Source organism: Neoarius graeffei, chromosome 1, assembly GCF_027579695.1.
Source record: "Neoarius graeffei isolate fNeoGra1 chromosome 1, fNeoGra1.pri, whole genome shotgun sequence".
Taxonomy (NCBI): Eukaryota; Metazoa; Chordata; class Actinopteri; order Siluriformes; family Ariidae; genus Neoarius; species Neoarius graeffei.
In genome coordinates this window covers 24,524,159-24,626,929 of record NC_083569.1, presented here as the reverse complement: position 1 = coordinate 24,626,929, position 102,771 = coordinate 24,524,159, and the positions used below count along the sequence as shown (strand labels likewise).

General features: G+C 43.5%; 1 protein-coding gene, 20 non-coding genes and 1 pseudogene across 21 annotated transcripts; 13 read left to right on the top strand and 9 right to left on the bottom strand.

Annotated features, from left to right (window-relative positions):
* The first annotated feature begins 3,415 nt into the window (after positions 1-3,415).
* LOC132884290 (uncharacterized) lies at positions 3,416-7,168 on the top strand. The gene is made up of 7 exons (XM_060918123.1): positions 3,416-4,331; positions 4,428-4,508; positions 4,617-4,850; positions 5,063-5,269; positions 5,392-5,756; positions 5,852-6,357; positions 6,463-7,168. Exons 1-7 carry the CDS (start codon positions 3,509-3,511, stop codon positions 7,166-7,168), a joined length of 2,922 nt encoding a protein of 973 aa, XP_060774106.1. The 5' UTR covers positions 3,416-3,508.
* A 3,731-nt stretch (positions 7,169-10,899) lies between these two features.
* Positions 10,900-11,090, top strand: LOC132898568 (U2 spliceosomal RNA). The gene has a single exon (XR_009656555.1). It is a non-coding gene; the product is annotated as a U2 spliceosomal RNA (small nuclear RNA).
* A 2,367-nt stretch (positions 11,091-13,457) lies between these two features.
* trnav-aac (transfer RNA valine (anticodon AAC)) lies at positions 13,458-13,530 on the bottom strand. Its single transcript has one exon. It is a non-coding gene; the product is annotated as a tRNA-Val (tRNA).
* Positions 13,531-18,924: 5,394 nt separating this feature from the next.
* Positions 18,925-18,997, top strand: trnat-agu (transfer RNA threonine (anticodon AGU)). Its single transcript has one exon. It is a non-coding gene; the product is annotated as a tRNA-Thr (tRNA).
* Positions 18,998-23,156: 4,159 nt separating this feature from the next.
* LOC132898975 (U1 spliceosomal RNA) lies at positions 23,157-23,320 on the bottom strand. The gene has a single exon (XR_009656611.1). It is a non-coding gene; the product is annotated as a U1 spliceosomal RNA (small nuclear RNA).
* Positions 23,321-24,871: 1,551 nt separating this feature from the next.
* trnad-guc (transfer RNA aspartic acid (anticodon GUC)) lies at positions 24,872-24,943 on the bottom strand. Its single transcript has one exon. It is a non-coding gene; the product is annotated as a tRNA-Asp (tRNA).
* A 358-nt stretch (positions 24,944-25,301) lies between these two features.
* LOC132899232 (U5 spliceosomal RNA) lies at positions 25,302-25,415 on the top strand. The gene has a single exon (XR_009656671.1). It is a non-coding gene; the product is annotated as a U5 spliceosomal RNA (small nuclear RNA).
* A 188-nt stretch (positions 25,416-25,603) lies between these two features.
* LOC132898620 (U2 spliceosomal RNA) lies at positions 25,604-25,800 on the top strand. The gene has a single exon (XR_009656564.1). It is a non-coding gene; the product is annotated as a U2 spliceosomal RNA (small nuclear RNA).
* Positions 25,801-26,071: 271 nt separating this feature from the next.
* LOC132898202 (U2 spliceosomal RNA) lies at positions 26,072-26,252 on the top strand (annotated as a pseudogene).
* A 9,355-nt stretch (positions 26,253-35,607) lies between these two features.
* trnav-cac (transfer RNA valine (anticodon CAC)) lies at positions 35,608-35,680 on the bottom strand. The gene has a single exon. It is a non-coding gene; the product is annotated as a tRNA-Val (tRNA).
* Positions 35,681-35,767: 87 nt separating this feature from the next.
* Positions 35,768-35,839, top strand: trnag-ucc (transfer RNA glycine (anticodon UCC)). The gene has a single exon. It is a non-coding gene; the product is annotated as a tRNA-Gly (tRNA).
* A 1,527-nt stretch (positions 35,840-37,366) lies between these two features.
* trnav-uac (transfer RNA valine (anticodon UAC)) lies at positions 37,367-37,439 on the bottom strand. Its single transcript has one exon. It is a non-coding gene; the product is annotated as a tRNA-Val (tRNA).
* Positions 37,440-37,531: 92 nt separating this feature from the next.
* trnag-ucc (transfer RNA glycine (anticodon UCC)) lies at positions 37,532-37,603 on the top strand. The gene has a single exon. It is a non-coding gene; the product is annotated as a tRNA-Gly (tRNA).
* A 1,535-nt stretch (positions 37,604-39,138) lies between these two features.
* Positions 39,139-39,211, bottom strand: trnav-cac (transfer RNA valine (anticodon CAC)). Its single transcript has one exon. It is a non-coding gene; the product is annotated as a tRNA-Val (tRNA).
* An 87-nt stretch (positions 39,212-39,298) lies between these two features.
* Positions 39,299-39,370, top strand: trnag-ucc (transfer RNA glycine (anticodon UCC)). The gene has a single exon. It is a non-coding gene; the product is annotated as a tRNA-Gly (tRNA).
* Positions 39,371-40,897: 1,527 nt separating this feature from the next.
* On the bottom strand, positions 40,898-40,970 carry trnav-cac (transfer RNA valine (anticodon CAC)). The gene has a single exon. It is a non-coding gene; the product is annotated as a tRNA-Val (tRNA).
* An 87-nt stretch (positions 40,971-41,057) lies between these two features.
* trnag-ucc (transfer RNA glycine (anticodon UCC)) lies at positions 41,058-41,129 on the top strand. The gene has a single exon. It is a non-coding gene; the product is annotated as a tRNA-Gly (tRNA).
* Positions 41,130-57,697: 16,568 nt separating this feature from the next.
* On the bottom strand, positions 57,698-57,769 carry trnah-gug (transfer RNA histidin (anticodon GUG)). Its single transcript has one exon. It is a non-coding gene; the product is annotated as a tRNA-His (tRNA).
* A 103-nt stretch (positions 57,770-57,872) lies between these two features.
* trnat-agu (transfer RNA threonine (anticodon AGU)) lies at positions 57,873-57,946 on the top strand. The gene has a single exon. It is a non-coding gene; the product is annotated as a tRNA-Thr (tRNA).
* Positions 57,947-69,529: 11,583 nt separating this feature from the next.
* Positions 69,530-69,601, bottom strand: trnah-gug (transfer RNA histidin (anticodon GUG)). Its single transcript has one exon. It is a non-coding gene; the product is annotated as a tRNA-His (tRNA).
* Positions 69,602-70,427: 826 nt separating this feature from the next.
* Positions 70,428-70,500, top strand: trnat-agu (transfer RNA threonine (anticodon AGU)). The gene has a single exon. It is a non-coding gene; the product is annotated as a tRNA-Thr (tRNA).
* Positions 70,501-75,773: 5,273 nt separating this feature from the next.
* trnat-ugu (transfer RNA threonine (anticodon UGU)) lies at positions 75,774-75,846 on the top strand. The gene has a single exon. It is a non-coding gene; the product is annotated as a tRNA-Thr (tRNA).
* The last annotated feature ends 26,925 nt before the right edge of the window (positions 75,847-102,771 follow it).

Genomic DNA, 102,771 nt, shown 5'->3' with positions numbered 1-102,771 from the left:
TTAGCTGCAGCCGGGACTCCCTGCTACTTATTTTCGGCACAATGCTACTGCATAGAAAGTATTATTAAATAGACATAATACCTTTGATTTATGCACACATTCACATATGCAGGTGAAATGGGGAAATAGTCTATCCTCTCCCTTCAGTGTCGGTAATGGAGTGAGACAAGGGGGACTTCTATCCCCTGCTCTGTTCAACCTTTACATGGACAGTTTGTCCAAACAACTGGGTATGTGTAAGACAGGATGCCTAATAGGGAATACTGTCTTAAACCATCTGATGTATGCAGATGATCTGGCTATTATGTCACCCAGCACTGTTGGGTTTCAGCAGCTCCTGAATATATGCTCTGAGTATGGTGTTGAGTTTGATGTACAGTATAATGCAAAAAAGAGTGTTGTGCTGATATGTAGGACCAAGGAGGATCATAAAGTGTCCTTTTCAACGTTTTACCTTTCAGGACAATTATTATGTGTATCAAGCTGTATAAAATATCTTGGGCACATCATCACTGACAAGTTGGAAGATGATGATGACATGTATAGGCAGAGACGAATGTTGTATGTTCAAGCAAACATGTTAGTACGAAAATTTCACTACTGTTCTGATGATGTGAAAATAAGCTTGTTTCGTGCCTATTGTACCCCTATGTATGCAGCCCCATTATGGGCTAGTTACAAAAAAGAGACTCTTCGTAAACTCCAGGTAGCATATAATGACTGTCTGAGGATATTGCTGAAAAAGCCCAGGAGTTGCAGTGCTAGTAAACTGTTTTGTGATTCAGGTCTAAGCTCTTTACAGGCTCTCTTGAGGCTGTAAATCTTTTAATGTTTAAGTTCATGTTTCGGCTGGATAAGTCTCAAAACTGTATTATAATGACTCTCACAAGCCCTAGATGTAGCTCTGTCAGATATCAGTCATATTTGTGGAAACATTGGTATGGATGACTGTCATGACTGATAATATGTTTGCATGTATCTTTTTTTTTTTTTTTATTATGTATGTGTATGTCTTGTTATTGGGCCTAGAGCCTGTAATAAAGTTTAATAATAAATTACACAAAGACACTCGGTACAGTCGAAGGAAGTGAAGAGAAAACTGTCGTCCACTGTCCCCGCTCGGAGTCGTCCTGCTCTTTAGGCAAACACGTCACAGATATGTTGGAATACTGGCAGCAACTAAGTTGCTTAGATTTAACTCCCCGGATTAACACCAACTCTTTTGAGCAACTAACTCTCACGTAGTTGAATTAGACTAAACAAGTGTTGAATTGACACTGTATTTTTAACAAACAGCACCAACACTGGAAATCTAACACTTTTGATTTTGCTGTGTAACTACTGCAAGCCCCCCAAACTGCCCTTCCTGGCCTACTCGTTGCTCTCTGGAACCATGCCTGAGTGTCCATTGGTTGTTTGTTTATTTTTAAGTGAGCGATTGCCCAGAAGCAGATTTTATTCTGGGGGAGTGTATTCTGACTCCCATTTGTATGAATACCAGTTGGTAATCTTCAAGAGTTTTGCCACTAAAACAACCCAATCTCCTCACATGGCATGCTTCTCACACTTTTGGGGCATGCCTCAGGAAGCATTTGTTGCTTCATTGTTCAATGAGCCGAGTTGGGTGGAAGGTGGTGAAAAGTGCCTTTTCAGGACAGCAGCTTGCTTTTCACCAGCAGGTTGAAGAATACAAGCAGGTAAGCACCATATTTTCACTTTGTAAAAGCTGTCTCAGCTGACTTTGCACATGAGCGAGAGTTAGAATTTCATAGTGGATGGTGTGAATATGACAACCCTGTTGAAAAATGTGAGTTGGAGATATTGAGGTCAGTCAGCAATTCAAGAAATAAAGCCGAGCAAACTGAAAGGAATCTGTGATAGCTCACCTTCGGAGCTCATCAGAGGAGCATATCAGCAGAAAAGTAATGTGCAGGTAGTTGATTTGGTCATTGTTGCAAAAAGAGCCAAGGTTGTGGGTTTAATCCAAATAGTGGCTGTTTTCACAGATGTGCTGCTTTGAATGTGGCGAAAGAAATTTGATCTTGACTTGGCTAAAAGTGCAGATGGTTCAGATGATTTGCAAGATGACAAGAAAGTTTTTCTCTCTAAAATGCAAGCGACATGGTAGATGCTGTTTTGGAGAATGTGGGCATTGATCCCACTACCTCTTACATGCGCCTACTGTGTCTCACTGTTACCGCTAAAGTAAGCCCAAAGTAAGCCCACAGTGGCCAATCAGGTCCGACATGGGCTTACTTTTGACCAATGAGGTTGCCTCCCATGGGCTTACTTTGGGCCAGGCTTACTTTTGACCAATGAGGTTGCCTCCCATGGGCTTACTTTGGGCCAGTGGGCTTACTTTTGACCAATGAGGTTGCCTCCCATGGGCTTACTTTAGGCCCTGCCCGCTCTTTCTCTTGTCATTCGTGATCGGAACATCACAGCGATTCAACGAGGTAAGTGGACTTGCATTTCTCCTAGGTAAATGTATATGTAACTTTGAGATTTTTGGTGGATGATACGGAGAAATGTAGTCGCTACTGATTCTTGATTTTACATAAAATGCTGAGCGTAAAATTCGTAAAGTTTCGTGATACACGGTGTTGTTCTTCTGCCTGTGGTAATTGACTACCATTAACGTAGGTGGCTGTAAAGGAAATCTCTTACTTATACGAAAAGATATTAAACCCAAACGGTTTAAAATTTGTTGTTGTGCTTCATTTCTGGTGAAAACGGGTTAAATGGTCAAACAAACAGCCTGCCCACCTGAAATCTGGCTTACTTGTATGAGGAAGGGGGAAATTGTCGCATTTGTTTAATCAGACTAAACCGATTAAATGTAAAAGGCAAATTGCGTACTGAAATGTATTTGTATGTACTCAAAATGGTTTATTTGTTTTAAAACCGACCATGGTTTAGCCGATTCAATGAGGAATGTGCAGATGTAAAGACTGTAAACAGTGCTACCGAATGTCGAGTAAACAGAAGAATATGTGACGTTGATGTATGCTCTAGTATATTCCGTCATATTAATGTCTCAAGCGGTTTGAATATCGAAAATAGCAGATTTTATTTTATTCGTGTTAAAAAAGAAACAGTCTTTACAGTCGCCTAATTACGAGATCTTGCGGTCATGAGGAGAAACTCATTAACGACAATGAGAAAATAAGGCTATTGTGAGAAGTTTCGGTAGTCATTATTTTCTATCACCTGTGATGGGCAATTATGTAGATGGGTCGTGTTTTTCCAACATTGGAATGCCGTCTTTTGTCCACTGCCATTAAGCATGGGGGAAGGCAATCAATGTTGTAATCCCACACTTAAATAGAATGCATGCCAGCTGGTGAAATCATTACATGATTTACTACTACCCCATACAGGTCCAGCTATTTTAAGAGTAAGGGTAGACAAGTAATCAGTAGAAATTACATTAAATTAAATTACATGGCGTAATACATTTATTGTAGTATAGTATAGTTGTTTTGAAGATGACTACAGCTAACAGCCTATGTTCACTTTCTTTCAGAAAATGCATGCGTATCCAGTTTTCCGTCGGCAGTCAGCCACATCAGCCCGGCTCCTCATGGCACCCACAAGCGAGGCCAACCGCGTGGAAAACAAAGTGTCTGCAAGGGCCCAACCCAAAGAGGAGGTACTGAAGGAGGCATCCAACTTTGTCAGGAGCAATGGGGGAGATCCATCTGACCAGTTTTTGGTGTTGGCTCACTGTCTGCTACAGTTTGGTAAATACCAGGGTCAGAGATTCATTTGGCTTCTGGAGAACTCGCTTGGCTACGCATTAGCCTTGCTGCATAGCATTTCCAATGAAACAGCACTCCCAAACCCTCTGTCAGAAAATAAGCAACTGTTTCTTCAGTACACATCGCACATTAAAGAGTTGCCTGGAGAAGTGGAGAAATACGCCAAGAAGAAAGAGCTTCAGGCTCAAGCGCAGGCAACAGGAGACACGGGCTGTTTGTTGTTGGAGTTTGGAGACTTTGAGGGCCGCTCTCTGAAAGAGGTGTACGAGGACCAGAGCCACGGGGCCCAGAAACTCGTCAGGTACGTGCTACAGTCAAATGCACGGCCCAACACCAACATGGCCCTTTTCAAGGCATATATTTTGAAAAGACGGTCAGCTGAGGGTACCAGTACCAGGGAGCATCAGCCATCTCCAGCCTCCAGTGCCAGCGCCTCTTCTCCTGCCCCGTCACCTACCACCATCCAAACGGGTCCACGGACGCCTGCCTCTGTAAAAGCTCTGCTGGCACGTGGCAAACACTTGCCTCCCTCACAGCTGGCCAAAAAACTTGTGTCACCTGTGAAACCCTGTAAGTGGTTTTCAGTATTCACCAACTGTTAATATGCATGCATGCAGTATGTTGCGTTAATCATTTTGCCTTACCTTTCCGGTCTTTTTTTTTCAGCTCCAGCACCGCAATTGTCTGGCTCCAGCACTGCACATCGGCGCCCAGAACCCATTCCCCAACAGTTGCGCTTCCTCTGTGGTAAGCAAGCACCATCTTCCATACATTCATGTCTGTGTGTTGTCTCTGTGTACATTTGTCTGTGTGTAACTGTAGGCCTACCTAACAGTTTTACTATTTGTGCTCCAGGCCCTTCTGAGGCCGACGATGAGGAACTTGTGCGTGCCACACAAGAGTGTGAGACACAGCTGCAAACAGCAGCCACCATGCCTCCTCTAGCAGCCACCATGCCTCCTCCAACAGCCGTCATGCCTCCTCCAACAGCCGCCATGCCTCCTCCAGTAGAAGTTGCTCAGCCACCGGTGGATCTCCCCTCTCACTGGAAGGACCATCACTGTTTCACCATCATTGTTTCACTCTTTGGTTGAATTTGTAGCGCTGGCTTTGAAAAGTAAAATAAGTGAACTGGCTCCATGCCTCCTCTACATTATTTCTCACTTGTGATGTGAGCGTAACACTCCTTTTGTAATGTATGTCTGGTTGTAATGGAAATTGTGTTATAACAGGAGGAGCATGGCATATAATTCTGTGACCTGGGGTCCTGACTTTTTTGTGTTCATGTATTTATCCATCAGGAACCAGTGCCAGTGCCTTGCATTTCCAGGCGTATCTTCTGGAAGGACTGATGCGCTGGAACGAGGACAGAATGAAGGACTCTGTTCAAGCACCCACTTCCATGCGCACCTACGGCAGTGTTCTGCAGGAGGCCGTGGATCGGCTCAGCCAAGCCGTTCTGGGAAAACGTTGGGATGAGCAGTACCGCAGTCCTGGAGTCTACACAGGTTAGCACTGATCACTTATTCAAAAAGGACAAAATTACCTCAGGCAGTGTATCATATAGTTACATTTTAATGTATTACTTGAATATGAACAATTTTCTGTTTTTCTGTTTTACTTTTCATAGGTGAATTGTTGGCCATGGAGTACCTGTACAGCCAGACTGGCATATCACTTACTCCAACGCTCCACAACCAAGAGGAGGAGGACCAGCTGGTGGAGGACATTGATGACGAGGACATTGAGGATGAAGGCTTTGAGGAGGAGACAGAGGACATCACAGTTCCTGTGCTGACTGACGATGACCATGACATTGAAAGGAGGCCCTCAACCACAAGGCGTCGGGCACCTTCACCACCACCTCTACCAGAACTGCCGTCCACGTCCACGGGTGGAAGTCAGCGTCCAGTTGCTGCTGCCGCCGTTCCGTCCACGTCGGGTCAAGGACTGCACCCTGCTGCTACTGCTGCTGCCACCACTTCAGGGGCTCAGGTAAGACACTAACAGATATTTCAATTCCAAGTTAATGTTACTACATTTTACATTTACCACTACTAATGAATACTTTTTAATTTTTTTTTATTTAGGGCGTCGTCATTGGACCGGATGGCATTCCTGGGTGGGACAAAGTGCAAGAGCTGGCTGCTTACCTGGTGGACCTGCGAGATGCCGCCTACCTCACTGAGCCACAGGTGACCGAGGTCATCCAGCTGTGGGCGGCACTCCCAGACAGCGACAAGGAGAGGATCGACTACCAGCCACGTCACCAGGAGCGGCTGTCGTCTGGTCGATTCAAGGCACCGAAGCGGTCTGGAGTCACACCGGGTGTGGAGAGCGTCAAGCGCAGCTTGATAGGTCACCCTGGGGGGCCGGCTCAGTGGCCTGGTACCAGCCGCTTGGTAGACGCCATGTGCACACGCTTGTGCACTTTGCACAAGTGCACTACCAGGAAGGCCGGTGTTTCCACTCCCAGGTGGACCAGAATTCTGGATGATTACCACCACATCCGTGACTTGATCATCGCCAGCCCACGGTTGATGGCAGATACAACAATTCAGTTGTTTCAAATCAACCAGCGGACACTTATTCAGTGGTAGGTCTCCCCCTTTTTTATTGATTTCCCTCAAATTTACACAATAATGGTCTCATAATTGTCCCATGAACACAAATGACCCTCCCACAAACTCTCTCATTTCAGGTTTCAACAGCGGCTGAAAGGTCAGGAGATGAGTACACTCACTCAGGGACTGACTCCAGCACCCCAAATTCCCGTCGCCCCTGCCCAGCTTCCGCAGCCGCAGGAAAAACTGATCGTCCCTCCTGCATCATCTGGGCAACGACATGAATTTGTGTTCCCCCCGAATCTGGAGGGCCGGGCTCCTCTGCTACGTCCAGGCCGTCGCCCCAAAGACCGCCAAGACTGTCCAATTGCCCCCACCCCACCACCTGTTTTTCCTCTCCCTGCAACATTAGGCACCAGTGCACTGCCAGTGCCAACTCCCTTCACATTGGTACAGCTCCCAGCAATGACTGTTCCTGCACCACCTGTTCCCTTTCTCCAGCTCCCAGCCACGACTTTGGCTGCCTTAACACCTGGTGCAGCCCCATCTGTACCTGCGCCACCTCTGCCCGCTGGCCCGCCGCCTCCTCCCGCTGGCCCACCACCTCCTATTTCACGGTACACAGAGAGGAACAGGCGTCGGCGAGCCGCTGAAGAGGCCAGTGGTAGTGCGGAGAAAAGAAAATATGTAAGGGGTGCGACATATAACATGTGTAGCCAATGTGGCAAACCCAAGACTAAAGAGTATGGGCATAGTCGCTTTGGGAGCGCGACTTTCTGTTCCCAGGCCTCAGGTGGCAAGTCTGTTGAAGAGTGGTTGGAAGAACAGAGAGCTCAAAAGTAGTTCTTCTATTGTACAATATGTGTATAGTGTGTGTATAAGTTCTGCTGCTATTGCTTGTATATAGTGTGTTTGTGTGTGTGTATATACCACATATATTATGTAGTTTTTACATGTACATAGTTTTCCTGACAACCTTCCCCCTTTACTCATGCACATTTCTCCCTGTAAATTGTACATTGGTTTGTGTGAGTGATTAAATACATGCTTGGTTTTTAAACTTGATGTTTCATCTCTTGTTTTTTACTGTCCAATTTCAGATACATTAAGACCCCGTCCACACGTAGCCGGGTATCTGCTAAATCGAAGATATTTTTCTACGTTTTGGCCTGTCATCCACATGAAAACACATCAAAAACGAATATTTAAAAAAACTCCGGGCAAAGTGAAGATTTTTGAAAACTCCGTGTATGCCTTTTCGTGTAGACAGAGATAACCGGAGGTTTGCGTTTTAGAACGTCACAATCTGCGCCAAAAAAATGACAACAAATCTGCCCTGACGTCAAACGTGCGACCTTTGTTTACTGCAGAAGCCAGATTAAGCATGGACTTAAGCTAGCCGCACACCACGGCGATCCACGCGGTACCGAACCGACCCATTTCAGAGCCGACTCCCGACAGGGCACGCACATATCCCCCGACTGTTTACGACTGCAGTCGCGATTGAAGCGACACGTGACAATAGCTTTGTGATTGGCTATTGGATATAGTTACTGTTAAATCCAACACTTGAAGATGCTACAGGCTGAATTACAAATGACACAACACGGAATATGTAGCGCACTATCTAGGCTGCATGAGCTATTATTCCCAACCTTAAATAGTGCACTTATATAGGGGAGTTAAAGCGATTTGGAATTCAGCCACACAACTTGAGCAGAGTGGCTTTCCAGCCCACTGTGTCTATGGATAAAGCTTCAGTCTATGGAATTACAGTATATACCTGCATTAGGTGCTACCAACACGTATTTCTCGCGCTAGAAATTGTGTTTAATGATGTCACGTGTTATATGCGAAAGATATGATTGGCTATTGCTAGCGACTCTCGCCGATCAGTCTGGCTCCCGATTAGTTTTTCGAATCGGCTGTGAGATGAGTCGGTACCATCGAAAACTAGTCTTTACGCCTGACTCGCGACTTCAGTTGGCTCGGTACGCTGAAAATCGGCGTAGTGTGCGGCTAGCTAAAGAGTAATGGATCGGAGTAGTGCCTTGAAAGCGTTAATTATTGTGCAGGTGCTATTTACATGTTTAATTTTAGAAGCCCAACTACTGCTCCAAGAGCACAGGCGATGTGATTAGGGGGTAGGATTTGGGGAAATAACCATCTACAGGTTGGGAATGCTTATGAATGTGATTGAAAACGCAGATGTTCGGTTATGTGTGGAAGGGATTTTTTTCGAAGACAAGGTGGTGTGGATAAAACATTTTTATAAACGGAGGGGGGGAAAATGTTCGGTTTTAAAAATACCCGGCTACGTGTGTACATGGCATAAAAGTGATTGATTGCACTCAGATGTATTTGTCTCGGCCTGTGTATCATCATAAAAAAAACCTTTATCATACAAAATACACCACATATTGTGTTACTGTCTTTGTGCACTTAACTTCACCATCAAACAACCTGAACATTAAATGGACTGACTATATGAAGATAATTATTATTGGCAAACTTTTAGTAGTAATTCTACTAATATAAGGAGAAACACCTCTCCCTATTAGGTCTACTATAAAGTTACTGTATCCTGTGTATCATCCTAAGTCAACAGTTGTAGCAGCTAAAAAAAACCAGCATATTGTGTCTGTGCCACTTTATTATTACCATCAAACAATTAACATGAACATGGGAAAGCATTACTATTAATATACACAGTTCTTGTCACTGCTAATATAAGGTAAAGACATTTTCTTTTATTACCACCATTTGTCATAGCATTGCATTGCCATAAGTTAGAGTACAGTTAGCCATAGATAAACATTTCAAATAAACGAATGAATGCATCGGTGGAGGAGGCATCGAAGAATCCCGCGCTGCTCTTTTTATGGTGGAGGCATCGATGAATGGCGCGCTGCGCGGTTTTCTTTTTTCTTTTTATTTTTTCCACGCCGAAAATTGAGACGGAGAAGATCGACAATCCCTCCCCATGCAGGAGTCTGTCGGGAGATGAGATGTGCTGCGCTGCTCTTCGTGGAGGAGGAGTCGACAAATGACGCGCTGCGCTGTTTTTTTATTTTTTTCAGAACGACAGAGAAGATCACCAGACCCCCATGTAGAAGTGTCGCGGTATCGAATCCCGTCCGGCGCGACAACCTGCAAACTTTCAACTCAAACACAACATTAATACACTTCCACACAAAAAGCCCACGGTAGAATTTCACCAAATCCCCTTCACTCCGTTGGCGTTTATTTTCGCGATGTTTCCTGCATGCGCCGAGAGCTCAAAGATTGGGCCCCTGCCTGCTCTCTGGAACCATGCCTGAGTTTCCACTGGTTCGTGCAAAACGTGCACACTTCGAAAACAATATTTTCATCTTTTACAAACAAACTATAACTCTAGAAAACTCTTTAATGGTCTTTCTAGTTTCATAACACAAGTTCTTAATATTAGTATGCTGATAATGCCAATGCTGAGTGTTTTAAATATTTCCTCAATTGCACTTTTTTTTTAACAAAACCTCGATCATCTTTTCAAAGTCAAAACTCGAATCCCCGGAGCGCCATGCGCTGCATTCGGACGAGGAGTCTGTTCCAGGGAGGTTCTAATCCCACTGGGGTTTTATCCCGGGGTTTCGTACCAGGCAGCGGATTCATTGTATTATATTTATTTTTCAATATCTCATCTCATCTCTCATCTCATTATCTCTAGCCGCTTTATCCTGTTCTACAGGGTCGCAGGCAAGCTGGAGCCTATCCCAGCTGACTACGGGCGAAAGGCGGGGTACACCCTGGACAAGTCGCCAGGTCATCACAGGGCTGACACATAGACACAGACAACCATTCACACCTACAGTCAATTTAGAGTCACCACTTAACCTAACCTGCATGTCTCTGGACTGTGGGGGAAACCAGAGCACCCGGAGGAAACCCACGCGGACACGGGGAGAACATGCAAACTCCACACAGAAAGGCCCTTGCCGCCCATGGGGCTCGAACCTGGACCTTCTTGCTGTGAGGCAACAGCGCTAACCGCTACACCACCATGCCGCCCCTAGTTTTCAATATGATATTATTTTTCCAATATGTTATTTTTTTTGTATTCTTGTCTCAGCAATGGTGAAATCGAATTTGTAAATAAAATCAGTGCCCTGACTCTACTCATCAGGCCAGAGCTCTTCTCTTTCTGTGTATGTTTTGTACAACAGTATAGTAACTATAACGGTAAAGAAATAAAACAAGAGAGGCTGGCTATGATATAAGAAAATTCTACAACCCAGAAACAGATGGGCTTTTAGGCAGTGCCTCAATCTATATATTACAGATTTCCGGGGAGAGGAATGTTAATGAGTTCAACTTATTTTTGCAGGCTTTGCTCTGGTAGAGCTGCACAATTTTGGTAGTCAAATGTTAGAAATATCGAACTTTTTGCATGGAAACCACACACACACACCCAAAGCCCAAAGCGATGTCTCTGTTCAAAAGGATCCAGCTGTTGGGGGTGGAGTCTATCTGTGTTTATCTTTCTGGATTTTAATATTTGGAAGTGGTATATTTAAAGCGATTGACAGGAGTAAGTTGTTGTTTCTCTGCTGTTTGTTTTAGATGAAACATAGTGTTTGTTTTTATCACTTTAATATCTGACATGTTATTTAACTGAAAATTTTATATTAAATAGATTTTTAGACTAAAGAGCTGGAGTTGGGGTTTGCTTCTTCTGCTCCACTCATTAACCTGGTTTTATAGTATTTCTAGTAATAGTGCCTTGTTCTAAATACAAAGAAACAGCTTTCTTATTTGATATATTCTTTAAATAAAAATAATAAATGAGTTTTCTAAAGTATTGAGTGGGAATAGAGCTTTTTCTATTCTATCTGTTCACATGACATTGTAGTAGATCTAGAAATTGTCTTGTTAAAAAAATAAGTAAAGCAAAAAGTTCTTTCTTTGCTGGGTTGACCTTTTCCCCATTTCCTGGTTTTCTCCATGTTCAGCAAGCTACTGGACCGTTAGTCTGCAGTAATTCTCTCCCCTAGGTCACAACCGGCCGTACGATTTTTTGGCGTTTCCCAAATCGCTGCGTTTTTTTTTTTTTTTTGTTCATGGGGAAAGACGCACGTTGGCCGTAAGTTTGTCTTGCAACCTGAAAAAAACGTAAGCACCCGTAGAGTTTGTTTGACATGACAAAGAACCTCTGCGGCCGGTCTGCGGCCAGTCTACGGCTCAAAAATCAGCACGTCACACGCGCGCCCTCCATGCGTTTCTTGCGTTTTTTGCACGTAGACCGGCCGTAGAAGCACATATGGCCGGTTGTGACCGAGGTTACAGATCACAAAACACCCCAACCACTTCTTTCTTTCTTTCTTTCTTTCCATCAAAAACGCTCGTTGGTCAGACATTTCTCTGCCTGTGTGCAATGGCTAATAAAGCTGTAAAGGTGTAAGAGATTGGCCCAGGCCACCTTACCCTATACCAGCTTTCTGCACCTCCAATCCAGTGTCACTAACCTGGTTAAGTATAACCTAGATTTTGAGTGGTGTAAGGTGCTGTGTTTAGGTTGCAGTCTTTTCTGGAGGTGTGGACTTGAATCCCACTTCTGATATTTGCTATCGCGGGTTATGAACGGGCCATGGGTTTTATGCTCATGGTTTGCGTTTAGTGAATGCTTGTCAGGAGTTTTGCCTGCATATGAGTGAAAATGGAAGCTTCAGCTAGCATGCCTTTTCAGATAAATTTGTATTTTTTTTTCAGTTTGTTGTGAATATCTGCCACATGTTACAATATCAGTAGGTATTTTATGTTTTTAGATGTAAAAATATTAAGTTTTAGTTCGTGGAACGACATGTGACGTTTGACTTGGATTATCATGTGGTTACAATGTCAACTGAATGTTGACATTGACAAATTACAAAACTAGAAATTAATACAAACAACAAAGAATGATTAACCATGTAGCCAGCAGTCAGGGTTCCGAGAATTTTTTTTCCAACAGGTTGACGATTTCAGGTAAAACCTTCAATCATGTGTTCATGTGCTGCTGGAATTTCATTATATTATTCAAAGGTTTGACAGTGAAAACAACCCTTTGGCTATGTAATGGTTCGCACCCTGGACTTTGACTCTAGTGATCTGAGTTCAAATCTCAGTGGAACCTTTGAAGCCTTTGTTTGTGGCTTCTGAATGCACAGACTGTCTCAACTATATGCTCCTTTTTGGTCAAGCAAGCTGTCACGTCCCAAACCCTTTGTTTCCGTTAAAGTGCCAGTCTTCTGAAAATTATATTACCCCTGGGAATTATACCTGATAAAACTAGACATGTTTAATAGTTTACTGTCTAAAATGTATTTTAATACGAGACCAGGAACATGTTCTGTTTATTTGGTAAAGTTTGGCTCTTTGAGTCCACCATTACAAGAATGCGTTCCTGGTAAGTTACTGTTTGTTCAAAGAAGTGACATCATATGCAAAATGCTTAAAAGTTAGTGGGCATTTCAGGCTTCGTCTGTTTTGCAAATTGGAGCAAGTTTTTAATGATGTTTTTGATTTATTCTGCAACAAAACTAAAACCAAAGCATGCCTCCTAAGGGGTGTGTCCTTCAAGGCTGTTCAAGTGACATTTAGTGTCAATGCAAATTTGCAGCGTTCTGATGCCATGTGCAGCCCGGTTGACCTGACCTCACTCTGGAAACGAGCAACCAAGTGATATTTGAGAACACCACCTCCCCATGACGAATTGCAATGTCCATGCTTCCACAGTCAACAGACATGTACATAATGCCTTGTTTGGAGGGGCCAAGGAGGGGACTGAGGACTGGTCTTTCCACTAGCAACGTAAGTACTTGTTTGCAGGCTTGAATGACATCAGTTTGCCCCTGCGTACGTTCGACCCATGAAGTGGTGAAGAAAGAGCACGGGCTCCTGCGTGTTTTCCTTTCATTGGCAACAAGCGACAGGTGTATATTTGTCCACAAACAGAGAACTGTAGAGTCACTGTTTAAGATTTGTTCAGCAAATGTGTCCGTACCTTGGCTGGTCAAAAGCAAATACTTGATTCCGTAGTTGGCACGGACAGAGCAGAGATCACAGCTCAGCAGTCAATCACTGCTGAGTTCAAAAAATAAATAAACCAACCCAGCGCTGTTTCTGCCCGGTTTCAAACCAGGGACCTTTCGTGTGTTAGACGAACGTGATAACCACTACACTACAGAAACCTCAGCTCTTGGACTGATCAGCTGTTGCCTGGGCCTCAAATACAGAAGCAATGGCACTTAGGCATGGGTCCCCAGGGTAGGCCTGCAGCGTTGGTGGTATAGTGGCTAGCATAGCTGCCTTCCAAGCAGTTGACTCGGGTTCGATTCCTGGCCAAAGCACACCCTTTAACGCTTCATTGCTCTGATGAAAGGCAGAGAGCATGGCGAGGCGCTTGGGAGGAAACAGCAGGAACGGATCAGTTGCTCGTCACTGCCTTGCCGAGGAGGTGACCGAGGGCTGATCCTTCTGCTTTCCGCTCGCGTTGCATGTAGTCGAGCAGCGTCGGTTTGCGCAAACCTGGGCGTGTTTGAAGGACGCGGGCACCTGCGTGTTTGTCTTTCGTTGGCGGCAAGCTACTTTGCCTGTTTTCCACAAACGGAGAACTGCACAGTCACAGTTTGAGAGTTAATAAGCAAACGTGTCTGAATGTTGGCCGGCAAATACTCGTTGAGACAGGATGAAGCATTCCAGAGTCAATGCCAATTTGCAGCGTTCTGATGCCGTGTGCAGCCCTGTTGACCTGACCTCACTCCGTAAACGAGCAACCAAGTGGTATTTGAGAACACCACCTCCCCGTGACGAATTGCAATGTCCGTGCTTCCACAGTCAACAGACAGGCAGATAATGCCCGATTTTGTTTTTAAAGCAGCCGTCACGGACCTTGACGGAAAACCAGAGAGGCAGGGAAACCGTTCAAACGAGGTTTTGTCCCGATGGTCGTCTGCACGTAGGAGAACATGACAACCACTAATCCACAGAAAGCAATCCGGTCACGTTAAGGGTCTGTCTTTCTGGCTGTTTCGAGAGTACCTGAGCTTAGCAAGGCGGGAACTGGACATTAACGAAAGCAGAGCTCAAAAGGCAAAGCGTGGCTCTGCCAGCTTTCTCAGGAGCGTCTATTCGCTTGTTAGGTGCAAGGGGAAACCACTGCACAGCAGAAAACAGGCGAAGCTTTTTCAGCGTCTCGGTTTGGGATTGTTCCAAAAGGCGCGGACGGAGCAGAGATGGCAGCTCGACATTTGTTCGCTGCCAAGTTCAAGAAAACCAGCACCGTTTCCGCCCGGTTTCGGATCGCGCACCGCTCTCGTGTTAAGCGAACGTGGTAACCAATACAATACGGAAACCACGCGTGTGTTAGCTCTTGCCTGGGCCTCAAGAAGAACGCGGGTCACACTTAAACAATTGTCACGAGAATAGGGGCACGGCCTTGGCATCGTAGAGATGAGCTGGTGGTCGAGCGTGACAAGGTTCAGCATCGAAAAGCGCTGCAACAACATCACGGGAAGAAATCAAATGCCTCGTTTGGAGGGGCCAAGGAGGGGACTGAGGACTGGTCTTTCCACTAGCAACATAAGTACTTGTTTGCAGGCTTGAATGACATCAGTTTGCCCCTGCGTACGTTCGACCCATGAAGCGGTGAACAACACGGGCTCCTGCGTGTTTTCCTTTCGTTGGCAACAAGCGACAGGTGTATATTTGTCCACAAACAGAGAACTGGAGAGTCACTGTGTAAGATTTGTTCAGCAAATGTGTCCATACCTTGGCTGGTGAAAAGCAAACACTTCCGTAGTTGGCACAGCTCTTTTGGCTCTTCTTACTATAAGGAGCCGGCTCTTTCGGCTCCCAAACGGCTCCTGAGATTTTATTTTTGATTTAATTGCTGCAATTAACTAGTTAATTAATTACATTATTATTTATATTTTATCAATAGGATGTTTTCCATTTTTTTTTTAGTTTTTGTAGCCATTGTAAAGCTTTGTAAAGTATAGCAGTGTAACAATGGTCTAGCTATAGAAATAAAACTTACTTACCAATTAATAAATTATTTTCTCACAAACATAATGCAAAACTGTGTTATATTACCAATATAAAATACACAGCTGATTTTCCCCTCCTCAGGTGCCTCACAGACTCCTCTCCCCTGCGCTCCACAACTTTAAGCATTACACCAATTTTCGTATTTTCGCAGCTGTGAATGACATCAACCCCCCCCAACCAAAAAAAGTAGGCATACACCATGCTACTTTTTTCCTTTGAATGGTAATAGACAACACAAAGACGCAATCGGACAGCAACTTTTGTGAAAGTCTCTCTCTCTCTGAGGCACCTAAGGACAAAAAACTAATTCGGCTCCCCAACTCGGCTCCCACCGAAGAGCCGGCTCCCGTCGTTCACTTCAAAGAGCCGGCTCTTTGAACCGGATCGTTCGCAACCGACACATCACTACTGGTTTCCTACTGACCCAGACAAGAGGGCCAAATGGATTGCAGCTGCGAAGAGACAGGATTGGGAGCCAACAGAGTACTCCAGACTTTGCAGTGATCATTTCATTTCAGGTTAGTTTATCAGTTAATGCAATTTTGATAAAATATATAGCAAAAAGTAAATGGGTCAGTGTTTGTTAACCCATCTGAGCAGTGAAACAAGGCAGTGTTAATTTGTCTAGGGTTGCATGTAGCAGACATCAGACATAAAATGCAATAACAGAGGCTAGAAAGAAACGGGACACAGAAATAAATAAACAGGGCTCCATACCAAGGCTGGGTACAGTGTTTGTGATAAAAGACAGATCCAATTTAACACGAATCACAGCTTACTTTCTTGTTAAAATGTGCAAAGGTCTCCACCATCTCATACCGGCTTGCACTGAAGGACTTAAGTGTGCCGTCCAAAATGGCTGCGTCACGTGACTTGGTCACGTGGGTGAAATACCTCAATTCCCTGCTGTTGAGATGACTGAAGTCATCTGGCTGCCATCTTACCACTCACATCAATAGTGTGTGATCATTTGACTTCTGTGTTAAACTGTCATGTCTGATCAAATTTGCCCCAAGTAAAGTATCTCCTGACTTTTTTCCTTTCATTACCACTTCTAATTTTCTCAACTTTACCCACATTCCTTACATATCTTTATAGCACTCCCCTTCACTGTTGTTGTTTTTTTTTCTTTCTTTTCCAGTTCAGTCTCTGATCATTTTTTTTGAGCAGCTCTTTTACTACTATAATTATTTTTACAGAGATTATTTCAGTTTTTCTTTGTACAGGAAATCATATATTGGACGCCATCCGGGAAATAAGCCATTGACCGGGAAATATGACCAACCCTGATTTAAGAGTACTTATCAATATACTTGGACTCAATTTAAACTAAAATCATGTTAAAACAGATAATCATGCCCATTTTGTCAATTTGTGCAAGTAGGTGTGACGTGTGTAGATGATCGACATTGTCATTTGTGCTTAGCCTGAGGTAAATGAAAATAACTGCTGACCAAACTAGAACAACAACATCTCTTTTTATTTGCATCCCTCATTGCCATTTCTGCCTAAGGCTATGGTCCTTCTTTCATTTAGGCTACTGAGGCTAATTTACTCAGTTCATTCTTCTTTTTGAGTTTGAGCCGTTGAGCTTGAGTTCTCACATTCAATATCAAACATGTCTAGACTTTGGCTTTGATCTAGTCTGGGACATTTCCATCAAAAATCTGACACAGTTACAGTGTTCATCCCAGATATCACTGTCAGATTTTCAACAAAAACAGACAAAACGATAAGACAGATTTTCTGTTATTTTGCTCTTGCAAACCATCATAAAATGCTGTAGGTGGGTCCACGCAAATGGCACTGCACACACACATAAAAATGATCACACACTATCAATACTCACAGGTGAAATGTCTGTCCACAACCTTTGACTTGACAGTTTGTACAGTTCACTGCTGCACATGCAGGCATTTTTCTTGCAATTTTTCTCACCAACTACATCAATAACTTGACCAGTTTTGTGTAGCTTCCAGTAGCCTAAATAACCATTCTGCTCAACGATGTGAGTGGTAAGATGGCGGTCAGATGGTGTCACTCTGACGAGCCTCTGAGCTTTCCAGATTTTTACGTAGAGATCAGTGCTCCAAACATGATTTACCGAGGCTAGTGGAGCTCTTGGACACATTGCTTCTAAATTGTTGTTAACAGCCCTAAAGATACCAAGTGTCAAGCATTTGGGTGTAAAATAAACCGGATCATTGATAATTTTATGTGACATGCTTTTGTTTTTATTCATGGAGAAAAGAGATCTTTTTAGATGGCAAGAATCACACTGCTATGGCAACAGGATTGTTTACTAGTATCTGTGTCAGTACTGAACATGCGTTATCTAGCCAAGTAGATTTAAGAAGAAGAAGCCTTTATTTGTTTCACATACACTCAAGCACCGACTGAATCACACAGTGAAATTTCTCCTCTGCATTTAACCCATCTGAAGCAGTGAACACACACAAGTGAGCAAAGAGAACACACACATACCCACAGCAGTGGTCAGCTATGCTACAGCGCCCAGGGAGCAGTTGGGGGTAAGATGCCTTGCTGAGGGGCACCTCAGCCCAACCTCAGGCCATGGCTCCTATATACCTAACCACGTCTTTGAACTGTGGGGGAAACTAGAGCACCCGGAGGAAACCCACACAGACACAGGGAGATCATGCAAACTCCACATAGAAAGGCCCCTGTCAGCCGCTGGGCTCAAACCCAGGACCTTCTTGCTGTGAGGAGACAGTGATAACCACTGTGCCACCCTAAACATTGAAATGTCAAAAATAAAAAAAAAATTAAAAAATAGGAACCCGTAACATCATCTTGTTAACATGCATACCAAGTTTCAAATCTGGATCATGAATAGTTTTGGATATATGGTCCGGAAACGAGCATTGCTCTGAGAAACTAAGTCAAAATATATTTTTTATGTAAAATTTTGAAAAATACTTTTTTCAAAAATCCAAAATAGCAAAAGGCACCAGTTCACATGTTGCTTGATATGTATACAAAGTTTCATGAAGATATCTTCAGTGCTTTTAAAGATATGGCCCAGAAACAAAAATGTGACCGGCCGGACAGAACCCATTTCTATATCCCCCGCCAAAATTCATTTGGGCAGGCGATCAAAAAAGAACCAAAAATACTGGTTGAAATTTTTTTTTTTGGGGTGCAGTTCTCATCACCTGAAAACCACTGGCTGCTGCTGAGGATGGCCCCACATGAAGAGCCTGGAGATCAGTGAGGTCACTCATGGTGCTTATGGTTTGTCTCTTGAGGTCTTGGCCTGTCCAGTGTTTTTGTTAACTCAGATGAGAAAGTAGCCAGAATGCACAGTCCACAGCCCACTCTACGATTAACACACTGCATTATTTAAAATGCGTGTCCATTTTTTGTGAGGCAAATAGTAAACAGAAGCTAACTGCAGCTAGGGACTAAAGCTGTGAGTGACTTTACAGCAGTTTCTGGGGGCTGTTTTGGGGATCAGCGCAGGGTCTTCAAGGTTCTGCTGTTGCTCCAATCTTCAGTAACTGTGAAAGAGTTAAGGCTCTATAGCTCAGTGGTGAGAGCACTGGTTTAGTAAACCAGGGGTCGTGAGTTCAATTCTCACTGGAGCCTATAAAGGATTAGTGAAACTGTCTCTAAACCTCAATTTTGTTGGCTAGGACGATACCAGTTTTAGTATCGGGTGTAAACAAACCACAGCTGATGGATTCTCAATCCTCCTGCCCTTCTCTTTCAGTAAACGATACTTTTTTTTTTTTTAATTATTAAAACAGAGCAAATGCAGTGAGAAGGTACATTCCAACATCTATGTAGGTAAACCTAGGCCAAAAATGGACACCATCACTCCAATAATTTCGAGCAATTTTGCACACATCATAACCATAAATAAGCTAACTTCTGTCTGTATCTATCCTTTGCTTCTCTCTGACTTAGATTATCCAAGCAATCCGGTAGTAAAGCTTTTCTAGTGGTAGCTTTCTTTGAACTGCAGACATCTGACATCTTCAATATTGCTTGCCTTCAGGATGTAAAAAAAGTTTGCTTGTCCCCCAGGATAATGGCAGTAACGGTTGCTAATATAAGTGTGAGATCAGTGCAAGGGGTCTGTTGCAAATTTTGACAATGTGACACAAAGTTAAAGAAGGGAACTTCTTTATAATCTCACTATCTGGTGTGACCCAGATGAGGATGGGTTCTCTTTTGAGTCTGCTTGCTCGGCTATCGGCTCCAAATCATCCTCAAACAATAAAACAAAGATTGAGGACGAATTTGAAGAGCTTTTGTGTCTTTTTCAAAAGAATCGGTATCAAGAATTCACACCACTGAGGAGAATATTATAGAGTCCGTGTGGAAACAAAAGAAGGTACTGGTGCAAATAACATCAAGCGTACAGCGCCGCCAAGCTGTAAATCGCTGCGATCTAATAATGGCGGGCAAGCTTTTAGTGATTTTTGGAACAGGATTCAGATGCAAAAAAGCATTTTTCGAAATAGTTTTTTATTTATTCGCCAACTTTACAGTGTAATTGAGCACAGCACACACAGAAAACTAGGGGTTTTCTGATGTAACTTTCATTAGACTAGCACTTTAAGAACGATGCAGCCGAGTGAAATCCGCCTACCCATCAGTCGCTGCGATCTAATAATGGCGGACAAGCTTTTAGTAATTTTTGGAACAGAATTCAGATGCAAAGAAGCATTTTTTAATTTATCTGCCAACTTTACAGTGTATTTGAGCACATCACACACAGAAAACCAGGTATTTTCTGATGTACCTTTCATGAAACAAGCACTTTCAGAACGATGCAGCCAAGAGAAATCCATGTCGCCCGCAGTTCAGGTCGACCATTTAAGGCTTCCATTAAATTAGCTAACTCAATTTTCTGATATTTACCTAAAAGCTAAAAACACAGAAAACAGCTACAACTTAGTAAATGAAGATAAAACATGACAGAACTACAGACAAAAAGATCTGAACTTTAGCAAATGGACGTGTGAATTTTTCGACGAGCATCCTGTCTGTCAGTGTTAGCTAACACTACTTATGTCATCTGCTGCACTAGTATATTTTGCCTGAGAAAGTTTCTCAACTAAAGACAAAATAAACAAAAGAACCATGACTTACCTCTGTCTACTTTGCTAAGGCATCGTGTTTAGCAGATAGTTACAACTTTGTACAACACAAATCCTCATAAAATATAAAATATTTTATTGTAAATGTATAGGCGGCACGGTGGTGTAGTGGTTAGCGCTGTCGCCTCACAGCAAGAAGGTCCGGGTTTGAGCCCCGTGGCCGGCGAGGGCCTTTCTGTGCGGAGTTTGCATATTCTGTCCGTGTGGGTTTCCTCCGGGTGCTCTGGTTTCCCCCACAGTCCAAAGACATGCAGGTTAGGTTAACTGGTGACTCTAAATTGACTGTAGGTGTGAATGGTTGTCTGTGTCTATGTGTCAGCCCTGTGATGACCTGGTGACTTGTCCAGGGTGTACCCCGCCTTTCACCCGTAGTCAGCTGGGAAAGGCTCCAGCTTGCCTGCGACCCTGTAGAACAGGATAAAGTGGCTAGAGATAATGAGATGAGATTTTTTTTTTAATTGATGGGTGTAATTCACTTTAGCTTATTTTTTTGTTGTCTAAATCATTATTGACGAACTCTCATATTGATGGTGTTTTTAGAATAGATGAAAATGAATAAAAGTATTATATTATAATAAACACTGAAGCAGAGGGAGCTCAGCTCCTGCTGGCTGTACTGCCGAGGTGAGGAGGCAGAACTGAGCTCCGGAGGGCTCCGCCCAATTTAATCTCTGGGTTTGGAACCTGAAAAGTCGGTCCCCTTCCGGATAGAAGTTTTGTTTTTTGTTTTTTTCCTGGTGCGAACCGTGACGACATCAGAGGGCGTGTTTTTAGTTTAGGACAAGTTTCTACATCTTCTTATGATTACTAGTTGGTCTGTGCTCGTATTTTGGAAGAAAGCAAATATCTGCTATGTCTGCAAGTCTTATGAAGACAAGGAGGCTCAGGCACCAAAGCGCAGTGTGTGGAGAAAATGTACCTGGCTCCGCATGTTGCTGGTGTTTTCGTTCTGCTCGCACGGCTTTCTGACCACCAGGGAAGAAATAACAGAACAAAGCTTGCGGGCAAGCGATGCGATCCACCATCTCCGGACTACTGTTTACTTCTGCTGTGCACTGTGCAATGCCTTCTGTCGATGACGCATTCTTGATGACAAATTTCTGTTGAAAATTCATGGAGACCAAGGGCATCACTAGGCCTTTTTTACTGGGGCACATGCCCCAGTAAAAATCAGCTGTGCCCCAGTAAGAAAATGTTGAACGATTTTTGTAACAAACTAGTTTCTTTGGCAGATCATTTATCTCCTGTAAGTTGTAGGACAGAGTGTGTTTCAAACTTCTATCGCCTCTTCTTTCTAACTAATTTTCTGATTGGTCTGGGAGATTCTCACTGTAAACATAGCATGCGTGCGGCGTGCCATGAGTCCATTTAGCCTACTGGAGAGATGAGTCTACTCTTTGGATGAGTCAGAGAACGGGCTCTGGATGAGTTAAGGTAGCGCGAAGTTTTTGCAACAAAACTAAGCAAACCATATTCTAACAAACCCATTAAACTACATCGAATTAAACGATATTAAATTACTTTTCCAGATGGATATCAGACAATTCTTCTCACGAAGCAGAGACGGGGCAGGGAAACAGTGACAGATGAGGAGGAGGGTGAGAGAGGTAAGATTAAGGTTGTAGGCTATGTGCTAGTCAGTCATAACTAACCAGCTAAGTTCGTAAATCGTGAGAGTTGAGGTGACATGTTTAGCATCAGCATGCATTAAAAGCCCAAATGCCAACAATAATTTTTTTGGGGACTGGGATGTGTTTTCCGTCTCGTTGACCTATTTCTCGCATAACTTCATCCACAAGAGCATGAGAATTATCCACTTTGCATAGGTTGGGGACAGGAACGTTAAGGTGCATTGTGCGGGGGGGGCATTTTGTGTGTGTGTTGGGGAGGGGGGGTGCAGTGCCCCAGTAAAGCTTAATTCCTAGTGACACCCCTGATCAAGACCCTTGCTCGTGCCAAGGTTCCCAGAAGCCTGACCTAAACCCATTCAAGAACACGTTCCCTGGTGGTCGGAAAGCCGTGCGAGCAGAGCGAAAATAACAGCAACATGCAGAGCCAGCTACATTTTCTCCACATGTTGCACTTTGGTCCCTGAGCCCACTTGTCTTCATAAGACTTCAAACACATCGTGCAACTTGCACTCCAGCGCACAACATCAGGGGAGGGGAAAGAAGGAAGGAAGGAGATAGATAGATAGATAGATAGATAGAAAAGCCACCAGCTCTATTTTTGACTCTGTCAGGGTTATGGGAAAGAGGAGAGAGCAGGAACGCATTCCCCCACTTTCAGAAATTATGCAGTCGATATTCCCGCATTTGAGGAATTCGCAAAGGTCTGCATGACCCCGGTGAAATTCTCTCCGTCCACGGTGCATCCTCAACAACCATTTTCTGCTCAAAACTCATGGAAACCCTAGCTGGGTGCTAAGGATAAAAGAAGCCTGAACAAAACCTGTTTCCTAGTGCTCAGAAACCCAGCAATACACAGAACCAGAGAGATTTTTTCCACATGTTACCCTTAAGAGCATAACCCTTCTAGCTCCTCAAAGATTTAAAGCAGCTAGTAGCTCTTGATGTAAAACATCTGAACACAAAGAAAAGAAAAACAGTTCTATCTTTGACTCTAACAGAATTAGGCAAAAGGGGAGAGCGCAAACGCAGTCTCCCACTACCAAAAATTATGCAGTTGAGATTCCTGCATTTGAGGAATTCACAAAGGTCAGCACAACCTGAGTGCAATGGCTAGGCCTCACTTTGGGCAAACCACCTTCTTGATCATGGTGTTACCCCTGCCAGGTAAGTATGAGCTTCTTTGCCTGGCTGAGATGTAACCCTGCAAGGGTGTAGGCCGCTCCGTGAGGGCAGGCAAAGCGTCCGAGCAGGGTTTTGTGTAATTTTTGGCCCCTCCTCTTCCAAGTCAGCACAAGACACTGGTGGTGATTTCATGTGCGCTCCCTCTACTGGTCAGACAAGATATGGACCCGACAAGACTTTGCACCGACCAACACGTAGCCCTTTTCCACCAACAGGGAACGGGTTCCGTTCTGGTTCGCGCACCAAAGTTTGATCCGTTCAGAGCATTTTGGTCAAAAATCCATTGGTTCGGACAGTGGTTAAATTGGCTTTTGTAAGGAGGGGGAGCTCTTCTTCACTCACAGTGGTCAATATCTCTCAAAACATTTTTATTTATCGCACCATCAGTTTAATACATATTTTATCAGCTTATGGCCTAGTTATTTATATCTCACATCAATGCACATATTGGTAACTTATTAAGCCTATGTTTCACCATCAATCTACACTGTAATTTGTAAAACCTATTCACAATATACACCACCAATTCACATATTAGCAATAGTTCTTTACATCTCATCAATCTACCGTATTATTTGCATTACTTGTTTACATCTCACACCATCAATTCACATATTAACAATAGTTCTTTACATCTCACACCATAAATCTACATCAATCAAATCAATTGTTTGCTAAACTTACTGACATGTCACAACATCAAACCACATATCAGCAATAGCCAGTCATTCCAATTTAATTTACAACTTTCCAAATAAGACTTAGATCAAGTTTCTCCTGCCTTTCCTGTCTCTGTCTACAATTGCTCCCGGGGAGACTCCCAGAGCGTCCGGGAGACTAGGGATGTCTGAATTGTTTAATTTTGTTATTTAGTCTAGTCTTAGTACCCCACAGCAACCTCATAACTTTGGCCAACCAAAGCAACATTGGATTGGGGGTCGAGCGCGCGAGCCAATGGAAAAATCCAGGCTGCCAGTTCTCACTATCACGAGGGAGGTTTGCTAACACTCCATGTGCAAAGATAGGTTAGTGGGCGTCCATTAAATTAGCTAACTCAATTTTCTGATATTTACCTAAAAGCTAAAAACACAGAAAACTTTTTTTTTGTCTGACTTTTACTAGACTTAGAAATAGAATATTATTAGAAGAACATCATCAGAGGGTCTACCATTGGCAATTCATAATAGTCATAATTGACATTAACATTGACTTTAGGCATATTAAAGTATGGTCTATAGTTACTGGATTTATCTAGATCTGTTACTATTAATAAGATTTAATTGACACAAGATGTGGTTATTCATACACACATTTTATATACATATGCTCAAGGGCACTTCAGCCCAACACCACCCCATGTTAACCAAACTACATGTCTTTGAACTGTGGGGTTAACCAGAGCTGACACAGGGAGAACACGCAAACTCCACACAGAAAGGCCCCCGCCAGCCGCTGGGCTCAAACCCAGAACCTTCTTGCTGTGAGGCGACAGTGTGAACCACTCCATCCCCCTGCTGCACAAGTTAATAAATTTTTAAAGCCTCCCCGTCGGGGAATCGAACCCCGGTCTTCCGCATGACAGGCGGAGATACTGTCCACTATACTAACGAGGATGACGCAATAGCCTTCATTTATCAATAAAAAATGTGGTTTGGAAAGCACTTACTGCTGGGGTCAACAGCGTTCCTGTCAATAATCAAACTCCAGCTGATGTTTTCATATTTAATTTATAGGCCTACATCCGTGATATTGGACAGATCACACAGCACTCAACTGTTCCTTTTCAAAATTCAACACCACCCACCCCGCTTATCTATCTATCTATCTATCTATCTATCTATCTATCTATCTATCTATCATTCTTTCAAAAAAGCTCATTGGTCAGACATTTCTCTCCCTGCGTGCAATGGCTAATAAAGCTGTAAAGGCACCTCCAATACAGTGTCACTAACCTGATCCAGTGTTAAGTGCAGCTCATGTTTCTCTTCATTGACGCATAAATCTTTCGCCTTTTACTAAAGATTTCTGTGGAGAGAAATGTTAATGAGTTCAGTATATTTTTGCAGGCTTTGCTCTGGCAGAGCTGAACATTTTTAGTCAACAAATGTTAGAACTATTGATCGTTTTGCATTAAAGTATCTCCCACACGCCCCAAAAGATGATGTCTCTCTTCAAAAGGATCCAGCTGTTGGGGGCGGAGTCTAGCTGTGTTTACCTTTCTGGATTTTAATATGTGGAAGTGGTATATTTAAAGCCATTAGCTACAGTAAATTATCATTTTGCTGCATTTTGGCTAGGGTTAAGTGTAGTATCTATTCTAATCAATTTAATATTTGATTTGTTCTTTAAACGAGAGTATTATATCCAGCAGGTTTTTTTTTTTAGAGTAAGGAGTTGGGATTGGAGTTTGCTCTTTTCATATACCAATCTAATGTTATAGTACATCTGTCTTTGTTCTTGAGAAAGCTTTTTTCCCTTATTTAACACACTCTTTAAATGAAATTGATAAATGTTTTTTTAGAGTAGAGAATAAAAATAATTTTTTCCTTTTATTGTATACATTCATATGGTATTATAGTAGATTTAGGAATGGTTACCTTATTTTAAAAAAGAAAAAAAAATTATTTTGCCTGCCCTAACTTTTTTCCCTATTTTTTGGTTTTCTCCATGCTCAACAACACAGGTGTAGAATTGGGTGTGGGCGGTATGGGAGAGAAATGTTAACGAGTTTAACGTAAGTTATTGCTTTTCGGCCTTTTGGTTAAGGTCAAGTGTGGTATCTATTCTTATCAATTTAATATCTGATATGTTCTGTAAATGAAAATGTTATATCATGCAGATTATTTTTTTTTAGAACAGGGAGCTGGAATGGGGGTTTGCTCCTATCAACCTGATATTGTAGTATTTTCAGGAATAATGCCTTTGCTCAAAAAAAGGATTTTTTAATTCTTATTTGACACTCTTTAAGTGAAGTTAATAAATGTTTGTTTGTTTTTTACAGTAGAGAATTAAAATAGGAATTTGGTTCTTTTATTCTATACGCTCATGTGGTATTATACTAGATTTAGGAATGGTTACCGTATTTTAAAAAAGAAAGAAAAAAAATCTTTATTTTGCCTGCCCTAACTTTTTCCCTATTTTCTGGTTTTCTCCATGCTCAACAACACAGGTGTAGAATTGGGTGTGGGCGGTGTGGGCGTGTCCCTACCAATATTTCTGACTGAAGAAAAAAAAATCCCGCCCCGTGCGCGGTACACAAAGGGTTACTGTAGGTTTCCACTGGGCGAAACACCACGCCCAATTCGCTCATGAATATTCACTCTGGGGGCGTGGCCGCGAAAATAGCCCGCACTTTTGGCTACCGTGTCAATTAGCAAGTGCGGTTGCAGTGATGATGATGATAGTTTATTTCAAACATGTAAACAAACAATGAATAAATAAGCAGATAACAAGAAAAACAAAACAGCATTTGCAACAAGAACACGTAAAAAGCCACTAAATTAGAAAATAAACCTTAAATAATATAGGTAATAATAATATATCAAAACAAAAGAAAACAAGACAAAAATACAAACAAGCAGGGACGTGCACAGGATTATAGAGGGGCAGGGGCTCAAAGTCAGAAAAAGGGCAGCAAGTGCATTATTTTTTCCCCCGGTCCTTTCCAAAATATGGAACTGTAGAATTAAAATTAACATACTAAGAGGAAGGTACCGGTAAGTACTTAGCTATGTGTCCTGTGTTGGTGAAAGTGATATGCAATTGCCATTTCTTTTGTGTCAGCAAAATTGTCACTCACATTATCATAGGCTTGGAAGACATGCAAAGCAATAAAACACTGGTGCATTATTAGGCTTTTTTATTGTTAAAGATTTAACATTGAACAGTGAAACCTGAACTTTGAACAAATAAGTAAATAGCCTAATGGACAAAATGATAAAAAAAAATCAGTCCTTTTTCTCATAAGGTAGAAGCCTAACATTCCAGGGGCCTTAAAGCAGTAACCTTCTGGGGGCCATGTCCCTGTAGATATTAATGACCTCATTGTGATTTATCGGTATGTCTTTTTCAATCGAGAGGAGAAGGAAATCAGAGAGCCTCTCTTCTTTGCATAGGCTTCTGAGTACATTTTTCCAGGGCTTTGAACCAGAATTTTTTTCCGATTGGTTCGTTCCGAACAGAAACGGAATTTTAACGTTTCCGGTTTTGGGTTCCACCATTAAATAGAAGTTCCCGAACCGGTTAGAACAAAAAAATTTCGTTCCCGGAACGGTTAATTACGTTCCCTGTCAGCTGTTTAACAAATGGCTATAAAATTATGTCTCTGTCTCATCCAGCTTAAGCCAAATGTAGGCTAATTCTATTACAACCTTCATTAAATAAGACAAATAATTCAAAACAATTATTATTTCAAATGTTGGCGATTTGGATTCTCAGTATGTCTTCCCATCTACACAAACAGAAAAAGTGCCAAAAATGAAAGATAATTCGTTTAGTGTGTTACCAAAGGCTAGTCAGGCCCTATAGAGGGCTACCGCATGACGTCACCGCGCCGCAAGATTTTGTTAGGCGCCATATTGGAAGGCCAAGTACACATCTATGCAAGTACATACATACATAAAACAAACTACAGCTGAAATGTAGCCAGGGCCGGTTCTGCCCTAATCTGGACCCGGGTGCAACATCGCACAACCCCCCCCCCCCCCCCCCCCAAAAAAAAAAAAAAACACCAGTCTAAATCAGGACAACCATCACATAACTATAACTATAAACATTTTATATCAACTATTTTAACTAAATGGGCTATAATAAATAAGCCTGCAGGCAGCCACGGCAGGCTGCCTCAGAAAAGTAACCATTCAATGACACCAACTGGAAGCCTGCAGCCACGGCGGGCTGCCTTAAAAAGTTAGTAACCATTTGTCCTACCTTAAAACTCGTTTTGCATTTTCTGCCTTCTTTTTTGTATTTTCGACCCTCCGTTTATTTTCTTTCCTTTTCTGAAAACCCGATTTGTGTCCAGACATTTTGTTCTGCTACCAACGAACTAACTCGTCAGGTCTCGTCTCTCGAGCCCGCGATGAAGAGCAACAATTGATACATTTTTACAAACAGCCAATAGGGAGGTTGCAACGTTCAGGCTCTTCTTTGCTCAGACACTCAGTAATTCACTTATTATCACATGGAGATGTGATAGCAGTCCACCTTCCCACTCTCTCCATTCAGTCAGTGAACGTCACACAGGAAGTGAACCCCAGCGGGTCATAGAAACTTGCGCAGGAGAAGAATGACTTTTATTTGTAGGCTACAGAAACTTTGAGGAACGAAATAAAAACCGGTATTAACCGGTTACCATTATTTTTAATAAGCGTTTCTGTTCCGGAACATAAAAAATAATAAAGTTTCTGGTTTCATTTCTGTTCCATGTGAAATAGAAAAAGTTCCCGGTTTTCGTTTTCATTCCTAGAACCGGTTCAAAGCCCTGCATTTTTCACCAGCTTTTGTTTTTGTTTTTTTTGTCAAACATAACCCACATTTGATTTGAGCACATTGGGGAAGAGGTCAACGACTAGTTATATATACAAGAGGAGAATGTAAGCTTCCCGACGATATATGATGCTTGCATGTACACCGAAGCACGCCCGAGGCAATCGATTGTGAACAGTAACAGGTCAGGTCATGTCGGTTAACAAGCAGGTTATTAAACTACAGAGACTTAAATTACTCGCACAAATGTCAGTAGCCCTGAAACGACACAGGCTCGCGGAGACTCACAAGAAACGTGTGCAACAGAAAGAAACGTCTAAATCTATGGATGCTTTCCTCCGACCTAAAAACGACTCTCTAGCTGGCAAAGTGACTGCGGCAGAGGTGACGAGTGTGTATCACACTGCCCAACACGCAATATCATATCGGGCAGGAGATTGTGGCACAAAGCTAGCTGCAACGATGTATCAGGACTCCGACATTGCAAAGATGATGGCATGTGGTCGGACAAAGGCAGAAGCCATCGTCACGGACGTGCTTGCCCCTGCCTCCGTCGAAGATTGCTTGAAAGTCCTCAGAAGACCACTGAATGAGCAACGAGAGACAACAACCAAAGGTAAAGTTAAAAGTTATATTAATGGATGTAACAGTGTTGCGTTAGCTATCTAGCTAACGTCAGTGAAAAAAATTAATTTAATTCTGTCTCTTATCTCTCTTCCTTATTTCATTCAGATGCATACATGTCAACCTATACGGAATGTCCGTATTTTATATGGATTTGATTCAATAAACGTAGTATACGGGCGTACAAATAAAGTTATACGGATTCTTTAAAAAAACTTCAATATTTATTTAGAGCTATAATAAATTCCCACGATGATAAAAGAGCGCATAACATTTACAAACGTACTGTACGCCACAGAAAGCACAAACAGCCAGTAAAGAGTCTTATGAAATCGCGCGTTATCTTGTGGTAGCGAGACTTCGTTCCACTTTTGATCATGCGCACACCGCATTGCAAGAATCCCGCCAACCAGGAAGTATTTTGTTTGAAATGCTTATTTCCATCTGAGCGACTTTCACTAGCGACTGAAAAGATTCTGAATGGGCACTCCGGCAAGATCAACACAGACACTTGCTGTGACATGCAGCCTAGTGAGTATTGGTGCAGAGTGCTAAAAAAGCTGTCATGGAGTACAATTCAGAACATTAGAGTGGCACTTTGTGTTTTTGTCGAACATTGGAGCTTTGTATTCATTCTGAAGGTTTATTGTTATTAATATTGAATAAAAAGTAACTGGGATATATCATTGTTAATTATCATTCAAATTTTAGGTAAATTATTTTAATTTGCATCTTATACGGATTTTATAAGGGGAATACGGATTTTGGAGGTTGGCTCTACAGGTTTGATTGACCAAAGGTTGACATGTATGCAGATGCTGGTGAGTCCTAAACGTGTCCCCAAAGGCCTAAAGGTGTCCCCAAACACAGAAGAGTTTTTGCTGTGGTTGTGAGTTAAGAGACTTTTTTTCTACTGTTTCTGTGGTGCTGAGCCACTACAATTCCTGTTAATCCACTGAAAACTAAATGGAGACTTGTCACTATTCCTGCTGTACTGATGCACTGCAAAGCCTCAGACTCAATATTATATTATGATTGATTTAAAGTGAATAAATTGTAATGGAAAATAAATAAAATTGAGTAGCTTCAGTAAATCATAAGTGGAAGTGTGTCTGTTAAGTCATTGAATGGTCAAAATATTATGAATGTTTATTTAAAAAAAAACACATTTGGTGGCCTGTTCATGACCATACATCACCAATAACAGCAGAATAGTGTATTATTGATATACCATGTAAGGTAGTATGTGCTAGAAATGGGTAAACCACTATCTGTGAGTCTTCCAGCGGCCGGCGCGGCGCCGTCCCACATTGTCCCTCAAAAACATACCCCTTTTCCCCCCTTGGGTTTATGAACAGGTGGTCACCCTACCCTACAAACGCCCAGATGTCATGTCAATACAGTTTGAAAGGGCTAACTGTTAGACCACAGCTCACATGTTCCAGCTGCCTCACTGTCCGCCTCCTCTGTTATCATTGTGGCAGCGCGCGCAGCGGCTTCTTCCCTCTCACTCAGTCCGTGCATGCCCTCTCTCTGGCCGCACGCGAGCAGAGCAGCAATGGACAGAGAAGCGGCAGCTTAACGCACACAGCCACCCCGGATTACAGCGCACACAACCACCCCGGATTACAGCGCACACAACCACCCCGGATTACAGCGCACACAACCACCCCGGATGACAGCGCACACAACCACCCCGGATTACAGCGCACACAACCACCCCGGATTACAGCGCACACAACCACCCCGGATTACAGCGCACACAACCACCCCGGATTACAGCGCACACAGCCACCCCGGATTACAGCGCACACAGCCACCCCGGATTACAAGAACATTGGTAGATAGCCGTTTATTGTTTTTGTACCGCCGTTGTTTTAAACTTCTAACAGGACTGTATTATTTATTATTAGGATTATTATTATTATTATTATTATTTTAAAAGGGCAATATTTAATTCGAGGCATATATATATATATATATACGCACACACACACACACACACACATATATATATATATATATATATATATATATATATATATATATATATATATATATATATATATATATATATACTGTATATTACTTATTATTTCAACTCTTCAGATATCAATTCTCTATGACTATATCCAGGGGCGGAGCTGGGGGGGCAGGAGGGGCCGTGGCCACCCCAGGGCACGCCTTGGCCCCGCCCTGGCCACCCCAGGGCTGGACAATAAAATTTATAAAACCGGTATGTCCCACAAAATGTTAGTTCCGCCCGCTGGATTTTTGTTCCGCCTATTTGGTTTCTGCGGGGATGCATATTACTGTAGCACATAAACGTTTCGCGTGTTCAAGCAGCAGGTGGTATCAGATAGTCATGCTCTAGTCCTACAACACAACAACCTACGAACTACGTGAATGTGCGATTAATTTGGGAGGTAAGTTATTCATCTCTTATACTTTCTTCAAGTTCTCACTTTGTAGATATACAGTTACAATTCTGTCCTCAGACAATTCAGAGTTTCCAGAAATCTCCTGAGTTTCCAGAAATCTCCACTTTGCCTGGGGTTTTCGAAAGTATCCGTTTTCAGTGACTGAAACCTTCGTTTACATGTAAATGCAACCGTATAGATAAATATGTGTCTTTATAGATATCCGGCTACAGTGGGATTTGTGCTGTGTGCACACATAGATAGATACTAGATACACAGTAGCTATAGAGAAGTTGTGTGATTGTTTATATTAATGTGTGTGAGATGTTGTGTGTAACTGGTGGGAGTACACATTGATTAATAATTGTCACACTCATACATACACAACACTCATGCATTCTCTCAACACACACTGTCCCCCTACCCCTCTCATGCGCCACATTTCTATATTTACATGTAACACACTCACTCATACACAACACTTATGCACTCTCTTAACACACTGTCTATCTCTCTCACACACACACACACACACACACAGTTTGTGCACTACATTTCTATATTTACATGTAACATTCATACACTCTCAACACAGACACACAACTCATGCACTAAATTTTTATATTTAAATGTAACACTCATGCACTGTCTTAACACTCACTCTCTCTCTCACTCATATATGAACACACTTCACTCTCTTAACACACACTATGTCTTTCTCTCACTCACTATAAGATACAACTCATGCACTCTCAACACACACCCTCTCTTACACACACACACTACTCATGCATGATGCACTACATTTCTATATTTACATGTAACACACTCACTGGTATACCCAACACTCGTGCACTCTCAACACACACACACCACTCATGCACTACATTTCTATATTCACATATAACACACACAACACTCATGCACTCTGAACATACACTCTCTCTCTCACACACACACAACTTATGCACTTCATTTTTGTATTTACATGTAACATATCTTCACACACACAGAGCTCATCTATATCTACATGCAGTGCACATACTCCCCCCCCCCCTCTCACACACACACCACTCATGCACTACACCTCATCTATGTCATGTGTTACATCAGTGTAACACTTTCACTCACTCACACACAAACACATTTTGTAACTTAACACATTTAGTTTGTACAGTACTTACAATGGACAATATCACAACGTGTTGTAAGTGTTTACATATGTTGTATGTATGAGTTAAGTATACAAGTATTTTCCTTTACCTGAGCAAAGCACTCTTTATTCAAGCCTGACTAATATCCTTACTACTTCCCAGGTGCCTGAGGCAGGTGATCTTTTAGTTTTTACTTCTGCATTTTAGTGGTGATCGTTAAAATCCTGATGCTTAACTAGAGTAAACAAGTTGGATGGTTTCTTTGTTTTGCAGACGCTTTATGTTACATAAATAAATGAAAACATTAATTTCTGACCTCTTGGCTCACATGGGTTTTGTTCATGAGTTAGGCACCAGATATGCCACCAGATACATCAGAATACAGGAAATCAAATCTAGCTAATTCAAAATTTCCCGGGGGAGGACCCCCGGACCCCCTCACCTCACCTTTATTTAGTCACAGCATGGCCACCCCCTGTATATCCTTGGCCCCCCTTTGGCCACCCCATGTAAAAAATCCTGGCTACGCCACTGAATTCAACACTGGGGATTTTGCTGTTTGTGTTTGGTGATGGTTTATGCTCAAAGCCTGATGAGTCCACTTCTTACTGTGGTTATTTTCTGTGTTCTTCAATACTCTCACTCCTGCTATAATTGACCTTAAAAGATGCTGAAAAATCAGCATTCTATTGCACTGTATACATTCGACACAGACTGTCCATTCCATTGTGTTGAAGCGGAATGCATGTGCACTACCACAACTGGATCGGCATATTCAAAAAACAAATAAATAAACAAACTCACCGCTATTTCTGCCCAGCTTCAAACCAAGGACCTTTCGTGTGTTAGACAAACGTGACAACCACTACACTACAGAAACTGCAGCTTGTGGACCAATCAGCTGTCGCCTGGGCCTCAAATTAAGAAGCAATGGCACTGAGGCATTTGTCCACAGGCCAGGTATGCAGCGTTGGTGGTATAGTGGCTAGCATAGCTGCCTTCCAAGCAGTTGACGTGGGTTTGATTCCCGGCCAACGTGCACCCTTTAACGCTTTGTTTCCCTGAAGAAAGGCAAACAGCGTGGCGAGGAAAGGGCAGGAACGGATCGGTTGCTTGTCACTGCCTTGCCAAGGAGGTGACTGAGGGCCACTCCTTCTGCTTTCCGCTTGCGTTGCATGCAGTTGAATAGCATCGGTTTGCGCAAACCTGGGTGTGCGAAAAGACAACGCTTCAGGACACGGGCGCCTGCGTGCTTGTCTTTTGTTGGTGGCAAGCTGCTTCTTTGCATGTTTTCCACAAACAGAGGACTGCACAGTCACGGTTTGAGAGTCAATTAGCAAATGTGTCTGAATGTTGGCCGGCAAATACTCGTTGAGACATGATGAAGCATTCCAGACTCAATGCCACTTTGCAGCGTTCTGATGCCGTGTGCAGCCCTGTTGACCTGACCTCACTCCGTAAACGAGCAACCAAGTGGCATTTGAGAACACCACCTCCCCGTGACGAATTGCAATGTCCATGATTCCACAGTCAACAGAAATGCAGATCGTGCCCGATTTTGTTTTTAAAGCAGCCGTCACGGACCTTGATGGAAAACCAGAGAGGCAGGGAAACCATGCAAACGAGGTTTTGTCCCGACGGTCGTCTGCACCTAGGAGAACATGACAACCACTAAGCTACAGAAAGCAATCCGGTCACGTTAAGGGTCTGTCTTTCTGGCTGTTTCGAGGGTACCTGATTTTAGCAAGGCGATAACTGGACGTTAAGGGAAGCAGAGCTCAAAAGGCAAAGCATGGCTCTGCCAGGTTCCGCAGGAGCGTCTATTCGCTTGTCAGGTGAAAGGGGAAACCACTGCACAGCGGAAAACACGCGAAGCTTTTTCAGCGTCTCGGTTTGGGACTGTTCCAAAAGGCATGGACGGAGCAGAGATGGCAGCTCGACATTTGTTCGCCGCCAAGTTCAAGAAAACGAGCACCGATTCCGCCCGGTTTCGAATCGGGGACCGTTCTCGTGTTAAGCGAACGTGGCAGCCGCTACAGCACAGAAACCACGCGTGCGTTAGCTCTTGCCTGGGCCTCAAGAAGAACACAGATCACGCTTAAGCGACTGTCACGAGGATAGGGGCACGGCCTTGGCGTCGTAGAGATGAGCTGGTGGTCGAGTGTGACGAGGATCAGCACTGAAAAGCGCTGCAACAACATCACGGGAAGAAATCAAATGCCTTGTCTGGACCGGCCAAGGCGGTGACTGAGGACTGTTCCTTCCGCTTTCCACGAGCCACGTAAGTAGTTGTTTGCAGGGTTGAATGACATCAGTTTGCCCGTGCGTACGTTCGACCCATGAAGCGGTGAACAACACGGGCTCCTGCGTGTTTTCCTTTCGTTGGCAACAAGCGACAGGTGTATATTTGTCCACAAACAGAGAACTGGAGAGTCATTGTGTAAGATTTGTTCAGCAAATGTGTCCATACCTTGGCTGGTGAAAAGCAAACACTTCCGTAGTTGGCACGGTCAGAGCAGTGATCACAGCTCAGCAGTCACACAAAAAATAAATAAATAAATAAATAAATAAATAAATAAACCCACCCACCGCTGTTTCTGCCCGGTTTCGAACCGGGGACCTTTCGTGTGTGAGACGAACGTGATAACCACTACACTACAGAAACCTCAGCGCTTGGACCGATCAGCTGTTGCCTGGGCCTCAAGTTCAGAAGCAATGGCACTTAGGCATTTGTCCCCAGGCCAGGCACGCAGCGTTGGTGGTATAGTGGCTAGCATAGCTGCCTTCCAAGCAGTTGACCCGGGTTCGATTCCCGGCCAACGCACACCCTTTAACGCTTCGTTTCTCTGATGAAAGGCAGAGAGCGTGGCCAGGCACCCGGGAGGAAACGGATCGGTTGCTCGTCACTGCCTTGCCAAGGAGGTGACTGAGGGCCGCTCCTTCTGCTTTCCGCTCGCGTTGCATGCAGTTGAATGGCATCGGTTTGCGCAAACCTGGGCGTGCTTCAAGGACACGGGCGCCTGCGTGCTTGTCTTTCGTTGGCGGCAAGCTGCTTCTTTGCATGTTTTCCACAAACGGAGGACTGCACAGTCACGGTTTGAGAGTCAATAAGGAAATGTGTCTGAATGTTGGCCGGCAAATACTCGTTGAGACATGATGAAGCATTCCAGACTCAATGCCACTTTGCAGCGTTCTGATGCCGTGTGCAGCCCTGTTGACCTGACCTCACTCCGTAAACGAGCAACCAAGTGGCATTTGAGAACACCACCTCCCCGTGACGAATTGCAATGTCCATGATTCCACAGTCAACAGAAATGCAGATCGTGCCCGATTTTGTTTTTAAAGCAGCCGTCACGGACCTTGATGGAAAACCAGAGAGGCAGGGAAACCGTGCAAACGAGGTTTTGTCCCGACGGTCGTCTGCACCTAGGAGAACATGACAACCACTAAGCTACAGAAAGCAATCCGGTCACGTTAAGGGTCTGTCTTTCTGGCTGTTTCGAGGGTACCTGATTTTAGCAAGGTGATAACTGGACGTTAAGGGAAGCAGAGCTCAAAAGGCAAAGCATGGCTCTGCCAGGTTCCGCAGGAGCGTCTATTCGCTTGTCAGGTGAAAGGGGAAACCACTGCACAGCAGAAAACACGCGAAGCTTTTTCAGCGTCTCGGTTTGGGACTGTTCCAAAAGGCACGGACGGAGCAGAGATGGCAGCTCGACCTTTGTTCGCCGCCAAGTTCAAGAAAACGAGCACCGATTCCGCCCGGTTTCGAATCGGGGACCGTTCTCGTGTTAAGCGAACGTGGCAGCCGCTACAGCACAGAAACCACGCGTGCGTTAGCTCTTGCCTGGGCCTCAAGAAGAACACAGATCACGCTTAAGCGACTGTCACGAGGATAGGGGCACGGCCTTGGCGTCGTAGAGATGAGCTGGTGGTCGAGTGTGACGAGGATCAGCACTGAAAAGCGCTGCAACAACATCACGGGAAGAAATCAAATGCCTTGTCTGGACCGGCCAAGGCGGTGACTGAGGACTGTTCCTTCCGCTTTCCACGAGCCACGTAAGTAGTTGTTTGCAGGGTTGAATGACATCAGTTTGCCCGTGCGTACGTTCGACCCATGAAGCGGTGAACAACACGGGCTCCTGCGTGTTTTCCTTTCGTTGGCAACAAGCGACAGGTGTATATTTGTCCACAAACAGAGAACTGGAGAGTCACTGTGTAAGATTTGTTCAGCAAATGTGTCCATACCTTGGCTGGTGAAAAGCAAACACTTCCGTAGTTGGCACGGTCAGAGCAGAGATCACAGCTCAGCAGTCACTCAAAAAATAAAAAAATAAATAAACCCGCCCACCGCTGTTTCTGCCCGGTTTCGAACCGGGGACCTTTCGTGTGTAAGACGAACGTGATAACCACTACACTACAGAAACCTCAGCGCTTGGACCGATCAGCTGTTGCCTGGGCCTCAAGTTCAGAAGCAATGGCACTTAGGCATTTGTCCCCAGGCCAGGCCTGGCACGCAGCGTTGGTGGTATAGTGGCTAGCATAGCTGCCTTCCAAGCAGTTGACCCGGGTTCGATTCCCGGCCAACGCACACCCTTTAACGCTTCGTTTCTCTGATGAAAGGCAGAGAGCGTGGCCAGGCACCCGGGAGGAAACGGATCGGTTGCTCGTCACTGCCTTGCCAAGGAGGTGACTGAGGGCCGCTCCTTCTGCTTTCCGCACGCGTTGCATGCAGTTGAATGGCATCGGTTTGCGCAAACCTGGGCGTGCTTCAAGGACACGGGCGCCTGCGTGCTTGTCTTTCGTTGGCGGCAAGCTGCTTCTTTGCATGTTTTCCACAAACGGAGGACTGCACAGTCACGGTTTGAGAGTCAATAAGGAAATGTGTCTGAATGTTGGCCGGCAAATACTCGTTGAGACATGATGAAGCATTCCAGACTCAATGCCACTTTGCAGCGTTCTGATGCCGTGTGCAGCCCTGTTGACCTGACCTCACTCCGTAAACGAGCAACCAAGTGGCATTTGAGAACACCACCTCCCCGTGACGAATTGCAATGTCCATGATTCCACAGTCAACAGAAATGCAGATCGTGCCCGATTTTGTTTTTAAAGCAGCCGTCACGGACCTTGATGGAAAACCAGAGAGGCAGGGAAACCGTGCAAACGAGGTTTTGTCCCGACGGTCGTCTGCACCTAGGAGAACATGACAACCACTAAGCTACAGAAAGCAATCCGGTCACGTTAAAGGTCTGTCTTTCTGGCTGTTTCGAGGGTACCTGATTTTAGCAAGGCGATAACTGGACGTTAAGGGAAGCAGAGCTCAAAAGGCAAAGCATGGCTCTGCCAGGTTCCGCAGGAGCGTCTATTCGCTTGTCAGGTGAAAGGGGAAACCACTGCACAGCAGAAAACACGCGAAGCTTTTTCAGCGTCTCGGTTTGGGACTGTTCCAAAAGGCACGGACGGAGCAGAGATGGCAGCTCGACATTTGTTCGCCGCCAAGTTCAAGAAAACGAGCACCGATTCCGCCCGGTTTCGAATCGGGGACCGTTCTCGTGTTAAGCGAACGTGGCAGCCGCTACAGCACAGAAACCACGCGTGCGTTAGCTCTTGCCTGGGCCTCAAGAAGAACACAGATCACGCTTAAGCGACTGTCACGAGGATAGGGGCACGGCCTTGGCGTCGTAGAGATGAGCTGGTGGTCGAGTGTGACGAGGATCAGCACTGAAAAGCGCTGCAACAACATCACGGGAAGAAATCAAATGCCTTGTCTGGACCGGCCAAGGCGGTGACTGAGGACTGTTCCTTCCGCTTTCCACGAGCCACGTAAGTAGTTGTTTGCAGGGTTGAATGACATCAGTTTGCCCGTGCGTACGTTCGACCCATGAAGCGGTGAACAACACGGGCTCCTGCGTGTTTTCCTTTCGTTGGCAACAAGCGACAGGTGTATATTTGTCCACAAACAGAGAACTGGAGAGTCACTGTGTAAGATTTGTTCAGCAAATGTGTCCATACCTTGGCTGGTGAAAAGCAAACACTTCCGTAGTTGGCACGGTCAGAGCAGAGATCACAGCTCAGCAGTCACTCAAAAAATAAATAAATAAATAAATAAATAAACCCGCCCACCGCTGTTTCTGCCCGGTTTCGAACCGGGGACCTTTCGTGTGTGAGACGAACGTGATAACCACTACACTACAGAAACCTCAGCGCTTGGACCGATCAGCTGTTGCCTGGGCCTCAAGTTCAGAAGCAATGGCACTTAGGCATTTGTCCCCAGGCCAGGCACGCAGCGTTGGTGGTATAGTGGCTAGCATAGCTGCCTTCCAAGCAGTTGACCCGGGTTCGATTCCCGGCCAACGCACACCCTTTAACACTTCGTTTCTCTGATGAAAGGCAGAGAGCGTGGCCAGGCACCCGGGAGGAAACGGATCGGTTGCTCGTCACTGCCTTGCCAAGGAGGTGACTGAGGGCCGCTCCTTCTGCTTTCCGCTCGCGTTGCATGCAGTTGAATGGCATCGGTTTGCGCAAACCTGGGCGTGCTTCAAGGACACGGGCGCCTGCGTGCTTGTCTTTCGTTGGCGGCAAGCTGCTTCTTTGCATGTTTTCCACAAACGGAGGACTGCACAGTCACGGTTTGAGAGTCAATAAGGAAATGTGTCTGAATGTTGGCCGGCAAATACTCGTTGAGACATGATGAAGCATTCCAGACTCAATGCCACTTTGCAGCGTTCTGATGCCGTGTGCAGCCCTGTTGACCTGACCTCACTCCGTAAACGAGCAACCAAGTGGCATTTGAGAACACCACCTCCCCGTGACGAATTGCAATGTCCATGATTCCACAGTCAACAGAAATGCAGATCGTGCCCGATTTTGTTTTTAAAGCAGCCGTCACGGACCTTGATGGAAAACCAGAGAGGCAGGGAAACCGTGCAAACGAGGTTTTGTCCCGACGGTCGTCTGCACCTAGGAGAACCTGACAACCACTAAGCTACAGAAAGCAATCCGGTCACGTTAAGGGTCTGTCTTTCTGGCTGTTTCGAGGGTACCTGATTTTAGCAAGGCGATAACTGGACGTTAAGGGAAGCAGAGCTCAAAAGGCAAAGCATGGCTCTGCCAGGTTCCGCAGGAGCGTCTATTCGCTTGTCAGGTGAAAGGGGAAACCACTGCACAGCGGAAAACACGCGAAGCTTTTTCAGCGTCTCGGTTTGGGACTGTTCCAAAAGGCACGGACGGAGCAGAGATGGCAGCTCGACATTTGTTCGCCGCCAAGTTCAAGAAAACGAGCACCGATTCCGCCCGGTTTCGAATCGGGGACCGTTCTCATGTTAAGCGAACGTGGCAGCCGCTACAGCACAGAAACCATGCGTGCGTTAGCTCTTGCCTGGGCCTCAAGAAGAACACAGATCACGCTTAAGCGACTGTCACGAGGATAGGGGCACGGCCTTGGCGTCGTAGAGATGAGCTGGTGGTCGAGTGTGACGAGGATCAGCACTGAAAAGCGCTGCAACAACATCACGGGAAGAAATCAAATGCCTTGTCTGGACCGGCCAAGGCGGTGACTGAGGACTGTTCCTTCCGCTTTCCACGAGCCACGTAAGTAGTTGTTTGCAGGGTTGAATGACATCAGTTTGCCCGTGCGTACGTTCGACCCATGAAGCGGTGAACAACACGGGCTCCTGCGTGTTTTCCTTTCGTTGGCAACAAGCGACAGGTGTATATTTGTCCACAAACAGAGAACTGGAGAGTCACTGTGTAAGATTTGTTCAGCAAATGTGTCCATACCTTGGCTGGTGAAAAGCAAACACTTCCGTAGTTGGCACGGTCAGAGCAGAGATCACAGCTCAGCAGTCACTCAAAAAATAAAAAAATAAATAAACCCACCCACCGCTGTTTCTTCCCGGTTTCGAACCGGGGACCTTTCGTTTGTGAGACGAACGTGATAACCACTACACTACAGAAACCTCAGCGCTTGGACCGATCAGCTGTTGCCTGGGCCTCAAGTTCAGAAGCAATGGCACTTAGGCATTTGTCCCCAGGCCAGGCACGCAGCGTTGGTGGTATAGTGGCTAGCATAGCTGCCTTCCAAGCAGTTGACCCGGGTTCGATTCCCGGCCAACGCACACTCTTTAACGCTTCGTTTCTCTGATGAAAGGCAGAGAGCGTGGCCAGGCACCCGGGAGGAAACGGATCGGTTGCTCGTCACTGCCTTGCCAAGGAGGTGACTGAGGGCCGCTCCTTCTGCTTTCCGCTCGCGTTGCATGCAGTTGAATGGCATCGGTTTGCGCAAACCTGGGCGTGCTTCAAGGACACGGGCGCCTGCGTGCTTGTCTTTCGTTGGCGGCAAGCTGCTTCTTTGCATGTTTTCCACAAACGGAGGACTGCACAGTCACGGTTTGAGAGTCAATAAGGAAATGTGTCTGAATGTTGGCCGGCAAATACTCGTTGAGACATGATGAAGCATTCCAGACTCAATGCCACTTTGCAGCGTTCTGATGCCGTGTGCAGCCCTGTTGACCTGACCTCACTCCGTAAACGTGCAACCAAGTGGCATTTGAGAACACCACCTCCCCGTGACGAATTGCAATGTCCATGATTCCACAGTCAACAGAAATGCAGATCGTGCCCGATTTTGTTTTTAAAGCAGCCGTCACGGACCTTGATGGAAAACCAGAGAGGCAGGGAAACCGTGCAAACGAGGTTTTGTCCCGACGGTCGTCTGCACCTAGGAGAACATGACAACCACTAAGCTACAGAAAGCAATCCGGTCACGTTAAGGGTCTGTCTTTCTGGCTGTTTCGAGGGTACCTGATTTTAGCAAGGCGATAACTGGACGTTAAGGGAAGCAGAGCTCAAAAGGCAAAGCATGGCTCTGCCAGGTTCCGCAGGAGCGTCTATTCGCTTATCAGGTGAAAGGGGAAACCACTGCACAGCAGAAAACACGCGAAGCTTTTTCAGCGTCTCGGTTTGGGACTGTTCCAAAAGGCACGGACGGAGCAGAGATGGCAGCTCGACATTTGTTCGCCGCCAAGTTCAAGAAAACCAGCACCGATTCCGCCCGGTTTCGAATCGGGCACCGTTCTCGTGTTAAGCGAACGTGGCAGCCACTACAGAAGAAAGCAAATATCTGCTATGTCTGCAAATCTTATGAAGACAATGAGGCTTAGGGACCAAAGCGCAGCATGTGAAGAAAATGTACCTGGCTCCGCATGTTGCTGGTGTTTTCATTCTGCTCGCACGGCTTTCTGACCACCAGGGAAGAAATAACAGAACAAAGCTTGCGGGCAAGCAATGTGATCCACCATCTCTGGACTACTGTTTACTTCTGCTGTGCACTCTGCAATGCCTTCTGTCGATGACGCATTCTTTACGACAAATTTCTGCTGAAAACTCATGGAGACCCTTGCTCATGCCAAGGTTGCCAGAAGCCTGACAGAAACCCATTCAAGAACACGTTCCCTGGTGGTTGGAAATCCGTGCGAGCAGAGTGAAAATAACAGCAACATGCGGAGCCAGCTACATTTTCTCCACACGCTGCGTTTTGGTGCCTGAGCCCACTTGTCTTCATTAGACTTCAAGCACATCGTGCAACCTGCACTCCAGCACACAACATCAGGGGAGGGGAAAGAAGGAAGGAAATAAATAAATAAATAAATAAATAAATAAATAGGCAGCACGGTGGTGTAGTGGTTAGCACAGTCGCCTCACGGCAAGAAGTTTCTGGGTTTGAACCCGGCGGCCAGCAGGGGCCTTTCTGTGTGGAGTTTGCATGTTCTCCCTGTGTCTGCTTGGGTTTCCTCTGGGTGCTCCGGTTTCCCCCACAGTCCAAAGACATGCAGTTAGGTTGAAGTGGGGTGGCCTTGGGCTGGGGTGCCCTTGAGCAAGGTACCGAGCCCCTGACTGCTCCCCGGGCGCTCTGGGCTGCCCACTGCTCTGGGTGTGTGTGTGTGTGTGTGTGTGTGTTTGTTCACTGCTTCAGATGGGTTAAATGCAGAGGATGAATTTCACTGTGCTTGAAGTGTGCATGTGACGAATAAAGATAGATAGATAAGCCACCAGCTCTATTTTTGACTCTGTCAGGGTTATGGAAAAGAGGAGAGAGCAGGAACGCATTCCCCCACTTTCAGAAATTATACAGTTGATATTCCTGCATTTGAGAAATTCACAAAGATCTGCACAACCCCAGTGAAATTCCCTCCATCCACGGTGCATCCTCAACATCCATTTCCTGCTCAAAACTCGTGGAAACCCTAGCTGGGTACTGAGGATAAAAAAAGCCTGAACAAAACCTGTTTCCTAGTGTTCAGAAACCCAGCAATACACAGAACCAGAGAGATTTTTTCCACACATTAACCTTAAGAGCACAGCCCTCCTTGCTTCTCAAAAACTTCAAGCAGCCAGTAGCTCTTGATATAAAACACCTGAACACTAAAAAAAAGAAAAACTTCAAGAAGACAAACAGCTCTATCTTTGATTCCAACAGATTTATGCAATAAATTTTATTGGCAATGCAATAATATTTATGCAATTAATATTATGCAATAATATTTTATTGGCAATGCAATAAATAAAAATAGAATAATTTGAAAAAAAAAACAATATTGTTTGGTCAGATGCTCGTTTATGTAGACCCTGGATCCCTTTAGCTTGTATGCTTGCTTTAATAGTGCAGTCTTATGTTTCCTGTTGACAAACCTCATGATGATGGTCTGCTTGTCGCTGGTGTTCCTCCTTGGTAGCGGGTGGCAAGCCTCAATGTTATCGCAGTCCAGGTGAATTCCCTCGGACTGCAGGAAAGCAGATACCTGTTGCTCCATGGAGCTCACATCCAGCTCTCTGGGCTCCCCCCCCCCCCCCCCCCGCCCCCGCTGATAGCTTTAATCAGCGGGGTGGAGCCTGGGGAGCTGGATGATAGATATTTGGGCTCCGTGGAGCCCGGGGAGCTTTGATAAATATTTGGGTTTAATCCAAACAGTGGCTGTTTTCACAGATGTGCTGCTTTGAATGTGGCAAAAGAAATTTGATCTTGACTTGGCTGAAAGTGCAGATGATTCAGATGGTTTGCAAAATGACAAGAAAGTTTTTCTCTGTAAAATGCAAACAAGGCAGCAGTTGGTGTTTCAGAGAATGCGAGCAGTGGTCCTACTACCGCTTACACTGTGTCTCACTGTTACCGCTAAAGTAAGCCCAAAGTAAGCCCACAGTGGCCAATCAGGTCCGACATGGGCTTACTTTTGACCAATGAGGTTGCCTCCCATGGGCTTACTTTGGGCCAGTGGGCTTACTTTTGACCAATGAGGTTGCCTCCCATGGGCTTACTTTAGGCCCTGCCCGCTCTTTCTCTTGTCATTCGTGATCGGAACATCACAGCGATTCAGCGAGGTAAGTGGACTTGCATTTCTCCTAGGTAAATGTATATGTAACTTTGAGATTTTTGGTGGATGATACGGAGAAATGTAGTCGCTACTGATTCTTGATTTTACATAAAATGCTGAGCGTAAAATTCGTAAAGTTTCGTGATACACGGTGTTGTTCTTCTGCCTGTGGTAATTGACTACCATTAACGTAGGTGGCTGTAAAGGAAATCTCTTACTTATACGAAAAGATATTAAACCCAAACGGTTTAAAATTTGTTGTTGTGCTTCATTTCTGGTGAAAACGGGTTAAATGGTCAAACAAACAGCCTGCCCACCTGAAATCTGGCTTACTTGTATGAGGAAGGGGGAAATTGTCGCATTTGTTTAATCAGACTAAACCGATTAAATGTAAAAGGCAAACTGCGTACTGAAATGTATTTGTATGTACTCAAAACAGTTTATTTGTTTTAAAACCGACCATGGTTTAGCCGATTCAATGAGGAATGTGCAGATGTAAAGACTGTAAACAGTGCTACCGAATGTCGAGTAAACAGAAGAATATGTGACATTGATGTATGCTCTAGTATATTCCGCCATATTAATGTCTCAAGCGGTTTGAATATCGAAAATAGCAGATTTTATTTTATTCGTGTTAAAAAAGAAAGTCTTTACAGTCGCCTAATTACGAGATCTTGCGGTCATGAGGAGAAACTCATTGGTTAAATCATTACATGATTTACTACTACCCCATACAGGTTCAGCTATTTTAAGAGTAAGGGTAGACAAGTAATCAGTAGAAATTACATTAAATTAAATTACATGGCGTAATACATTTATTGTAGTATAGTATAGTTGTTTTGAAGATGACTACAGCTAACAGCCTATGTTCACTTTCTTTCAGAAAATGCATGCGTATCCAGTTTTCCGTCGGCAGTCAGCCACATCAGCCCGGCTCCTCATGGCACCCACAAGGAGACACGGGCTGTTTGTTGTTGGAGTTTGGAGACTTTGAGGGCCGCTCTCTGAAAGAGGTGCACGAGGACCAGAGCCATGGGGCCCAGAAACTCGTCAGGTACGTGCTACAGTCAAATGCATGGCCCAACACCAACATGGCCCTTTTCAAGGCATATATTTTGAAAAGACGGTCAGCTGAGGGTACCAGTACCAGGGAGCATCAGCCATCTCCAGCCTCCAGTGCCAGCGCCTCTTCTCCTGCCTCGTCACCTACCACCATCCAAATGGGTCCACGGACGCCTGCCTCTGTAAAAGCTCTGCTGGCACGTGGCAAACACTTGCCTCCCTCACAGCTGGCCAAAAAACTTGTGTCACCTGTGAAACCCTGTAAGTGGTTTTCAGTATTCACCAACTGTTAATATGCATGCATGCAGTATGTTGCGTTAATCATTTTGCCTTACCTTTCCGGTCTTTTTTTTTCAGCTCCAGCACCGCAATTGTCTGGCTCCAGCACTGCACATCGGCGCCCAGAACCCATTCCCCAACAGTTGCGCTTCCTCTGTGGTAAGCAAGCACCATCTTCCATACATTCATGTCTGTGTGTTGTCTCTGTGTACATTTGTCTGTGTGTAACTGTAGGCCTACCTAACAATTTTACTATTTGTGCTCCAGGCCCTTCTGAGGCCGACGATGAGGAACTTGTGCGTGCCACACAAGAGTGTGAGACACAGCTGCAAACAGCAGCCACCATGCCTCCTCTAGCAGCCACCATGCCTCCTCCAACAGCCGTCATGCCTCCTCCAAGGGCACCCTGAAGAAAGGCGACGTGGTGCTCAACTGCTACAGGTGTGCCCATGGCTCCACCTCCCTGGAGTCTTTCCATCTTCACCTGACTAGGTTTATCCCAGGTATTTACTTTCTCTTTTTTTGGGGGGGGGTACTTTATTAATAGTTTGATATGACTTCTTGTGGCGGCCCAAAGGGCGTGTCTTGGTTTTTCCGCACTCCTGCTTTTTTTTGTGTCTTCTCAGGTGTGCAAGATGTAGCCGATTAGGCTGACGAGGGATGTGTGGGTCCACCTGATGCTCCTTCAAAATGACCTGGCTCTTTTTTCTACGTAGGAGAGAGCAGCGAGGGCAAGACGACGTCCTTCTCAGTGCCTCCCGTTCAATCTTGAGCGGCGTGCCTCTTTGAAGGACTTTAAAGTTCATATTCTGGCTTTTGTTTTGTTTCACTCTTTGGTTGAATTTGTAGCGCTTTCTTTGAAAAGTAAAATAAGTGAACTGGCTCCATGCCTCCTCTACATTATTTCTCACTTGTGATGTGAGCGTAACACTCCTTTTGTAATGTATGTCTGGTTGTAATGGAAATTGTGTTATAACAGGAGGAGCATGGCATATAATTCTGTGACCTGGGGTCCTGACTTTTTTGTGTTCATGTATTTATCCATCAGGAACCAGTGCCAGCGCCTCGCATTTCCAGGCGTATCTTCTGGAAGGACTGATGCGCTGGAACGAGGACAGAATGAAGGACTCTGTTCAAGCACCCACTTCCATGCGCACCTACGGCAGTGTTCTGCAGGAGGCCATGGATCGGCTCAGCCAAGCCGTTCTGGGAAAACGTTGGGATGAGCAGTACCGCAGTCCTGGAGTCTACACAGGTTAGCACTGATCACTTATTCAAAAAGGACAAAATTACCTCAGGCAGTGTATCATATAGTTACATTTTAATGTATTACTTGAATATGAACAATTTTCTGTTTTTCTGTTTTACTTTTCATAGGTGAATTGTTGGCCATGGAGTACCTGTACAGCCAGACTGGCATATCACTTACTCCAACGCTCCACAACCAAGAGGAGGAGGACCAGCTGGTGGAGGACATTGATGACGAGGACATTGAGGACGAAGGCTTTGAGGAGGAGACAGAGGACATCACAGTTCCTGTGCTGACTGACGATGACCATGACATTGAAAGGAGGCCCTCAACCACAAGGCGTCGGGCACCTTCACCACCACCTCTACCAGAACTGCCGTCCACGTCTACGGGTGGAGGTCAGCATCCAGTTGCTGCTGCCGCCGTTCCGTCCACGTCGGGTCAAGGACTGCACCCTGCTGCTACTGCTGCTGCCACCACTTCAGGGGCTCAGGTAAGACACTAACAGATATTTCAATTCCAAGTTAATGTTACTACATTTTACATTTACCACTACTAATGAATACTTTTTAATTTTTTTTTATTTAGGGCGTCGTCGTTGGACCGGATGGCATTCCTGGGTGGGACAAAGTGCAAGAGCTGGCTGCTTACCTGGTGGACCTGCGAGATGCCGCCTACCTCACTGAGCCACAGGTGACCGAGGTCATCCAGCTGTGGGCGGCACTCCCAGACAGCGACAAGGAGAGGATCGACTACCAGCCACGTCACCAGGAGCGGCTGTCGTCTGGTCGATTCAAGGCACCGAAGCGGTCTGGAGTCACACCGGGTGTGGAGAGCGTCAAGCGCAGCTTGATAGGTCACCCTGGGGGGCTGGCTCAGTGGCCTGGTACCAGCCGCTTGGTAGACGCCATGTGCACACGCTTGTGCACTTTGCACAAGTGCACTACCAGGAAGGCCGGTGTTTCCACTCCCAGGTGGACCAGAATTCTGGATGATTACCACCACATCCGTGACTTGATCATCGCCAGCCCAAGGTTGATGGCAGATACAACAATTCAGTTGTTTCAAATCAACCAGCGGACACTTATTCAGTGGTAGGTCTCCCCCTTTTTTTATTGATTTCCCTCAAATTTACACAATAATGGTCTCATAATTGTCCCATTGGTACAGCTCCCAGCAATGACTGTTCCTGCACCACCTGTTCCCTTTCTCCAGCTCCCAGCAACGACTTTGGCTGCCTCAACACCTGGTGCAGCCCCATCTGTACCTGCGCCACCTCCGCCCGCTGGCCCGCCGCCTCCTCCCGCTGGCCCACCACCTCCTGTTTCACGGTACACAGAGAGGAACAGGCGTCAGCGAGCCGCTGAAGAGGCCAGTGGTAGTGCGGAGAAAAGAAAATATGTAAGGGGTGCGACATATAACATGTGTAGCCAATGTGGCAAACCCAAGACTAAAGAGTATGGGCATAGTCGCTTTGGGAGCACGACTTTCTGTTCCCAGGCCTAAGGTGGCAAGTCTGTTGAAGAGTGGTTGGAAGAACAGAGAGCTCAAAAGTAGTTCTTCTATTGTACAATATGTATATAGTGTGTGTATAAGTTCTGCTGCTATTGCTTGTATAGTGTGTGTTTGTGTGTGTGTATATACCACATATATTATGTAGTTTTTACATGTACATAGTTTTCCTGACAACCTTCCCCCTTTACTCATGCACATTTCTCCCTGTAAATTGTACATTGGTTTGTGTGAGTGATTAAATACATGCTTGGTTTTTAAACTTGATGTTTCATCTCTTGTTTTTTACTGTCCAATTTCAGATACATTAAAAGTGATTGATTGCACTCAGATGTATTTGTCTCGGCCTGTGTATCATCATAAAAAAAAAACCTTTATCATACAAAATACACCACATATTGTGTTACTGTCTTTGTGCACTTAACTTCACCATCAAACAACCTGAACATTAAATGGACTGACTATATGAAGATAATTATTATTGGCAAACTTTTAGTAGTAATTCTACTAATATAAGGAGAAACACCTCTCCCTATTAGGTCTACTATAAAGTTACTGTATCCTGTGTATCATCCTAAGTCAACAGTTGTAGCAGCTAAAAAAAAACAGCATATTGTGTCTGTGCCACTTTATTATTACCATCAAATAATTAACATGAACATGGGAAAGCATTACTATTACAGTTTTTCTCAATTGGTTTGGCTCATTTCTTGAAACTGAGATGACATTCCTATAACTATAAGGTCATTTTGCGAAACAGTGATACAGCTCTGCACAACCCTTCAGATAACCAGCAAAATGTCATATCTCTCCCAAAACCATTCATTCACGCTTCAAAAGGAAATCCCTTTCCCATGTAAATAGTCAGTACCATAAAAATGGCATAGATCCTTCTCAATTGCTTGGCCTCATTTTTGTTCATTAAGTGCTTCTGTCTAAATGACCTGGATGGCTCAACACAATTACATGGATCATCTGCAAATGCTCATATCTCTCCCAAAACAGTTTATCCATATGTCAAAACTAAATATCCTTCTCAAATAAATAGTCAATACCCCCAAAATGCATTGTCCCTTTGGCATCGTGTAAGCACTGCAAGTCAAAATGCTTAGACAGTTTGTCAGAGGTCTAGCTAAAGGAATACTATTATATATAAAACTGGAGAAATAGGGTTTTACAGTGACAGCAGCCTCCAAAGTTTGACACCACACACAGTGCACTCATTTCACCAAAGAAATTGTTTATTCACACAATTTTCACACAAACAAAATTGCATGCATTACTGCATTACGAACAGAGAGTATAGGTATACAGTAAAAGGAAAATATGCATTTACCTCCTGCATGTGATGTCATGCGTCTATAGGCTATATCACAAAATATAAACATGAACCAAAAAAGGAATTGAAAAAAGCAAGTTCCACAAGTTTAACACTTGGATTAGTCGCTGTTGCTGTCTTCCCCCACCCTCTCCTGGTAGCCTTCCTCATCCTCCAGGCCATCCATCCGCTGCTCTCTGTTTGGCCACAGATTTTCATCAACATCGCACCGGATGTTCTCCCTTGCGATGCAGCGTGGAAAGAAGCGGCGTGAATGTCTTAGCCAACCCCGACACTGATCGCCTGTGATGTCATCGCAGGCAGCATCCATGGCATTGAGGAGAGACCTCTGATCCCCAATGTGGCGTTCATAAACCCTCCACCTCCAAGCAGAAAAAAATTCTTCAATGGGATTGAGGAATGGCGAGTATGGTGGTAAAAAAACATTACGCATCCTTGGATGGGTGTCGAACCACGCTCTGATGAGTGGGCCACGGTGAAAGCTGACATTGTCCCACACAATGACAAATTGTGATAGGTGGGGCGCTTCGAGTCCCCTTTCATTCTCGGGGACCAAATCCACATACAGACGATCCAGGTAGAGGAGGAGCCTCTGCGTGTTGTATGGGCCTAGGCTTGCAATATGTGTGGCCACATCATTGTCAGAAATGGCCGCACACATTGTGATATTTCCTCCTCTTTGACCCGGGACGTCTACTGTGGCCCGCTGGCCAATGATGTTACGTCCGCGCCTGCGGCACTTGGCCAGATTGAAACCTGCCTCGTCCACAAACACCAGGAGATGAGGTGTTTCTATTCCCTCCAATGCCATTATTCTCTACAAAAGAGAAACACAGGTAAAACCAAATCATGCAGATGGGTCATACACAGCAGTAATATCTTCTTCACAAAGTCAATATAACCTGCAACGGTTCCAAACCTATGCTGGCCTATGCAGAGATACTCCAGCTGGTATGTGACACAAAATGGAGAAATACTGATCACAGTTTTCTGTTACAGTTCTTAGGCAAAATTCTGTGGTCAGATACTGGATTCCAAAGGTACAGTAAAGATACGGAAAACCCCCCAAACTTTGAACCTCTGCATAGTGTATAGGTTACAATGGTGGAAAACAAATACAGTAATTGACTTACCTGCACATACTGGTACCGCAGTTCTTTTACCCTCTCTGTATTCCTGTCAAATGGTACCCTGTATATTTGTTTCATTGTCATACGGTTTCTCTTGAGTACCCGGTCTATGGTTGATACACTAATGGAGTTGATATTGTGGAAGATGGCTTGGTCTTCAAGGACTGCATTGCGGATCTGTGTGAGTGTAATGGCATTGTTCTGTATGACCATGTTGCAGATGGCTTGTTCCTGGGGATCTGTGAGCAATCTCCTTCTACCGCCCACAGGAGGCTGTCGCCCAATTCTGCAGATAGACACGGACAACATGACAATTTGCACTGCAAAACTACTCTAAACTGCAACTGTAATTTGCTTTATTTTGTCCAATTTACTGTACTATGAACACTGCATCATACGATTTTGCAGTATAGGCCTACACACATGCACACACGTGCAGGCGTGCACGCACACACACACACACACACACACACACACCTTTCCAAGCAAAAATTGTAATTCCATCACTGCCTGGGTGCATACCTGTTTTCCCTGCGAAAGGTTTGAATGATGGAAGAGACTGTAGAGCGTGGCACGTTAGGCTGCACTCGGCGCCCTGCCTCTGCCATGGTTAGACCATGATTGACAACATGGTCAATAATGGTGGCTCTAATTTCATCGGGGACAGTGTGATGCCTACGCACGCCTCGCCCTCTTCCCCCTACTCCACCACCACGCATACGCACCCCTCTTCCTCTTCCTCTCCTTCCTCCTCCATCTCTTCCTCTTCCCCTTCCTCCAGCTGGAAGTTGACCTTGTTGAGGTTCCTCCATATTCATTCTGCAAATAGTACTGGCACCAGGCCAAGCTCTATATATACATGTATGGCCGTAGGCACAGTCATACACAACACCTGCCAGGTAACTCCACAAACTGTTGGATTGGTCATCTGTGATGTGGGAAACTCCTCCATCGTTAGTCTAAACCTGAATTCACCTGTCACTTATTCACCTAACTGCCATGTATTTATTCCAAAAATCTTCCAAATTCTTCTGACAAAAATATATATATATATACTATATTGTATTATGTCCTTGACTAATTTTGACAATTGAGCAGACTATTCTGCATATGATGGCTTATACGATGAAATTGTTCTGACATGTTTTGGAGGGAACGACCATAACATTGAGAAGCAGCTAATTGGGATAGATTATGAACATATATTCATTTGGAAGTTGAGCTAAATGTGGGATGATTGTGTTAACTGTGGGCCACTTGTACATAACCATTTGCAAGGATGCACTAGACACCGGAGACATGTACAAAGGATTTGCAATTTGACGAAAGCAATGAGAAATGCCAATCTGTTGTGAGAAGTTGCAAGTGGGTTTGGGGATTTGTCCATGTTATTTTGAGAATGTCATCTCAGTTTCAGGAAATGAGCCAAACCAATTGAGAAAAACTGTAATATACACAGTTCACCAGATCCCCATGTAGAAGTGTCGCGGTATCGAATCCCGTCCGGCGCGACAACCTGCAAACTTTCAACTCAAACACATTAATACACTTCCACACAAAAAGCCCACGGTAGAATTTCACCAAATCCCCTTCACTCCGTTGGCGTTTATTTTCGCGATGTTTCCTGCATGCGCCGAGAGCTCAAAGATTGGGCCCCTGCCTTTGCGCAGCAAGTGCTCTACCACTTGAGCTAATTCCCCTGCTGTGTTTAAGGGTTTGTCCAACTAACAACCACAAGCCCCCCAACACTGCCCTTCCTGGCCTGCTCGTTGCTCTCTGGAACCATGCCTGAGTTTCCATTGGTTGTTTGTTTATTTTCACATGGGCGACTGCACAGAAGTGGACTTTTGTTCTGGAGGAGTGTATTCTGACTCCCATTTGCATGAATACCAGGTGGTAAGCTTCAAGGGTTTTGCCACTAAAACAACCCAATCTCCTCACATGGAGTCCCTGGCATGCTTCTCACACTTTTGGGGCATGCCTCAGGAAGCATTTGTTGCTTCATTGTTCAATGAGAGCAGTTGGGTGGAAAGTGGTGAAAAGTGCCTTTTCAGGACAGCAGCTTTAAGAATACAAGCAGGTAAGCATCATATTTTCAGTTTGTGAAAGCTGTCTCAGCTGACTTTGCACTCGAGCGAGAGTTAGAATTTCATAGTGGATGGTGGGAATATGACAAGCCTGTTGAAAAATGTGAGTTGGAGATACTGAGGTCAGTCTGCAATTCAAGAAAGAAAGCCAAGCAAACTGAAAGGAATCTGTGATAGCTCACCTTCGGAGCTCATCAGAGGAGCATCTTAGCAGAAAAGTAGTGTGCAGTTAGTTGATTTGGCCATTGTTGCAAACAGTGCCAAGGTTGTGGGTTTAATCCAAATAGTGGCTGTTTTCACAGATGTGCTGCTTTGAATGTGGCGAAAGAAATTTGATCTTGACTTGGCTGAAAGTGCAGATGATTCGGTTGGTTTGCAAGATGACAAGAAAGTTTTTCTCTGTAAAATGCAAGCACAGGGGCAGCAGGTGTTTTGGAGAATGTGGGCATCGATCCCACCACCTCTTACATGCAAAGCAAGCACTCTACCACTTGAGCTAGTTCCCTTGCTGTGTCTAAGGGTTTGTCCAACTAACAACCGCAAGCTCCCCAACCTGCCCTTCCTGGCCTGCTCATTGCTTTCTGCAACCATGCCTGAGTTTCCATTGGTTGTTTGTTTATTTTCAAGTGGGCGACTGCCCAGAAGCAGACTTTTGTTCTGGGGGAGTGTATTCTGACTCCCATTTGCAAGAATACCAGGTGGTAAGCTTCAAGGGTTTTGCCACTAAAACAATCCAATCTCCTCACATGGAGTCCCTGGCATGCTTCTCACACTTTTGGGGCATGCCTCAGGAAGCATTTGTTGCTTCATTGTTCAATGAGAGCAGTTGGGTGGAAAGTGGTGAAAAGTGCCTTTTCAGGACAGCAGCTTGCTTTTCACCAGCAGCTTTAAGAATACAAGCAGGTAAGCATCATATTTTCAGTTTGTAAAAGCTGTCTCAGCTGACTTTGCACTCGAGTGAGAGTTAGAATTTTATAGTGGATGGTGGGAATATGACAAGACTGTTGAAAAATGTGAGTTGGAGATACTGAGGTCAGTGGGCAATTCAAGAAATAAAGCCAAGCAAACTGAAAGGAATCTGTAATACCTCACCTTCGGAGCTCATCAGAGGAGCATATCAGCAGAAAAGTAATGTGCAGTTAGTTGATTTGGTCATTGTTGCAAACAGTGCCAAGGTTGTGGGTTTAATCCAAATAGTGGCTGTTTTCACAGATGTGCTGCTTTGAATGTGGCGAAAGAAATTTGATCTTGACTTGGCTGAAAGTGCAGATGATTCGGCTGGTTTGCAAGATGACAAGAAAGTTTTTCTCTGTAAAATGCGAGCACGGGGACAGTGGGTGTTTTGGAGAATGCGGGCATCGATCCCACTAGCTGTCTCAGCTGACTTTGCACTTGAGCGAGAGTTAGAATTTCATAGTGGATGGTGGGAATATGACAACCCTGTTGAAAAATGTGAGTTGGAGATACTGAGGTCAGTCAGCAATTCAAGAAATAAAGAAAAACAAAGTGAAAGGAATCTGTGATAGCTAACCTTCGGAGCTCATCAGAGGAGCATATCAGTAAACGCTGTCTAAGCACACTAGCGAGAATTAGAATTTTAGATTTGATGCTAGTATGATCTTTTATTGCCATGATGGAGTTTGTGGAGGAAATGCAGCTTTTGCTAATTAGACCTGTTGCCCTGGAACAGAGTAAATATCCACCATGTTGCACTGTGTGCAGGAGGAGAACCTGAAGACGGTGCTGATGAACATGACCAGTGCCTCGGTGCAGACTAACAATGTGGGAACCAAGCAGGCAGACACCGTCTACTTCTTGGCCATAACACCCCAATTGGTGACGGAGGTGGTCAAAGCTGAGAGTCCGGATGGCATCCTGCTCTCCATCGGCGGACAAATGGCACTCAACTGTGGTGAGACCTGTTCTGAATTATATCTCTACATGTGTAGATATAGAGTGACAGCTACAATTATCAACAGTACATAATTACTGACACCTTTTCAGATTTACCAATTGAAAACAATTTTACAAAGGTGAGTTTCAGTTCCAACAGTTTTTATTGGTTAATTAATCAACCGGAAGACACCCCTCACCCTTTGATCTTGTCGTCTGATGACACAGCTCGTTATCTGAGATGGAATTTTTTTTTAGCACGATGAGCAAGTTGAGGAAAACCTGGATGCTATCATTGCATGTAAGTATGGTGGAAAGATCATGGACATGTTTTTACTTATCAAATTCACCGATATTTCATGATATCCTTGTCGAAACCTAGTTTGTTTCTTACTCCTTCATTTGACAGTCGGCATTTTGTATCTTATCACGCGTTTGAGAAGTCATGTGAGGTGTTGATCATCGTGATCACTTTCACCGGTGTCCACCATTATCGACACCTTGTGGAATTAAGTGACATTTACAACTGTTATGGATCGATCTTTGTGTAGCATTGTTGAAGCAGATGAAGTACTTTAAAAAATATATAAGTGCTGTGATTTATCATAATTTTTTCCTGATTCATAACAGAATGGAATGCTTAGAGAGTATTTGGAATCTGATTGAAATAAATAGAATTCGACCAAAATCAAATTCCTAGTATATATATATATATATATATATATATATATATATATATATATATATATATGTATGTATGTATGTATTATAAATTACATGCTTGAAATATTCAGGTTTTTCTATTCCATTTAGAATTTTTTTTTGCAGTTTGTTGTAAATATCTACCATATATTACAATATCAGACATTTTATATTTTTAGATATAGAAATATAAAGTTTTGGTTCGAGAACTGACATGCGACCTTTTACCTGGATTTTCATGTGGTTATAATATCAATTGCCTGTTGACATTTATTGGCAAACTACAAACCTAGAAATTAATACAAACGACAATGAGTGATTTAACAAAATTTAATGTACAAAAGTACTTAGAAAGTGGGTAGAAAGTGGAACAAAAAGATTTTCTGACACAGGTTAAACATTATCAGTTCATTTGTTTACAACCATTAGGATTACTTCCTCATTTACCTAAGCACTGACTTCGATATATTTATATAAAACATATTTTGGACTTAATACAAGTCTATATAAAAAATTAAATAAAAACTGTTTTGTTAACTTAATTCCACATACCATTTAAAAAATAATTCTCATCTCAATGTCAATAATTGTGGAACAGTGTCGATAACTGTGGAACGGTGTCACATCATCTGACATGCTAAGTAATCGGGAATCAACTTATTTTTTTCCAGTGTAAGTTTGAGTGACTATTCATGCACAATTTATTTATTGAAAGTCTCTTCTACTTTTGCAATGGCCAAAAGATCATTAAGGTGTCGATGATTGTAGCCGCAGGTCTAGTTCTGGATACTTAAACTTACGACCTACGATACCCTGTGGTAGGAGTGGTGCTGTTTCAGATTGGCATGCTGCAGCAGTACAATGTGAAGGTTTTGGGCACACCTGTAGAGGCCATCATTGCCACAGAGGACAGACAGCTGTTTGCTAACAAGCTGAAGGAGATCGATGAGAGGATCGTCCCCAGTGTGGCTGTGGAGTCAGTGAGCCCTGCTCTTCTCTCGTTACACTCCACACATGTATATCCAATATCCAGCACACGATATTCCCAGTCACCCGCTTTTAAAGGCCTATATAGATCAAATGGGTGTGCTTTTATACGAATATTTGCATGTGTAACATTATTTATGATAATATTTACTCAGCATGTAATGATATATTGCAATGATAAATCATGATACATATTTATGACAATTTGAATAAATGAATTACAAAACAATGTCAACTGTGAACTACTACTCACTTACATATACCCTCACTCTCGCTTATATCAGAATACAAGCAATTGAAGGAATAGGACACTTATTATGAATGTTGACTTCAACAAATAATTAACCCTGAAACAAGTAAGTAAAGAGCAGTGTTCAACCCAGGTATTTCAAATAGCATCCTGGTAAACCGTCATTTTGAAATAGCACTTTGCTTCTTGAAATAGCGTCTAAATCCACCCTATAAATTTCATAAATACATTCAGTCGGTAAACAGATAGTCGATGTGCGACAGACTTGAAAACAGTATACACAGTATAGAACACCAAGCTGAAGTTTGGTACTAAGTGACTATGATTTGTGGTTGCTGAGAAAAAGGGTGTTTCGGATGGACGGAGATACAGACGGACGGACAGAGGTAAACCAGTATATCCCCACTTCTTTGGAGTGGGGGTATAAAAAAATGAATTGTAATTATCAGGCTGTGTAATCACAAAGATAGATAGATAGCTCCCAAGCTGGGAATTTTTGTTGCAGCAGCAAGTTATCAAATATGGGAAATGAAAAAGACACACTGTGCAACATAAAATAGAATTAAAAAAAGAACAAGCTGACTTTGCAATATACAGATAAAAATGTAACAATAAAAAATAGCTATATATGCACTTTGTACATGTGACTGTGCATTAATAGTGCTAAAATCAAGAATTGTGATGAATGAAGATAAAAACTGTGCAAAAGTGTCAGTATTGAACGGAAGACAAATAAATAAATAAAAACAAATCAACTCTAACAGTGCAAATGACTAATGACAGTAAACCCAAAATTTTGCCTCTTCAGGTAGCTTTTTATCACCTTTGCCATGACCCGGTTTCGAACCGGGGTTGCTGCAGCCACAATGCAGAGTACTAACCACTATACGATCATGGCAAACTACACGAGTAATTAGACACTTACTTTCAAGACCATACCACTCATAATTTTCAAGTTCTGCTCCGGAAACAAAACTTCCCCCTCAGACTAGCATAGCTATGGTCTCCATAGCTCAGTGGTAAGAGCCCTGGTCTAGTAAACCAGGGGTTGTGAGTTCAATCCTCACTAGAGCCTGTAAGGGATATTTTGAAGGTGGAAAGATGATCCAGATAAAAGAGGGGATATTGAGAACACTGACACCAGAAGGTGAGCAAGTACTACTCATGATTTCTCATCACCTGAAGACCACTTTCTGCTGGTGAGAATGGCCCCAGATGGACAGTTTGAAGATCAGTGAGATCACTGTGGATGAGATTGAGGACCTGAAGGTGTCCTTGGTGTGCAATTTCTGCAAAGTGCTATGCACTCAAGTCTCCATCAATGCACATAGTCAGGTGGTATTTGGAGGCTATTTTGCAAAATTTACCAAGTCTTGTTTTTGGTAATAGTATACAAGTTCAGATATAAATTCATAAATCTGGACTTCTTGTAATGTTTGTAGGCTGCTGTTTCATAGTTAATTATGCAGGGGAACTTTGTGCATAAAAAGATCCCTGAAACCACATGTACGAAATTGGTATAAAAGTATTACATCATTAATATGCAATTATTATATCCATAATAGCGGAGCTCCCAGCGGAGCACCATACCTAAGAAAAAATGGTAAACCCATCGAGTCGATTTTTTGTGACACGTGATGTCATTTGCGCCAATACCTTCTTTTATGTCCCCACGGACTCTATACAGGGGCGCAGATAGGATTTTTGAACTGGGGGGACTGAGCTGTCAGCAAATGATTCCATTTTGTGTGTGTATATATATAATGTGTGTGTGTGTGTGTGTGTGTGTGTGTATATATATATATATATATATATAAAAAAATTAAAAAATCTCCTTCTCACCCCCGGCGGGGGGGTGGTATCCATGTCATCCTCAAGCTCGGGTCCTCTACCAGAGGCCTGGGAGTTTGAGGGTTCTGCGCAGTATCTTCGATGTTCCTAGGACTGCGCTCTTCTGGACTGAGGCTTCAGATGTTGTTCCTGGGATTTGCTGGAGCCACTCTCCCAGTTTGGGGGTTACTGCCCCAAGTGCCCCCACTACCACGGGGACCACGCAACCCTTGACCTTCCACATCTGTTCCAGCTGCTCTTTCAACCCTTGATACTTCTCAAGTTTCTCATGTTCCTTCTTCCTGATGTTGGCGTCAGCTGGGATCGCCACATCTATCACCACCACCCTCTTCTGCTCTTTGTCCACCACCACTATGTCCGGTTGGTTAGCCAGGATCTGTTTGTCAGTCTGGAAGCTGAAGTCCCACAGAATCTTGGCCCTGTTGTTCTCAGCCACCTTCTGTGGTATGGCCCATTGGGACTTGGGTATTTCTATTCCATACTGGTTGCAGATGTTCCTGTATACTATCCCAGCCACTTGGTTGTGCCTCTCCATGTACGCTGATCCAGCTAGCATCTTACACCCTGCTACTATGTGCTGGACTGTTTCAGGGGCTTCTTTGCACAGTCTGCATCTTGGGTCTGATCTACTCTGGTAGATCCTGGCCTCTATGGCTCTTGTGCTTATGGCCTGTTCTTGTGCTGCCATGATTAGTGCCTCTGTGCTGTCTGTCAGTCCTGCATTATCCAGCCACTGGTAGGATTTCTTGATATCAGCCACTTCCTCTATCTGACGGTGGTACATGCCATGTAGGGGTTTGTCTCTCCAGGTTGTCTGTTCCTCCTCCTCCTCTGCACTCTCTTCAGGGTTCTGCTGCCTGAGACATTCACTTAGCAGTTCATCCTTTGGGGCCATCTTTCTGATGTATTCTCGGATTTTCGATGTTTCATCCTGGACCGTGGTCTTGACGCTCACTAGCCCTCGGCCTCCCTCTTTCCGCTTAGTGTATAGTCTCAGCGTGCTGGACTTGGGGTGGAACCCTCCATGCATGGTGAGGAGCTTTCTAGTCTTGATATCTGTGGCTTCTATCTCCTCCTTTGGCCAGTTTATGATACCAGCGGGGTATCTGATGACTGGTAGTGCGTACATGTTGATGGCTCGGACCTTGTTTTTACCATTCAGCTGACTTTTCAGGACCTGCCTTACTCTCTGGAGGTATTTGGCTGTGGTTGACTTCCTTGTGGCCTCTTCATGGTTTCCATTAGCCTGTGGGATGCCAAGGTACTTGTAGCTGTCTTGGATATCACCTATGTTGCCCTCTGGTAGGTCAATCCCTTCAGTCCGGATCATCTTGCCTCTCTTTGAGACCATCCGGCCACACTTGTCCAATCCGAATGACATCCCTATGTCATCGCTGTAGATCCGGGTGGTGTGGATCAGCGAGTCTATTTCTCGCTCGTTCCTGGCATACAGCTTGATGTCATCCATGTAGAGCAGGTGGCTGATTGTTGCCCCACTACGGAATCGGTACCCGTAGCCGCTCTTCGTGATGATCTGACTGAGGGGGTTCAGGCCTATGCAGAACAGCAGTGGTGATAGCGCATCTCCTTGGTATATGCCGCACTTGATGCTGACTTGGGCAATGGGTTTTGAGTTGGCCTCTAGGGTTGTCTTCCACATTTCCATTGAGTTCTGTATGAAGGTCCTTAGGTTCCTGTTGATCTTATACAGTTCCAGACATTCCAGTATCCATGTGTGTGGCATTGAGTCATAGGCTTTCTTGTAGTCAATCCAGGCAGTGCACAGGTTGGTCTGTCTCTTCTTACAGTCTCGGGCGACTGTTCTATCGGCCAGTAGCTGGTGCTTGGCTCCTCTGGTGTTACTGCCAATTCCTTTCTGTGCCTCGCTCATGTATTGAGCCACATGCTTACTCATTTTTGCCGCAATGATGCCTGACAGGGCCTTCCATGTTGTGCAGAGACAGGTAATTGGCCGGTAGTTGGATGGGATGGGTCCCTTCTGGGGGTCCTTCATGATTAGGACTGTCCTGCCTTGGGTTAGCCATTCTGGGTGGGTTCCATCCCTCAGCAGCTGGTTCATCTGTGCTGCTAGGCGTTCATGGAGTGCAGTTAGCTTCTTCAGCCAGTACGTATGGATCATATCGGGGCCTGGTGCTGTCCAGCTCTTCATCTTTGACACTCTTTCTTGGACGTCTGCCATTGAGATGGTTACTGGTTCTTGTTCTGGGAGGTTGCTGTGGTCAGCTCTTAGGTCCACTAACCATTGGGCATCGGTGTTGTGTGATGCCTTTCTTTCCCATATGTCTTTCCAGTATTTTTCCACCTCAGCTCTTGGTGGGTCTGACGGGTTGTTGTTCCCCTGCCATTGAGAGTACACCTTGGCTGGTTCAGTGGAGAACAGCTTGTTTATTCTCCTGGCCTCTCCTTCCTTGGTGTATCTCCTCAACCGGGTGGCCAGAGCTGTTAGTCGCTGTTTGGCAGTTTCGAGTGCCTCTGGTACGGAGAGCGAGTTGTACTTCCTGGGCGCCCCTTTATTCACCATGTTCCCTTTCTGTAGTTCAGCTAGCTGGCTAACTTCTCTCCTTGCTGCCTTTATCTTGGCCTCTAATCATCTCTTCCATGGTGGATACTGTTTGTTATGTCCCGAGCCCACCTTGTGTCCAAGCATCTCCATGATTACTGTTGCTGTACTGTGTATCAGCTTGTTGGTCTCAGTGATGGTTCTTGTGGAGATTGTCTTCAGAGCAGCATTCACATCTACTAGTAGATCTTCTGAAGGTACTTGGCAACTCAGCTTCGGTATTTGTCGGGGGCTCCAGGTTTCCAGGTTTCCAGTTGGGTCACGATCTTCCTTCTCAGGTCAGCAGCTCTTGTGTTGAGGCTGTTAGCTGTTGGGGCTTGGTACCCAATCTCTGGTTGTGGGGATGATGACATCTCCCCACTGACCTGTCTTCCTGGCTCCCCCTTGCCGTAGCATCGTTGTTGTATTTCATTAATCTCTAGTTGTGATAGCAGATTTCGATTATGGATGTTGGAACACTGGGCTAATAGCTGTTTCTTTGTTAGCCTTGATTGTGGGTTTCGAAGTATCCAATGGTCCCACATTCTCTGCATGTATCCCCTCTCTCTGGGATTGCTTGTATAGTAGCATTCTAGCAAATCCGTATTTTCTGTCCTCGTCCATCAATGTCTTGTTCCAGTAGCCCATTTCTCATCAGTTTGCCCTGGTTCCCTAGCAACTGACGCAGACCTTGTTGACCCTTGTTGCCTGTATGACTCTATCAGTTATGTTTTCACTCATTCCTGAGGTAGGCTGATATATCATGAGGGGTTTTGCCTAAGGACCCTTACTGGATGATGTTTTGCCCTGACCGGGATTCGAACCCCGATCTCCTGCGTCGTAGTCAGTGAGCATTACCACTGTACTATCCAGCTGATACACACATATATATATATACACACATATATATATATATACACTACCATTCAAAAGTTTGGGGTCACTTTGAAATGTCCTTATTTTTGAAAGAAAAGCACTGTTCTTTTCAATGAAGATCACTTTAAACTAATCAGAAATACACTCTATACATTGCTAATGTGGTAAATGACTATTCTAGCTGCAAATGTCTGGGTTTTGGTGCAATATCTCCATAGGTGTATAGAGGCCCATTTCCAGCAACTCTCACTCCAGTGGTACAATGGTACAATGTGTTTGCTCATTGCCTCAGAAGGCTAATGGATGATTAGAAAACCCTTGTACAATCATGTTAGCACAGCTGAAAACAGTTGAGCTCTTTAGAGAAGCTATAAAACTGACCTTCCTTTGAGCAGATTGAGTTTCTGGAGCATCACATTTGTGGGGTCGATTAAATGGCCAGAAAAATGTCTTGACTATATTTTCTATTCATTTTACAACTTATGGTGGTAAATAAAAGTGTGACTTTTCATGGAAAACACAAAATTGTCTGGGTGACCCCAAACTTTTGAACGGTAGTGTGTATACATGTTATTTCACCTCCCTCACTGCCATCACCAGGAACTACCTGCAGGCCAGGACAATGATAACATTTTAACATAGCCTATGGAAATCCAAAGTTTACACATTATCATCACGCACAGAAATTGCAAAACTGCAAAACTAGTTTTAAAACTGCTAAGTTCCAACTGTTAAACATAGCGAGAGGCTGGGCTACGTGTGTGTGTGTAAAGTGTAAACCAGTGCATCCTGACTTTCTAACTATGCCTGTGTGTTGCGTGAGCGGCAGTCAGTCAACAACTCTTCGCAAAGTTTCCTTATGAAACAATATGCTCGCTGAAATTATGGCAGGGAACGCCAGATTAAACATTAAAACTGCCTTCTGAGCACTGTATCTACAGGCTACCACCGAAAGAAGGAGGCTACCAGAAAGGCATCTCTACTCCGTACGATTTTACTTTCACTACGACATTACTTTGAACAGACTATCAAAAAATTGCAAGGTGATATGATAAAGTAAGGCACAGTTTACTTACAGTTGTTTTTTTTTTTTTGAAAAAAATGATGCAATCGTTTTCTGCCTTTTGGCACCCTTCATCATGCCGTGTTGGGGTCCTGAACTAGGAGGCGCTGTCCCCGATATGCCTGTCAAACTTGTTGTGGGTAACCATAGCAACCAAGCTCGAGTTCGCAACCTGTGCAGTCTGCGCAGTTGCAACTATGTATATACTGCTGTGCACCTCAATAAACCGAATGGTAATTAGTCTTTTGATTTTTCCGTGAGGTTTGCCTTATGCAAAGAAAGACAGCATAGACATTTTTTCCTCCCTATAAGTGGGGGGGACCGAACGAGGTGAATTTAAATCTGGGTGGGACGAATCCCCCCCGTCCCCCCCTCTATCTGCGCCCGTGACTCTATACTATTCTCTGCAGTGGTGTGCGTTCTTGATACCAATTCTTTTGAAAAAGACATCTTCAAATCCGTCCTCAATCTTTGGTTGGTTGTCTGAGAATGATTTAGAACCTATAGCCACAGAGAAAGAGGCGGACGAATACACAAGCCAAGTCACTCATGAAAAAGAAGAGCAACAACTGCACCAGCTGTTTTCTGGAACCCGGGAAGTTAATACATGGTACAAATCATAGTTTGCTAATTTTTTTTAACTGATTTGGTGTTCAGCTTTCACAGTTATGATACAGCAGTGTCTCTTTGTAATTGTGACCTTTGTAAGCTCACTTGCTCAGCAGAAGGCTCAATAATGGCAGTAAATAGACACTTACTCTCACTTTACAGTGCTGGAGCTGCAGGAGCAGGTGGCGCACAACAGGCAGGAATTTGTTCGGATTCACCTCCAAAACTAAGTTGCTCATAAAACTACCAACCTTTTCTGGTTCTAACAGAACCAATTAGGACCATATAAGTACACAATTTTCAGTGGACCTTTGCCACTTGATTTCCTTGTGTGCAGGAAAAGTGATTCAGTCACATTAATTGCAAAATTATGATTGTTTGTTGTACTTTAGTCAATATTTCTCCATCCTTGATAGCCTTTCATTAAGAAATTTGAGTAAGTTCAGCAATTTCTTGCTAATTATGATAGTGGACAGCTTGATCTGACTATCCTCGGTATCACAACATTTGCTACGGAATTTGTCTCACATGCAAAGAGAATTTAATTATAGCCCTGGTTGAACAGAGCAAAATCAGTAAAGCTAGAGAGAGTTTCTGAAGAAAGCAAAAGTAACATGAACCTGCTTTCCTCCACACATCTCATGCAACCATCTCAAACGTTGACACTTTATTTTGGCCTGTTGGTCTAGGGCAGGGGTGGGGAACGTTTTTCCTATCAAGGGCCATTTCGAGTTTTATAACATCCTGTGGGGGCCAAACTAAATGTTTTAACCCATAACCTCTGCTGAAAATTTTAAGATGCAGCCCATTTATTTTAGCTTTCTTTCATGCTATTCAAATAAAGCAACTTTATTGTTGTAACTTTCTCTTTTATCCCTTTTTAATCTTCCCATTTTCTTTTTAAATTTTATCCACCTCTTATTGTTTTAATGCTCTGTTTTTAGTCTTATGTTCTTATTGATTTTATATGTCCTGATGTAAAGCACTTTGAGCATTTTATGTAATGAAGATGCTACAATATAATAATATTTTACCAATTTTTATTATTACATGTGGCCGATCTAATGTGAAGGCTGGAACTGTTTCTCTTTGGCGAGGCATCTGATGTCAGATGGTAGAGATGACGATGCTACTCGCAGCTGATTTTCCAGGTTTGGGTCAGTCAGTCTTGAGCGGAACCGATTCTTTGCAAGGGTCAGTTTTGAGAAGAACTGCTCACAGCAGTAGGTTCTCCCAAACAGTGATGCAAAGCAGAGGAAGGTTGTTGTACCTAGCTTTGAGCTCATTGTTGCTTTGCAGCTCAGTGATTTTGTGCTGTTGGTTGTCAGGCACATCAGCTGGTTCCACATTGAGTGGTGTTGCAAATATGTTCAGGTCCTTCTTGTAACTTCTCATCAGCTGGAACCTCTCTCCAAAGGCCTGGAGTAGTTTTGCACACTCCCCAGCATATTCAGATGTCACAGCAGGCTTTTGTTCTTGCAAAGTAGGAAAGTGCACAGTGTTTCCCCTTTCCAGTTGCACTTGTCACAGCTTCAGTTTAGCTTCAAATGATTTCGCATTTGAAAACAGTGAGCTGAAAAGCTGGTTGGGACCTTGGAGCTTAACATTCAGTTCTGAGAGGTACTTGGTGATGTCCACCATGAAGGCCAAATCACACAGCCACTTGCTATCACTGAGTTCTGTGACTGGTTTGCCCTTCATCTCCATGAACTGCTTTACTTCTTCCCTCAAGTTGTAGAAGCGTGCAAGCATATCTGCACGACTCAGCCACCACACCTCACAATGGTAAACCAGGTCTCAAAATTAAAACAAAAAAGGCTTTAAATATTTCACTTTACATGTAATGAATATAGAATATATGAAAGTTTACCTTTTTGAATTAAATTATGAAAAAAGGAACTTTTTCATGGTATTCTAATTTTTTGAGATTCACTAGTATATATATGATCAAAATCTTTGTCTCTCTCTCACACACACACACACACACACACACACACAATGTTAGATGTGCAGGAGAGATGCATGAGGTCGTTGCAGTGCAGTTCGAGGACAAAGCTACACACTGGTGTCGGCTCTACTCTCCCGTTTGCTGCCCTATGTTTGGTCTGTCGGGGATCCTGGAGGCGGTGAACCAACCATCGGTGGTTGCTGTGTCTGTATCGGGCCCCTGCCTGCTTTGCAGGTGGCTGGTGGGATGATGGGGTTTTTGCACTATCTTTTACTGTTCTTTTGTATTGTGATCATTGTGTAGGTTTTGTCATTGCTCTTTTCTTTCTATTGTCCCTGTTGTTCTAATTTTTGTATCCCCTTGTTTCTTATGCGGTCTGTCATTCATGTGGGAATTTTTTTTTTTAACTTTTTTGTATGTCACATAGTTCTGTGTGTGTTCCATATGTTTTTTCAAAGTTTTGGTGTCTTCAGTATTGTTCTGCGGTGTAGAAAATGGTAATAGAAAAAAACTGATACAAATCACTGATACTGTATAAATCACTTAAGGATTTAATTTGCACTTTTGAAAATCTACCTGTTCATTTGGTTCTTTGCACATCTTGTGTTCATTGTTTGTGCACTGTTGTCTTTGTCTATTGTCTTTGTTTTGTTGTGCTGTATAGCTTTTGTGTTGGTATAATTAAAAAACATAGATTGTCAAAAAAAAACCTGAAAAAAGAATATAAACCTCAAATATCCAAACTCGCTTTTAACAGAAGTCATCAAGGAATCACTGAACATTTTTGTGAAACAGTATTTTTTCATTGAAAAACTGTCATTAAACATAAGAAGTACATTAAAAGGATGACTTAAAATCCAACAATCAAGACAATGATGGAATCAGTTTTCATGCTCTCATTATGTTAAAGAAGAGTATTGCTTATGGATCCTCTCAGAAATGAAAGTTCGTATGAACAGAACTGGTAACTGGTGCCAATGTTCGGCTGTTACCAATGTTGATGAAAGATTTTCTCCCATCGTTTAGTCTTTGTTCGCAGAAATATTTTTACAAGCCTTGAGACATATTGAAGCATTTAAGAATAATTCACAAATAAACAGTTTATTATAAAAAGAGGAAACATTGAAAGTAAATTGCACACAAGCATGACAATTTTCTCATTTTTAAGGAAATATACAAAAGGTATAATTTTATATTATGTGTAATAGCTGTTCCTATTTGTACTGTGTATCCACCAGGCTAATATATATCAGAAATTCTTAATAATGACTTCATTTCACTAAAACACACCTCACTGTGTAAAATCACTGTGGATTACAAAAAGCTAACACACAAATATCATTGTAAAATTCAGACACTGCAGGATCTTGACTTTAGAAAGTGGGATGTATATGAATTTATTGAAAACTTGTTTAGTGCTTTTAGCAAGGATATAGCAACTCACAGCAACTCTTTACAACCATGGTGAGCAGAAAAGCAGCTCAGCAATCAACAGCAGAAGACCACACTGGGTTCCACTCCTGCAGCCAAGAACAGGAATCTTCAAATCAAGAACAAGCTCCGATTACACTGGCAGGTGAGTGTATATTTTTATTGACCTCTCAAACCATCCATTGATTTATTTTTAACTGATTATCATTGGTATTATATCATCCCGAATTGTGTAACCTTAGCAGTTGATCAGCCTTCAGTATAATATAACTGTGTGAAAGTTTTTGTACAGTGCAGCTGGATTTCCTGTCACTGTGGGCTGCAGAGCGCAGTAGTATAGTGCAGAGTCTGATACAGCAGCAGAGGAGATGAGCAGACCCACTTTTTTATTCTTTTCATCCACTTCAGCAGAGAGACGTGGTGGGATTGAGTCACTTTTATGTCCACTTTGGGATATAAAAAGAAGGAACTCCAGTTTAGATTTTGTCTGTCCCATTGCAGGTAGTTTCCTGTACCACTTCATTTGTAGCTGCAGGACAGAGTAACATCACTGCCTTCATCTATAATTGTATGTGTGAAAAGTGGCTTTATTGAAGCTGCTATGGAGTCACCTGTCATGGAGAAGAGACCATGCGCATTCTGATTTTTCTTCCCACCACACATATGAATAAATCACTAATTCAACACTTAATATTTCTGCAATCATGAAAAGTCAAAGTTAACTCACCGAGTGAAAGCCACAGACACATGAATATGACAGTGAACATGATGAATGGTCTCAGCTGAGTGAAAGTATTCTTTCTGTACTATGATATGTTCACATCATAAAGGTTCATGAAGCTCCAGCCCACAGCACCACATGACAGTGTCACCATTGTTACTGACAAATTGTTGATTCTTACTGAAGCATCCTGGCTTTACATTCAGCCTCACATGGGGAACCTGTCTTCAACTCAGACTGTCAGCAGAATTCATGGAATTATGAAAAATCAATCATTCTAATCTGTAAAAATATAATCTAATCAATACATTATTAAATGTTTAAATTCCCTGTTATATTTGTTTTATCAGTGGTTTTGCTGCATTAGGAGATTTGGCCTATTCTGAAATTGCTGTAAATAAGTATAAATCATGACAAATAATTTAGTATGACAAGTTATTATTATTATTATTACAATGTGATTGATTTATTGACTTTGTAAAAATGAAGCCTGTTATTTCACTGAGGTGAGGAACAAACCAGCTGCTGCTCTTGGTAATATTATGAAAGATGCCACCAAGCCATTAGCCCTTAAGAGGTGTGATGCATTTTGTGTGTGAAGTTTGCTGGATCGAGTGAAGGTTGCACAGAGAGAGAGAAAGAAACTGGGTGTTTTATTTATTTGTGTTTCTTATTTCCTCCTTCAATCCTCATTGGGGCCTTTGACAGACCTGAAGGGAGAAAGATTCCATCTCAGGTTCTGATCTAAAAATATTGGGACCTGAGAGGAGTGGTGCTTGTGAGTTCTTGCTGCTGAGGAAGGAGAAGTTTCTTCAAAACATGTTACACTTAAGTCTCTATCATCGAGCCTTTGACACCAACAAAAATACTTCAATTAAAGCTCTAAAGGATTCTTAGAATGCTGTAAATATTTGTAAGTTCCTGGTTACATAGCACTAGAAAACTCGGGACAAGAACTCCATGAGATGTACATGGAAAAAGCATGAGGTTGAGAAAATTACAAGTTAAAAAAGAAAAGAAGACAGAGTCATCTATATCCCTCACCCTATATACCAACTATATACCAAGTTTCAAGATATTATTTGTCACATTTTTCAAATTCTGCTGCAGGAAACCAACCCTACCTCTTTATACTGACCTCAGCAGCCCATGGCATAAGCCCACCGGACCTTTGGTCCAGGTGAGCTAAAAATTAAAATTTCTCACATTTCTTAGTATCAAAAGGCACATATACATTACTTAATCAACACAAAGACAAGAAAGCACAACTTTATTCATCACACACTTGTGAAATTTCTTCTCTGCATTTAACCCATCTGAAGCAGTGAACCCACACACGCATACCAAGAGCAGTGGGCAGCCATGCTAACAGCGCCCGGGGAGCAGTTGGGAGTTAGGTGCCTTGCTCAAGGCCATCCCATATTAACCTAATCGCATGTCTTTGAACTGTGGGGGAAACCAGAGCACCCAGACTCCATACAGAAAGGCCCCCTCTGGCTGCAAACCCAGAACCTTCTTGCTGTGAGGCAACCATGCTAACCACTTACACCACCATGCCACCCAAAATTATTCCTACTCAGGTAGCTTTTTTTGGTTTCTTGCCATGACCCGGATTCGAACCGGGGTTGCTGCGGCCACAACGCAGAGTACTAACCACTATACGATCATGGCGAACTACTCAGAGATAGGACTATGCTAACTTTCAAGACCATACCACTCATAGTTTCAAGTTCTGCTCTGGAAACAAAACCTCAGACTAACCTGAGAGACTTAGTCTGAAATTGCTTCCATGGAAACATGAAAAATTTAAATTTCTCAAATTTCTTAGTATGAAAAGGCACATCTACATCACCTTGTTAATATGTATGCCAAGTTTCAAATCTGTATCATGAATAGTTTTGGATATATGCTCCGGAAACAAACATTGCTCTTAGAAACTAAGTCAAAATCTATTTTTTATGTAAAAATTTGAAAAATACTTGAGAAAGTAGCCAGAATGTACAGTCCATTGACACACTGCATTATTTAAAATGTGTGTCCTTTTTTTGTGAGGCAAATAGTAATTATGATTATAAAATAAATTCATTGAAAGATGTGTAAAGTACTTTTATATAACAATAAATTGCTTAACAATTGTTGTAATAATAATTGTTAATTAATACTTAATTAACAATTATAATTATTATTACAACAATTATTAAGCAATTTATTGTTATATAAAAAGTACTTTACACATCTTTCAATGAATTTATTTTATAATCATGATTTATTTCTTTAATATACATGTATTTATCAAAAGTGAGGTGATGTTGGGTGCGGGAGGTTTTTGCATGGCCCAATAAAAATAATTTCAAAAAAGTAATATATGAGTAAAAGTTCACCAAATGCAACATCAGGAAAGTAGAAATTTTGAAAACACTTTCACAGTCATAACCCCAGTGCAGGGGCTTCAAGGTTCTGCTGTGGCCCCAAGCTTCAGCAGCTGTGAGAGAGTTAAGGCTCCATAGCTCAGTGGTGAAGGTACTAGTCTAGTAAACCAGGGGTTGTGAGTTCAATTCTCACTGGGGCTTGCAAGGAATGCTTTGAAGGTGGAAGGATGATCTAGGTAAAAGAGAGGATATTGAGAACACTGACACCAGAAAGTGCTGCTCATGATTTGTCATCACCTGAAGACCACTTTCTGCCGGTCAGAAGGGCCTCATTTGGAGATTGCTGAGGATCTGAAGGTGTCTTTGGTGTGTAATTTCTGCAAAGCACTTTGCTCTCAAGTCTCCATCAATGCCCATTGTCAGGTGGTATTTGTTTATATTTGGAGGCTACTTTGCAAAATTTACCAAGTCTTGTTTTTGGTAATAATATACAAGTTCAGATATGAATTCATAAATCTGGGCTTGTTGTAATGTTTGTAGGCTGCTGTTTCATAGTTAATTATGCAGGAGAACTTTGCGCATAAAAAGAGCCCTGAAACCTCATATAGGAAATTGGTATAAAAGTATTACATAATTAATATGCAATTATTATATCCATAATAGGTGTTATTTGTGGCACGCAGCCTTTTTACTCAGGTCAAAAGCAGGGTTCATACATTAGATACCCATTTAACCCTAAAAGGACCTAAACTACTGAGTGGGATCAGTTAGAACCTCAGAGGTGGTGTGCTGCTCAGTCTATTCAACTGACGTAACTTTCTGCTTTTCAGAGTTTGTTACTCTATAGATTCTTTATCTAAAAGTATGTTTGTTTCAAGATTGATGAAAAAAAAAGTGTTTAACAAGGTGACTGATTTTCTGTTTGGGTCCCATGACTCTGTGAGATTTGTTGCAAAAAATATTTCAGCATGTTAGTCGCTTCATTGTGTGTCTATCTTTGCCTGTCTGTACGTTTGCATGCTTGTGTTAGATGTCTGCCATAATTAAGAATATAACTCTTTCTTACAAATTGTAGATAACTAGTGAACCTGTTAGTTATAGAGTTACTGAAATGTCTGATGCTTATCTGTCCATGCACTCGCCATACAGAACAACAGACAGTCCAGCAGATACAGAGGAAACTGACATTGTCTAGTTGTGAAAGTGACATTGTTTACTTTTGAAAATAGTCCAGTGGCTGTTCTGGTCATAATATGTGTTACCAATAACCGCTTTTATCTCAGTGTTTTGTGTTTGAATCCTTAGGCAAAGTGTTACTTCTTGATGTAGTTTGGACATAAAAAAATAAATAAATAAAAACTGGGAGCAGCTTAGTAATAAATGTCTCTCAGAAATTTCTAAAATGAGAGATTGTGAGCGGAGTTCTGGAATGTACACTGTAAAAAAAAATCCGTTGTTTTTACAGAAAAATACTGGCAGCTGTGGTTGCCAGAATAATCCTGTTAAAAATACAGTGAAATGTAAACAACATTACAGAATAACTTGTACATTTCATTGGAATTCCATGTACAATTAATGATAACTAAATGTAAATTTTACAGGTATTCAATGTACAATAATCAATACATAACTGTTAATTTTACAGATATTCATTGTACAATAAACAATGATTGTATGAACATTTCACCGGGATTCAATGTATGATGGTTACAAGCAATGATCTACTAGACAGATATTTTATTTGATTTAGAGTTTTACGAAATGTGCCGGAGAGCCTCTACTGACATTTTTTTTATTTTTTTTAACAGGGCAATGATGTAATTTTAACTATCACATTCTGTTTTAGTATTACAGTTTGTCTGTGTTTAAACTACAACAATTTGTAAATTCTACAAAAAAATGATCAATTCAACATATTCTTACTGTTAAATTAACTGTGGTATTTGGTTAGGAGTTTTACAGTATATTGATGCAAATCAGGGCTTTGAACCGGAATTTTTTTCCTATTGGTTCGTTCCGAACAGAAACGGAATTTTAACGTTTCCGGTTTTGGGTTCCACCATTAAATAGACGTTCCCGAACCGGTTAGAACAAAAAAATTTCGTTCCCGGAACGGTTAATTACGTTCCCTGTCAGCGGTTTAACAAATGGCTATAAAATTATGTCTCTGTCTCATCCAGCTTAAGCCAAATGTAGGCTAATTCTATTACAACCTTCATTAAATAAGACAAGAAATAATTCAAAACAATTATTATTTCAAATGTTGGTGATTTGGATTCTCAGTATGTCTTCCCATCTACACAAACAGAAAAAGTGCCAAAAATGAAAGATAATTCGTTTAGTGTGTTACCAAAGGCTAGTCAGGCCCTACAGAGGGCTACCGCATGACGTCACCGCGCCGCGAGATTTTGTTAGGCGCCATATTGGAAGTACACATCTATGCAAGTACATACATACATAAAAACTACAGCTGAAATGTAGCCAGGGCCGGTTCTGCCCTAATCTGGGCCCGGGTGCAACATCGCGCAACCCCCCCAAAAAAAACCACCAGTCTAAATCAGGACAACCATCACATAACTATAACTATAAACATTTTATATCAACTATTTTAACTAAATGGGCTATAATAAATAAGCCTGCAGGCAGCCACGGCGGGCTGCCTTAAAAAGTAACCATTTGTCCTACCTTAAAACTCGTTTTGCATTTTCTGCCTCCTTTTTTGTATTTTCGACCCTCGGTTTATTTTCTTTCCTTTTCTGAAAACCCGATTTGTGTCCAGACATTTTGTTCTGCTACCAACGAACTAACTCGTCAGGTCTCGTCTCTCGAGCCCGCGATGATTCCCGTGGGAAGGGCAACAACTGATACATTTTTACAAACAGCCAATAGGGAGGTTGCATCGTTCAGGCTCTTCTTTGCTCAGACACTCAGTAATTCACCTAGTATTCACTAGCAGTCCACCTTCCCGCGCTCTCCATTCAATCAGCGAACGTCACACAGGAAGTGAACCCCAGCGGGTCATAGAAACTTCCGCAGGAGAAGAATGACTATTTGTAGGCTACAGAAACTTTGAGGAACGAAATAAAAACCGGTATTAACCGGTTACCATTATTTTTAATAAGCGTTTCTGTTCCGGAACATAAAAAATAATAAAGTTTCTGGTTTCGTTTCTGTTCCATGTGAAATAGAAAAAGTTCCCGGTTTTCGTTTTCGTTCCTTGAACCGGTTCAAAGCCCTGATGCAAATTACACACTGCTTCATTGTTTTTGTATTTGCAGTTTTTTTATGTCATGATTTTACATAAATTCACTGTTAATTCTACGGACATTTTTTACAATGTAGATAAGCTATAAATATTCTCAAGTTCTGTAGCAATAGTGTAAAATATTTCTGGCTTTTTTATGTTCTCTATGTACTTAAATGTCTCATTTTAAACTTAACTTGATAATATCATGTAAATATATGATTTCTATTCATATAAAGTTAGTAAATGGGTAATTTAAAAAAAAATACAGATGTTATAATGGACTTAAGTGATACGGATATATGGTTGGGTTTTTTTTTACGTTTTTACATGCGATATTTAGCATTTCCTTTTTTTGGTGAAAATGGTGATTGCTGACATTACAACAAGTAAAAATAATTTGTTTGGGATGTAAATAAAGGGTTAATACTGAGAAACCAGACTTGGCAAATTTTGCAAAGTAGGTTACATATGCTCCCTGACTATAAAGTTTCTTCAAAACATGTTGCACTCAAGTATCTATCAGTGAGCCTTTGACATCTCATCTCATTATCTGTAGCCGCTTTATCCTTCTACAGGGTCGCAGGCAAGTTGGAGCCTATCTCAGCTGACTACGGGCGAAAGGCGGGGTACACCCTGGACAAGTCGCCAGGTCATCACAGGGCTGACACATAGACAATCATTCACACTCGCACCTATGGTCAACTTAGAGTCACCAGTTAACCTAACCTGCATGTCTTTGGACTGTGGGGGAAACCGGAGCACCCGGAGGAAACCCACACGGACAACATGCAAACTCCGCACAGAAAGGCCCTTGCCGGCCCACGGGGCTAGAACCTGGACCTTCTTATTGTGAGGCGACAGCACTAACCACTACACCACCATGCCGCCCCTAGCCTTTGACATCTTAAACAAAAGACTTCAATTAAAACTCTAAAGGATTCTTATCATGCTGCAAATATTTGTAAGTTCCTGGTTACACAGTTCCAACTTTTAGCACTAGGAAACTCAGGACAAGAACTCCATGAGATGTACACGGAAAAAGCATGAGGTTAAGAAAATTACAAGTTAAAAACGACAAGAAGACAGTCATCTATATCCCCCACCCTATATGCCAACTATATACCAAGTTTCAAGATATTATTTGTCACATTTTTCAAGTTCTGCTGCAGGAAACCAACCTTACCTCTTTACACTGACCTCAGCAGCCCATGGCATAAACCCACCGGACCTTTGGTCCAGGTGAGCTAAAAATTTTAATTTCTCACATTTCTTAGAATCAAAAGGCACGAATACATTATCTTGTTAACATATATACCAAGTTTCAAATCTGTATCATGAATAGTTTTGGATTTATGCTCCGGAAATGAACATTGTTCTTAGGAACTAATTCAAAATCAATTTTTTATGTAAAAATTTGAAAATTTATTTTTTCCAAAAATCCAAAATAGCAAAACGCAGCAGTTCACAAGTTGCTTGATACTTATACAAATTTTCATGAAAATATCTTCAGTAGTTTTAAAGATATGGCCTGGAAATGAAAACATGACCAGATGAAACCCGTTTCTATATCCCCCGCCAAACTTCGTTTGGGCGGAGGATTAAAAAAAAGAACCAAAAATACTGTGGGTGGTAAAAGAGAGCAACAGGACTTGCTTGAGGATTCTTGAAGATGTTTCACCTCTCATCCGAAAGGCTTCTAAGACAGAAGAAGTATTCAGATGAGAGGTGAAACATCTTCAAGAATCATCAAGCAAGTCCAGTTGCTCTCTTTTACCACCCACAGTTTACTATGACCTGGATGACTGAGAATCTTCACAGACATGCAACCAAAAATACTGTTTGGATTTTTTTTTGGTTGGAGTTCTCATCACCTGAAAACCATTGGCTGCTGCTGAGGATGACCCCACATGAAGAGCTTGAAGATCAGGAGGTCACTCATGGTGCTTATGGTGCGTCTCTTGAGGGCTTGGCCTGTCCAGTGTTTTTGTTAGCTCAGATGAGAAAGTAGCCAGAATGTACAGTCCACAGCCCACTCTACGATTGGCCCACCACATAATTTAAAATGTGTCTTTTTTTGTGAGGCAAATAGTAAACAGAAGCTAACTGCAGCTAAGAACTAAAGTTGTGAGTGACGTGACGCCAATTTCTGTGGGCTGTTTTGAGGATCGGTGCAGGGGCTTCAAGATTCTGCTGTGGCCCCAAGCTTCAGCAGCTGTGAAAGAACTAAGGCTCCATAGCTCAGTGGTGAGAGCACTGGTCTTGTAAACCAGGGGTCGTGAGTTCAATCCTCACTGGGGTCTGTAAGGGATACTTTTAAGGTAAAAAGATGATCCAGACAAAAGAGGGAATATTGAGAACACTGACACCAGAAAGTGCTGCTCATGATTTCTCATCACCTGAAGACCACTTTCTGCTGGTGAGAATGGCCCCATATGGACAGTTTAAAGATCAGTGAGATTACTCTGACTGAGGACCTGAGGATGTCTTTGGTGTGCAATTTCTGCAAAATACTTTGCACTCAAGTCACCATCAATGCACAGATGATAACAACAACAAAAAAAAGACTTCAAATTAAGACTAATATATAGATTGAGGCACTGCCTAAAAGTGGAGCTCCCATCTGGTTTGTAGAATTTTCTTATATCATAGCCTGCCTCTTTTGTTTTATTTCTTTACCGTTATAGTTACTATACTGTTTCCTTATGTTGCACAAAACGTCAGGCGACAACAGTGACAAGTTACTCACTACTATACTGTCCCGACTACTACTCTACTTCACTAGTTCTTGGGTTTCCTGTGGCAGCAGGCATGCACACACAGGACCGAAACCATCAGAAAACAACTCGATGGGTTTCTTTATGTCTCCACACTCTATGCCTATGGGGCTCCGCTCGCATTGGCCGAAGGAGCACCACTAATATGAAGATTTAAATTTTAATTACAGATAGGAGTGTGGTTCAGTTAAAGGTTAAACTGATTTCCGTGGTGAGTAAATACCGATAGAGCTAGTGTTGGTGTGGGGATGTTCTAAAGCAGCCTGCAAAGCATGTCATTTAGAATGACGAATCCGCACGACTTGCTGCTCTCTAACAGTTCCAATACAGCCAGTCAGCCGTCTGTCACAGAACACGACACATCTGGAGTTTGTCATTTTCATCTTTGGCACTGTGTCCATCTTAGAAACTCACTGCGCTCGCGAGATAATCTGCTCTCTGACGTCATTTCTGTGGATTGAGCGGGACAGAAACCACCCCTCCCCCACCCAGGTTTTTCCTCTGCTCTACACCAAAATCATAGGTGACATGCTTTCTTATTTTGAACGCAGAATGGAAAATTTCACAGAAAAGTAAGCAAAATATATAAAGTTTTCAAGGTCTTTGGTTGAAATGTTTCCCCTTGTGGGCCAAGTTGTAACAGGAGCCAAACCGTGCAGGTGATATTAAAGCTAAGCTAACAGAGCGTGCACAGGCAGCCTTTTGCCACCACTTTACCATCAGCTGACCTGTCGCTAGTGTATTGCTGTTTTCTTTCTTTGTCCATACTGTTTGAACTGATCAGTATAACTGGTTTCATAAGCCATGCTCGGCATTAAATCACTGTTTGCCATCACTTCATTCTCATGCATTTAACTGTGCTATGGGGAGAGCGGGGAAAGGCCGAGCGGCATTTTTTGGATACCAAATGTTTGTCATCAGGGTTGCCACCCGTCCCATAAAATATAGAATCATCCTTTATTTGGCAATTAAATCTTGTGTCCCATATTGAACCGATACGGGACGCAATTTGTTCCATATTTTCATAAATGTCCAATACACATGTCTGTCTCACACATATCAACACTAAATCTAACAATAATGAACAAAATAAAACAGGAAGGCGGCACAGTGGTGTAGTGGTTAGCGCTGTCGCCTCACAGCAAGAAGGTCCGGGTTCAAGCCCCGTGGCCGGTGAGGGCCTTTCTGTGTGGAGTTTGCATGTTCTCCCTGTGTCCGTGTGGGTTTCCTCCGGGTGCTCTGGTTTCCCCCAAAGACATGCAGGTTAGGTTAACTGGTGACTCTAAATTGACCGTAGGTGTGAGTGTGAATGGTTGTCTATGTATCAGCCCTGTGATGACCTGGCGACTTGTCCAGGGTGTACCCCGCCTTTCACCCGTAGTCAGCTGGGATAGGCTCCAGCTTGCCTGCGACCCTGTAGAACAGGATAAAGCGGCTAGAGATAATGAGATGAGATAAAACAGGAAATACTCCGTTGCGGGATCTACCCAGGACACAAACCCAGGCCCGGCGCCAGAAACAGTTTACTAAGGGGGCAATTAGAAATCGCAAGGGGGCAAATATTTTTCATATAGTGTGTAGTAGTGATGGCGGTCTGACAACGTGTTTCAAACAATTAACTGCGCCAACCACAAAACCACAGCCCCGAGGTTGCTTTAGTACGGGAAAATCATCTGACATATTACCAGGGCAGTTGCGCTTTATCAGCCCCCGTGCCCACCTGTTAACCCTCCCCTCCGATTTTCTCACAGACACGCGTTACAACCGGAAAGATGCCAAACATAAAACAACACACACAAACCTACAGGCAAGTCCTTTAAATTTAAAATACATACAAATAGCTCCGCGGCATGAAAACAAAACGTCAATGCAAGTCTAAGGTACTTGGTTCGGCGGCCAAAATCATAATTTAAAAAAAATCAACAGACCCCGCGGCTGCACCAGTAATAGCCTTCCTGACTCGCACCGAGTCAACGCTAACCACTTAATCCGCGATCCCAGTTTAGGCGTGTAGGGGACTAAACACTCAGAAGTGATGAATTTTCACCCCCGCTGCATGGGGGGTGACGTCAACGACGCATATTCTTACGCTATTTGCACACAAAGCGGACCATATATGAACACATACACTAACATAAACAGAGATAAACTTAGCCTACAAAGAAAGAAAATGGATTCACAATATTGTGATTGAATTCGTTTAATTCGGTGGGGGAAAGACTACTCCCGTAAACTTGACTGCATATTACAGGATATTGCAGAGACAGTGCACTTGTAAGTGTACATGTAAAACCCCCGCCTGCACGACCCCTCCCCTTGTCCTTATCACAGGTCTGTGTGTGCGTGGCTGTGTCAGCATTACATATCTATGTCTAAAATAGGTGATTTATGTGAAATGTATTTTTGTGCAATGCGCAACCACTTAATATTTCGTATTTGAAAATGCAAATTATTAATACGTCTATAATACATTATATTTTCATAAGAAAACAATTAAGTGATCTGAGTCTCCGTTGAGGGCTGTAGCCACAAGGGGGCAACGCCCCCTTTTGCCCCTGGACAACATGCAAACTCCGCACAGAAAGGCCCTCGCCAGCCACAGGGCTCGAACCCGGACATTCTTGCTGTGAGGCGACAGCACTAACCACTACACCACCCGGGTCTCAATGTATTTAGATTATATTTTAAAAGTTCATTGTTGCCTACTTGTACATAATACATTTTTACAGCATTGGCAATAAAGCATTTCAAGCCTTAAGTATGAGTAATTGCTTCTTGATCACCCCTTTACTAAAAACACCTACAAAATAAAACATACCACTGCTGCGGGCACCCCACCCCATGGGAGTCGTGCCCGTGGTGGTCATGGCCCCAAGGAGCCGTGGTGGGCGTCCCTTATTTTCATTTCTGAATGGTGGCAACCCTATTTGTCATGTCTCATTCAAAATGCTTATTGTCATTTACATCTCTCATCTGTGTTCACTTTGTCTAATATCAAGAAATGCAAATGTACACACGGGCTGTGAAAAACAAACATTCTCATTTATTGGGTAAAACTTTGTGATGACATTTCCATATTCACTTTACTCACTGGCAATCAAACTCTGGCACTTCCGGGTTTAGGTGGGGAAACCGAGGGACTGTACCACTTGGGTCAGATAGAGGGGTTTCGTGGGTTGAACCATTTTGACAGGGTTGCGAGTGGATTCAGGGCAACTTGTCAGATCCCGAAGAATTTCACAGTGATTTCAAAATCAGCATCACTATTTAGAATTAAATTCCTACAACTCATCATTTATATTAATTCATTTTTTACCCGTTTTCTTTCTCTTTCAGCTTGTGGCTTTTCTTGTGAAAGATTTCTTCGCCTTTCTCTCGCTCTTTCACCGCTTCTTTCCTTTTCTTCCTCTGGCAAAACTCCCTTTGACTTCATCTTTCTCTCCTTGGTTCACTTGTTTTGACATCTTTTTAAAGTTTGTATTAAAGTGTGTAAAGTGATGATTATTGTGTTGCGCTGTTTGAGTTGCTCTCGGTGGAAAAACCCGATAAACACGAAATTATCTGCAGACAAAAATAAGTGACGTAGGTGCGCTCGCGCTTCTAGTTCCGGCCAAAATCAAACAGCCAATCAGAATCTCGAGGGTTGGGGACGGACACAGCTGGGATCCCTGTGTGTCTTCAGGATGGAGCTCCGCGATGAATAAACTTATCAATAAATAATTGTTCTTTTTGTTTGTTTTAAAGGTGTCATTCCACGACAAACAGTTTAATACTTGCTCTTTTTGAAATACCATAGGTCACTCTGAGTTGCATATGCATGCTGCACGTGAAAATGTTCTTCTACCCCCATTCCCTGGATTAGCCTATGAAAGAAAATAGATGGAAAAACGAGCGAATCAGAAAAAGCCCTACAAACTTACGTCACTTTGAAAATTAGTAGTCATGGCCTCGCCCATAACCCACTGGAGGGAGCGTCACAGTGCCGTTAGCCAATCAGAAGTGATATGTTTACATGTCATGAATATTCATGAAAGTGGCAGTTCTCGTCTATGGGCGGAGCACAGAAGACGGCAGGACAGACCTCAGGTTGATAAACCGTTTTATTGTCACACTTTTCAGTCTAACTTGGTTTGAAAACACAGACAGCCACACACACAACCGGCGTCTGGTTCAGGGGAAGCTCCTCTGCTCTCTGCTTTCCCTCTTTAAATAGGGCGCGGTCACTGGGAAGACACACACAAACACAGGTTAATTGATGTCAGGTGTAGTGATTCTGCCACTTACCTTCCCTAACTCCGCCCTCCTGTCACAGACCGGCGCTTGACCACGCCCCCGCTGCCACATACCCTCACAGCCCGACTCAGGCCGGGCGGCCGTCTGGCCTGTCGCCGACTCCCCCCCCCCCTTGACGGGAGCGGAAGTCCGCCACGACCATCTGCGCCCCCGGCCTGTGGACCACCTTGAAATTAAAGGGTTGGCATGCCAGATACCAATGGATGATCCACGCATTGGCATCCTTCATGCAGTGGAGCCACTGGAGGGGCGCGTGGTCCGAACAGAGGGCGAAAGGGCACACCAGCAGGTAGTACGGGAGGGCGAGGACTGCCCACTTGATGGCCAGACACTCTTTCTCTATGGTGCTGTAGCGCCCCTCACGCACTGGCAGCTTCCTGCTGATGTACAGGATGGGGCGGTCCTCCCCCTCCACCTCCTGGGACAAAACCGCCCCCAGCCCTCTGTCCGACACATCGGTCTGCAATATAAAGGGGTGAGAAAAGTCAGGGGAGTGTAAAAGTGGCCCCCCACACAGTGCAGCCTTTACCTCAGAAAAAGCCCGCTGGCATTGCTCTGTCCACTGGACCGGATCTGGTGCCCCCTTTTTAGTGAGATCAGTCAGCGGGCTGGTGATGTCTGAATAATTAGGTATAAACCTACGATAATAGCCAGCCAGCCCCAGGAACTGTCTCACCCCCTTTTTGGTCTTGGGCCTCGGGCAGGCCGCAATTGCTGCTGTCTTGTTAATTTGGGGACGCACCTGCCTGTTGCCCAAGTGGAAGCCCAGATATCGTACTTCCACCCGCCCAATCGCACACTTCTTCGGGTTGGCTGTGAGACCCGCTCGCCTCAGTGACCTAAGGATGGCCCTTAGATGTTTGAGGTACCTCGGCCAGTCATTACTATAGACAATGATGTCGTCGAGATAGGCGGCCGCATAGGTGGCGTGGGGGCGGAGGACCCTGTCCATCAGCCGCTGAAACGTAGCGGGCGCCCCAAACAGCCCAAACGGAAGTGTGACGAATTGGTGTAAACCAAACGGTGTGCAAAAGGCTGTTTTTTCTCGGGATAGGGGAGTCAAGGGGATCTGCCAATATCCCTTCGCCAAATCCAGTGTCGAATAAAAGCGAGCAGTGCCGAGTCGATCGAGCAACTCATCAATATGAGGCATTGGGTATGCGTTGAATTTAGACACCGCGTTGACCTTTCTATAGTCCACACAGAACCGGACCGACCCGTCGGCCTTGGGTACCAAGACCACCGGGCTGCTCCAGTCACTGTGGGACTCCTCGACGATGCCCATTTTGAGCATGGTCTCAAGTTCTTCCCGAACCACCTTTTTTTTGTGTTAGGGTAGCCTGTAAGGGTGGCTACGCACTACCACCCCCGGGGGTGTCTCTATGTGGTGCTCTATGAGGTTAGTGCGACCGGGCAGGGGCGAGAACACATCCGAAAACTCGGTCTGCAACTGGGCGACCTCCGTGAGTTGGGTTGGGGAGAGGTGGTCTCCACAGGGGACCGGAGAGGTACGTGATGCCAATGCCCCTTTTTGAACCTCCGGCCCCAGCTCCGCCTTCTCCGGAACCACCGACACCAACGCCATGGGGACCTCCTCATTCCAGAGTTTAAGCAGATTGAGGTGGTAAATCTGTAGCGCCCCGCCCCTGTCCACTCGCCTCACCTCGTAGTCGACGTCCCCGACTCGCCGTGTGACCTCAGAGGGTCCTTGCCACTTGGTGATCAATTTGGAGCTCGATGTGGGCAACAGTACGAGTACCTTATCTCCCGGTGTGAACTCCCTAAGGCGCGTACCCTTGTTGTACAGGTGGGCTTGCCGTTCTTGGGCCCGCCGCAAATTCTCCTGGGTTAGGTGGGTGAGCGTGTGGAGTTTTGCGCGCAGGTCCATAACGTATTGAATTTCGTTCTTACTTTGTGAAGGTCCCTCCTCCCAATTTTCCCGCAGCACATCTAGAATGCCACGCGGCTTACGCCCATATAATAATTCAAACGGGGAAAACCCCGTGGAGGCTTGGGGGACCTCTCGCACTGAAAACAACAAGGGCTCGAGCCACTTATCCCAATTACGTGTGTCCTCACTTACGAATTTTTTAATGATATTCTTGAGGGTGCAATTGAACCATTCAACTAAACCGTCCGTTTGTGGGTGATACACGCTGGTGCGGATCTGCTTAATCCCCAATAACCCATACAGTTCGCGCAGTGTCCATGACATAAATGTGGTGCCTTGATCAGTCAGAATCTCTTTCGGGATTCCAACTGGGGAGATAACGCGGAAGAGCGCCTCCGCAATACTGCGTGCTGAGATATTGCGCAGAGGCACTGCTTCCGGGTATCGCGTTGCATAGTCCACCAGAACTAATATAAAGCGGTACCCTCGTGCTGACCGATCTAATGGCCCGATGAGATGCATCCCAATCCTTTCGAACGGGGTCTCAATTAATGGTAGAGGGCGCAAAGGCGCTTTTGGAATGGCTGCTGGATTTACTAAATGGCATTCGCAGCACGCCGTACACCACCTACAAACATCGCTGTGAATCCCTGGCCAATAGAATCGGGCCATCATTCGGGCTAGTGTCTTATCCTGCCCTAAGTGTCCAGCCATGGGATTAAAGTGAGCCGCCTGGAATACCAATTCCCGGCGGCTCTTTGGAATTAAAAGTTGCGTGACTCGCTCTTTAGTTTGAGTGTCCTGCATCACTCGGTATACCCTTTCCTTCATAATCGCGAAGCAGGGGAAGGACCGGGTGGCATTCGGCTGGAGTGTTTGACCATCGATTACTCTCACTTGGTCAAACGCATGCCACAGAGTCTCGTCTCGCGACTGCTCTAATGGGAAATCTGCGAGGGATTCCCCAACAGAGAGAGGAGGGGCCGGCGGCTCCTCACTCTGCCGCGGAGATGACGTAGACGGCTCTGCAACAGCTGCTCCCGCCAAAGTGACACCGGGACCTCCCCCTGTTAAATGGCAGGACCCACTCTTTACTAAGTGTGTCATTAAATCCCGAAATCCCGGCCAATCAGTCCCTAAAATTAAAGAGTGGATAAGGCGAGGATTAACCGCCGCCTTCACTATAACTTTTTCCCCTTGGAAAAAAATGTGGACCGACACCAAAGGGTAGCTGTGAACGTCCCCATGCACACACAACACCTTCACCCCCTGTGCTCCCCCCAATGCCTCGTTTTGCACCAGGCTTTGGTGAATTGAGGTCTGATTACAACCAGAATCCACCAACACCTGATATGTATCCCCTTGAATACTCACCGGTATGCGATATGCTCCGGCCCGATCCAGGCCGGCTTCTGGCGCGTCAGGGATCCGAACCACTGCGCCCACCTCCATTGCCATGCACTGCTGTTGGAGGTGGCCCGGTTCCCCGCAGCGCCAGCAAACCGGCCCGGGCTTCCTCTCTGCACTGGTGTTCTGGGGCTCACTCACCTGAGGGGGGGAGAGACAGACACAGAAGGGAGAAATGGGAGGGCACCGCGTGTGCGGCAGGCCAGCTGGGGTGGTGCTGGCCCCCGCCTCCGCGGTGGGGGAATGGGGCGAGGATGGGACACAGAAGGAGGGGGAGAAAGAGAGAGAGAAGAGGAGAGACGAGAAGAGGCTGTCTGCTGTCCTGCCGCCGGAACAGCCACCAAATGGTCCTCCGCCAGCTCGATGGCCTGATCCAGCGACGCCGGGCGGTGGCACTGGACCCACTATGCGGTTCCTGTTGGCAAGCATGCGATGAACTGCTCCAGCACCACCTGATCGACGATCTCCTCGGCATCGCGGTTGTTGGCCTTCAGCCACCGCCAGCAGGCGTCCCGGAGTTGCTGGCCAAACGCGAACGGCCGGCCGACTTCCTCCAAGCGCAGAGCGCGGAAGCTCTGGCGCTGCTGTTCGGGGGTGCGCCCCACATGCTGGAGGATGGCCCGGCGAAGGTCCGCATAGGCCAGCTGGCGGTTGACGGGGAGCTGTAGCGCGGCCAGCTGCACCTCTCCCGTTAGCAGGGGGAGGAGGCGCGCCGCGCGCTGATCCATTGGCCACCCCGAGGTCTCCGCGACTTGCTCAAAGAGCGTGATGAAAGCCTCGGGGTCATCCTGTGGGCCCATCCTTGTCAGGGTGAGGGGGGACGGGCCTGCGGTGGAAGTGTCGGTTGTCCCCGCCGACCCGAGGAGGTGCCGGAATGCCTGTCGGTCCTTTTGCTGGCCCAACAACAGGGCCTCAAAGCACTGCTCCTGCTCCTTACGGAACGTGACTAGCACCTGGTGCTGGCTTTGCTGGGCCGTGGCGAGGGCGTGGACCAGGTCGGCGAACGGGGAAGACTCCATGGGGCAGTTCGGCGTTGGTGCGCCGGTCCCAGGTTTCAGCACCACTGTGGCAGTTCTTGTGTATGGGCGGAGCACAGAAGGCGGCAGGACAGAGCTCAGGTTGATAAACCGTTTTATTGTCACACTTTTCAGTCTAACTTGGTTTGAAAACACAGACAGCCACACACCAAACCGGCATCTGGTTCGGGGGAAGCTCCTCTGCTCTCTGCTTTCCCTCTTTAAATAGGGCGCGGTCACTGGGAAGACACACACAAACACAGGTTAATTGACATCAAGTGTAGTGATTCTGCCACTTACCTTCCCTGACTCCACCCTCCTGTCACAGACCGGCACTTGACCACGCCCCCACTGCCACAATGAGTAAGAGCTGAAATCCTGTCGTTCTCTCCCCACCCACTCCTCCACCAAACTAGAACAGCCTGAAACAGGAGCACCACAGCATTTTTTTTCACCAAAACTGGCTCACAGGGCATTCATTCATACTAGAGACCACCGCATAATTAACGAAAAAACGATGCAATGACACCTTTAAAACATAAAATTTCACGTTTTATATATATATATATATATATATATATATATATATATATATATATATATATATATATATATATATGGCTTACCAGTTTCAGCAATGGTGAATAAAAGCATGAAGAGGAGTAACATTGTTATCCTGAGTGTTTAGTTCAGACCTCTAGCTTTAGAAATAAATGTCATTGTTGTGTATTTGAGATTGTCTCTGCTGTCTCCAGATGTAACTCCACCCTCTCATATACAGTGTGCTCCACAATTATAGGCACCCCTTGTAAAGATTAGTGAAAAGGGTGAGAAAAAAATCCACCGTTTGGTGAAGTAACTTCATCTCACACTGAAGTAAATGAGAAAAATCCAACCTTTAATTGAAATAAATTCATTCAGAGAAAATCAAATCCCTCCTCAAGAAATAATTATTTTCAAGAAAAACACATTTGTCACTATTACCTGCCATAATTCCATAATTCCTAATGTGGTTTTCCCGAACAATGTCATAGCCAAAGTAGTAATTTAGTTCGCTCTTAACTGAGGATGGACCTGGATCACTCTTTCACAACAAAGAGCGTCTCCTCACAGCCAAATACACAGAATGTGCATGGGACTCTCACAATCAATAGGGGAAACTGGTGTTGAATCTGCTGCCAGTCTTCAACTATTTTTCTTGTACACTGCAAGTACATTGAGTTAATTATGGAATAAATATACAGAAAACATTCCGAATATATTTCAATATGTTATGGAATTATAACATCTCATTGATATTGTCACACTTTAATCACATTTAACTCAATTCGGCAAGCAATTATCTAATTTGGCATTGTGGGTAACAGTTCAAATAATCATGGCTGCATTCCAGTGAATCCTGCAACTCAGTCACAGAAACACATCTCATCTCATTATCTCTAGTCACTTTATCCTGTTCTACAGGGTCGCAGGCAAGCTGGAGCCTATCCCAGCTGACTATGGGCAAAAGGCAGGGTACACTCTGGATAACTCACCAGGTCATCACAGGGCTGACACATAGACAACCATTCACACTGAATTTAGAGTCACCAGTTAACCTAACCTGCATGTCTTTGGGGGAAACCAGAGCACCCACAGGAAACCCACACAGACAACATGCAAACTCCACGCAGAAAGGCCCTTGCCAGCCATGGGGCTCAAACCCAGATCTTCTTGCTGTGAGGCGACAGCACTAACCGCTACACTAGAGAAACACATGAAATGCAAAAATAAGACTTCATCTCAATCCACTGGCACTCTACAGTGATGAAGCCATCCAAGACAGGTACAGGCTACCCAGAGCTGAAATCCTATCGTTGCACTGCAAAATATGATATCTTAGCCAGTGAAAATATATTGAAAATAGTTGAAACAATCTAGTATTTCCTATTCGAAGAATACAAGACACCAATTCTGAGATTATTAAACCTAGTTCTAGATTGCAATCAACTTATTCTAAGATGTCTTTCCATTTCATTTCATTATCTCTAGCCGCTTTATCCTGTTCTACAGTGTCGCAGGCAAGCTGGAGCCTATCCCAGCTGACTATGGGTGAGAGGCGGGGTATCAAGTAAAAATATCCATCCATGCAGCAAGATAATTTCATTAGCATTAAGTAATTTTCTTCTCAAATTCAGTTTTCAACTTTTTGCAGTGTGGAAGCTCTCATAGGGGGAGAGTTGTAACGAGCTCCTTGTCATAACTTTTCCCTCAGCCCAGCAGTCCAGCTTCTGACAGCTCTGACACTGGGAGATTCCTGCAGATGATTGGGGAGGGCTATGGCCTCAGTGTGGCTGCTGTGTCTAAGGCTGTGCATTCAGTCACAGCAGCACTCCTGCACCATTGCCACACTTTGATCCAGTTTCTATGGATGCGGGAGGAGATCCAGGAAACCAAACAGGCCTTCCATCAGCTTCCAGACCCAGGATTTCCTCAGGTCATAGGAACCACAGATGGCACCTTGATCCCCATCCAGCTGCCGTCCTGTGATCACCCTGTCTTTTTGTGCAGGAAAGGGTATATTGCCCTGAATGTGCAGGTTGTGTATGATGCCCCTGGTGTGATCACTGATGTCGTTGCCAAATGCCCTAGCAGCACACACAATTCATTCATATGGACAAACTCCTCTCTCTGCACCTTGGCCAACAATGGGGAATTTGGAGATGAATGATTACTTGGTGACAGTTGTTACTCCCCTTTTGTTCCTTCCTGCTCACCCCTTTTAGCAACCCACAAAATGAACTAGAGGAGAGATACAACACCACTCATGCTGAGGCCCGGAATGTGGTGAAGCAGACCATCGAGATGTGGAAAATGCGCTTCCGCTGCATCCACACTGGCACGGATTTAAGGGGGGCGCACTAAAAAATAGTTTTAGTAATGCAGATACCAAGATATGCCTGCCATTTCTTACTTATTAATAAGGTTTTAAAAAAATTAACAAAATCAATCGTTATGTGGGATTGAGCTGAAAAGTTAATGGTATAAATTTATCTTTAATAGTCGGTCCTAGCTTAGGTTTTTTCATGATACGAATGGAGTGAAAAATGAGCTGGGTCAGTCCTGTTGGAGTTTAACAGGGCACAGGGACTTTGTGCATTGACATAATAACTGTGTGGGAAATAAGGTTGGACCGGCGGATATTGACGAGTAATTTTCGCATTTGTCCGTCTGTAATTCAAAAGCACCAAACCGGATGGCCCATGGAAAATTGTAAATACGTATATGGGTCTAATCTACTTCTAATTTTCTTCCAAACGTTACACTCGGTGAATAATTACATTGTAATATGACCTGTGATTGGCCAATCGCAGAAGTTCTCGATGAATGACAAGTCACCTCTCATCAGTGAGTAGTAGTGCATTCTGTCATGACATCATGTGATGCTGTTATCAGCTGGGTAGGTATGCCACTAACATTCAAAGAAAATAGAATACTACAGGTTTTGGACCCTGACAAAGTGTTTTTTTTTTTTCCATCGTATTTTAACCCTCTGGGGTCGAGAGCTTCTCTGGCGAAGCCCGTCAGGTTTAGAATGAGTAGGTCATGTATTTAGATAAATAAATTTGCGAGTTTTTATCATGCAAGCATGATAACCATATTGACAGAAACTTTACCCTTTCCTATGTGCCCATTACCAAATAATATTATAGTTCTCATCTCATTATGTCTAGCCATTTTATCCTGTTCTACAGGGTCGCAGGCAAGCTGGAGCCTATCCCAGCTGACTACGGGCAAAAGGCAGGGTACACCCTGGACAAGTCGCCAGGCCATCACAGGGCTGACACATAGACAACCATTCACACCTATGGTCAATTTAGAGTCACAAGTTAACCTAACTTGCATGTCTTTGGGGGAAAACCAGAGCATCCAGAGGAAACCCACACAGACAACATGCAAACTCCACACAGAAGGGCCCTCGCCAACCACAGGGCTCGAACCCAGAACTTCTTGCTGTGAGGCAACAGCGCTAACCACTACACCACCATGCCACCCAAGCTCATCTCATTATCTCTAGCCGCTTTATCCTGTTCTACAGGGTCGCAGGCAAGTTGGAGCCTATCCCAGCTGACTACGGGCGAAAGGCAGGGTACACCCTGGACAAGTCGCCAGGTCATCACAGGGCTGACACATAGACACAGACAACCATTCACACTCACACCTACGGTCAATTTAGAGTCACCAGTTAACCTAACCTACATGTCTTTGGACTGTGGGGGAAACCGGAGCACCCGGAGGAAACCCACATGGGCAACATGCAAACTCCACACAGAAAGGCCCTCATTGGCTACGGGGCTCGAACCCAGCCCTTCTTACTGTGAGGTGACAGCGCTAACCATTACACCACCATGCCACCCCTCATCCATAATAATTTTTCATTTTCCTGTCTGAACAATTCAGAATACTAACTCGACAGAATAAACCATGTTTTCTTTTTCACAGTGTAAAAGGTTACTGTTACTTTTTATTTTCACTCACTTACCCATTTTATTTGAACACAGTTTAGCATGCATAAATGAGTGAAATATTCCAGTAGTTCGTCATGTAATGCAAGTGCAGATTTTTTTTTAAATAAGACCAGGAGTATGAGCAATAACATAAACATGAGCATGCAGTGAAACAAAACAGAAGACAAGATAAACACGACAGACGCTTAACAATAATACCAACAAAACCTGCAACTTTACTAACGTGACTAATGTGTGAAACAAGGGGCCCCATTTTCAGCACTGACGTGACATGGTTGGTCTAATAAATAAACACAATCTTATTCAACAACAACAAAAATAAAGTGTCCACAAACAACGGATATATTTGTTGGTCCATTTTGGGTATTGGGGATAAATTAAGAAGTATTTAAAGAAATAACAAGAAAGGTGATTTTACATTTTTATAAAGATTATTTAAGCACAATCAGCACAGACAGTCAAATATACTCTACATCAAAGACTGGAAATTGAAACAGGGAAATTTATTTGAACTAACTAGCTAAATAGCGCCCCCTCCTGACAAAAAAGTAAAACAATTCACTTTTCTCATATGAAGGGGTTTTTGTACAGTGTAGCTGGGTTTCCTGTTACTGTGGGCTGCATGGCGCAGTAGTACAGTGAGGAGTCTGATACTGAAGCAGAGGAGAGCTCCAAAACTACTTTCCTTTCAGTTTTATAAAGTTTGATGGATAGTCCTGCATGAGGATTAGGAACAACCTCTGTAGATTTTTGAATCATCAGAAGAAACTCTGGTCCTGACTGAGGTTTTTGTCGATACCAGTGTAGATAGGTAGCTGATTCATCATATGTGCAGCTCAGTGTGGTTTTGCTGCCTTCAGTTGAAGTTATGATTGTTTTGTCTGGTTTCATGCGTTCATCAACAGCTTCTGCTGAAAACACATTGTAATATACTTTAATAACCACTCAATAGTACTAATTTAAGAACAGTAAAATGGTACATATTTGTATATTGTATGTCATGTTTAATATAGGCTTATTGATATTAATTACAGCTGTGGTAACAGCTGGATAAATAACGGTTTTCCTGAGTGTCAGTTTGGATCTCTTGTATAAATGGCAGATTTGTCTCTGTGTCTGTATCGTTACCTCCTACATCTACATTCAACATTTCAAATAAACCTTTTGTTATGCAAATAAAATTACCTAAAATAATACTAAATGACTTACCAACATGGATAACAACCATGAAAACAGAGAGGAAGAGTAACATGGTTGTTCTGAGTGTGTCTCTTGCAGTCTATATGAATGGGAGTGTTGTCTCTGTGAAACTGTGTAAACTGTATCTTACACATCTCGCTCCACCCACTGAGGATTAGATGGAGTCCTACAGATTGTGTTATCAGTCCCTTAACTAACAATATTGTAAACTCAAACCTCATTTTATCTGATATTGCTTATGTGGTGCAACAAATCCATTAAAGAAAGTAATTAATTAAAATCCTGATAATGTAGTTAATGATGCTTTGTGTTGTTAATTGTGTTTATGTTGACTTTGCTGAATTTGATAATATTACACTGTTCGTTAATATAAGGTTTTCTGAGCACAACCCTTAATTTATTCATTTGTCTTCAGTAAGTGCTTTATCCTGGCCTGACTGCTGTGGATCTGGAGCCTAACACTACGTGTGAGGAATTCACCCAGGAAAGGACACCACTCTGGTGTGTGTGACACCACTTTGTATGTGACACCACTTTGGCCTCTGATCAGGGCTGTGTCTCCCTGCTTGTATTGCTTGACCTTAGTGCAGCCTTTGACATCACTGATCATACCATTCTCCTTGATAGACGAGAACATGTTATTTCAAGGGAACAGCCCTCTCCTGGCTCAGGTCTTATTAAACTGATCGTTATTAGTTTGTTGATGTAAATGGTGATTTTTCTATGCACACTAATGCCGCTTTTCCACTACAAACGCGGCTGAGCCGTGCCGTGCTGAGTCGAGCTGAGTCGAGCTGAGCGGGGCTGTTGGAGTTGCATTTCGACTACAACCGCGCTGAACCGTGCTGGCTGGAAGTGGGTGGACACATTGGGTGGAGTTAGCGAAAGTGGGTGGACGTCACGTGATGTCGTTAAGCAGCGCAAACAGTGACATCAGTGACAGTGGCGGAACAAGTCAGAGCCGGGCCGGGGGCGGGGCAAATGACCGGGCCCTTTATTAAAGCTTATCATAACATCATTTTAGGCTACAAAATGTCCGCAACTGCGGTGTTTACCAATTTCAACACTACCGGGTGCAACTATGTTATTTAGTACATCAAGTCCTTCAAACGAACATGTAACTCAGAAACAAAAAACATTATGATACTGTATATGGCTCATAATAAAACATCAATAGCCTATACTGCGCACATTATTTGAAGGGCATACGAATGAGCGCTCAGAGGTTGCAACGGTGACAGGAAGAGTCAGAAATAAAAGGAGGGCGGTGCAAACCTCACTGAATGCACTGTGTTTACCAATTTCAACACTACGGGGTGCAACTATGTTATTTTGTACATTAAGTCCTTCAAACGAACATGTAACTCAGAAACAAAAAAACATTAGGCGACATACTGTACATGGCTCATAATAAAACATCAATAGCCTACTGCGCGCATTATTTGAAGGGCATACGACGAGCCTTGCGCTCCGCGAACTCGTCCACGATGCTCTGTATGTCACTGATTCAGTGATCTTTTAAGCAGTAGTCTCACGACCCGAATAGTAAACAATAAACATGGAGGACATGGAGTCGTTAGTGTTGCTGGTCTTGGTGCTGTGGCTTGTTGTCACCGACAACGCGGACAGATACTGGCAAGAGCGTATAGATGAGGCGAGGCGCATAAGGCTTCAGAAATTCTCGTAATTCGTAATTCTTCTTCTTCCGGGTTTGCGGTGTTTACAGATCCCAGCGCGCTCGCGGGGCGTGTGTGGGCATGTGAGGACACTCCTCCTCACCAATCAGTGCACAGGGGAGTGTCTGCTCACGCCCCCAGCCTCACTCAGCACGGCTTGGCTCGCTTCAGCCCCACTCCAAAACGGTGCGAGTTTTAGGGGCTAAGCAGGGCTGAAACAAGCTGAGTCGTGCTGGTTTTTGGTAGTCGAAACGCGAGCCGTGTCGGGCTGAAGTGAGCTGAAGCGAGCTGAAGTGAGCTGAAAAAGGGTAGTGGAAAAGGGCCATAAGATAAATTTTGGTGTTCCACAAGGTTCTGTCTGAGGCCCACTGCTTTTTTCTTTGTTATGCTGATGACACAAAGTTGTATGTTTCTGCAAATCCAGATGAGAGACACCAGTTTAATAAAATTGAGGAATGTGTGAAGGAAATTAGATACTGGATGCTTATTACCTTCCTTCTCCTTAAGAAACCAAGCCTTTATTTGTCACACATACACTCAAGGACAGACTTAAGCACACAGTGAAATTTAACCCATCTGATGCAGTTAACACACACAAGTGAGCACACACACAGAGCAGTGGGCAGCCATGCTACAGCACCCAAGGAGCAGTTGGGCATTAGGTGTTTTGCTTAACTGCACTTCAGCCAAACCTCATGGCCACCCCATGTTAACCGAAAGACTGCATGTCTTTGAACTGTGGGGGACACTGGAGCACCTGGAGGAAACCCATGCAAACACAGGGAGAATATGCAGACTCCACATAGAAAGGCCCTCATCAGCTGCTGGGCTCAAACCCAGAACCTTCTTACTATGAGGGGACAGTGCTAACCACTACACCACCCTGAACTCTGACAAGACAGATGTACTTGTACTAGGACCACATGCAGCTAGAAGTTATTTTGCCTGCCCTAACTTTTTCCCTATTTTCTGGTTTTCTCCAGAAACAACAACATAGGTGTAGAACTGGGTATGGACGGCATGGGCGTGTCCCTACCAATATTTTTGACTGAAGATAAAGTGAGGCCATGGTTCTGGAATCTCGCTCAAGGGCATTTCAGCCCAACACCACCCCATGTTAACCTATAAGTACTTTGAACTGTGGGGTTAACCAGAGCTGACACAGGGAGAACATGCAAACTCCACACAGAAAGGCCCTCACCAGCCGATGGGCTCAAACCCGGAACCTTCTTGCAGTGCGAACCACTACATCCCCCTGCTGCAAAAGTTAATAAGTTTTTAAAGCTTCCCCGTCGGGGAATCGAAACCCGGTCTTCCACATGACAGGCGGAGATACTGTCCACTATACTAACGAGGATGACATCATGAGTTTTGTTAGGTTTTATTATTATGTAGGTTTATATAAGTATTATTCTTGACCAAGAAGGCAGCAATTTATATTTGTGACAAAATTAAGGATTAATTTCTGTTCAGTTAAAATGACCTTATGTCTCGGCTGGACATTGTTTGGGAACATTTTGTTTATTTTGATATGAAATGTGTATTTTTGATCAGAGATGTGTCTGAATGGCGCCAAGGTCTGCAATGATGCCACACACACCCACAGCTGCATATCCAATGTGTATTTGGGATTAAAGTTAAATTTAAAGCCATGATTCATGTTAGTTTTATAGTTTATAGTTTTGTACTAGCCTTATTGCTGCACAAAGTGTTAAGACTGTATATGGGAGAGCTTTTTAAGATCCTTTATTATTTTGGACTATTGCATATACTATGGCAGTGATTTAGATTTAATTGTTAGATCTAAGATGCATTCAATGATTTAAGTTAGTTTTATAGTTTTAAGTTAGTTTTATAATTACAGAATATAATTTAGGATTGTTAAGACTTTATGATTCTAATGTTAAGACTTTATGAGTTTAATCCTGAATCCTGTTTGACCTTCCTGATGTAGCACTTCTTTGTTTATGTTTCGTATGACTGTCTTTGTTTAGGTTTGTTCTTATTTTTTGTTTACTTTCTTATAACATATCTTTGTTGAAAAATTCCATCACCATCTTAAGTACATATTGCCCTATGTTATATCTGACCTGAAGGGGTGTACGTAAGCAATGACCTTTAAAATCTGTTGGTACCTTGCTATCATGTCATATCATCAGAAATATGTCATTATGTTATGATTTACACACACACACACACACACACACACACACACACACACACACACCTGAACATTCCATCAGAACAGTGATGTAATTAAGATGTGACACACACATACACACACACACACATAGACACAGATATCAAAATGATGTCACTCATTCACACACCCCCATAGACACACACATACACACATTCATGCACACATACACATAGATATCAAACAGTGATGTCATTTACACACAGATAACACTCGTATATAATAACCCTCTGTGTTCTTGTCCAATTGGGGGGAACTTGCGAATAAAGATGTGAACTACATGGGGTTCCTGTCTTTCTTTGCGACTAACCCCCCCAGAGCTCTGGGTGGCACGAGGGCGGGGGTCCCCAGAAGTAAGTTGACCATTTCCGACTGGGTGAACCCTAAGAATTTGGTGTCAGAAGTGGGACACTTCCAATCAGGTAAGGGGTCTCTTTTAATTGATTAGTTGGGGGGGACTTCTGCCTGGTTGGTAGTATCAGAAAAAAACCCAGTTGTTTATTATTTTGGTTATGTTATTGGTAATCCTCATGTATAGGCATGGGATGTTTTTATTTTGTTGAACCTCGTAGACTTTTGTTTACAGGATGTTTTTTGGTGAACCTCGTGGAAGAGCCACGGGAAGATTGATTAAACCTCGTGTAAAAGCACGGGAAGGCTATCCTCGCAATTTGTTTACGGGAAGGTGATCCTCGTGAAGTGAAGGAGCTGTCATGGGAAGAACGCGCTTTTTATGTTAAACCCATAATAATTACCCTAATTAATCTCAGGACTGATTCCTTCGTGCCACAATGGGGGGAAAATTGTATTGTATTAAGGTCCCCGGACCCCGAGAAAAAACCCACGGGATTGGATGAATTGCTGTGGTTTAGCATTCTACACAAATTCTAGACAATTTGGCCGGCTCAGTTTTGATTTATCCTCATTCAGGTATTTGCAATCTCTAGTAGCTGTATAATGTATCTTTTGTTGTTTCAGCATTTACAGTGGTGCTTGAAAGTTTGTGAACCCTTTAGAATTTTCTGAATTTCTGCATAAATATGACCTAAAACATCATCAGATTTTCACACAACTTCTAAAAGTAGATAAAGAGAACCCAGTTAAACAAATGAGACAAAAATATTATACTTGGTCATTTATTTATTGAGGAAAATGATCCAATATTACATATCTGTGAGTGGCAAAAGTATGTGAACCTCTAGAATTAGCAGTTAATTTGAAGGTGAAATTAGAGTCAGGTGTTTTCAATCAATGGGATGACAATCAGGTGTGAGTGGGCCCCCTGTTTTATTTAAAGAACAGGGATCTATCAAAGTCTGATCTTCACAACACACGTTTGTGGAAGTGTATCATGGCAAGAACAAAGGAGATTTCTGAGGACCTCAGAAAAAGCGTTGTTGATGCTCATCAGGCTGGAAAAGGTTACAAAACCATCTCTAAAGAGTTTGGACTCCACCAATCCACAGTCAGACAGATTGTGTACAAATGGAGGAAATTCAAGACTATTGTTACCCTCCCCAGGAGTGGTCAACCAACAAAGATCACTCCAAGAGCAAGGCGTGTAATAGTCGGCGCGGTCACAAAGGATCCCAGGGTAACTTCTAAGCAACTAAAGGCCTCTCTCACATTGGCTAATGTTAATGTTCATGAGTCCACTATCAGGAGAACACTGAACAACAATGGTGTGCATGGCAGGGTTGCAAGGAGAAAGCTACTGCTCTCCAAAAAGAACATTGCTGCTTGTCTGCAGTTTGCTAAAGATCACGTGGACAAGCCAGAAGGCTATTGGAAAAATGTTTTGTGGATGGATGAGACCAAAATAGAACTTTTTGGTTTAAATGAGAAGCGGTATGTTTGGAGAAAGGAAAACACTGCATTCCAGCATAAGAACCTTATCCCATCTGTGAAACATGGTGGTGATAGTGTCATGGTTTGGGCCTGTTTTGCTGCATCTGGGCCAGGACGGCTTGACATTATTGATGGAACAATGAATTCTGAATTATACCAGCAAGTTCTAAAGGAAAATGTCAGGACATCTGTCCATGAACTGAATATCAAGAGAAGGTGGGTCATGCAGCAAGACAACGACCCTAAGCACACAAGTCGTTCTACCAAAGAATGGTTAAAGAAGAATAAAGTTAATGTTTTGGAATGGCCAAGTCAAAGTCCTGACCTTAATCCAATCGAAATGTTATGGAAGGACCTGAAGTGAGCAGTTCATGTGAGGAAACCCACCAACATCCCAGAGTTGAAGCTGTTCTGTACGGACGAATGGGCTCAAATTCCTCCAAGCCAGTGTGCAGGACTGATCAACAGTTACCGGAAACGTTTAGTTGCAGTTATTGCTGCACATGGGGGTCACACCAGATATTGAAAGCAAAGGTTCACATACTTTTGCCACTCACAGATATGTAATGTTGGATCATTTTCCTCAATAAATAAATGACCAAGTATAATATTTTTGTCTCATTTGTTTAACTGGGTTCTCTTTATCTACTTTTAGGACTTGTGTGGAAATCTGATGACGTTTTAGGTCATATTTATGCAGAAATATAGAAAATTCTAAAGGGTTCACAAACTTTCAAGCACCACTGTAGATAAGGCATTACTGGATATGCACAAAATAATGAAACAACAAATCAGTACTCTGGACATGAACAGTCAGAACTGTGTTCCTGGTGTGCATAAATGTCAAACCTTTGGTCAATCAAACCTGTATAACCAACTTCCAAAATCCGTATTTCCCTTATAAAATCCTTATAAGATGCAAATTAAAATAATTTACCTAAAATTTGAATGATAATTAACAATGATATATCCCGGTTACTTTTTATTCAATATTAATAACAATAAACTTTAAGAATGAATACAAGGCTTCAATGTTTGACAAAAAAAAAAACAAAGTGTAAATGTGCTCTTTTATCATCGTGGGAATTTATTATAGCTCTAAATAAATAGTGAAGGTTTTTTTTGTTAAAAAGAATCCGTATAACTTTATTTGTACGCCCGTATACTATGTTTATTGAATCAAATCCGTATTAAATCCGGACATTCTGTATATTCATTATGATCTCAACGAAAGCTTCACTGAATCGATTCTTTAGAACAACCTCGCATGCGTGTGAATCAATTTACTTGATTCTTGACTCAGAAACTACGGAAACCTTATTTGTATTCCTGCTTTTAAATTGTAAACAATAATCACACTTTCATGCTGCATGAAATTAAAGGATGAACTTTCCTCAAACCATTACGTGTGCATGAACTCAAACAAATGCAGTCCATGCTTCTGTATCGATTCGCTCGATCGAGTCATTTTTAAGTTTCGTCCCGAAAAAGATCCGAATCGTTTGTGAATCTCATCACTGTTACGGGAGGAGAGAAGAGATCCTCTTCCCTCAACAGAGAAAATTTGCTTCTTAATCAATTAGTTTCAGCGTTTGGTGAGTAGATCATCTGTATTTTATATTCATTGTGTGTCGATAGTCCGAAACTTGTAACTGGAAATTCACGAGTGGTCCGCGAGCAGTCTACAAGACTATTAATGTGTTTTAATAATTAATAGTGCATCGATTAATGCAGTTTCATGTCTAGATCTTATAAACGATGAATACGAAGTAGTTAAAACTAAGACAGAAGTATGTGACGGCAAAATTGTGATGATTATGTGTTAATAACATTAGAACTCCAGTTCCCATAATGCTTGTGAGCTAGGCATGCGCACTAGATGGGAGAGAACAGATATGGAAAAGGTGTAATAAAAGGCATCAAATATATTTACCCTACTTGTGAATGGAAATGCCGAAAAGTTTAATGTTTAACCTAATGTTTAATGTTGATCTAAAACATTTTAAAACTGATCGTGTAGTGGTATTTTTATTAATCATATGTAATTCTAACCTTTAAATATCCTATATACTCCTGTTTCTAACGCGTTTTAGCGAAATGTGGACTTGTCTTGTCTGGGAAACATGCAGTTCGATCAACAGCGAGCTAACCTGCTCTTTACTTCATTTTTGACATTTTTTGAATAACTGTCGTCGTATTATAAATATAATATTTTGAATAATTGTTCCGTAGCAATATGCTCTGTCTCTTTTCTCAGTCAACATTGAGATGAGACTCCCAGACTGTTACAGATAGCTATAATATAAACAACCAACCCATGCAAGAACAGCAGACAAGGACACACAGAAATCTGCAATGGGCAGAGAAAATCATTATTTTTGGCACTTTCTCACACCCGCGTGGGTTTCCTCCGGGTGCTCCGGTTTCCCCCACAGTCCAAAGACATGCAGGTTAGGTTAACTGGTGACTCTAAATTGACCGTAGGTGTGAATGTGAGTGTGAATGGTTGTCTGTGTCTATGTGTCAGCCCTGTGATGACCTGGCGACTTGTCCAGGGTGTACCCCGCCTTTCGCCCGTAGTCAGCTGGGATAGGCTCCAGCTTGCCTGCGACCCTGTAGAAGGATAAAGCGGCTAGAGATGATGAGACTTTCTCACACAATAAGAAATTTAATAAGTAATCTCTTTATATTACTAGGTAAATTCCATATACATAAAGTCAAAATGTCCAAGATAACCGATTCTCATTCCCATTATTTTTAATTGAATTAAAAATGTATTTTGAGTCTCTGTCACATATTGAATCCAACAAAGAGTGCTTATCAGCTATTCAATTTTATTCAAATTACATTCAGTGAAATTGTTTGTCATTTCAATTTGCTCTGTTTTATATTTCTTTCTTTAAACTTATTGCTCCTTATGAGGCTAAGCTTAAACATGTTCCTTCTAATTTCGAACTATTGATATGAAATGTTCTGATTAACTGTTTGCTGAGTTTTAAACCTACATACTTTTGCCTTTAAAAACCACAGATGATATGGAATGGATAGGCCTTTAATGTATTTAGTTAACCATAATTTTTTTCAGCAAGAAACAGAGTTAACAAACGTTTACTTGAAGAATGTTGAGAAAAAAAAAGGAGAAAAATTTTTTCCTTCCAGTGGTGTTTATAAATCGGAGACTTGGGTTTATCTTTATTTAACCATTAAGAAAAAAAACATCATAAATTATCATGATTATGATACATTGGCTTGTATAAGTATTCATTGTCCTTGAACCTTTCCGCATTTTGTTGCACTGCAACCTGGAACTTAAATTGACATGAAACTAAACAAAATATGATTCAATATTCATGTGCATCCTGTTTATGTTAAGCAGTACCTCTCTCTCTGGATCGATGTCATCCTACAGTCTCTTCTCGAGCAAAGCGTGGTGAGATCGTGCACCAGCTCGCACAATACACCTGTCAATCCAGTACCTAAACCCGATGGTACCTGGCGTTTTACACAAGATTTACGTAAGATTAATGAATTGATTGTTTCTTCTGTAATGTCACAGGTTCCTGCTCATCATTGCTGTTTTTCCATTAATGATCTCTGTTCTGCCTTTTTTCACGCACATGAGGAGATAGTGTTTGGACTCAAGGTTTCATTGACTCTCCTGCTGTTTTTTTCAGCTGTAATTCAAATTCATAACGCACTCTGTGACCTCTCCCTCCCTCAGGACTCTGTGGTCTGTGTGTTCTGGTATCTGCTGAGTCACCAGAATTCTGCCAAGACATTGACACTTGCGCCTGCTCCAACATCTGGCGCACAAGGGCTTTAAGGTTTCCAGGACCAATGGACACTTAAGTATTTGAACTTTTGAAGTTTGAACTTTCTCAAGGCTGTCATTCTAGACACAAAACGCCCTGCAACTAAACATGCACTGATGTCTTTTCTGGGTCAGAAAATGGATCCCTGACTGCTCTTTATATGACAAGCTTCTCCGTTCTGCAATCTCTCATCACGATCCACTGCAACATCCTTTGACCTGGACTGACACTATGGTGGTTGCTTATCACTCCCTCAAAAGCACCCTTTGTTCCGCCCCTGGATTTATCTGATCACTTCAAGCCCTTCCACCTCTATGCCTGTGAACACCAAGGCACAGCTGTTGGCCGGGAGCATGAAGGGGGAAGATGCATCATTGTGCGTTTTTATCCAAAACATTAGACATTGTTGCTCAAGGCTTACCTGCGTGTCTGGGAGCTGTCTCCGCATGTGCTTTGATGGTTTTAGATGCAGAAAAATTGGTCTTGTCTCACCCACTGATCTTGCACTCGTCACATCAAGTTAAACAGGTGTTGCAAAATTTACAGACCCATTAAATTAATTTATCAGTAATTTAATTGATAATTAAATTAACATATGACTGTTTATTCTCTGTTCTACTAACAATCTCGAAATTCGTGTCACATCCCCTTTTGATAATGTAGGTCACGCTCTCGCACGCTTCCTTAATTCTCAGGATGATACTTGGGATGACATTGATATTGTCTGTCTAAAAATCGTACATACTACTAGTATCAGGTCTGATCTCTCCTCCAGCCCTCTAGGGATGGGGGAAGTACTCTTTGTTGATGGTTCTTGTTCTAAACCCTCAAACGGTGTATAATATTTATAATTTATAATATTTATCATACCTCTGTGGTTACTCTGTGTGTTCACTGCCTGATATTCTGCATGAGGCATACGCTCTTCCTTTCTCATTTGATTTTTGTCATCTTGATTGTGGACAAATTCTCTAAATGGGTAGAAGTTTTTTCCTGTTCTCGAGAGAACACGAAGGTAGTTACTCGTACTCTGGCAAAAGAAATAGTACCTAGTTATAATAATAATACTAATACATTTTATTTATAAGTGCCTTTCAAGGTACCTAAGGACACTGGACGGTAAAAAAGAAAAACAAACAATAAAAGCAGAACAATAAAATAACAACAGTAAAATAATAAGAAATCAATAATAATAATTATTGTTATAGTTATGGGGTTCCAGACGCCATAGACTCAGACAAAGGTACCCCTTTCACCTCAAAAGTCACACAAAACCTTTGTAAGTATCTCTAAACTAAACTGGTGTTTTCACATTCCTCAATCCTCTGGTATCGTAGAACGTACTAATCGAACATTGAAAGACAAATTAATTAAGGCCATGCAGGACACAGGTTTGGCTCTGTAATCCATAATTCATTCTGGCTGAAATTTGTGTGACACCAAGAAATTATTTTTGGAAGACCTTTCCCTCTCCCCTGGAAGAAGGGAACTCCGGCTCCGGGTACCTCTGATGTGAAAATGCATATGGATGAGTATTCTGCAGCCCTTATAGATAAGTTGTATAAAATTTGTACCAAGGTCAATAGTACAATATTATCTCCACCACACACCCCTTTCACGTGGGAGACAAGTGCTGGTGTGACTTTTTAAAGTAACGATTTGGACAATTGGGAAAACCTAGATATGGTGGGCCTGCAGACATAGTCGCCATTACTTTTCTGTTTTAACTGATCTTTTTCCATAGTGGATCCATGCCACGCGATTGAAGAAGGCTCCATAACAAAGTTGTGTTACAATGACAAGTTTGCTACTAACGTTTTCTCTGTGTCCCTTTCCAGTCTCTGTTCTCTCTCTCTGTCTCTCTATTTCTGAGCTCTACACAGATTTGACGTGATCTGTGTGCAGCCCTGGCCGACTGAGAATCCTCGGGTTGCTGCCTGCAGGACATTGTGAACAAAGAGGGGAAGAGATCTTGCGCTCCGTTTGGAACCAGTCATCCTCACTACAACCATGACAGTCCTCATCACGGGTTTCGTGACTGCTTCATTGTTGCTCGGGGCAGGGCTACCCGCCCGAGCCTTTGTGACTGCTTCATCTTTGCTTGGGGCAGGGTTACCCGCCCGAGCCTTCTGGACCACTTCATTGCTTGGAGCAGGGTTACCCGCTCGAGCTGGACAACATCTTCTGGCAATTCGCTAACTGGACTGCACAAGCGCACACCACACGAATGTGTTATGTCTTTCATCTGATGCCGTTTTCTACTATTATTACACATCTCTATGCTCTGAAACTCTGTATTCTTACAGGACTCTGTTCTCACTATAGGTCAATATGCCTTCTAATTTCACTTTCCCTCACTGTTTTAGAACAAATTACTCTGAAGGAAGTAGCGTGTATTTGGGACGAATTAAGAGGTTTTGAGTTTCTCTAAGCTCCGGTGAGGTGGGACGAGGGCTGATCGGGCATGCCCGCCCTCTGAGCACCAATATACGTCAAGAAGGGCAAAGATTAACTCAAGATTAATTCTCGATGTAATCACATATATGATCGTGAGGTGATAATGATCATATATGATCCTAGGATTTGATAATAGTGATACT

What these genes read in the sequence shown, in the direction of transcription:
- LOC132884290 (XM_060918123.1), top strand. Translation starts at nt 3,509, where the DNA reads ATGTTCACTTTCTTTCAGAAAATGCATGCGTATCCAGTTTTCCGTCGG. An exon ending in CAGTCCTGGAGTCTACACAG is followed by an intron (nt 5,270 to 5,391) that starts GTTAGCACTGAT and finishes TACTTTTCATAG; the next exon opens with GTGAATTGTTGGCCATGGAG. An exon ending in CCACCACTTCAGGGGCTCAG is followed by an intron (nt 5,757 to 5,851) that starts GTAAGACACTAA and finishes TTTTTTATTTAG; the next exon opens with GGCGTCGTCATTGGACCGGA.